The sequence below is a fragment of the Rhea pennata genome, chromosome 2 (assembly GCF_028389875.1).
Source record: "Rhea pennata isolate bPtePen1 chromosome 2, bPtePen1.pri, whole genome shotgun sequence".
Taxonomy (NCBI): Eukaryota; Metazoa; Chordata; class Aves; order Rheiformes; family Rheidae; genus Rhea; species Rhea pennata.
This window is the reverse complement of record NC_084664.1, coordinates 52,187,095-52,331,273: the sequence shown is the minus strand read 5'-3', so window position 1 is coordinate 52,331,273 and position 144,179 is coordinate 52,187,095. Positions and strand designations below refer to the sequence as shown.

Here is a 144,179-nt window from a genome sequence, read left to right as displayed (position 1 = left end):
GTACTCCTTTTGCAATTCTTCTAACTGTGCCTGCAACTCATGAACTTTTGCTGTCATTTCCTCTTCACGAGCCTTCAAAATACAAATTTAAAAAAAAATTACTTACAAAACCAATCATCCAACCACTTAACATCTAACTACAGCAGACGGAAAGCAGAAGTGATGTCACACACATAGAGAAGGACGTTTGAAACTTAGTATAAAGGCTAGTTACACCACAGAACTACGAAAAAACTGTGAGAAACAACCACAGGGGCTTAACAAGATTTTGCAAACCTTAAACAATTCAGATTAGTTAGGATTACAGTTAGCTTTTCAAAAATTTTAACAAAGAAATACTTTTCATTAGCACTAAAACAGCCTTCAAGTGTAATCAAATCAGTACAGTTTATCAGTACAGATGAAATTTTTACAACTTATCAACTCTTAACAATAACAGCACAACTGACCCAAATTTTGTTCCATGCAAAATGTCACGAGAACAGATTATACTGATATAGAATATTCACTGAAAAAGGAAAAAGAGAGTAAGACTGGTCCAGGCTAAAACAGTGTATGTCGTGAGAAAATTATTATTATTTCCCTGCAAGGCCACTTTTTAATATGTTCCTTGTACTCTGCCTGAGAACAAGTTCACATCCCTCCAAACAAACAAAGCCAAAATTAGGGAATGGGAAGTTACTTATCAAGTTTTATGGTCTAGAAGTTGAGAATATCCATCTTTAATAAAAACCTCTGCCACGACACCACCCCCCAAAGTTATTTTTCCTTCATTCACGTGATTTTTCCTATGTTCTCAGAAACACATCAACCGTCAAATTTGTCTAAAATTTCTGTTACAGGTGGTTATACTCCTCTAATTAAAATACATCAAAACCTGACATATTCAGTTGCTTCTATTTTCCTCTTTTAAATTTTTTTTGCATTGAGAATCTGAATTTTCAACATAAATTTACATTTTCCAGACTACTGTCCACTGATACAACGCAAAATTGCACACACATCATTCTTAGTCAAAGAATGTAGCTGAAAAGTAGAAAAGAGAAATTCAACTCAAAATGATGAAAGACACTTCTGTAAACGGGACCTGTGAGACAATCTTTATGTAAATTCCCTGAACATAGATTATAATTTAAAATTTGAAAAGATTAGAGATCATATAAGATTCAACATGCTACAGAAACTGTATTTCCAATAACTACTTACTGTTCTGTAAAGCACCTGCCAAATTTTGAAAATGTATAAAATATTTTCTATTCTGATTTCCATTACAATTATAGATTAAGACTTCAATAAAGTTGTAATTTCCCAATTCTTAACCGTAAAGCCTATCCTGTATTCACATGGGAGGCATGTGAACACTTCAATAAATGAAAGATTGCACAGTTGAAACCAGGTATTTTATTTTTAGCTCACACATAGGCTTAAGTTAAGCTAACTGGAGTACAACATTCAATTTCTCTTTAATGATATTTAATGGTTTAACTGTAGAAAAATCTCAGGCTTCAAATTACAGGCTATGACAATTTAGAAGTCCTTTAATTAGGGAGACTTTAATGAAATCCTATGTGATCAAAGTGTTTATGAAAGATAAGCAAACACCTGACAAAGCAAGAGAAGCACCAGTAGAGTACTTCACGAAAAAACTGTATCAAGTTTAACGGACTGAGCTATTCCTGCTAGTCTTTAAGGATGTATACTCACATCAACTTCAGCCAATATTTAGCAACATAAACCATGTGTAAAACGGAACAAAGACTTATAAATGAGCAAAATTCATTGTTGCAACCATCACTATCTTTGCTTAGTCATCCCACCATTTACAGCAGAGCGAAACCTTACAATCTCTGCATAAGTATGTTGATGTGAAATTTCTCAAACCTATCCTGAGTTAAGCCAGGTAATAGGTGGGTAATGACTGGTAAGTTTAGGTTGAAAAATCCCACACACCTGCTGATGCATATGTTCCTATCTTTAGTAGAAATCTCAATGAATATGACACATGCTTAATTTAACACAAATATTTCTTAACTATTAGATTCTTTCAGTACTTCTTGAGGGAACAAGTAAAGAGATTTTGGCAAAAACAGTTTACAAAATAACAGAAACACATGCCCACCATTACCTGAATAAAGTATAAATACTCCAGAAATTTGGAATTTAGTTCTATAGCACAAGCAATTAACTTTATTGTTTTATACTATGTAACTTATCTAAATTAGGAAACAAAAAAAAGGGGGATTCTAAATTTAAAAATCTGGCATCTCCATCTAAGCTGCTTCAAGTACAAAAATCAGAGCACAACATATCAATCTGCCTTCAGCTTTGGGCTTTTTTAATAGCATAGAGCACTCAGACATGCTCAGTGCATAGCTCTTTGGACTGGCAACTGAGCATAAACTTAATTTCCATTTGTTCCTACTGATTCTATTCAAGGAACACAAAATTTTAAAATAAAATTACTTATGCAAATAGAACTAAATATTAGCAAAATTAAAGCCTGCATTCCAGCTTACTGTATGGTCTACCACTGAAAATTATTTAATCTTTTGTAGCTAAACAGGTCCTTGCCCCATCTAAATTCCTACTCAGCTAAGATGGCAGGTATTCTTGGAAAGTAATGTATCCTTAGACTGAAGTTGGCTGCAACTTCTGGTTGCCATGTTACTCTAGCAAGAGTATGTCTTTTTGCAAGTATCATGTAGACAGACTGCTCACTTGCAGATAAAAATGCAAGCTTTGCTAGCATAAAAACCATGCAGACAGATTGCCTCCTCCATAAAACAGAGCCTTACTTTAAGGGCAGAATATTAGAGAAGAAGGTGAGGCCAACTCACAACCAAAACATTTATATCCTTAAAAGAAAGAAACAAATAAAAATCCCAACAATAAACTAAATCTAGTAAAGCTTTAATTTGTTTGAGCTTTACTTCCTTCATTTCAATCTAGAAACTGCTTACGTTCAGGCCTCCAGACAAACTGATGGAGGGCTGCATGGACACAAGGACCTAAGCATATAGTTCTTATTGAAGGATCAGAGCTGAGGCTTAATTTTTAGTGTTCTTACATTTCACAAAATAGAGACAAATATTTTAACTCCAAACACCTCAAAGAGATGGCTAGGTCACCAGACGTATAAAGCATAATGCAAATAGTAGGTTTCAAAAAGATTTCTACCAGCAAGAATTGCAGTCTTCTGTCTAAATTTACAATGAACCAAAGGAAAGAAATATATCAAAATGTACATAGCCTTATCACTTTTCAGAAAGATACCTCGAGAATTTCTTCATATTTTTTCACAGTTCTTTTTAGATCATCATCTTTTTCTGCAATTTTTTTATGCAACTGTGTTGTCTCTATGTGGTGGTTTTCTATCAATTCAGTTTCTACTTCCTGGGCTTTACCTATTAAAAAAAAAATGTTAGGTGATGTAAAAAAAAGGCGTATTTATTTTGATAAATTATATGTCACAACAGTATTAAAAAAGCTTAAAAGACAACTGTGGAAGGCATCTACAAAAAGTAGTCTTACGCAATTCATTTTTCACAGACAGCATCAGAGACTTTCTTGTCACTACTCCAACGCAAATAAAGTTTGCTGTTTGCAGTTTGCTGCAAAAGTTATATTCAATTGCTAAACATTGGTTGTCAATTGCTAAACACTGGTTGTGACCTTATCTCTTATTCTATCTACAAAAGGGATCTGAAACAACTGCAAATTTTCAGAAATTCCTCACTCATAGAGGCACCTCCATTAACTGTGGAGCCAAAGGACACTTCCTGCTCACTCCGACCTCCAGCTTAGTTCTGTGGCAGAAGGTGGACAAAGAAAAGAAGCTGAAGCATGCTATACTTTAGTTATAACCATATGGGATATTAATCAGACACCATATCCAGCTGGTACCTATTAGTGGTGCCAGCGAACGAAGTCTGCAAGATACAGCTAAGAAAATGCAATTCTGATTCCTGGATGGATATAACTTTCTCTTACAAGTGTCCTTCAGTGCCATACATTTGATGTTGGATCAAAGTGTTAAAGGTTTGAGTTGCTCAATCCCAAGTAGCATTAAAATGGAAACTTATCAACGTGCTTAGGCTTTCACCCCTAAAAACATGCTCTCCTCCTGTTTGTGTTACAGATGACAAAATAAGAGTAACCATGGCTATTACGGCTATCATCAGTAACTCCTACCATGACAGAGGCAGACATACACAGTGCCAGATCAAAGATCAAATCTATGGGGAAAGGAAGAATAAATACAGATATGCTTTCTGTGTTACAATTAAAATTTAGTTGTTATTTACTAAGCAATAGAAGATCTTTTCTCAAGTTCTCCAAGTAACATTAAATTATAAAATTAAATGTAATTTTTAACTAGACTCCCAGATGAAACTCCTTTCCTAAAATGTTTGAAGAAACTGGCTTTATTTTTTAACACAAGTTGACTATAATTACATTAGTATTTCACTTACTGATTGTCTCTTTTACAGCGGTTTCCAACTCCCTCTCTTTTTGAGCCAGCTGAGTATTGAACTCTCTCATTAACTGCTTTAAGGTGGAGTTGTGCTTTAATTCAATGTCTTCTTGTTCACATCTGCACAAAATATCAAAAAATACACTGAGAAAAAAATGTTTAAAGACACCATGAGAACAGTTTAGCAAGGTGGGAGATCTAGAAATTTCTCCAAAACTATTTTAGAATGGGCTGGCTTTGAAGAAGGTAGTATTATGTGAATCCTGTGGGATTTCTGTTCACACACCCAACCTCCTGCCATCCTCCTCCTTCCCATCAAATTCACCTGGAAGACAGCGGTGTTTCATTGAAAGAAAAAAATATATCCGTTTTTTTTTTTAAATAATGAAGATGAAGAATTGAAAGTAATGTGGAGTTTTAGAGAACTCCTTTCTCAAGAAACTATTAGAGCTCTGAACAGCATACCACATTTTTTGCACTACATATGAGAAATTCTTGATAGCATTTTTTTTCTTTTTCTCCTTTCTTTCAATTCAGAATCCGAATTTTCAATAGATACTGAGATACCTTAGAGAGTAGATGACATGACACTAATTTAACAAACTCAATACTACTAACAAATTTCCTTTCTTGTTTGAGGAAAAGAAAATTGTATTTAACATTCTAGCAGTACAGAAAATCATTATCAGTAATACAACACAATTCAAGAGCAATAGATAATATTTTGGCAAAAGAAAAAAAAATTAAATTTATGACTCAAATACTGGTTTATATATTCATGAATGAAGTCCTAGTGTCAAATTGTTCTTTTCTTGCTGTTTCTTTTTAAGTAAGACTATTTACCAAATCACAAAAAAACCTAGTTGTTATTTCTTTGTTACAAATTGAGTTTTTAAAAAGAGGATTCATCTTCAGATTAAGTGGCTAAAAATAAGGCAAAACAATGTTAACAAAATATGGAAGAAAAATTTACCTGATTTTCTCCTCCATTTCTTCTAAGGACTCCTTCTTAACTATGTCAAGTTCCTGCTGATGCTCTTTTCGCAGAGTACGTAAGTCTTTTTGAAGATTATTCACATCTTTGCGCAGTTTCTGTTTCTCCCTTTCAGTCTCTTCCAGTTTAGCTTGCAAGTCCTTCTGCTGGGTCTGCATATCACCCAGTAACCTCTGCAGCTCCACGTGGGATTTAGTCTTTTCTTCAACACCTTCTTCAAAAGCTTTCAGGCAGTCATTTTTTTCATCCAACTGTTGTTGTAAACTTTTTAGTTTTTCTTCATAGCTCAAACTTGTATCTTCCATCTCAGTCTTGTGCACTTCCTTTTCCTTCACTAGGTTATTTTCCAACTCTCTTATCTTCTCTTCTAAAGATTGGTTGACTGTCTCCTTTTCCTGTAATCTTTTCTGGATATCTCCAAGAATATTCTCCATATCTAGATGTTTTTGTTCTTTAGCTTTTAATTCTTCCTTATTGCTTGCTAACTCACCATCACAACGACCATGCTCGTCCCTTAACACCAAATATTTTTTAGTTTGCTCCTCAAGTTCTTTTCTGAGGCTTTCAGTCACACATTGTTCCTCTTGAAGTCTCTTCTCAACACATTCCAATTTTTTGAAGAGCTCTTCCTGTTTGTTTTGCAGTTCTAGATGACAGTCATTACTCTCTCTTTGTTCCTTTTCATACTTCTGCAACAATTCATTTTTTTCCAGTAAGTCCTTCTCTAACACACGTATTTTCTCTTCATATGTCTGTTGGACACTCTCAAGCATTTTATTCTTTTCTTGCTCTAGAGCAGCTTTTACACTCTCTACTTTTTGCTGGATTTCCTCCTCTAATTCTGCAGAATCTCTTGTTGACTTGATTTTTTCTTCCAAGGACTCAATTTTGGCTTCTCTTTCCTGCACTTTTTGTTCCAAGTCTCTTAACTGATTTTCTCTATCTTGCTTAAGTTGCTGTTCCTTTTCTTCCATTTGAGACATCAATTGCTTTTTAATAGAACCAATTTTTTGCTCTGCCTTCTTTTTCAGATCTGCTAACTTTGTGCTGTTCTCTGCATTCAGTCTCTCTTCTAGACTTTTCAGTTCTTCCTCTCTGCTTTTAAGTATTGCTGATTTAGTTTGTTCAAATTCCCTTTCCTTTGCTTCAAATTCAGCCTCCAATGAACCTATTTTCTTCTCAAGATTAAGCACTTTTTCCTCAGCCTCCTTAAACCTATTGTCCTTTTCAAAAGCCACCTTCTCTGCCTCCTGAAGTTGCCAGGCTATCTCCTTCTGTTCTGTGACTTTTTGTTCATTATGCTTTTTAAGTTCCTCCATCAAGGAACTGTTTTCTGAAGTTTTCTGAGTAATGTGTTCTTCCAGTTCAGCAATTCTTGCTGCTTGGATTTTTAACTCTGCAGTCAACTCACTCTCTTGCTTTTCCCTCTGGTTCTGCTTTTGTTCCAATATACTTTTCAAACTATCTAGATTCTTGCTTTGTTTAGCCAGCTCCTCTTTCAGCTTATTCAGCTCATCATCTTTTTTACTGGCTTGGCTACTGTTTAGTTCAAGTTTGCTCTGCAAATCTTTAATGGTATCATGATTTTGTGTAAACCTTGTTTGTGCCTTCTTCTTCCACTCTGATAGCTTGGTCATCCAGTGGTCTGCCTGCTCGAGAGCCAATGCTTTTTCTTGACTCAGTGTCTCAACTCTGGACGATAACTCCTGTACCTGATTTAACAACTGTAATTGATCCTCTTGATGTTGTTCACGTAACAGAGACATAGCTGCTTCTTTCTCAGTTAAACTTACCATGTTTTCAAGTCTAACATTAAGATCATTAACCATTTTGTTGAGAGAAGAAATTTCAGATTCTTTTTCCTGGAGTTCCTCTTTCATTGAGGTGACAGCATTGATATTTTCTGATAACTCTTTCTTCAGTTGTGTTATGCAAGTTTCTTTTTCTGATGCTGCTTGCTGCTGATGCCCTCCTTCTTTTTGCAATTGTTCCTTCTCTGTTACAAGTTCTTCAATGTCAACTCTCATGGACATAATTAAATTGTCTTTCTCTTGCAGCTGTTGCATTGACTTTTGTAAAGAACTACTTATAGCAGACTGATGCTCTGTTACTTCTCTAAGCTGAGCTTCTAGTTCGGGAATCTTACTCTTTTTAATTAATACTGCTTCTTTAATTTTTGTGGTTCGGTGCTCACAATCTGCAATTTTGCATGTTACTCTGCCAATTTTTTCATTACATTTTTCAATTAATTCATTGCTTTTTGTTTGTAATAGAGCTTCAGCATTCTTCCAATAAGCATCTAATTGTGCTACAAGTTCTCCTGAAAACCTCTTAAACTCGGTTTCTTTCAACTGAATCCCCTCTATTTTTTTCTCATAATTTTCATGATCTTTACACTGAGAAGACTGCATAGTTTCGATCTTCTCCTCAAGTGTTTTCAGCTTATCTGTAAGCTCAGTAATTTTAGCTTTGTCTTTTTCCTCTACTGCTTTCTGACTGTTAAGCTGCTCCTGAAGTACTGAGTGGTCTTTCTCGGACTGATTAAGATCACCTTCCAGTTTTTTGAGCTGTGTTTTCAGGTCACTTTCACTATTTGACAAAACATCCACCTTAGCCAATGACTGCCTTAATTGTTCTTGCACTTCATTCAGGAACTCATCCTTCTTCGTCTGTTCTTCCTTCAGTCGGGTTATTTCAGTTCTGGAGCCCTCATTCTCAGCACTGAGGGTGACAAGTTTCTGCTTCAGGTCTTCAACTTCCTGCTCTTTCTCCTGTAGTTCCATTTCATGTTTTTCCTGGAGCTCTTCAACCTGCTGATTGAGTTTCTTTTGCCAAATCTGGGTGATTTCTTCTAACTCACTCCTATGAGCCTTAGCAAGACTTTCTAATTGCTCTTTCTGATTAGATTCCAGTTTTGACACAGCATCACTGATTCCAGCTGAGCTGGCATGTGCCATTTCCAACATTTTAGCATTGAACTCGCTCTCTTTCTGACTGAACTCCAACTGCTTGTTTTCAAGTTCTTTTTTCAGTTTAGCTTCCTGCTCAGTAAGTTTCTTCTTGAAAGTTTCCTGCATCTCTTTTGCTCTCTGCTTAACTTTCTCCATCTTGTTTTCTTGATGTTTCAATTTATTTTCATATTCTCCCTGTAAAGCACTAATTCTCTCCTCTTTGGCTGACAAGTTCTGATTAAGCTCTTCCACTTGTTCATTCTGTAACTTTTTCATGTGTTCAATTTCATCTTCCTTCTCAGACAGACTTTTCTTTATCTGATCAGCCTCTTTTCCTAGATCCCTCAACTGAGATTCATACTGTTGTGTTAGAGAGTTTACTTTTTGCGTATTTTCATTGCTTTGCTCTTGCAGATGCTGCTTCAAGTCACGTACCTGAGAGATATATGATTCTAATTCATTCTTAACTTCATTCAGCTGAAATTCAGTTCTTACTATCTGCTCATTAAGTTGCAATTTTTCACCTTCCAAACTTGTCAGTTTTTGCTGCAGCTTTGCTAATTCCTCTTCATAAGCCTTTGCCTGCTCACTAGAGGTACTCTGATGGGACTGAGAGAGCTCCTCTAGCTTTGCAGACATTTGGACAAGTTCACTTTCAGATCTTTCCACAGATTCATTTAGTTTCTGTTCATGTGCTTTTACTTCCTCCAAATGTCTGTCTTTCTCCTCCAATGATTGCTTGAGTTGGTTCAGTTCTTCTTTGAGTACCTTCTCAACTCCTTGAATAGAAATTGCATGCTCTTTTAACATTATTTCAATTTCTTCCTTGTGCTGGTTCCTCTGTTCTTCCAACTTTGTCTCCAATTCTTGCTTTGCTTCACCTACTTTACTTTTCAGTTCCAAGAGCTCTTGCTCTAAATCGCTGCGTATTTTTAGTGCTTCTGATAGTTCAGAAGACAGTGCTTCTAGCTCTGTTTGTTTCACATCAAGTTTTTCTAATGTTTTTTCATTCATCTCTTCTATATGTGTACGGAAAACTGTTTCCTTCTCTTTCAGTATTGCATCTATTTCTTGTTCTTGTTTATCTCTCAATTTTTCTATCTCAGTTTCTTGTTGTTGTTTTAGGATTTGAAGTTTTTCTGTCCAAAGCTTTTCCTGCTGCTCTTTCATAGCTTCTAATTCTTCCTTGTGTTTTTCAACCATATCATTGATTTCCTTAGTGTGCTGGGTTTTTTCAGACTCCATCCAGGTGCTTAATTCTTCTGATCGCTTTTTGTCATCTTGTGAATACTTTGCAAGAGTGCTTTCCAATTCAAGAATCCTCTGTTAGAAAATAAAGTTTTGAATATGAAGTACAAATATTCCAAATGTATCTAATTTTAAAAAACACCAAGCTCACATTAAAAATTGCAAATCTATTACTTAAAATGAGTATCAACTTTAAGCTTTTCATTTAACTAGTCAGTTCTTAATTTTGCTTCCTTGAGTTAATTAATTAATAAAAGTTTTATATTTCACTGCACTGAAAACAGATACGATAAAAATCTGGAAAGAATTAAACTCATTAAAACAAAATAATTCACATGAAATTTTGTAAGAAAATTATGCAGTTTTTTATATATATCTACAAATTTACCTCAATTTCACCTCACAGAATCACTCCTGTAATGTTAAAACTCTTCTATAGGCAAAATTTCCAACTTAATATTTGGAAGTGGTTGAGCAACGTACATGCTTCCATTAGCAGGTAATAAAATCTTACCTGTGACAAAGCAAAATATCCTTCAAAAATTAACCAATTTTTTTAGTTATTCAAGTATTCTTACAAGCATGTGTACGGTAGGAATATCCAGAAGTTAAAAAATTAAAGCCTTACTTCATAAAGCTAAGCATATGGACACAAAGTTATATACCACACTACGTACAAATCAGAAACATTTCTATACCTTGCCGTCTAATCACGTAAAAATCTAGGGGCTGCAGCATACTATGGCAGTACAATAATTACTGTCACTGCAAAAAAGCACTGCAAGACTTCTTTCAAAACAAATCTAATCACAGGAAGTCCACAGTATTTGTAAACCTGTCACAGTTAAATATATACTGAAAGGAATTCTTAAAACTTTTACCCTTTCAGAAGTTTTACTCACAGTTCTGTAAGTCTCTACTTCTTGATGCATCTCCTGAAGTTTCTTTTCACACTCTGACTGTATTGCTGTTTTCTGTAGCTCTAATTCTTCTAAGGCTAGGGCTTCCTGTTGCTCTTGTTCTTGCAGGGTTTTTAAGCACTCACTTTGACTTTTTTCCTGTATCAAAAATCATGAATAAAACATCAAACTACAGTTATCACCCCTTCTAAAGCAGTATAAGGGAATATTTACAAAGCAGTTAACAGGTGGTACAAACTAATAATCTATATTTTCTCCACATATACACACATGCAGAGTTTGTATTACATTTGTGAAAATAAAATCATTACAAATTATTGTCTTTTTTTTTTTCATGGCAACCACATGTCTTCTACTTTTCTCTATGTGACCAATATAATGCTACTCCCAATATTTCATTTTGGCTTGGATTATCATTATTAATTGAAAGAAACACCTCAGAGGAATAAAGATCTGTCCTCACTTGATTCTGCTGACAACGTATTTTTAAGCTTCTATTCCTTATAATTAAAAACAACCTTAAAATTAGGCAAAAGAATACGATGAGGAAGGTGACTAGAATGGCATGGACCGGACAGTCCCAACCACCACAGAGGCCTTGAGCCCAAAAGACTACCTAATATTTCTTAGGTAAAACTGCCTGATGAGCTAAAGCAGACTACAGGTTACAGAAGAGGACAAAGAACCCTAACGTTCCTTGCTCCAGTCTGGACTAGAAGAAAATTCTTCCCCAAGGTCAAAAAATATGAACAGGTAACCTTGACCACTTAAGTTAACACACCACAATTAGTCAATGGGATGAACACTTTTAGTGTAAAAACACCATTTATCTTCTTTTTTTTTCTAGTGGCTGCAGCCAATCTCCAGTGATCCAGAGAAAGAAACTCAAAAATCAAAATTTAACACAAAGGGAGCTAAAAAAAATTTCCCACAACACAGCTGTCAGTGGACAATTACATTGATTAGTTATCACAATTCAGCCTAAACTGCTGCAGCCGCTTTCCTTTCAGGCTGCTAAAGCCTCTAAGCATCTTGACTTACAGAGGACACCCATATTTTGAGTGCAGAAGGACTTCCACTGTGGAATAGGATGAGAAAGAGACTTGAAATTACCAGACCATAGAGAAATTTCCAGTCCCACCTCACACTTACAGAAGTGTGTTTCTACACACATTTTAGGGATGCTTACAAGAGCTGCCTTCATCTGCTCCTGGAACTCCTTTTCTTGGGCCTGTAATCTCTCATTTAGCTCCTGATCTTTGGTAGCCATTTCTTTTTTATGGAATTTTTCTAGTTCAGCAACACGATCTTCTGAAGACTTCTGTGAATCAAAGTCAGAAAAAACCTGACCCTCAAAATACTAAATAATATGAAAACACTTTGTGTTATTTCTTTATAAGAAAAGCAATGCAACAGTGAGGGACACCAGGACTGTCCTTTAGCTTCCTTTGAACGAGTAACAATTACTCATAGGCTTAATAGCCCTATCAGATGTTATTTACAAACCTGAAGTTACTTATCTTGTTTGTCAAGTCTTCCACAGGAAGAAATATAACATTTTGTAAAAACTCTTCCACAAAGTTGAATTCAGTGTTTTCAGTTTCATATCAGAATTTAAATGTAACAATAAATTGGAACAGGAACTTCCCTCTGTAGCTTTCCCTTCTATTCTTCTCTCTTCTATTCACGAGCCACAAGTTCAAATGTTTATAGTCCTGCATACTGACTGCCTTTAAAGTCTCTCTTTACTTTTAGAAAATAATTTTATTAACCACCGTGAAACTAAGAATAACATTGCTCATTTTACAATGTCTTTTACATACTGATTTTGAATATTTAGAGAAAAAAATCCATCTAGAGAATTTTTAATGACATCTTTAGCTTTAAGTAAATTAAATTTTCTAGACTCTTTTAAGTAGCAAGATTTCTTTTTAAGTTCTGATATACTACTGCACTGTATTTTACAACTATAGTTTTAGTTGTAACTGAATTATTAGATTAAAACCAGTAAAATAGAGTGAGTTTCAGCTTTTACCTTCATAATCTCAACCACCTCTTGTTTCACTCTGGTTAACTCCTGTTGAAGGTTTACCCTCTCTTCCTCACTTGCCTTTTCTACTGCTTTGATTTTTTCATCCATTTCCGCCTGCAATTTTTTCCGGGCTTCCTCTGTCTTTTGGGCAATACTCAGAGCCTTCTCAAGCTCTTCAAAAGCTGCAAAGAAAAAAAAAGAAAAAAAAAGAGAGAGAGAGAGAGAGAGAGAGAGAGAGATGATAGTCAAGAAATAGCTATGCCCCTTCATAAAAGGACTTTCCTAGTAATTGGGAAATAGTTAGATATCTAACAGCAGAACGAACCTACGAATCCATCAAGAATTCACTTGGGCTTATTATCTAGAAAGGCAAGAGATCTCACAAGCAGCTGCAAATCCTTTGGTTACTTTCAGATTCCAATTCATTCTGTAGTTCCTATTTCTTTCCCTACATTAACAATAAAATATACAAACCATATTAATAAAACTATGGCTCGCCTTCTGGCTTTATGCAGAAAAAAGCTGCATGATGAAAAGGCAATTCACAAATTCTTCTTCCACTGAAAGCCAGAATAAGCATAAACCAAGACTGACTGCAATGCAAGTCAGCTTTTTATGAATTGTGAAAGCACTCCTCCCAAGCATATACTGGCATATGATACCAGGACATTTTATTTACCTAGGAGTCGCTCCATTCAAAGAGTACAACCTTGAGAAACTTTTCTTTAGAACTGTGTGTCTGGTGGACTCCATATTGATAGCTTTTGCTAATTTCATCATTTCACTATTTACTTTTAATACAAGCTACTATCAAAGCAATTCAAAGAGACATTGTAGAAATGTTTTTGTGTTATGAAGACTGTTCTGCTGCTTCTAAATTTTGCAAGTAAAATGGAAAAAATGGAAAAAAACATTAATGTTTTCTCTCAGAAAGCCTGAGCATCTATAGCATGTTTCAAAGGAACACTCAGGATGGCGTAAGGAAATAGCTATTTACATTCGCACAAGATGCACAAGTCTGCTGAAATACATTTTAACTTACAAAGCGGGAGCAATAATGCCACAACTGCTTCTTATCATAGGCCAAAGTATTCTGACATATTTTCTTCTTTTAATAGATGATCATTTAGATGAAGAAAGCAAGAAAATCCATTTGTGTTGGTATTGGGATATTATTATTACTCAATAACAGCATCCAAGTTTCTCACTGAAACTGAGGGCAGAATCTACATAGACTTACCCAGGCCTAAAATTTGATCACTAATCAGGAAGTCCCTTTTCCTAAATACATCACGAACATGCAAAGCCTCCGCTGCCTATCAAAAGAAAATCCAGTCTCAAAACAGCCGTATTGTTAATTTTTCACAGGAAAAAAAAATTGGGAAACACTTCTGTAAAATTCAAAATCAGAGTGCAAGCAGCAGGAGTCTCTGATTTATCAGAACATGGAAAAATAAACCTACTTCAACTATACTTAGAGGTAGCTGGGTACTATTCCAGGAGCAGTGAGAATACAGGGTTTTTTAAAATGTAGACATTATCTCTTCTTCCACTTAATCCTATCGCAGAAAGAAAACCAAAATAGCACAGCCATCTCTAGCTTCCCTGATCCACCATCACTTTGCACACTTTGCAGGCCTTCCCAGTAATTCTTGTAATTCTTGGGTTTTTATTTCTTTTTTTTTTGTTTGTTTGTTTGTTTTTGAAATAAATATAAACAGCCATTTTTAACAACATTCAGGCCTGAATTTGAAAAAAAACCTCCTGAGAACATTTGAAACTGAAGCTTTTAATTCCAATCTACACTTCTGAGCCAAGGCTACAAATACTACTTTTTCAAGTAACTTAATTCCCTATGATTGCACTCATTCAGACTGTGACCCTTCTGAGCTGTTTTCTAAGGAAGCCTTTTCCCCAACTCCTGCTAGTAAGAGTTTCAGGAGGAAACCAGGTGGTTTTTGACCCGGACAGTATCGAAGCATGTTACTGTGCAAGTTTTGCACTCCTTAAATAATAACATTCCCTGTAAAAAAGTCACTGTAAAGGAAACCTGGAGACTACTGCAGGCAGAAAACCAGCCCAAAACGCAATGCGAGCACGCACGGAGGCTTGCAGCCCCCTGCAAGGGGCAGCTGCAGCGATGCCAAGCACCGCTCTCGAGGGGGCCCCACGAGGCACTGGGGGGGCCCCCGGCCCTCCCCTCGCCCTCCCGGGGGGGCACAGACCCACCGGGGACGCAGACCCGTGCAAGCGTGCCTGCAGCCGGGCTCCGCAGCCGGCCGGACCGGCCAAAGGGTCCGCCGGTGCATCACGGGGGGCTTTAAAACACCTTCCCCCCTCCCAAAAAATAACCCCCCAAGTCCCCAATGCTTTCACTAAATACAGATTCACAACTAAAACCTGCAAGTAGAAGGCGGCCGCAGCGCCGGCACAGCAAGCCCCGAGGCCAACCCAAAAGCGAGGCAGGAGCTGGCGGACCAAACGGCAACCGGGAGGGCGTAGCAGGGAGGCAGGACAGCGCAAAGCGGCAACACTTCACAGAAACAAGCTTAGTTCTCTAAAAGTTAAATTATGTGCATCCCAGGCACTTAAGCAAGACACCACGTTTTTACTTCAGAATGGTTAATTCGAGCGTGGCATGACACAAGCAAGTTTCAAACCAGCAGAGGGTTAAACTATCATCCTTCCAAGCAGACAGGACGTAGACTGAATTCTGCCTCCGTGGAAGCTTTTAATTCTACTGTGGATGAAAGCCCGGAATAAAAGTCCGTGTTTTATTTAAATACGTCTGTTCTGAATGCAAAGAGTCAAGACGCTGTGCATGCCCGTCCCCCATCTGCATCCCTGCTGTTGAGAAAAAAAAGCTCTTAAATTTTAAGTACCGATTAAGTGAAATCTCCGAAGCTCACGAGCAAAACGGAGGCGGTAACACCTGACAAAACCTCGGCAAAGCCTTGCACACGCCCCGGTCGCCTGACGAGACCGGACGCACGGGAAACCTTCCCGCAGACACATTAAACGTAAGGAGCCTCAGCGCCGGGGTTTAAGAAGCCAAACCCCATTTTATAAAACCCGTGCTAGAAAGCCGCCCGCTTTGCCCGCCCGGCGCGAAAGCGGCGGCAGCTCCCCAGGAGCCGTGCCGCGAAGGCTTCGTGGTCATCCTCGCCAGGGTCGCGGGCGCCAGCAACTCTGGTGCCATCTACCGCTGAAAGCCGTGAGGAGAGCACCAGCCAGGGGCAGCAAAGGAGGGCTCCGGGGAGCTTCTTGCTGAAGGCAGCGAGCAGGTGTCTCGTCAAAAAAGCAGTCTGAGAAATAAAGGTTGGCATTTGTCCCCCATGGCTGGTTGGTGCGTCCAGGCAGGGTTTTTTTTTTTTGTTTTTTTTTTTTTAATGCACCATCAAGACTTGGAGACTTTGTCCTCTGCAGAGAGTTAATTAAGCCTGCAAAAGAAATGCCTCCCAGAGCATTAGGAATTTGCTTTCTAAAGGCTCTTTCTGTTTTCCTCTACAGAACATAAATACCTCAGCAACCTATATCCTGGTAAGTCAGGCAGGGCTTATGCCAAGCTTTCGGGGTTACAAACTTCATTTTAACAGCAAATTTACAATTATTATACCCAGTTCTGTTGAAGTCAAATGTAAACAGTGTACATACACTGCAAAGCGTTAAAAAAAATCAGTTGCAGTTACTTCAAGTAAAAGAACTGCCATTGCCTGAGAAGCACAGAATTTACTTTTTAGAGCTCGGCCCAAGCACCCAATGTGTGATGTAAGAAAGACGAGCCCTTACCCCAGTCCTGTTCATACAAGGCTTGGGAAAGGCACCATGATTCACTTATTGGCATGTGTGGATGCACAAAAACAAGATGCTTTGTGAGATTTCAATATAATATACCTTTAACTGCAAAAAACTGAACTGCGACATCATCAGCTTGGGAGACTAAGTTACAGCTTATGCAACATGTACAAAGTAAGCATATGTATCTTTTCACTATTTTACTAAACAAAAATGTATTAACATTAAATTGTCACAATTCTTACTTGTATGAAATCAAGCATGGGCACATTTCACCCCCAAAATAGCCAGAAATTTAATTCTAGGCAAGGAAGCAGCAATGAAATACACTGCTTTTAACCTATGATACAGCACTATGACAAAGTAAATACTAAATATATTATCCTTATCTTTATCTTTGCTATAATTTAAATTAAATCAACTTTTCTACAAATAAAATATTCCACGAAGTCAACTCTTCACTGAATTATAATATAGTAAAAATAAGCCTATAATTAAAGATATTCACCAATTTAACCATAATGTGGTGAAAACCCTCTCATATTAACTAGCCAAGAAACAACATTTTAAATACAGATCTCAAATACATAAAATTGTCTGATTCTTAAAACTGTAACAAGCAGAGGCTGTGATCCAGAAGTAATTTCAGGCTATCCCAGCCTTTCTCAAACACCAGCACAACTTAGTTAAACTATTTCAAACTATATTTCAGTTGAACATCACAATTTTCCATTATGCATAAGGCCAAGGAAATAACAGGAAAAAGTAATAAAGGTCATCTTATAAATTTGTCTTAGAGGTAGTATTAACTAATTTTCCAGCAGTTTACAAATTTTTTATTTGCATGCTTAACAGAGCACAAGAATAAATGCACTCAAAGGTAAAGTAGATGCTGATGCACCACAAAATTACCAAAAGTCCTTAAGAATAAAAAGAGAGAACATGCTCAGCACCTAAATCTCCCCTTCACAAAGTGCCGTATACTCAACACATTACTCACAAGTAAGATTACCTGTGACTACAAAAGTTAATTTCTTCAGAGCACCACTGCTAACCCATTTTCAGATTCTGGCTATGCAAATCTGAGGAAATTATACTAAAGTGTGCTAATACTAAACCATAATTAGAGGTTTCTACTCCTTCAACAAATGCTGTGTTTTGGACAGTTATGATAACTCATACCTACAGAAGTCTTAAAAATATTCTTGAGAATTTTTTCAAAGGAAAATATTATAAAGAAAAGCTTTCTAGTCTCAGGGCGGGGGGGTGGTGGGGGGAACAAAATCTAACTTTAGCAAAAGATTGATTCCAAAATCTGTATTTCCAAAGCTAAAAATATACATGCAGTGTGAAAGGGTAGGGGAAAAGGGCAACTAAGCAAAATGTTTGTTGTTTTCCTAGGTTTTTCAAATGTCTGCTAGCAGACCACTTACTGCTTTGTGTATTTTTTTGTTTCCTTTAATGATTTTGGATGTTCAATCTGCTTTACTCTATTACAGTACGATGTTCTACCTAGATAAATTAATCTTTATAAATTAAAGTTCTGCCCTACATTTATATATATTTAAAATGAGCTGCTATGAAATGTATGGCTTGAACTTCTCATCACTTTTTAGAGACATAATACACATAAAGCATGTTTTACATAAACTAAACGCATCTTAGCTTCTGCCAAAAAGTAAATACTTAAGAAAGCAAACAAAATTCTTCTCTGAGAACTTTGATAGTGAAAACTGTTTTGCCCTATATTAAAGAGTTCAGCCTTTTAACTTAGTTTCAAGCCAAAAGAGAACTGCAAGCACACATAATTAGGTTCTCTAATTTCTAACAAGAGCATTCTACAATGTGTAATTACATAACCACTCAGTTCCAAGCTTGAAACATTGAAATCATCACTGCTGTTTAGCTACAAAGAAATCAGAAATACTTCCATTACAATTACTGAAAGAAAATGCTGATTATTGTAGTAACATATCCTCCTGTTTCTACTTCTTCACAAGCTCTTTTATACCCATGGCTACATCCTCTATACAAAATAGATGGTACTGTGATGACAGTTTATAAAGATTCATCTCTTGAGTTTTCTTCCTGAAATGATACAAGCTTAGAACTATAGCAATCTTTAATCCTATAAACAGGAAGGTACATCTGCCCTTTAGCAGTTTCCTTCTTCTACTCCTGTTGTGTAATACTCTTCAGATATCAATTCAAGACAGTCAAAAATCTCCCCAACATCTGCTGACCAGAGATGAAGTTAGTAATGATGTTAGCAAGAGTGATAAGCAGAGCATTAGGAAAGATTGATGAAACTCAACTGATGAAAATGTGCAAAAAGACCATGCTGAAGCTTTATCATGTTCAAATGTGAAGGCTAATAATCTCCAGAATTTCTTACCAGCTTTTTCAGATTTTTCTTTCTGTTCTTTTAATTCCTCGCCTTTTGTAGTTATTTGCTTGATCCGAGCACGCAGCTGGGCAATCTCCTCCTCCTTCATTTCCAATGTTTCATGCATTTGTCGCTTTGTCTCTGCAATTACCATGCCCTATGGAAAAGGTCCTTATGGTGAAAAGCTAACAAATAAACAAAACACACATCGAAAACAGTTTCAAGCCAGGATACCATTCTTTACAGGAATAAACTTCAGTCTATTACTACAATAGCAGAGATCATGGTACTTTTCTATGTTAGAAAACAGAAAAAGTTAATAAGCAGAAGAAAATAGGGATTTTTTGAAAAGTAGTCAAAATTTATCTAGTGGTAAGAACTCTTCCAAGAACTAAGAACAATCAAAAATTTTCTCTTTCTGGTACGGGTACTTCTGTTTAAAATACATGTTTTGTAAACAAATCAAAACTAAAAGCATTCTAGTGTGCATACTTCTCCTTAGAGGACACGAACATATGATAGGTATTAGTCATCTTGCTTATTATACCATCAGAAAGTACTCTGCCAAAATGTAATAGAAAAGCCTGTAAAGAACAAAAACTATGAGACATTCTTCATATTCCCAAGAAACTACATCCATTTCTACTACGTTGGTCACTTTTTAATTATTTTATATTATATCTTATCTTCATCAGATTTTTTTATTATCCTGTATCAAGGCAACCACCTGTACCTGATGCCTATATCAAGGTATCCAGCAATTATGCTAGTCTGGTAATCACTATGCTTTCTAAAATAATGTTGTAAATAACATATTCTTGCAGTATTAATTATGAACTAACAGACAAATACACTAAAGCATCCACACAATAAAATGCTCAGGTAGCTTAAATGATTTTGTTGTTAAATTTGAAATGTAACCAAGCCAAGCTACATGACTAAGATGGTTTCCAGTATCAGGAAGTCACATATTTTGAGCTTTTACTAGTCTTCTTCCAAAACTACACAATGTTAAAAGAAAAGGTACTCCCTGTTTACCTTATCTTGTTCTAGCTGCTCAATTAAATTCTTCGCATCACGCAGCTGAGTAATCAATTTAGTCTTCTCAGCCATGTGAAGCTCCTAAAAAAAGAAAAAAAAAAAGATCCCAACCACAAGAGTTTAAAGTGCTGCCATCTGTAAGGAAATATCTCCGCTGATAAGCACTTTGAGTTTGAATCTTATAAAGAATCATTCCTAGGCTGGTACAGACCAATATAACTGTCATTACATTACAAACATGAAACAGGTTAAGAACGAGATTCTGCATTTGCATCCAATTTAGTGCACAGATTAAAGCCCAGGGCAATCAAAGTGCGTGGCTTTAAATTACCTTTAAATCTCCTAATGCTAGGCTGTCTTACAGCTTCCATCATAATTTAGGCATCTGAAGGCACGACAACAGCCTCCACAGGTTCTCTCACGGATCTCAGTGCTGCTACAGTAAAATAGGCAATCATCCTGCCTAAGGCACCTGCTCTACTACCTACATCTTGGCTTACACAGGGATCTCAGCAATGCAACACTTCAACTGCTCATTAGTGTGCTTGTGCTGGAAAAAATTCTTAAAATGCTTTTGTCTTCTTGAGTTCTTCTGAACTAGGCTAGCACTCAGAGATCAACATAAAGAGAATCTTATCCCTAGAACTACTGATGAGTACAGCTACATTTTTCATACGTTTTCGTATTTCCAACACTGTCAGCTACCTTACTTTTATTCCACGCTCAGCATAAATAGCCTTGAAAGGAAAATTGAGATAAATATTAATTTAGCTTTGGCACTGCACCTACATTATCTTTAATCTTTACCCTGTCTTCACCACACTCTGTTCTCCACTTCCGTGTCCTTCTGTGTCTTCTCTTTATTTACATAGCTGATGCCTATCTGTCTTTCACTATCTGTCTTAAAGGTTGAGCTCTGCTCTGTTTTTCAGATTGCTTATTTTCTCTCCTTACTTCCTGTCTTTTGTGCCAGGACAGCCTTTTCCTACCTGCCCCCCTCACTTCCAGGAACGCTTTATTTCTGATATCCATTTTGAAGGTTATTCGTAACGTAAGGTTTCCTACCCTTCTTTAAAACTTTTTGCTCAGTTTATTCCAGACTGCTTTTGCACCTCTAACCAAGCACAGCATTGTTTCTTGTGATAGTTCGTATGTTGTGTAATGATCCTATTAATAAATTCTGCAAATATCAGAATTCTTACACTGTATTAGTAGCTACCCATTAAAAAGTTAGGGTATTTTCCATACCTTCATTTTCTCTAGCTCCTGAAGTCTCTCTTCTAACTGTTCTTGAAGTGCCTCTTTCTCGTTGGTTAGCTGGGCAGAGCGCTCTTTGTGTGACCGGATCATCTCTTTACACCGCTGCAGCAGGTTCTCTTGGCGCTTCACCCTCTGATTAAGAGTTTCCAGTGTTTTAACAGAATCTTCATTACCCTCTACGGACAACATACCAACATTACCACATGCACAGCTTTTTCAAAATGCAGCTCCTCTGTCATACCCTCCATGTCAATGTGGATGACTCACAGCCCTGTAAAGGACTTTCGTGAAGTTCACAAAACTTCCACTGGCTACTAGAACCACATTCCAGATCCAACCAGAAACAAGCACATACATGCACAGAATGGCAAATACAATCTTTCACTCCAAATAAACTTCCATTTTCTTCTATCCATTCTTTATCACCAAAAAATGTAGTTTAATTCATTAGCTGTAGCAAGTGCCAAGCTAAACATGCTAACATGAGTCATCCATGAAACAATTCATCAAAAAAAAACAAAAAAACAAAAAAACAATCTTTTTTCCAGGCAGCTTTTCAAAAATCCTTGAGACCTCTCTGAGTACAAATATTTATAAAATTATTTCATATTTTAAAATGCCCATTTAAAAAACAATATCCATAGAACTAACTTGAAAGGCCTGATAAACCAGAAGATGGCAGAAAACAAACCCTAAGGCTCAAAACTACATGGACTTTGACTACAAAGGCACTGTTGAAAGGTCAAAGAATTTATTAATTCCCAGTTATTATACAAGCTGCAAAAGCAAACTATTATTCAACAAAGTTTTCTATGCAATTGAAAAGTTGTCGTGATTTAGGAACCTGTCTGCTGCCACTAACAGAATATTCAGAAGCAGGAAAAAATGCAAAGCAAAGCAAATCACATCTCTCAAATGCCAACCAAACAGATTCCTGTTTTCTCAGGGCTGGGCATGACGTAATTCAAAAGCATCCTACTTGACATATTCCAGAGTAAAGGCCACGTTTATTGCGTCTCTGAGCTACACTCTGCTCAGTGTGACTAGTATATGGGTAATATTTTATTGTGTTTTACCCTGATGCTCTGGAGTCCATAAGAGTACCTGTCATGAAAACAGGATTAGACAAATTCACAGAGCATGACTGTAGATCTTGCATGCTATACTCCAGATGCAGATGCTATCCTCTAGCATAGTAAACATCTAGAACTCTGATTTCTGGGAACTTGATACTATTTCTTATTTTTTTCCTAAGCACTGTTAAAGACATAACACTATGACAAATCTTTGACCTAAATCTTTATCTTATCCAAACATATGAGAATTTGTATCATGACAGATACTAAACAAAGATCATTTCAAGATGCATATTCACCTCACTCCGAACCCATCTTTCATAAATGATACCAACAAATGACACTTTCATAATATGCCAGCCCTTGCTGGTATAGTTGCTTAGTAATCAGATCTAAACAATACTGAGAGTCCCACAATTCAACCTCCTGATTAGACGAGCACTTAAGGGATCATTCAGTAGCTTGAATCTCTAAATTGATAATGGGTTTTTATTTTTCCCTGAGAAAACTAAGAAGGAAACACACTGACAACTGGTCACCTCTCTAAAAGTCAAGGTGCAGTTCCTGGCTTACTTGGTGACAGAACCTCCTAATAATACTAAACAGAGATAGCAAAACCCCCTATTGTCAACAACAATATTTACAATAATATTATGCTTATTGACAGGTCCTAAGAAGGCAAGATGTGTTACATTTGAATTTTTATGGATATGTAGCATCTTAAAGTGCTGTCCTGTACTTTTAGCTACTACACTCATTTCAGAAAAAAATGCCTCCTTCTAGAAAAATACATAATTGCTGTAACAGCCTGAATCTCAGTTACTTGTACTTAGTTAAAATTTCAAGATCTCTTGAAGAAGCCTCAAATACCTACCATTGCTTCCTGGTTCTGTAACATTTTCTTCACTGATTTCTTTTGTTGGACTTTGAACTTGTGATTCAGATTGGATATTTGGATCCGGTAATTCAATACCTATTTGGCCATTCTGTAACCTCTGTTTCAGCAACGATACCTAAACAAAATGTTCTTTTTGTTAAAAACACAAGGATTGTAAGTAGATCATGTTTTCATCTTCAAAACTAGAGATAATTAACAAAATTTACATCAGAAAGAAGAGAAACTCACTCTGAGTATTCTAGCATTTTTTAAAATCAGAATTATATTTTCAGTTAACATAAAAATAGTATCGTGAGTGGAGAAACAACAAGCGCCAATTAAGCAAAACCCATACATTTTGTCAAAGTAATTCTAGCTCAAACAGATGTTATGTACGTGATAACAAGACATTATAAAGCTATTTAGCTGCAAATAAAAAAGTGTATTTAACAACAGTGACATCTTAATAAAGTGAGATCTTAAACTTGCTCATTACCACCAAGACACATTTAATTTCCCAATAATCAGAACTTATCAATAAATTTATAATTATTAGGAAGAGCAGTTTTAAAAGAACATCTCTTGGGTAAGATATTTTACCTGAGTTTGCAGGACACTAATAAGTTGATCCTTTTCTTCTAAGGAAGCATCAAATTCCTCCTGGAGATGTTTCTTAGCTTGCTGATCCATCTGGAGCTCCTGAGAATCATAAATAAATGTTTCTCAAAAGAGAACTAAAAAGTAAATTTAGAAAATTTAATTATTATGAAATAATATTTAAAAAAATCACTGCAGTTTAATGTGACCTCAGAATACTTTCATAGAATGGACATCGCTTTTACTGTACAACATTCCACACAACATCACAAGGACATCAGTTATAACCAGAAATAAAACAGTCAAAGTCTAGATTTCATATAGAAATATCAAGGACTCTTTCTCCCCCAAAATAAGGTTGTGCAGGGAGTCACTCCAGGCCTGCTCATGAAAACAGTCACAGACACACAGAGGTCTCTTGAGAGGTGAAGACTGCACTTCGGGAAACTACACTGCTCATTTAGCCACCACATTAAATCGCCATAAGCAGCAGGGATTCAAGTTTCTCTTACATTCATTCAACATGCTAGCACTCGAACACGCCGAATGCAGTTTTTGACAACAGACAGTAACTTGTCTTTCCCTCTTGGAGGTATGAGAAGGCCATAGGATGCCAAACAACTTTAACTAGGTGGTTTTACTCTTTGCCTACTTAGGACTCGGATAAGGCATTAATTTGGCTGAATACCCACGAAAAATGCAGGTGTAGCCTAAATTCATGAGGAATAGCTATGTGATCTTAAAAAATACTGCCTTAGGGAGGTTTCTTTTGTTTATTTCCTAAGCTTTTAAAGTTCTCTTTTCAATAATTAGTTCTACTAGAACAATATATATTTCATGAAATTCACATTCAACTTACTGAAGTCAAAAGTCTTGGATGCATTTTGTATGCATCCACTGTAAATAATTCCCCAAATTTGTATCTTAAATTTTTTATTTACTTCATCTCTATACAGCTTTCCAGCTAATACTTCCACGAGCGCTATTCTGCAAAGTCGCCTGTATAAAGGTGGGCACCGCCTGTAAACACGGGTTCAGTTAGCTGGCAAAGATGACAGAAAGCAAAAGAAACAATGAAAAAAGCAAAGAGGAGACAAAACACGAGAGACACTGGCTGCATCCAGCTTTGTGCTCGTTCAACTCCGGATCTGGCTTTCATGCCGTCCTGCTGCCGATCCCTCACCTTGGCGGGCGAAGGCTCTGAGCACGCCGGCCGCCTGCCAAGGACAGCGGCTGCGTGAGCTTGCGCGCCAGGCCGCGTGGGGACCAGACACCGCTGCAAGGCAACTTCGGAGAAAACTGTTCCTCTTGCCAACCCAAGTAACTACGTTTGCTTTTTAACCCCGCATTGCCCCTGGCTCTCCATAGCTACTGACCACACTTCCACCTCCTGCTGCTGGGTGTTAGAAGCAACACCTTCAAGACAAAGCAGAAAAGCTCAGTGCCAGCGAGCTTTACTGAAACAAACCCTGAAGCATTCCTCCTTGGATCTGAAAGTCCGTTGTGACCCTTGCCTGAGAAGTAGAATACCCCAGACAGGTTCACTTCCAGAGACTACTTCACCCTGTCAACTCATCCCTAGGGAAAACTAGTCAGGCTTAAACGGCCCTCTTGCAAAGCACTTGTCTTACTCAAAACATTTATAGGAACAATAGTGTATGACAATTGAAAGGTTTTCTAAATTAACTTGTGATGATAAATAATCAGTTAGTCATCACTTTTTTATCATTTTAGCTTCCACAGTGAAAACCTCTCAGTTTCATTTATAAATTGTTTTTATTTCAAGTCTGTTTTACTTAATAATACAGTATTTGGGCTTCGAAAAAACACAGATTTTTTTTTTGAGGTTTTTAATTAGCAGAAAAGAATCTGGGTCTTAGATTCATAAGACTTATAAATCTACAGGATTTATTACAAAACACCTTTTTTCTATACTAAAATATATTCAGCTGTCCCTCTTTATGACATAAACTGATTGCAACAGAAATTCAAATCATCTCCTATGTTTGGCTTTACTTAATGGTAAAAGGAATTTTCAAACAGGAGTTATGAGTATTTTCAACAGTGTTAAGAGTTTGAGTTACAGCAGTAATTACATATAGATGTATCAACAAATGATCGAAAAAGCAAATGGGAGGGGAAGGGTACATAGGTAACCCTTTTTCCTAACCATAATGTTTTAATTCTGGGATATAGAAGTCTTCTATATTTTACCAACTGAGTGGAAAAAAACATCTACAAGAGCATAAAGCTATAGACTTAAACGCTTCCCACACCTGACCCTCTTACAGAACTGGAATAACATACTGACAAGCTGCTTCTGATGCTTAAACTGTGGGTTTTCCCCCTTCCGTGGTCTGTGGGCAGGTGGTTCAGCTGAAGATAAGGTTACAATAAGCCCAAGTAAAGCGCCTGGCGCAGAGCAGCGCTCCAGACTGCTCCTGGCCACCGCAGCCAGGATCCGAACCAACATGCTCCCCTGCGGCATAAAATGAGGAGCCGGCATACCTGAATCAGACCCCACATGGGTGAAGACCCCTCTGCAATCTGATGGCAACCTGCGACAAGGTGGCGGTCACGGAGAAAATGGAGCGACTCCTTTCATTTTCAGAATGTTGAACACAGAAAATCCTCACTCTGTTTGTGGTATAAAGTAAATATTCAACAAATAAATTGAGTTACCTCTCTCAATTCTCCAATTCTACGGAGTGCTTTATCCTGGCTTTGACTCAGAATGCCCTGAAAAAGAAAGAATAAACATGTTCATATAAGTGTGTATTAAATGCAACTTTATATATAAAGTATAAGTAAATTCACAAAGAATTTTTATAGCACAAGAATTCATGATTTGCATCTCTCTTTCAAGTCAAACCGGATGCATAAATGCTATCACAAATTGTCAACTGTGGACACTGCACTAACACTTGAATTCAGTGGATGCAATAAAAAAGTAGTAGTTACTGGGATAGATCAATATTAGACCCAGCTAAGAGTCTTCTGGGTTTTCTGTTGTTACAACACACACACAAATGCTGTATTTATCTTACATATACACACATTATATAAATACATACACAAAATATACATTGAAAATCACATCTGTATATTCACTTTTTAGGATTCAGAAAAACATTCAAATAATAGAGAATAAATAGTAATGCTTACCTGTAGCTTTTTTTTTTCTCGCTGGATAATTTGATAAGCAGACACTAGCTAAAATACAGAAATCGATTACAATGATGATAATGCATCCATAGTTGTCAAAATAATTTGCTTAGTAATATCACAGTCTGCATTTTCAAACTCTTCACTTGAGCAAGCTCATGTGATAGAAACATAAACATGCAATTCTCTTGTGCAATATTTGCTTTTCCACTTATAAAAATACTTCCAGTGTGTTAAAAAAAAATAACTAAAGCCTACACAACAAAACAATTAGGTTACTCAGCATTCATACTCACAGTTTTCCTTTTACTGAAAATACCTCTAAAAAAATCATGCTTCAATACAGGTCAAAAAATGGTGACATTTAGGTTATATTCCAGACAACTACCCAATATGTGTGTAAATTTACAAGGGTACATGCCCCAGAGAGCTTAAAATTAATTTTAAAATGAGAATGCATTAAAAAATACACTTACAACTCTAGCAAGAATGGTTTGTGTAATACTGAATGTTCTCATTTCATGTGCTTTGCATACACCCAGCAGTCAAAGAAAGACTGGAAGTGGACAATATTTCTCATTGTAACCTGACAAAAGGACTTCATGAGTAACTGCACAATTTAGTCTAATTAAAAATACAATTGCCTAAGCTGTCCAAAGCTGAACAGGCATAATTGCAACTTGGAACAAGAAAACACCCTTTTCAAACTGCTGAAAAATTAAAAGAAAACAAACCCAAACTCCAAAACCACTGATCAAAGGACACTTCAAAATATAATTCAGAAATAAATTTTTCAGAATTCAAAGATGCCTTTAATGTCACACTCATACTGATTTTGCACTTAAAAGGAACTAAAAACATGGATTTTTCCCTTGTTCACTGTATTATTGAGGTGTCAACTTTGTATTCTACCTTCAAAGAGAATTTTTTTTTAATCTTAAATTCTTATTGTATCTTTCTCCTAAGTGCTAACAAGCCATTTTTTTGAACCAAATTGAAAGAATTAAAGAAACTTGCTATTGATTTTTGTGAGAAAAAAAAAGACTTGCTTAACAGACTGCATTAAAAAATACAAACACCAAAGAACTTTTGCTTAAGCAACACTCTATTTACAAAGACTTTTAAAAAGTGTATCTACTACCCGAATGACAGTAGCTAGAATATGATTAAAGATGAGCAACAGCACTGCCAAATTAAATGGAAGACGAGACAAATGGTCGACTTCAAGAACAGCTTTCAGAAGTGAAGCAGAAGTTACTGTCACGGGGCTATAAGTCAAGCTCAATCCTGTACCGCACTCTACCACCTGGGACAGGATTTCAGCAGTAAGCTTCACAGGCCGAGCAACCTGCTCTCACAAAGTAACTGCTAATTAATTAATTAATTATCCTGCTGACAACATGGGGCTATTTTCAAAGAGAAGACAAGTATTTCTGTACTTTATCATCAAACAAATTATTGGCCAAAACTACCTAGACTTACAATAATAAAACTTCCCTGTTAGCTCTCCGTTGATCCATTTGTTCCTAACAGATAGGAAAACAAAAAGACTACCCACTACCGCCGTATCTGTTAGCCTCCGACGGCTTTTCTCCATTCAGTTAAGTCAGTGACAGCACTGCCTACCTCCGCGTATTTTCCTCTGTAGTTGCCCAAACTGCGTTCCATTCTACGCAGCCGCTGCAACAGCTGCTCTTTGCTGAGGCTGTCCGTGTTTCCCAGAGACTCTTCTGTTTCGCTTTCAATGTCAGAAGGTGGATCAAAAGTTGGACCAGATGCATCCAAGTCCAGTCGATTCAACGAATCTCTTGAAGAAGTTCGTACCAGGGACTCTTTAGAAGAAGAGCGGAACAGGGACTCTTTTACTGGGCTTCGAAACAGAGACTCCATCGAAGGAACCCGGAGCTGAAGCCTCTGGGCGAAAGACTGAGTGTCGCTCGACTGCAAAACATCCCCAAAGGGATTAATTACTTTTCCACTATATTTTAAGAAATCAGGGAGACAGACAAACTGAAGCCAAGGAAACAGAGACATGATGTGGGCAAAAGAACTATGGTCACGTAACATGGCAGCATATACAAGATACCACACAGCATGCATGATACCACTCCCTTAGAGGAATCATCTTTCTGTTCAGAAAAACCATGCGTGCAACTACCAGATGTTGGGAAATTTCAGACAGTAATTGAATGTAATAAACTACAGCTCTGACTCATGTCGACCTATTAAAAAACAAAGAATACATAGCTAAAAAAGAAAACTAATAGTTGCATGTAAAGAGGCCCCCAAAGTAAAAAAAAAAAAAAAAGTGACTCACTTCCTGATGTATTAAACAGAAGATTGTGTTTATCTCAAAGATACAAAAATATTTTTCCTATGACTGTGAAAACAAATTTATCAAATTTATTGTAAAAGTACTTGCACAGTGCCTATAGGGTTCTAGCATCCCATCTCAAATGGTCCTTTCCTCTTTGTATTTTAAATGGCATCACTATTTTCACAAAGAATGCAGTTATTGATTTATGCAATTAAAGTACTGTTCTAAAAAAGAAGTTTCTTTACTATGGTACTGTATACTACAGGTGTCACAGAAGTGACTTTAAAGCACTATGTTGCCAATATAACCAAATGGTGCAATGCTATGCACATGGCAGGAATAATTGCTAGCATCAGTCCTGCAACTTAAACTGGTTCTGAAATATGTATTAACGACCTTTACGTTTATTTATCACTGATGACAACTATTTTTCAAACCTATCAATTCTTCTCCTTCAGCTAGAAGTTAACTTTCTAGCCAGGTAATATGCCCTCTACTTGTGAAAGCAAGGTTAGCATCCTTTATCTTGTGGACATAGCTAGCGTGAGATATCAGTGACACTTCAGCCCAGGGCTAGCAATTTCTGCCATGCCAGCAGATCCTGCTAATCGGCCCCTACAAGAAAAGCTCTACATATCACTAACAGCACTTAATACCAGCTAACAGTATTATGCATGCATACACAGGGAGAGAATGCTTTATTGAATCTTAACAGGAAACCATTTTAATTCTACACCGATGTACTTGTCAACCCTACTCCACTGTAAAGATGTACACTGCACCCAAATTAATACAAAGAAAACAAGGCCGTGAAATACAGACACATCCATCCATACCTGTGGGGAGGCTGCTTCACTTCCATTGTTTTCTGTAGATTGGGTAACTGGATGTTTAGGTAAATTCTACGGGAGAAAAACCAAATATTAGAAAGAATAGACTGTAATGACAGCTTCGCTGATTTCTGCAAAGAGCATCTGTGCTTTTTGTTTGTTTGTGTTTTTAGTACTTCCTTTTACTCTTTTTTATTAAGATTTATTTCATGCAAACAAGCTAGTTTGTTAAATTCAAAAACAGACTGCAATATACGGAACTACAAAGCAGCTCTATGTGCACGGATTAGTACAGTATGAGACATCTGCAAGTGCTGACACCTTCAGTCAAATTATTCATAGTGATTATTTATTCACAAATCAAAGAACCATCAAAAAAAGAAAAAACACAAAATGATAGCAGGAAAAGTCTAACTGATGACCAGTGTTGCTATAGCTGCGCATAAGAAACAGTGCAATCACATTATCTTCTTTTGTTTAAGTGCACTTGGAAGGGGAAAAAAAAACTGTCTGGAAAAAGCACTAGTAACAGGCTCTTTAGGACTCAAGCACAGTAACAAATTAGACTTTCCAAAAACACATGCTATGCAAAAACTGACACATGTTGCTCTGCACTCCCAAACAAAAACCTCAGAAAACAATGAAATATTACTTTTATTAGTATTATATAGTCCAAACATTTCTGTCCCTAGTCTGTCTATCCCACTCTTTCTTGTGTCATGTATACAGATGCTCCCTAACTGGTATGAACCCAGCCAGTTTTCTTGTGTTTAAACCAGGTCAAACTGCAGTAGTAAAACATGCTAGAACCTATACACTGGATTATATTTCCTATTGGCATAACCATAAAAAGGGGATAAACTGGTAATCTTTTATATGAAAAATGGAACATCACATGTTAGCTAGTTCCTCTAGTTTTATTTCCCTGTGTTCCTAGGGTCAGATTCTAGTGCCCATAAAGTGAAATGGGAGCATGAATGGAAGTTGCTATGTTTAAGTCTAAATTTGTAAGGCTTTGAGGAGCTTTAAAGCCCTAGCCTTCCATAAGCCCAAAGAGATGTTTGATTTCAATGAAACTAGAATCACAGAGCATCAGCTGGCATTTTTAGACTCTTAAAATCAATACAGTTATGTCATGCTTTCTGGAGACCAACCTAAGTCTTTCTTCTGCTAATCCATAAAATGTACACGATAACTCTATCTGCATCTGAGCAGAGCTATATCTACAATCTTTAATAAATAAAATTTTTTTTTTTTGTTATTAAGATGCATAAACTAGAGCTCAGTTTTATCTGGAATATATTAGGCTTTTTAGTGACACTTGTGCTTCCTTACTTCCCTATTCCTGAAATGTAAACTAATACATCTTATCATAGATTTCTCAAAGGTTTCTCAATTTTAGGCACATACATTCATGTGCCTAAAATGTGGAAGTTTAAATGTCTCCCTTTAAATATATTTTACTGCTTGTTCTTCCTCCTTCCCTCTCAGGTATTTCAAGACTCTGAGTAAATTGTGGAAGAACAGTTTAACATGCATTTTCTTCCTTCATTTTCTTTTAACATTTGTTACAAAGAAAACCTCTCCACCTAAGAACATTTGAACTGTGTTTCCTCACTTAACAAAACCCAAACAGCTTTATTAGTAAAAACTCTTCACTAACTTCACCTATAACCAAAAACCACGCAATTCCAGCCACTTCTCTGTGGTGCCTACTCCCTTGGATTGTACATCCCTCGCACACACACAGCTAAAATACTGTTCTTTTAGTAAAATTTACTCATATGTGTTTGTGTGTGCCGATGAAACATTCAGCCCCCTTTATTTTTGGTTTACCTACGTTTCCTAAGTAACATAATCATCCCTCCTCCTCCTCCACTTTTATGATCACTGTTTTCTCTCTCTTCTCTCCCCCACTCCACCCCACTGGCAGCCCCAACTGCACAAGAGCGCACTTCAGAGAAAAAGAAAAGTTTCACAGGTTCCGTCTTATTATTACACATTGGTAACAAATTAACTGTAACTCCTATAATTCCTATACAACTCTAGGATGTTATGATTTATTATGTATGCAATCCTATATATAAGTATGCAAGTCAGTGTTTCCAGTCACTGAAGTGTGAACTAAGGGAACATAAAGCCAAGCATTCACAGAAGTACACTTTTCAAAAATATAACTGTACTAGAAATCTTCTGTAGTATAGTGAAAAACAGCATGAAATTGCTCACAGCTGTAAGTGTAGGAAAAACTTAATTACATCTGAAGTGAAACTAAGTAGTAAGCACTGGACCTGGAATACCATTTAACTAGTGAGAAAGTGATAGAAGTCTTTACTTCATAACTAGACATTTCAGCACAATCTGAAGGCCACTTTCTTCCTCATCAGGAAGACCAATCTTGAAAGCATCATGACTGAGCTAGTACTGAACCTGTGCTCAAAGCTAAATGCAGACTAGATAAACTTAATCCTTTAGCGTATTTGAAGACTTCCTCTGATCACCTTTCTAAGCACTGTTCCAGTCCAGTCTTGCTCAGCTCAAGAGAGAGAACCCCAGCACACCATGGTGTGCTGTGCTATGTCCATCCTTATCTATCTTTTATCCTCTTAACAGCTTTCAGTGACTCATCATTTTCAGCCTCTGTAGGACAGCAAAAAAAGCACAGCCCAATTTGGAAAAGCAAAGTAATAATGGTGTGAGGATGACCCGTGACTCTAAATAAACCAGTGTTTCCAATCACAATGCACTCAGGAATGCTATGCCTTTGCAGTAGGGGAAAGATGCCATCCCAGTCCTGCGAGAACTGCTGAAAGGAAAAGGCTTTGCATGTGCATCTGCATGGGGGGTTGACTCAAATTAGCAGCCAGCCCTTCTCGTCAGGTCTGCTGCTTCTCTGCTCCCCTTGGTCTCTTCTCACCAAGCTTCTCCAGTTGTTTTTTGTGCAAACAACATTCCCAGGCAAAGAAATCGGTATTTAATGCAAAATCAAATAATTCTGAATGAGGATTATTTACCCTCATAATAATAGCCACCTAGAAGTAGGTGGATTTCAACATCTACATAAAATAAATATTTCCTGCTACCATTACTGGTGAACACCATTACTGTACACAGTAAAAAAGCATGTAATTTTTAGATAAAGTCTCAGTGTTTATCATATCCATTTATCTTGAAATACATACAGACATATATAAAAATGAAGACTTTCAACAGTACTAATAAATTCTAAGCAACAAGCTTACAAACTTGTGCAACAATTACTTAGAAGCTGGGCAGAGTATCATTGCCTGCATAACAGAAAGTGTGTTAATTTTTTGTGTGTTACAATAAATTCACATCATACAACACACCAGCCAGGAGCTATCAGGTACTACCTTCAGGACATTTAGTGCAGGGTTAGCAACAGGGTAGTTAAGATGCCTCTGTAAGAATAAGCCACAAGCAATACTAGATTTGCCTTCTAGTACAGTATTCTCCTCCCCCTGCTAAAAGCATCACTAAGAGGGGTTGGAGGACTCACCACACTGCCACTCTGTGGCTTAGGTTGTTTGGTGGGATCCAAAGCAAAGATAGTATACTCAGAGAGAAAAGCGGGTTCTGCTATCATCCCGGCTAGCAGCTGTCATTCAATGCAAAAAGTAGGAAAACGAAAATCAAACAAGTAGTAAAGTAAAGGAAGCACGGTTTTACTCAATTCCTCCACACAATTAAAAAGTTTGTAAAAAGATATAGTAATTTAACAAACCACAAACACTGATAAAGCCAAGACATAACCAGAAAATATGCACTAGATCATTCATTTCAGAACAGCCAAAATGTAGTTTTTGATCATTTGAAGGAAAAGAAACATGCAATTTTAAAAGAACGTATGCTAGATTAGCCCAGGATAAACAAGTGTTTCAGGCACTGACGTGGATTTTTTTGAATATCTGTGGATGACTTATTTTCACATACCACAGAGCCTTCATTACTCCCAAAAGTTATGCATGGAAAAACTTGTTATTCTAAAAATTCTATCAGTATTTCAAATACACAATAAACAATATAAAGTGTATGCTTTGGGATTTTTATCTTCCTCTTCTGATGCTCTTAAACACTGTAATTCCAACCTCATATTAAATATGAAATTTATTCCTTATAAATTATTTTTCAAATCACTAGCAGATTTTTATAACATCGCTCTAAGTTGAACCAATCATTTTATCAAATCACTTTAGGAAAAGAGGCTTTACTTCCTAGAAATTAAAAACATGAAAAGAAAAACAAATTAGAATCTCAATTCAAATTACATGTGATGTAACATAATTTAATGTTGTTAGGATGCTCTAACAGGTTTCAAAATACTATTCTTTTATGATTTCACTTACATACGAAAGTGCCAAGTTCAGCTTTCTAAAAGACTGAGATTTCAGAACTGTGCTCTTTGCTGAATGAACCAAAACATGATATGGCTTTTCTTTTTTTTCCAAGTTACTAAATATTTAAGGAATTTACTTAGGAATCAACTCTAATGCAAAACAAATTAAGATGAGTTTTCTTAAGTGTTACATTCACTCCAATGCTCCAGTAGTTGAACTATGCAATTGAAAAGAGAAATGTATTTTGATCTGTAAAAAGATCTAGAATGCTACATAATTCATAATTTTTGTCTACTAAGCACTTTCAGAAAATACATTAAGTGCGTAACATTCAGTGACAGCTGTACACCATCTCCAAACATCAGCACTGACTCCCTTTCATACATGGAAAAGACTTTCTCTAATGTAATTATACACTGAAGCAGATAAAGATATACCTGGGCAGCTAAAACTTAAATTTCTGATTCTGCAGAAAGCAAAGGAAAATACAAATCTAAACATTGTGCTTTTACTGTCTCCTATATGATTCACTATAGCATGTATGAACCCCTAAAACACAAGTCCATTGCAGTAGAATCTTGCTAGATTTATCAGAAGATTGCCTAGAGCTATAATGGGAAAGAACTTTTGGTTCACTGCCAACCCATCTTCTCCTCCCCTCCCATCCCAAATTGTGAACTGTCTTCATGGACAAGGCATCTGCACAGTATTATTATAAATTTTATGCTGAAGTTTTTCTTCTCAAGCTGCTGGTAACTAATTATGACTTCCATTATAAATTTCTGCTGTCTTGCTCTTGGCATTCCCCGCGCTGGCAGAATAAATGCTCCAATAGCTTGCTTGATGATTTGTCAAGAACTAGCTAGGTCAGAAAAGCTCTGGTGAAACTTCCTCTCACATTTAACCTCCTACAAACACAGGCTGCTACTGAAAGCAATAGTCCCATTCCTCCTGCTTACAGTCTCCTTCCCATAGGCCTGGCCTCACTTGTACATTGCCTACACTGTGATTACAACCACATGCTGAGCTTGGTGAGATGGTTCACCAGTCCCCTCTTCCAACCCATCAGATTATCAACTCCTCCAGCAGATCAATAAATTGACACACAATCATAAGGTCAGATATTAGAGAGGCAGAGTTCCTGCTGGTTGAAAGTAGGACTGCCCAACGAAGAGTAACATGAAACTCAACACACACTCTGAAGTAGGTAGGAATTACACCCACGCTTTTCACAAGAGTTGCATAAAAGTTCCCTCTGCAGATTTATTCAGCTATGTAAAACCCAAGTAATTTCTTTCTTCACGTGAGCTCTTGGACAAGAGAAAAAAATAATAAAGAAGCTGACAAGAGTAGTATTAATGAAATTTTTCCTCCAGGAAGTCTTTGTAAGTGGTGGTAGCTGTAGAAGCTTATAACTTAGCCATTTTTTGCATTTTGCATATATATTTCTAAAGGTATGTGCTAGAAAAAAACAGAAAACACTATACATATACAAGCATGCAAATACACAACAGCAGTACTGCAATCAAGCCTGATGGCCTCATGAATTAGAAGTATGTAAATTCTCAACCACAAATAAAATGTTGATGAAATCTTTAAGGCAAAAATCAGTCTGTATGTTTAGACAAGATCAGTTAAGATGATGAAACAATATTTGCAAGGCACTTGTAAATGGATACAGCAAATACTATTTACCAAAGGGTTATGAGGCTTTTCAAGATATATATTATCTTCAGCTTGGTTGAGTCAGTTTATTTTAAAAACTTGACTGTCAAGAATCTCAGGAATCACAGATGGTTCAAATTATCACTTCATAGTAACAGTATGCTAATGCTTGCCTCTCAAAATATTAAGTAGTGAAATTTCAACATAGCATTATTTCACTTCATCTAAATGCCATTAAATAGTACATCAAGCAACTCGTATTAAAAAGAATTCATATTTCATCTCTACTAAGTTATTTTTCATCTAAAATAAAAACTTTGGACTGTCAGTATGTATGTTTAGCATCTGTGAAGTGTTATGTTTTCAATCATCCTCTCCAGTTCATGACTGTCAGTAAAAACAAGTTCTAACAGGAGGGTTATAAAGTAGAAGTCTCAGATTATTAATAGAAAAACACCTTATGGGTAAGAAGACAAAGAGGCTTAAACAAAGGAAGGAGCTAATTTTTAAAATCTATTTGTATACTCAGTAGGCAGTTTGTAAGGGACTATATAGAAACCTTATTTAGCAAGATCAGGAGATCCAAGGCACCAGTTTCCACATAGCTTAAAATATTCTAGTCTACATTACTAGTTGTTACAGTTTTAAGAAAAGGAAAGAAAAAAGCTTATGAATATAAATCGATGCAGTACTGTTTAAGTTCATGATGTAACTCCAGGGTCTGTATCACACCTAACAGTTTACACAAACAGTAGAATACAATTAAAAATACTGTTGAGTTTCACAGATGCTATTCGAAACCCTGAGGCAAGAATGCCACCAAATCATCTCAGCTTCACTCTGCAGTTGCTTGAGTCCACAGAAAAAAAAAATGAAAAAAAAAAAAGTAAGTACAAAGGGGAAGGAGCCAAACTCATAAACAAAGAAGGGCAGAAGACAACAGTACTATTTGAGGTGAAGTGGTAATCGATAAGAAATTTCAAGATATTTCCTCCCTAGTAGCCATGAGAAGAGCTTCATGTGTCATACAACTATCAAAGGTGGAACATGCTCAATCGTAGTCCAGGAATGGTATTTTCTTAGCACATTTAGAAATGGCTGCATCTTCTTATTAATAAGTTCATCCTCCATTTTCAGATGCTGAGTGCCCACAAACATATTTAGGTACTTGCTCACAGCATTTTGGTCCTTCAGCAGCTCATTATCTGCTACATTTTAACAGCTATATTATAGGCAGATCTGTCTAAAGAGACCTATAATTACTCTACCTAAGTTTCCAGTATAAACACCTGTTTTTAACTGTTTTTTTTAAATTAACTGTTCAGTATGGCTTTGATAATAGCTTGCAAATTAACTTTCTTTTTTCTTTTTTTGGTAGACATATCCAAAACAAAAATGATTCACTTATAACTGGAAAATAGGCAAGGAAAAATAGCTACTTTGCCAAAATCAAACAGGTACAAGCACTTCTCCAAATGATTCTAAGGCTTCAGGATTTGGCCTTAAGACTGCTCTGAATCACCTTAGTAATTTGAGACAAACTAAACATATCTGGTGCTATACTGTCTCACGTATCACCAAAAACACATTAGTGCTATACCTGATAACAGGATCAACACAGGTAGAAAAGCAGGGAATCCAACTAGGCTGAAGCATACTTGAAACAAAGAATGCGCAAAAATTTAATTCCATCTTGATTGCAGCATGCATCATGTACACATGCGTCAGTAGTAATTTAACACCTAAAAGCTTCTAGAATTGACATGCTGTGTACATAGCAAGACAGAGAGAAAGGCTGTAAGCTTGTCTAAGAGAAAAGCCAGTATTCATTCATTCATTGCTCACAGTTTGAGGAACAGGGGATGTCAGGTACCAAGCCAAATGGTGTGTATGTCCATAAGGTTTGTGCAATATGTAACATTATTACTATTAAGTACAAATCCCTACTATGTTCACGGAATAAGAAAAAATGAAGGAAGAACTAAAGATTCAAGATTTCTTTCTGCAATTAAAAAAACATACAGAATCTGTGAGTGCTGCATTGTAATTTTCAGAAAAAGGAAATACCTAGATCAAACTTAAGCCTTTTCTGAATTGTTTTTCATTCTGATGAGCAATCTAAAACATGCTTGTGTATTCATCAAGATTTACAAGATCCAGGTTTTAGATAAAAGCTAGGATACAGTTTCTCAAACTTAGTTTCAAATTGGCATGTTAAAAAGGAAAAAATTATATATATTGGAAACACAACCACCCTTGCATACCCTTATCTATTTAGAAGTATTTCAAAGTGCATGAATAAATGAAAAATGCAGCATTAGCAAAGGTACTGAAAGAAAAATCTCTCAGATTATTTGTCTCCCATTTTATTTGTCCTGATTAATTAGCACACTCCAGAAAAATGTTTCATAAAAAAAAAAAAAGGAAAGAAAAAAACACAAAAAACCCAGAAATTATGTAGCACTAAAGACCAAAGAGTACATCACTAGCTTATCTTTAGCTCTAAGAAGAGCTATATATATATTGTGCTCTGTTGTCATGTCTGTAATATTTGTGAGGATGAGAGTGACGCTCACACTTGCATGACTGACAGGTCATCTATAGCAAGCCATCAGCTCTTTACTTTGTCAGTGGCTCAGAAATAGGTCTGTCATCCACTGTAGACAAGAAAGTCTTGTAAATAAATACATTATAGAACTGAAAGAAAACCTTGAATTTCTAGAAACTATATTGAATATGACTGATTTATTTCATTTAAAACTGTGTTCAGAAGTCAATGCAGTAACAGATTAAAAGTTTGAAATCCAAACACTGTCCTTTCCTAGAAAAAAACGGAAGTAGTAGGAAGTAAACAAGTTTTAATCATCCAGGGCTGTTTCAAACAATGACACCAAGACTGACTCAGGAAGCATCTGAGCTGCGAACTCTTGGTTTGGGGAAAGGTTTGGGAAAGCATCAATATATGCTTTTACCTCTCACTCCAGTCATGTGTTATCGACAACTGTCAAAAACAGAATACAGAACTAGTCAGGCCCTTTGCCCTCCTCCCCCCCAAATAAACTATGAACATCTGTATAACCTTGCTTCTTTGGAGGCCCACAGCTCCACCAAAATAGAAGCTGAAGAAGAGAGTGGGCAGAGGAGAAAAAAGTTTATGCAAGTGTTTCATGAATGAAGCTACAAGTTTTTCAAAATTTTAAATTTTCTCATTTTTAAAATGAAACCTTATCATTACAAAATACATAAAAAAGCTTGCCTGCATATGTTTAATATAAAAATACATTAATCTGATACAAAAATTAAGATTTTCCTTCACTGAAACTTTTATTCCAAAAAATATTCAGTTTAAAACAAAGCTTTCTCATGCAGAGCTTGCAACTTAGATCTTAAAGAACTAAGAAAGCACCAAGATGTTCAAATTTAGTTTGCTATAATGCCATTTCCACTGCAAACCATACATTAAAGTATCTGTCTGAACAGACAGGAACACTGTTTGAAAGACATGTCCCCCCAAAAAGATATAATCCTTCCATACAAGCAGGGCATACATTTTCAGAGAGAGTGCCTTTGGAAAATAAATAAATAAATGAATAGCCTGTTTTTAAGCATAGTAATTACTTCCCTGAACCGAGTTTTACGAAAAATCCAATCCAAACAAATAAATTTCAAGGATGATTTGCTTTTAGCCATTCTGTTAAGATTTACAAAGAATATTTGGAGAATCTTTCATGCCATGATCATTTTAATTTATCTTTATTTTAGTAAAACTTTCCATTTGATATAACAATAGCCCTTATTGAAAAGTGGACATTTTCATTCCTTAGGAAACTGCTTTCTGAATTTTTAATTATAGTATGTATTTCACAAGTAAAATTCTTTTAGCAGCTCTCTAAGCCCAGGGATAACTGTAAATCTGAGATTACTTTAGTAGTGTTTCCATTCTTAATCTTATTTCTCCTTCTCTCCCCCTCTGATCATTCCAAGTGTGGCCACTGTATTTAGAGCATGATAATGTTCTTCCAACATAACTTGGCTCATCCTGTGAGCAATCCTTTGCTTCTCCTGTTTGTCTGGAAAAACATACTAGAAAAAACAGATTGGGGCAATGTAAGTCAAGTGAAGCACTGTAAAACAAAATCCACAGGCATGAAGAAGAACGTAACTAGCATTTAAACATACAGGTAACATATCAGTAGAATTCAACAGGATTTGCACTTGTATTTATTTTTTTAAATACTACATTATCAGAATAGTCTTTCCGTACCTGTGATGGATCACTGACAAAACTGAGGAAAGGACTGCAAAGAGAGATACTACTTTTTATTAAACCAGATGATCTAACTGTAAAAAATTACAAGCTTTCAGAAACAGCCCTCATCAGATCTGAAATAAAAGCAGCCACCCTCAAAACTAAGTGCCAGTTAAGAAAAAGCCTTCTCAATGTGTGAGACACACCATCTGAGCAGAAAAGCGATTGCTATTTCTGGAGTAAAAGGGATGACGAGTGTCATCTTTCCCCTTACTATTTCCCATTGCAAAGAGAGGAAGACAACTTTCTTTTGTGTAGGTAGTGTCAAGTCAATAACAGACAAAACTGAAGCAGTCTCACAGAAACATCACTCATTGTCTCATGGCTTCACTATTTCATATACTACTAAGCCTATGTTGCTTTAAAAGTCTGAAAAACTTGGCCAAAACTCTCCTTTAACCTTTGATACAATCCACTACTGACATATATTAAAAAGAAATCTCTAGTTTTGCACTGATCATTGATGCCATGGATTCTCATCACCACCTCCCTCCTTCTAGACTACAACTTGAGGCAGTTCTCAGGAGGCAATATGCCACTTCTGTGCTCTGCATTAAGAACAGAAACGTAGTATGCTTTTCCTGGAAAAAACAACAAACTCTCTTTGCTGATATACTTAATAATTTATCAAGGGTGACACTGCTTGCTAAAATTATGAGCATCATCTAATAGAAAACCTCCCCCCAGAGGCTGAGGGAAGTCATTCTATATGTACAACAGTGAGGAAAAAAAACATTTATTAGAAGACTCAACACTGCAAAGCATATTTCCAAAGCATAAAACCAAACCACGAGATAGTCTTCCTTTTGTTTCTAAAATCAGTGCAAGAACAGTCACACTGTAATAAACTAGCAGTGTCCATTACAGCATAAGAAAAATTTCGGAAATAACTGATTATCTCCTGAAGAAAACGAGACGTTAAAAATAAAAGCAGATGGACCTGCTGCAAGAAGGACAACCTTTTACTCAATAAAATCCAGAGAATATATATTTTTTTTAATCTAGGAACAAGAATTCCTCTTACACAGCTCCATGCTTTACTCCATCGGCCATTTTTATGCATGTCACTAAGTTCATTCGGATTAAAAAAAAAAATATTTTGGCAAAGCCTTAGTATTCAAGCTGAACAAAGATGACTGGGCAATATTGACCCTGTTTGCTGTAACATGCATGTCATGATCATCCATCATTCTGTTATAAAGTGAACTTAATAATACTGTATACTTGATAATTTAGGCCCAGTTTGTTTCTGATTTATTTATTATTACTTATTGATAATTACTACTGGTCTAGTTAGAAACATTCTCAAGGGCTTAGGCCATTAGGCCAGTCTCCACCAAGCTACCTCGAGCGTTAGTAGGATCTCCAACTTTTCAATGACAAAAGGCAGGAACAACAAATGTTACCCTCTGAATACAACTTCTCTCTCTCTACTTGACTGCATTTAGTTGAGGGAGTATGATTTTTAAACCATGAAGAAGGACATAAAAGAACTCCCTAATCTAAGAGTTAGTCACTACAGCTTAAACGTCTGTTTTGATAATATTAATTATGCTGTGATTGAACCTAAAAATTACACTATTCAAACGTATAAATGGACAGGAAATAGCGAGACTGAAGATTAAAAAGGCAAATCAAGCACACACAGTTAGATTTGTGAAATGTTAAAGTTAACAAATACAGGAAAAAGTTCTCAACTGACCTCTTTGTCTGGCGTTAAGGTGCCTTCATCATTCGGATCTGTAAATGAAGATGTCCTGCTTCTGTTGCCAGTTGGTGGAGAAGACTTGGAAGGACTCTACACAAAGATCATATGTATCAGCAAGTTAAGTCCAGAACTAATACTTCCATATCATAATTTATTTTAATAATAACTACAATATTTCACTAAAGTGCTGTGTAGATTTTCCTTTTAAAGAGAATGCTTCAGGTCTCGCTAGGTGTCAGTGACAGGTTTTACCTCAACAAAAAATCTCCAGAGCAGAAAATGTCATGAATTAGACATGACTGCATGCAAAAAAAATTAAACTATTTTAATAATTTATGATCATGGTCCTCTCGGAACAATGTGAAACTCAACCTTTCTACTATTTTAGCATCATAGTATTATTTTTAATAAATAATCCTTTACAAGCTTTCTTCCTTTTGACAGTATTTCCTATGTTAATTTCTTAAAGGAATCAGACGCTACTCTTTATCAAAATGACTCAATGAAAATAGATTTATACCTGTCAGTTTGCAAAGCTTCTACAACTTATTTATTAAAAGTAAATAATCTAAACAAAGAAAATCTGAATCAGAGAAGGACAGTAGAAGAAACTGACGTTTTATGAAGTCAATATGAACTTGTTGGTCCAGTTAGCACTGAACATCTATTCAAAGCTATTTCACAACTGAGTGAGGTTGCAACAAGCCAAGCCAACCCAAGTTTAGTTTACCAATCTCATATTTCATATTCAAACATGAAGTATCAGTATAAATTTAATTACCATTAAAATACCAGCTGGTTTCACATACAGAGAAACTAGTTAGCAAGACTTCTCATTAAGTATACTCTACAATACAGTCAGAATGACCAAATACAGTTGCCAAATAAAACCCTAGTGCAAACCTCTAACATTTCAGTGTAATGACATCCTTTATATTGCCATATATAAATTCTGCATTTGCATTCTGCATTGCAAAAATCCCTTTCTCATAAGCCCAAGATACAGAGTTAGAAAATCATCAAAGAAAAGGAAAAGGTTAAAAATACAAACAAAAAAACCCACCAAACACACATTCAAACCATCCAAACCCCCCAGATCAGGTGTCTGCAGAATTACACTTTGTTATGTAACCTAAACCTATGGGTACATTTCTCAGCATTTGGCCAGAAATTAAGTCCAGTATCATATAAAATACAATAGATTATTCCTAAATCAGTCATGCCTACTGGCCCAACCTAATGGCCAAATTTTTCTCATCTCAGAACAAAACTTCTGGAAAGTCAAACACCTTATTTGGTACCAAATGACCACTCAATACGGCAGCTGTATACACTGCTGAAAAAAATTGCTGCAAAGGTACTTGTAAGGTTTGAGCAATAACCCAAATCTGTTCATGCAAACATCCTGCTCTTAGTTCTCTTCCTACTCCCCAAACTAATTCCAGTCATTTAAAGAAAATAGCTTCTAGAGCTCACTATTTAGAAAGGAAAAGATTTTCAAACATTTATCATCACTCTCCTACTCTTCAGACAGAGTATCTAGGCATCTCTTGATTTTGCCCCAACAGTTCTACACAGTTTTCACTGCTGCATTCAGACTTCTTGCCAATTTACAGCCATTTCAGAGATGCAACACTGCAGAGGTAGCCAGTACCCTAGGAAATGAACAGGAAAATTCTGAAATTGAGAATAGGTAGAACTGAGGAGATGAAACAGCCTCCTGGTGCAGCCACAGGAGTTTCTTCTCCGTCAGCAGTTAAAGACCGACACATTCTTCAGCACATGGGAAAGAACGTATGTTTTCAGAATCACAGAGCTGGCATTAACTAGCTAGCAATTCTAGCTGGGAAAAGGGAGGCCCACAAAGGGACTCAGAAAAAATGTTCACCTTAGTATTACACTTGCAGAAACGTTATTTCTGATTTAATCAGTTGCAGGTTGGTAGATTTAGTCTCAGACAACCATAAGCCAGAGTACTAATAACAAGTTCTATGCCCCAGGGAAGAGGACATGAATAAAGCAGAGAAGGTAATGGTAAGTGAAGCAATGGGAAAAAAAATCACAATAGATTTAAAAAAAATCTGTAGAAGGAAGAATAAACAGTACAAATAGTTCAGGGAAAGGCTCTTTACAACAGCATAGAGGAAAGAAAAGAGTAAAAGTAAATATAAACAAAAGTATCATAAAGTGTTGTATTTTCATTTTGGTTTAAAAATGTCTTGATAAAAAGTGCTTGATAGTCTATATAATGAACACAGAGTACCCAATAGACTGAATGCAGCTTATATAAGCATTTAAATTACTAAAATGCAAGAGATCAAAACTTTATTCCATACTGTCTGCAGAAATCCAGTACATTTTATGGGCCTCAGTATCTTATGTGTCCTTCCTCATTCATACTATCTGTTTTTATGTGACATATGAAGAATGAGCAGATTAATCCCTTACTTTTAAGATCAAGCTTAACTCAAATTTTCAAGTACTGATATCTGAAATCAATTTAAGAATAAGTAATTATTTTAAATAAAAATGTTACCATTTTCTGTTTCTACTTTTCAGTTCATGACAATGTTGAGTTGATCTGATCTACTCTGTCCAGTAGAACTCTGTATAGTAGAACTGATGAAAATATCATTTATCATAAGCTCTTGTGCAAGTTTCTTAAGATCTGCCAATGATGCTTTTACCAGCCAAATAAAGCCTGTAGTATATTTACTCTGGAGTATGCGTGTGGCAATAACACTTAACAAGGCCCGAGTTCATCCCCAAGCTCATTTTTAGTAAGTACTGATCCTTTGACAAATGCACTGAACATCCTGGACTAAGTGAGTTACAATACTGTGTGCAAGATACTATGATTTATCAATAATATTATACTTTGCACATAAATCTCTTTACACTGCACTATAGCAAGTTTATTCTGCTTCAACACACTGAGACAACTGATCACAATGTTTTTCTGGCCACTGTCATTCTCAGAGACGTGTTCTGCAATCTCAGCAAATCTAGAGGTCCAATACTGTCATTTAAGAACAGCAGTTTTCTAGAAGCCAACACTAATTGTACTTTTGTGTAAATACATATCAGAGAAAATTATCACTATAAAAAAAAGCCTTGATCTCAGTTTTATACTATGGCCTCTGCTTTTCTATACTTAAAGGAAGCATCAAGTCAAAATAAACAAAACAGTCCTCTAAATTATGGTAACAGAAGGGACTTGCAGGAGCTGAAAGTACAAATATTAAGAAGACAGGAAAATAAATCTCTGTAGTTGCAAGTTTGGCTTCATGAGTAAAAAGCAATCAAACAGAAGGAACCCACTCCACTACTCGGTTATTTCTGGCATCATGCAACTTAGTTCCTCTAGAGGTAGCTAGTAGTGGAAGATGCTATATTGGGTGGCAGGTCAAAGGAAACGGGTGACCTCCACGCTGGATTGTTACCCAACTTGTATTAAAATACAATTCCTTTAACTGCTAAAAAAAAAAAATAAATGAACAAATAAAAAGCAATTCCTCTTCTATTTTGACGTTTAAGATGCTGGGATTTTTCCCCCTTTTTTATTTCCCCCAAAGCGGAGCGAGGGGAAAAGTTCTCGGCTCTCCCGAGACACAAGGCAGCGCGGTGACAACCAAGCTCGCGTTCGCGCAGAGGGCCGCGGCCGCGCCGCGCCCTCCCCGCGGCAGCCCGGGCTCGGGGGTGGGAGGGCGCCCCGCTCGCCGGCAGGCCCGCAGGGGGGAGCCGCCGCCGCTCGGCCCCCCCACCGCACCCCTCGCCGCCCCCCGCCCCCAACGGCAGCGCCGCGCGCGAGGGGGGCGGGGCCCGCGCGAGGCTGCGCGGCGCGCGGTACCTGCGGCGGGTGGGGGGCCGCGCGCCCCCCCGCGGGCCGCGGCGGCGCCTGCTCCTCGCTGATCTTCTGCTTCAGCTTCTTGAACATGGCGGCGCCGGCGGGGGGGGGGGAGACCGGGGACGGCGGCGGGGAGCGGGGTGCTACCGCCCTGCGCCCACGCTCCGCTGTCTCTCCCCCAACACACACACACCTCCCCTCCCCGCTGTGCTCCCGGTGGGCGAGGGGCGCCGCGGCGGCTTCGCGCTTCCCCTCCCGCCGCCCCCGGCCCCGAGCAGCCGCCGCCACCGATTCTCCTTCCTGGGTCCCCCCCCCGCCCCCGCCGCAACGCGGAGCAGGTGAACGCCGCGGCTACTGCGCCTGCGTGGCCAACGTGGAGCCCAGCGCAGGGCACGGTACGGCGCGCAGCGAGGCACAAACTTCCCGCAGGAATCGCCCGTCGTTTCCCCCCCCCTCCCCGACCCTCCGCGGGGCAGGCGCCGGCGGTGTCCCGCCCCGTGGGGCGGGGGCCGCGCCCGGCCGGGGCCCGCTGCGGGGTGGCGCCGCTTCCCTCCGCCTCCTTCGGGGCAGCTGCGGGCTGCGGCGCCCGGGCGGAGAGCAGGCGAGAGCGGCGGCGGCTCACGCGCCCCCGCCCCGATCCGCGCGCGGCGGCGGCCGTTGGCGGCGGCCTCGGGCTGCGCCACACGCGGTGACGTGCGGGCGGCGCCCGGGGCCCAGCGTCTCTTCTCCTGCCTGTCCGGTAGCGCGGCGGGCACCGGATCGCAGCGGATCGCGGTATCTGCTCGTTGTCATTCGTCGGCCACCAAACGTTCATTCCCCCCTTCTGGTGGGAGACTCAACGGCGTCTGTCCATCAGGAAGGTGAAAAAAAACAGGTTGTTGGTAATAAGAAAAGCCTGTGTGGGTGCCGGGTTGCTTTCTGGTAATGTTCACATTTCTAGGGGCCACAAAAACAATGTGATGTGTTATCTTTAAACCACATCATAGAATCATAGAATCAGTAAGGTTGGAAGGGACCTCTGGAGATCATGTAGTCCAGCCTCCCTGCTCAGCAGGGTCACCTAGAGCATGTTAGGCAGGGTTGCATCCAGGCGGGCCTTGAAGATCTCCGGAGAATGAGACTGCACAACCTCTCTGGGCAACCTGGTCCAGTGCTCTGTCACTCTCACAGTGAAGAAATTCCCCCTCACATTCAGGTGGAACTTCCTGTGGTTCAACTTCTGCCCATTGCCTCTTGTCCTGTCACACGGGACAACTGAAAAGAGTTTGTCCCTGTCCCCTTGACACCCTCCCTTCAGGTACTTATACACATTGATAAGATCCCCCCTCAGCCTTCTCTTCCCCAGGCTAAGAGAGAGCCTCTCGCAGCCGTTCCTCACAGGGCAGGTGCTCCAGCCCTGTGATCATCTTTGTAGCCCTACACTGGACTCTCTCCAGTAGCTCCATGTCTCTCTTGTACTGGGGAGCCCAGAACTGGACACAGTACTCGAGATGAGGCCTCCCCAGGGCTGAGTAGAGGGGCAGGATCACCTCCCTCCACCTGCTGGCAACACTCTTCCTAATGCACCCCAGGATCCCATTGGCCTTCTTGGCCACAAGGGCACATTGCTGGCTCATGGTCAACTTGTCATCCACCAGCACTCCCAGGTCTTTTTCTGCAGAGCTGCTCTCCAGAAGGTCAGCCCCCAGCTTGTCCTGGTGCCTAGGGTTATTTTTCCCTAGGTGCAGGACTCTGCACTTGCCCATGTTGAACCTCATGAGGTTCCTCTCCGCGCAGCTCTCCAGCCTGTCCAGGTCTCTCTGAATGGCAGCACAGCCCTCTGGTGTGTCAGCCAGTCTGTCATCAGTGTGGTACTTTAACCACTGTAGCATCCAATAGCTTCTCAGTGTTTGCAGTATCACCAGAACTAAAGCAATAGCTTCACAATGTCCTCAGAAGAAAGATCCAATAGCAAAAATAAGCGGTAATTTTATTTTGTTGATGGTCGAGGTCTGAAAGTAACTCTATGGTGGAGAGAGATACAGGAATAACCTACCCTGCGCCACGGATCTGCTCTGCTGTCTATGACCATAGGCAGCATGCCCATCATCGTTGCTTTGCAGCTTACCAAAACTCCTGTGCATTAGAAAGTCGGAAAGAGAAAAAGTCTATGCAAACCTTTGTGTTGTACTGCATTTTTAGAGTTAATTTGCTCATTTCTGTAGCCAAAAACATACTAGGAAAAGATGCAGCTAATTTCATGTACTACATTAAGGGAGTGGTAGATGATTCAGCTCTTTGCTATTTTTTTCCTTCTATAATGGCTGTTCTCTGGATGGGTGGCTAAATCATTACAAAGCAATCCTTTTCATCTGGAGCGGGTATGGTAAAATAATGCAACGAGCTGACTAGCCAGAATGTTAGTAATTAGAGTGTATAAATCCTTGCATGACACTGTCAATCTGTGTTGATTAGTTATATTTTCATGCACTTTTACAGTGTGCCAATTCTGGCTAGTGAAATTTTGTGACTAAAGCATGCTCAAAAGTTGCTTTTGTATTTTACTGAAAACCAGTCTACTTATAATAATGTCATGTCATTTTCATTCTATCCTGAAAACCTATGAGTACTATTCTATTTATAAACCAGAGGCATGTTATTTATCCAAGTGAAGGTGGAAAAACTCTATTAGAAATGGGTAGTTTGCAGTACATTGAAAAAAAAAGTAAGAAACCTTGCAGCAAAAAAACTAGAGTAAGTTTTTCTTAATTTTTGCTACATGTTTAAAAAAGGTGATTTTCAATGGTTTGTTTAGCTGCAAATAAACTAGGAGGCTGGTAGTGGTCTTTCTCTTGGTAGTAGTTAGGATTACTATGAAAACATTGGATGGCAGCAGTATTTTGTACAGCCTACTAATTTCTTGTGAGGAATGACTATCAGTTGATTTGAACCACCTTTCCAGAAGCTTGTCTAAACCTACAAGCCATAGTAGTTGGGTATGCATTTTGAAGACTTTCATATTTTCTATAGGTGGGCTTGGAAGCACAAGCATACGAAAGAGTCTCCAGGACTAAGAGAGCAAAAACACCTGAATAGCAGTCCACAATGAAATGAGAAAAGGTAGACAATTAAGTTTACTGCAGCTCGTACAAAAGATCCATTCTCTACTTCAGTCAATTCTCTCTATGTATCGCATATACAACTCTAAGGCTAGCAAGTGAGAGAGGCATTGCCTGAGGAACTCCTTGGGAAATCCTCTAACAACTGCATCTTGAGTCTACTAATAAATCTGTGATTCTCTCATATCCGTGTGTTCTATCGCAAGCACACTCATTCTCTTCTCATCTTGAGTACTCTATTTTAAAATCTAAGTCACTAAAAGCAAATCCGAGTTTGATGGTTAGGTGTATATTGAAAGTAGCTCCTACAGCTATCAGATGAAAAAAACTGAGTTTGCAGCTGCCTCTTATCTTGCAGAGCATTATCCTCATGGATTATCTGTCAAGATATCAATGTGGTAAACAAAGTCTGTCTTCTTTTCTGTGTTTCTCACTGTGTTTTCTACTGCTGCTGCTGCTGCCTTTCCTTACTTCTGTCAGTTTTTTTTTTTTCTCTTAATGTTTTTTCCTCAAATTCATAGGTTTGTTCATTCCTTCATAACATGTATCCATCACAAAAGAGAGAGTGCCCTACTATTTCTTTGGAAAATCTAAAGCTTGAGGTAGTTTGTGTGCCCTCTTGCATGTTTCTCATGGGACTGGTCAGGAAAGCTATAGTGCAGAAAATGAGACTAGAAACAATAATGAAAGATAAATTATTTTCTATACTAAAAATCCTAGTTACTATAGAAAATATAAGATGGTTAATTAATTGGAACTCTGTTCACTACTAACTCAATATGGTAATTATTAGCAGTTAGACATTTTACTGAGGATTTTTCACAACAGTGAGGTGTTTTGTTGTTTAAATTCCAGTGGGCATAATCACCTCCTATTCTCCAAAGCTGCTTAAACTGAGTTTGAGGAAGAGGCGAAGTAGTATTTATACGTATCATTTAATCATATATAAGTTGGTGGCATTTCTATAAAAATCAAGGACAATTAAATTTTTGTACTTTCGAGTTGGTACAAAATTGTTTTGTGATGCACTGCTATATGTCTACGGTTACTTAGATAATATAAAGTAATATCCTACATTAAGCAAAAATGCAAATTCTGAAGATAGTTATGCTATTTGTGCAAGGCACAATCTTAAGTCTTCTAAAAAAGCTTTAAGCTGTAGTGCTTGGGCAAGTTAGGTTGTAATATAGAAACTATTACTGCAAACTCCATTGTCCTGGTGGAATTGTCTGGAACAACATTCAGTTTTTCTTCATTCTCTTTTGGATGTCAAAATCTCTTACTTAACTGAATAGTACTTTATTTCCAGAGAGTTCATTTGATTTTGATAGACTTGTGTGTGAAGTGAGAAAGTAGTAATTGAAAGTGAAAATTTGTACCTCATTTTGTATCTTTCTTAGCTACACCATGCCAAACAAGACAACTATCTGACATTATTGCATTTTCTGTGAAGGATAAATACATTACTGCTAGCAGGTACCTCCATAGGAATGGGAATACAGCATTAATGTAAGACTGTGTTTTTATAGCAGTCTAAACAGCTCTAATTGTTAGTGACAGTGGTCCACACATCCCTACAGTCCCATTCCTTGCATTGTGCCAACTACAGTGCTTGTCAGACCTTTCTCTCAGTCATTTCAGCTTGTTGAGGCTGCATGAAACTAACCTGACAAAAGAGCAAATAATTTTCTGCTTACTGTGCTGAGTCCCATGTGTACAGGAGCTGTTGCAAGAGAAACAGAGGCAGCCAGAAGCGAGATAGGTCGTAAGATGCCAGAGTTCTTATTTCAGATTGCTCAGGAATGTATAGTCTTTGAGCAATTTGCTTAGCTTTAGACTGAAATAATCCCACTCCAGTATCAGGGCTGCTTGTTAGCTGAACTGGAAAGAATTGCTGCTATCTTAGTCACTAATAATGGTTTAAGTATTAATACATATGGCCTCCAGCCAGTCTAGTCTGCCTAGAAATGTTATCTTTAAGTTACAGTAGCTTTCTGGAAGTCATAGGAAAGCCTTGGGCATAAATTATAAATGTGGCTTTCAGTACTCTTTTCTAAACCTATAACTCCAATTTCTTTGTGAAAAATGTATGAATTTGCTAACAGCTTGTTCTTTCCATCCAGTCATCCATCACAAATATGAAGTCATAAAAGAAAACCATATAACATATGTAGCATTTATGATAACTTTTTAATGTTGGTTCATATTTTGTTTTGAAAGGTTTGTCATCAGCAATGCCTGAATTTTTCTTTACATCATAATCAGAATGTTGTCAAAATAGTGTCTAATATAAAATACTTCTATTATTCCTACTGGATAATACTTATAATACTTAGTAGACCAACTTAACCACAAGGAAACATTAATCAAATAATGGGAGTTACAGTCCAGAGCTGTTCTTTGCAGACATCTTACGTGTTTTTATTTTGTAATAATTGCATTATTTTACTCCTACTTGTAAAATCAAAAATAAATCAAAAATACTAATGTTACTCTTAAAGTAATCATACAGTATACCATACATGCATATATCTGTAATAGTTGCAATCAGTTAGGAAGTATTTTGATCTTTACTCCATTTATAAATGACAGCATGTTATCTGATAATGCAATCAGTGACAACTGATTGTGTATGCAGCCTACAGAACAAGAAATGGAAAAGTAGTCGTGCAAGATAAATCCTTTAATTATATAACTGTGATTAGAACCCTGCAAGTTTTAATATGAAAGCTGGACTTAATCAGAGCATTTGGCTAGCCTGATTTTAGTGCCATTTTTACTTTTGTATCTAAATGTTGTAACTTTCAACTACCACCAGATGACAGTGTTCTAGAAGATTATTACAGTGCCTCTCTAGAGTTACTGTCAGTATTATAAATGCAAAACTATACCTATGATGGGATGAGAGTTTAAAAATGTTCAGGTCATGGCATTGCGAAAAATTAAAGCTTCTATATCAATTGTAATTCAGAGCCTATTTTTGTATGAAGTACGTGCTGCTGCAGGTAACTTGCTGACTATTGAACATTACGTTTCTTTACTGTGTGGTTGATTTGATGGTTGATGTGGATAGAGTGTATTTTCTATTTTCCTGTGTATTTGTATGTTTACCTGTAGTGAACAGTTATTAGTATGCACACAGTGAAGGGAAAAAAAATGAGCCAAAAAGCTTCATTAATAGCTATTTGAATAATGATAGTGAGTGACTTAAGGAAGAACTGGATTTGTGGAAGTGTTTAAAGTGTACAAAGCTATGAACAGATCAAGAGCAGTGTCTGAGAAAGCCACAAGGCCACCTAAAGACTGCAGTTGTTGTTCAAACTGAGAAGAGGACTTAACTCACTTCACAGCAAGAAAAAGCTGACAGGCATTGCTACTCTAAACTTTGGGAGGGAGTGGAAGCTCTCTGCTTTACTGAGAAGGTTGTTCTGAGATTACATTTCATACAACACACCTCTCTTTCCAAAAGTACAAAGTGCAAGCTCAGGCATTTAAGACTACTAAGAACTACTGCAGTAAACCGACTCTGTAGTTGGAACAGAAGGGGAGAAAAATTACTTGTGGTCATTCAAGTGAATGATCATAAGCCATCAAAAAGGCCAGTGCAGTTCTACGCTGTATGGAGTGAGGTGTCAATGCCTGCAAAGGCCTTGTGAGAACTTTGCAATAATGATTATAATTCTGTTGCAAAGAAAAGATATTCTGACGACCGGAAAATGCACAGCCTGTTTCAGGAGAGGTAGAAGGAATGGCCATTGGCTTAGGAAACTGAAAGCAAGAAGAGAGAATTGTTCCCTATAAAGACATCAAGGGATAAGTGCATTGAGGAAGAAGAGCTATTTAAGCTCAAAGGTAATGTTGGCATAAGAGCAAATGAATATAAACTGTCCAGGAATAAAATTAAGCTTGAAATTAAGTAGAAGTTAACAGTTAAGGGAACAAGATTTTGCAACTTGCATTGGAACAGTCTAAAATGAGTAATGATAGCAAAAACATACATCCTTATAGGGACTGGATCTTTTTATGAGTAGGAGTGTAAGACATGGAGGTGTTAAAATGCAAAGGACTGGATTTGATCTTGCAAGAATCTTAGTTTTCTAAAACAAAAAGTTAAGAAGAGCTTATCACTTTCTTTCCTATCTTGTTCAGTGGTATTCTCTTTCTGCTTTGGCTGGTGTGGAGAAACCTTTCCCTTAACTGCCTCTTCTATTTCACTTTAATTGTTTCACTTCCTCTAAAAGCTCTGGATGCCACAAAGAGGGAGCCAGTGATGCTATAAAACGGAAGGTCCTTTATATCAACAGTGATGCTACTCATGAGTTTGGTTTTAAATTAGCTAGTAATAGACACTCACTTGAGTGCCTTCATACTTGCTTTTTTAATTACAATACATGATATGTGTAGGAAACACGTATCTAAAAAGAAAAAAGAATTTGCTCATGAAGAGAGTTTCTCTATGATCAGAGTAGTGGGCTGGTTTCCAGGAGAAGTGGGTTGTATTCCTGGTTCTCCCATTGACCTGTTCACTGACCCTGGGCAAGCTATTTTGCCTCTGGATTCTGTTGATGTTTTAAGCTAAAACATTGACACTATCCAGTTCCTGGCAAACGTGGTTGGTTTTCCCCTTTGTTTGCCCAGCTACTGATACAAGGGTCAAAGGAATGACTACTTAAATACATTTTAAGAATACAGAGCTATACATTCATAAAACCTGATTATCTTCCGGCTGAATTTTTCTATTACCGTATTTTCCCCTTAAGCACTGTCATTAAGAAGAAATGATTTGACTTAAATCATTTCTAATCAGCAGGGCTAAATATACATGTGAGGATCTAGAGACAGTAAGGTTATACAATTGGGAGAAACTAAAAAAAAAAAACTGATTTAATTTCTCTGATCTCTGTAGGTAGAGTGCAGAACATCTGAAAACACATCAATAGAGATGCTATGTCAAGCAGAATTCACTGCTGTAGAAAGTCACTGAGTCATAGTATGACAGAAGAAGACATGAATTGAGCAGTACTTGCAATTCACAAGGTAAGCAAGTGTTTCAAGGAGAATCAGGAAGTATTTTTCCCAATTACAATATTGCATAATTTGATACTCACTTTCATTCTGCAGTATCAAGTATATGAAACTGATTGATGCAGAATACAAAAAACAGTGATTTAGGGATAACTGTGCTACTTCCCTGCATCACAGTTTGTAGAATCTACTTTTGCAAAAGAGAACAAATACACGTCTGTGAAGAAAAATAACCTTGTTCTGTGATTATGCAAAGCCAATACATGTAAAAGCACAAAGACAATAGTTTTATGTAGCTAGATCTATCAATTAGTGCTTGAATTCAGGACTTAGGAAGGTTATGAGTGTAACAGAGCTAAGCTCTTTCAATCAATTTCAAATTAGGAATTTGTCAACATTCAAGCTGATATTCAGATCCTGTGATATTTTTGCTTGAGTATTATCATAGTGTAAATTCCCTCCTACTGTTAATTCTAAATTTTTTGGAGGGAAGGGCTTCCTATCCTTCTTAATTCTTTCTGGCTCCAAGGATTTACTATAAGCTCTGCCACCCACTGAGAAGGGTGGAATATCTGTTCGGAGAGACCCAAGGCCTTTAGGCCTGAAATTCCTTTTATGTCTGACCTACTTCTCAATGACAGGCGTGTAGGCACTTCTAAATAAAAAAGAGTTACTTACCTTTCAGTTGAAAATGATGAATATTTCATCACCTCTACTGAACTACCATAGGAGCAGAATTATTATTCTGTGTTGATTTAAATACATAATACCTAGTTTTTTTGAACTGCTTTAGAAAAATAGCTGGGTAAGTGCCCGTAAAATAAATTCAGGTGACTTTACAGGGGAGTAAAATGAGTTCCAGACACTTCAAGTGGTTTGTATGGTAACCCTTCCCTAACTATATTTTCATACTATTTCATAGTCTTGAGGAGTTCATCTGCATGTAAGGATGACAGCCACTGGTATGCCATCTCTTTATTATCCCCAGCCCTGCTAGCAAGGAAATATTGCCAGTGCAAAATCTTGATCATGAAGCACTTCTTCAGAAAACTATTCTTTAAAAGGAAGTTATTGCCAGGCTGACCAGAATGCCGTAAGTAACTACACAATTTTGAATCTTTATCCATCAACATGTACTATTTCAAATTAAATTCTAATCATAGTCATTTTCCTTCTGTCTTGAACTTTGCTTACCTTATGTTTTCACTTTGATTCTACACTCCTATCTCATGAGCATGAAGTTTTTGCTTGCTTGTTCCAAAACAAGTCAGAGACATTGCGTTTGGCTTAATAAATATGAGGTACAGCTCACGGCATAGTTATGTTTCATTATTAATAAAAAGTATTCCTTATCAATGAGTGTATCTATTAAAATGGACTACTTTTATAAATGGCAAAATACCAGTTTTCCAACAATCCCAAACAAACTCTTATGCCTGTAATTGAAGGATTACAATGTTATGCATAGAGAAGAAAAATCTGCTTCACAAAAACTAGCAGCACAAGATAGTGAAAAGTTTTCACATGAGTATCTCATCTGGTAATTCTTTTCAAACCACCTGTACTTTTCTGTGCCTCTAACTTGTTTAAAATGTGTTTTAAATCCTTACTATGATGTGTACCTGCAAACTACCATTTTTTTTGTGTGTGTGTGTGGGGGGGGGAATTGGTGTTGTATTTTGTTTTGTTTTGAAGGGACAGTATAAGAGCTGCAATAATACAGTTAAATTTATAGCAAATGTATCTGGAGAAATAAAGCACTGTTTCCTTCAGATTCCCAGCCTCTTAATTCTGTGTAATTATTGTTCTCTTTGCACAGTATGTCATGCACTGTTTCACACTGGTTTCATGACTGCTTTGGCTGATCTGCTCTGTAAGGTGCCATCCTGCCTTGCTGTAGGCTGCATGTTGCCACTCCTCCTCCTGTCAAAGCTAGAGCCATGTAGTCACACCGTGGGTGAATTAGGAAATTGAACATCTGAAAAGTTATTTTGGTGGGTCTTTTTTGTGAGACTATGTTAGCTAAGATGGTTTGATAACAGGCTCAAATGGGATCTAGAAAAGAGCAAGTTGCATACAAGAGAGCAAAGCCTCTGCAAGCCCTATAACTTTTTGCAATGAAGAAAAAATAGGCAGTTGAGGAGCTTTTATTATTTTCTGATAATGTATTCAGGGCTGAGTAGAGATGACTGCAGAGTTTTGCAGCTGGTTTCCATTATTCCCAAATTGTGAAGATGCTTAGGTCTGAGGTTTTAGTTGAGCTTGCGATAGAAATAAGAGTATACTGTAAGTCCTGGCTTAGTCACATATAAGGGCATTGATGTTTACAGACTACACTTCGTGCTATATAAACATGAATCATTCAGTAACAAATGCTCAATTATTAGACAGTTCTATTGTCTATATTCAATAGCACAATGTCTGTTTTCTATTTTGGAACTTAAAGTGGTTTTGATTCCACATCTATATCATTGTACACCCTGATGTAAGAATCTGAAGTTATAATTAAATTTGTTTATCTAGCTTGTAGCTTACAGCTAAGAAGGTGAAGAAATATATTGCATCAGACTGCATTTTTTGGCTTAAATGCACAAATGATACACATAATACCATTTGTTGGCCCAAATAAAGTGACTATTTGCCTATATTTAAAATTAGAAGAGCAAAATAATTTGTATTTTAAATTATTTTAATGGTCCCATATATACAGACTCTAAAAAGATTATTCTGCCTTCAAATGCACAAAATGAGAGATTAGGAAAAAAAAAACAGATATGGCAAAATAGAATTTAGAATTCTCCTGAATTAGAACATTCATCTTTTACTATACTCTAATGCTAACAACTTCATAAATATAACCACAAACAGATTCTCTATTCTATTCTGCATAATCATTTTCAACCTACAAGTTAAGTGTAAAATGCTCCACTTCTGATTTGATGACATAATTTGACATGCTACATCTGTGTAGATGTAAATTTGCATAGATGTAAATGATTATACAAGTTATCATGCAATATGATCTTAAACTATTACATCAAGACAAACTTGGCTCGTTGTCAATTGACCTCAACTTGTCCTTCAGCACTTGAAACTTTGTTTGGAGTAACACTGTGGGGGATGCAATTTTTCGCTTATGAAAAAGATGAGTTGATGAGAACTGCATCAATACTAAACTGCATTCATTGTCTTTGGGTCAGTTAGAGGTCATGATCTGAAATTTCAGATGTAGTAAGCTATTAGCAATAATTTTACACGTTTCAACTTGGGACTACAACAGAAAGCAAACTAACTTGGTGTTAAAAAAAGCAAAACAACTGTATCATGTTCTGGCTCAGGGTGAATTAAAGCATTTTAAGCAATTTGATTTCTATTACCAACATGGCCAGGCCCTTCTTAGGAAACCAGGAGCCAGATCGTGATGTCCTTATTCTGATTAGCAGTAATTTGCAAAAATAGCGCAAGTGAAGTGAATTAGAATTATGATGCAAGTCACTGCTTACTAAAGGGTTTACAGTATGATTTTTAACTCCATCAATTTTTTATAGTAGCCACATGTAATAATACCTATTCATAGAAGTGCTACACCTAAATTTTACCTGAGATTAAGCCTCAGACCTTGCACTCAGGCAGGGGGGCTGCTGTGGATACTTGGGTTGGAATACACAGAGCTCACTGTAATGCTGAGATGTAATTTTGTCTCCCGTTGGTAATGACTGCAATAGAGATGTGTTATTTAGTCCTTTATTTCCGTATGTAATGTGTCATGTATGTGTATTTTCCCTTTAACTACCTAATATAGCATGAAATGTTATTTCTGCATCATGAAGCTATGAACACATCTGTTCAGCTCATTTTTCAATATAAATGGGCATGATCCAAAGTGCCAGGATAATTTTGCAGTTAGAATTTTGCTCTAAGGATATAATTTCATTATTCATTAGGACATTGAAAGAAGAAAAAGACCCACTATAGTCAGAAAAAAAGTGTTGCAACCAGTTCAAATTCCATAAGAATACTATAAATATGCTCACAAACACTTAGAAGGAAGGCATAACTTCCTTTTGGCTTCATTCAGATACTGTAATAAAGATAATCCTTCACTTGCTGTCATAATGCATTAACTATTACCATGCTATTATATAATTTTTGTTCAAAGTATACTCCATGTATTGGTTTGCATTAAAAAGGTTTTCTGCAGTACTTTTTCTCTTCCTTAGTGAACTTAAAATTGCTTTTTTCCCAAAATTTAATCCAACTGAATGCAATGTAGAGGTTCATACATTCATTAATTTTATTATTCAAAAATACTTTTCTAGATGCTTAATTCTTTGTAGTCTAGTGGTCCAAACTTTTGCTAGTCTATTAGGGACAATACTAAGCATGTAACATATTGCAAGCGACATCAGATTTTGTTCTTGTCATCTTCAGTTAAAACCTTTTATGTTCTTACAGCTATGAATAACGCTAGAAAGTTTCGTTGGGTAATACATTGACCAAGAGCAACGGCTTGGGGTCTTCTGGTGTAGTCTACTTTGCAAGCGCTCAAGCATGATCCACACCAGAAGGTCAGGTACAGAAAGACAACTGTGGACTATGATGAAATAACAAATCACTGTGAAGGAGGCTGCTTTAGGCTCTGCAGTGTTGGTAATCTAGAGCACACAGTACACATATATATAGAAAATATTCTCTGTTGCTGTTACCTCACACTCTGCAAAACAATCATGAAACTATCGAGCAGTGTTGAAAGCGATTTCTCTTATATAAGAATCCTGAAAAACTTCAGAATCAAACTGGTTCTTCTCTGGAGATCACAGGAGAATTGCTGCAAAAGCAGAGATCATACAGGTAAACAAAGCAATTGCTCAACAGAAGGCTGAGAGCAAAAAAGAACAGAGGCAGGTGGTGGACTGCAAACAGAATCTGGAGCAGACACACATGTACATGACCAGTTTTCAAATCACTCTTGCTGCAAATGTGAATAAAACTTTTGAATTTTAACTTAAAAGGATTGCAGTTTTTACTTTTTTCTTTTTTTAGCACTGATTTACATGCAAATAAATCCAGTTCTATCATTTGTGCAGAGAGACCCTAACAAGACACAAGCAGAAAGGATCAGGACAAACTTTTGTTTTACGGTACAAAAGAAACAGTGAGGGGAGAGAGCATTGCCTTATGTTTTCTTGAGAAGATCACCACTGCCTACAAGGAAAGTAACACCTAAAAATAAATTCTATTATTAAAAATTAATTCTAGTTAGTGGAACTCATTTTTTCTTGCTAAAGTGGAAGAATTTTGTTGTTTTGTTAATTTAGCCTAATGCTAAGACTGCTCAAAGGCTGAGGCTGCTCAAAGATAGATGTAAAATTTTCAGAAATAGTGAAAGCATAGAAAACAGAGATTTCCATCTAATATTTCTAGAGAGAACAACTTTTAGCTGGGGACAAGAGAAGAATGCAAATACTGAATATACTTTAATGGCTTGCCTCATGAAATGAAACACTTTCTTTAAGAATGAGAAATGTATCAGGTACATTAGTCAACACAAAAACTACTGCTATTTTTTAAATAAAAAGTAAGAACTATTTGCTTTTTAACATCATGTTACAGACTAGGCTCTGTTGCTTTATAAGTTCTTAAATATATTTTTGTTGTTGGCATAAAAATAAGGAGAAGTATAAAACTGAAAATATGAACTGTCAACAGAATTCTAAACATAGGACTCAAAACCAAGTCTCATAGTGCAAATACAGAAGAGAGAGATGTTTCTAGAGAAAAAAACATTAGAAAATCACTATGGAAGTAACTGCCCAGTATTGAGAAATGAAAGTAGTGGTAACTGCCTAGCATTAGGGATACAAATATTTGGTATACAAGCCTAATAGCCTTACAGAAGTTGATTAATGTAGATGCAAAATTGGTTGTTCTAAAAATGAACCTAGCTGTCTTTGCTACCAGGAATTGAGAGCTGTGGTATTTCCCTCAGGAAACAGGCAAAGCTTGAAAAGTCAGCATACATCATACTTTTGCTGGTCTGGCCACTATTCAAATTTCTTCTCAGAATTTTTAGAATAAGTAAAGCTGCCATAGATAGTCGGTGTAACACTGTGACATCTGCAGTGAGGGAGTAAGCTAACAGCATGAAATAGTTATTTATGCAATTGCTCTTCATTGGACATTACAACCTGTTTTGTATTCTATTTAGCCTGGTTTTAATATTGAATTTATTAGTATTTGATATTCTATTTTATACACACATACCTATATGTGATTATAAATAAAAGTTAAGATCTCTGCTGCTGATTTGAAAGATACTTGAATTTGTGGATTAACTTTTTTTATTTTCATAAATAAAGCCTATTTTTTTTTAGCCTTAAGTAATTAAAGAATCTGGTCTTTATAATAGTAAAACTGAGTTGCATAGAAGCTGAAGATCTGATTCAAAGAATAGTTTTTCTCTGAAAAAAATACAATAAAAACAACCAGGAAAAATTCATATTTACTGTGCCACTGTTATGATACCACATGTGCTTTTTGTTATCACACAGAGTTTAGGGAAAGAGAGGGGGGACTTTTGAGGGTATTTGGTTGGGTTTTTTTCCAAACTGCCAGGCCTGCAAAACTCAATCTTGGCTCCTGTAATTTCTCTTTCATGCCTCACTTTCTGTAAAAAAGGTTCTCCCTGTCAAACAGTGCCCTCATTACAGTTGTGTAATCTCATTTTTTAAAAGTGATGCCCTTAGTGACACCTGTGGCAAGCCAAGCTGAGGTTGCATTAGTAACCAGCTGGCTCTCTAACTGTATGCTAATAAACAAGTCTGCACAAGAAAACAGACTCCAGCTTGTGCTTGCTCTCTTTTTTCAGCCGAGTTGCTCAGAGTAGTTAATAAAGAGTACAAATACTCAGATATGAATCATCTCTATAGTTGCTGGATCTCCTTTTGAATGCTACAGAAGTGTTGACCAAGACTATTATGTCATTCTTCAGAGTTAAATCATGCCTGGAAATAGAATTGCACTGTATATATTTGGAGTCACATCTGCTTGCTTTTATACAGTTTTTACATTTGGATATCAGCCTAGAAACAGTATTAGACAGATCCTTATCTTGTGCTATACTTTTCCTATACTTTTGTTCACTCGATTTCAATCAGTTTTACTTCTGCTAATACAACTCAAGAAGGCTCACAAGTTGCAAGGGCGTAATTTAGGACTGCTCTGAACAATGATGATTATTTGCATGATTTTGTTAATGATCTTTGGAAAAGCAAAACAAAGCCTTAGAAATTTCAAATATCTTTTCTTGTTTATGTAACAAATACAGAACTCTGCAACGCTAGAAGTTTTTTTTTAGAGTGAAATTATACTCTGCATACAGAAGCACGCTAACTTGCTTTTCAATCTAGCTCACAAAAGTTGAGCAGAGTTAAATACAGAATTAAATTTGCTACAAAATCCAAATAATCTATTATTAAAATCTCTATATGCAATACATAATTAAGGAAATATTATCAACTTTAATAAATAATTTTTTTCAAATCATATATCCACTTTTTAGTTCTTCAGCCAGTTTTCTAGTGTTATAACTTTTGTAGTGTTCTAGTAGTTTCCCTCTATAGCAGCATAAAAGATCTGTGTATTGTCATAAGAGACTGAAAAGGGATATGCTATTTTACAATACCATATAAAGTAAATGATTAAATGAAAGAGAAATGTCAACAGGTTAAACTATACAGACAAGCAGGACATGTTTTAAGCAAAATTGTATTTAATTTAAATGAAATATGAACATTTTATGAAAATTTCATGTTTTTCTTCTTACTGTTTTCTGGTTTTTGAATTCTACTATACAGCATTTCTCTGAAATCTTAAGAAGTAGGAACTTACATTTTTTCCCATTTGTATAGTATGGTGTTCCTAAAATTTCAAATATTTGAGCTATTTTAAGCTTTAATGATGATTTGGCAAAGCTGCTTTTGCTCTAGATTTTTGATGCGTGTACCTTATAGGAAAATATTACTTAACTTGCAGTCTTGCAGAAACTTTTTATACATGATGAATTTCAGTGGTGATAAATGGAATTATTAAACCAAATTTGATTAATTCTAATGAGCTGTTTCTTTCAGGAGTGCTTAGCATTCATAGCTTCCAGTGACTGAAGTGGTAGTGTCTGCTCAGAATCTGGGAAAAAATGGGGTAGAAGGAAGTGACAAGAATGATAAAAAGATACTATAGACTGGCTTTCATGAGCAATATAGAAATCTGACAAACCCTAAAGAAAAGTGCAGTTTAGAGCCTAACAAATTTAAAATTCAAGTATCATTGTGGTCTTGCTCCTTCAGTTTAACAGCAGTTGTTTGAAGGAAGCATCCACCTTGCCTTCAAGGAATTATGTAAATTAGTGTCAGACCTACGCCAGCAGAAAGTGCACAGAAGCAGCAAGCAGTAGCATGCAGTATACAGGCTCGATACTAATGGGAGAGACACACGTCTCTTTGGTCAGGTTTCGGTTACTCCATTTGGTTGTTTTTTAAATGCATTAGGCTCAGCTTTGCTGCTGGAAAAAATGAGGTGATATCCAAGCGAAGGCCACTTTTGCTATATGGAGAATCTGTGCACTTGGGATTTTTAAAAGAACTGTAAAGGAGTGGTTGCTTCAGGTAAGAAGCAGAAATAAATTAATATTTTAATTACTATATTAAGGAGACAAGAAACGTAGTCTATACGCCTTAGTTATGTTAATAATTATCCTAGTGAGAACACTGTAATATGTCAAGATAATTTGGGTTGTATGGATATCAGGCATAGGAGACTTCTAATAAATGCCCATTAGATTTTAATACATTATAAAACCTAAATGTATTGAAAAGTCATGTTTAAACTAGGCACACTAATGATACTTCTACATAAAAGTGACTAAGAAAAACATGAGTACATGCCAAAAGATCCATGTACTTAGTCACTTAGGCTTAATTTAGACCCTCTCTTTAGTTTTGCAGATTCAAGGCAACTATGTAAGAGTGAGGTGATTTCCTATGTGTAGCTTGTGCATCACCAGTAAAATTAGCTAGCATTAACACAATCTCTTTTTGTGGATTTATAACACAGAAAGAACAGATCATGATTTCAGATACCAGACTGAATTTTGAAGAGTAATATTTAGAGTAGGTAACTTTAATGAAGCTTCACTTCATTAAAAAACATAAATTTTCACAAACTCTCAGTCCACAAACACTGTTAGGATATTTGTAATTTATCATCTAAATGGGATCAATCAAAACAATGCCAGTGTCTTTCCTTTATTTCTTATTTAACAGGCTGATCTTTGGACACTGTCTGGAGAGATCTAATGTTTAAAATTTTACTGAGTAAAGGAGGATTTACCCACAGCAATTATATAAATCTTCCTATAATTATATGCATAAAATGCAATATTCCAGTTATCTGATTTTTTAAGACAGAAAAATTTTAATGACTAAAACAATGAAAGTAAACCTCTAGAAAGTGAAAAGTGTTTTGTTTTCAATTACTTGGTCAATTAACAAATCTGTGGAGAAAACAGGTATTTTCTACATCATCTTTTGTTTAGCTGGAATTCTGGATTTCTGAAAAACACTGGAACACAAAGTTTTCACTTAGCCCTACCCTTGGTTACTAAGCAAACAGTCTAACCACTTCCCTGTAGAGGATGGAAAGTGTCCGAGCCAGAACTTATGCAGTCCTATGGCTGGAGAGCACTAAGATTTGGGAGTGCAGATACCCATCAAAATGCATCCTGTATGCATAATTCCTACCTGCATAACCCATTTTTGTACTACTAAGGGTAAATAAGGTAAAAGGAAAGGCTGAATGAAAAGGAAAGGCACTGGTAAAGCAGTTACCTAGCTCTTCCAGAAACCATCTAGATTAAGAACAGCTGAGAAATTTGCTTATCCTCACAACAAACACGGAAGAATTTAGGATGCATGTTTTTCCTCTATTTAATAAATATTTTTTATATGTGCAAAAACCTTAGAGAGGAAGCCTGGTAATTCTCCCTCAGAATACTAATGAGTTCTACAAAAGATATAAGAAAGAATTTCATGATTATGTTCAGTATATACTCCACATGCATTCTGCCTTGCAACTATTTCAAATATTCTCTTAAAGAACAACATTGTTTCCCATCAATTCATTCAAGTTATCCAACCTTTTGCCTCTCACTTTGAGTGTAACTGAAAATCAGCACTACTTTGAATAATGCCAAGTGCTTCAACAGAGCTGGTACTGAATTTTTTAAAACTATTTTTGTATGTCTTAGAATTAGATTCTTTTGCTACACCTGTTAATATTTTCCAGTAGCTAAAAAAATATTTTACTAGTCTAGTAACTCAGTTATAAACTGGTTGGTAGCTGTTTATATAATTTTTAAATTTAACTCATGGTAAAAACCAGTAAACATTTATTTAATGTGTTAGTAGCTGTGCATCTGATGAAAGAAGCATGGGTTTAGGGAAAAAAGAGTTAAAAAGCCTAAAAAGGCCTGCCAGAAGCTTCCTGTAAGTACACCCAATAACTGATTTAAAAAGTTAAAAAAAATAAAAGTTATTGCTCTGTACCTTACAAAAGGTTTTTGCCCTTTGTTACAGTGCAGCCCACAAGGTTAATTTTCGAGTTGTCACAGTGGAGTATTTTAACACCTTTTTGTGGGAAACAGGGAACAAGCAGTTACTAACAGTATTAGCAGCGCTGGGAATCTCCTAAAGAAGATCTGCTACTGATGGAAAAAAAGTGTGTGTTCAGCTATGTTAAGTGATAGTATCTGTACTGAGAAGATGGAAACTACAGGAAAGAAACAAAACGGGGAAGAAGAGGAGTATAGAGGTGGGGAGAACTTAAAATGATACATTAAGCCAATCTGTCTCCATCAGTGAACCGATCTACCAGTTAGACAAGTATGTGGAAGCTACCCTCTGCCTAAGAAGAAAGAGAGACAGGATTAGGGAGGACACAGAAGAGAAAAGATGTGGAATTACATCAGGGATTAAATTAGACTGTAATCCTACATGTGCGGCATCACACAAAACAAAAACTTCATGGGAAGGTAAGAAACACCAGCAAGATGGACAAAAAGAAAATAATAAAAATTTCACAAATAGCAAACATAACTCAGGAAAATACATTTTTTTTTGTGAATTCTCTCTAATCAAAGTTGTTTCAGTGGGAAAATCTCTTTAAAACCGTATATAAAATATTGCAGCAAGCTGACACCTGTCACTGTTAGAATATTCCAAACAACTGAACTACAGATTCATCCTGGATACACTATCTTAAGTGATCATCACTCTAAGCAGAACTAAGATTTCACCCACTGTATGCATCAGCTGAAGCAAACAGTTTTAAAGGTGGCCTTCTAGAGAAAAGGGAGAGAGTAAGTCACCAGGTTAAACTATGAGGAGGAATTTATACTAACCTACTGTATAATATGAAAATAGTGCAGAGGAAATATATCGAAAGGCAATTCCGCTAGTACTTCATTTACTTTACAGTAGCTTCAATAAGAATTTAGTCAAGAAAGATTCATAAATCATTATATTGTAGCTCAGCCATTTCACAGCAAAAATTCAAGTGTAATTTTCATTTTCTGGTTTCTAATTAAAGATCTATAATGAAAATGTATATAACTTGACTGCTTAACTACTCTCATTAATGATGCTGAACTGGGAATTGACACTGTGACATCTTGTACCACTCCCTGTGGTAACTGCACTGTGTATACACTGTACCGTGCACTGCTTTTCAGAAAAGTAAACAATTGCTCTTTCAAGCCACAAAAATGCATGTCTGCTCTCAGAGACATGCTTTTTGCTTCATCATTAAAGAAAAATGTGCTGCGTGCAATATCAAAAGACCAAACGTATGCAAATCCCAACATTTCATCAGAGAAAAATGTACAAACAATTGAAAATGTTTTCCCCACTTTATACAACAATATATTGACAGAGAATCATCCCCCACAGACCTGGGAGATCCCACACTTCAGAGGATTCCACCCAAATTCTTCACACCAATTTCACAAGCTCTCAGGAGGAACGAAATATTTCTCATAACAGCTAAACCAAAATGGCTTGAAACTTTTTAAGAAGATCCTGCATAAACCCCAGAAAATCAACGAGTCTTTCTGTAAGAATAAGCCTCAAATAAAAATGTAGTTCTTAAGACAGTATTTGTTCTTGTCTTTACTACTGATATTCCAAGAGAACCTTTTCTCTCTGCAACTTCTTCCTGCAATGAGATCATCATCTATTACTGCAGAAATTAATGTGATGTTAAAATAAGCATGGTGTGGCTATGCTACATGATCAAGTGAGGAAACAGGCTGAGGCAGTATAGAGTTTCACAAAAAGCAAGTTTTAAAATATTAACAAAAGTCAAAGAAGGTGTTTTATATCTACTACAACAGATTTAATTCACTTGCATGTCCTCTTTCTTTGTTTTAGGTTCATCTACTTGAGCTAATTTTAGTAAAATGAGATTTGACCTCTGCCAAGGGCTCTTGGGAGTATTCTTGATTCCTACTGCTAGGTCTGTCATTTTAATCATGCTTTTCCACTTTCATATGGTTTCTAATATGGGAAATGCCATTTCTTCCAGATTGCTGATCATCTCCAGCTGAGCTCTTAGTCACCCTACACCTAGCAATATGCATGCTGAGAAGTAAATGACTGCACATCTGATCCAAACTCCCATGAATGTTACTTGGCTCTTTGTGCATAAGTTGGAGTATATTTAATAGCGTATATTTTTTTTCTTCTCTATACGTTATCTTAAATCCTCACAAACTTGTTTATACACAGAATTTAGTAGCAGAGCAGTCCGGTAGCATTTGGGACACTGCCCCGCTCTCGGGGCACCGCCGAGGCCGAGTCTCGCCGTCCGCGCCTCAGTGCTCCCGGCGCAGTAGAGGCTCCCCGGGGAACGCCTTTGGGTAAAGCAAACCGGAATTAATTCTGGAAATAAAAACAAATAATAATAATTTAAAAAAAAAACGCGCCACGGACCTACCTCTGCCTGCCCCAGCCGTGACGCAGCCCGCCTCGCCCCACCCAGGTCTGACAGGATTCCCCCCCGCTCCCGCCTGCGCATGCGCCCTCCGCGCGGCCCCGCCCCTTCCTCCCGGCTGGGCAACGCCGCGCGTGCGCAGCGCGCCTCGCCCGCCCGCCCGTGTCGGGGCGCTCGGGGCGTGGGGCGGGAGCGCGCGCGCGCGCGCCGGGCGGCGTCGGCGGCAGCGCGAGTCGCGCGCCCCGTCTCGTAACGGCCGCCGGGCGCCCTCCGCGCGTTGTCCCCTCCCCCTCCCCGCGGAACCCTGCGGGCGGTTTGAAATTAACCGCTGTTTCCTGCCGGGTTCGCGATGTGGCTGTAACCGCCCGGCAGCGAAGGGGAGGAGGCAAGAGAGCAGGGCGGGGAGTGGAGGGAGGGCGGCTTGTCTCTGCCTGAAGCCCAGGTTCCTGCGGCTGCCTCACGGCCGGAGGGTGAAGTAAGAAAGCGGCGGCTTGGCCGAGGCCCGCGGCCAGGCCGTGCCGTGCCCGGCAGCACCCGCGGCCGCCCTCGGGCAGCTCCTGTTTCTGTCCATTGGATCTCGGATGTGGGGAGTGAGGAAAGGAAGGAGCCCGAGGCGATTCCGGGGCCCACGAGCCCCGCAGCACCCGAGGAAGGGGGCAGAGGGGAGAGCGCTGCCGCCCTTCCCTGTTAGGCGTGCCGGTGCTGCAGCAGGCTGGCCCTCAGGTAAGGCTCCTCGGGGCCCGCGCACGAAGAGGGTGAGGGCCGGGGATGGGGGGCGGGGAGGGTGTCACAAACTCGGGCGGGGCGGGGAAGCAGGGTGGGAACCTGGTTCTGCGGGTTTGAGAAGCGGGGAGGACGCGGCGCCTTCAGCCGGGATTCCCTGGTCAAGTAGGTGAGGGGGGAGGGAAACAATAACGGCAGCCGCCTCAGGCTGTGGTGTGCGCCCCCTTGCTCTCTGGCCGGTGTCAGACCTGGCGTGGCTGTAGCAGGGAAAGGCACGTCCGACCGACCCCTTCTGGCGTGCAGTTCCCACACTCCGGGCTCGATCCGTTTCCTCTGATCTGCAGGCCTGCAGGAAGGTGTCGTTTTTACACAAACACACGCACCCTTCCCTCTGTGGAGACTCTTCTTGAGATTGAGTGGAAAAGGCGGAATGAGGGGGAGGAAGGTGTCCCAGAATCCCGATTGCTCGTATTTCAGTGCCTTTCTCTTTCACACTTCCTCAAAGCTTATGAATGCATCTTCCGTGTTTCCCAGAGCGGTAGGGCGTATTCCCTTAGTAGACAGTTACGGGAGGGTTCAGTCAGACTGTCTACTTCTTAGCTGAGCTTTTTTGATTTCAAATCACAGTTATGCTTTTTTGTTATTTCTTAATATACTTTGCTGTTATGATTGCGAAGAAAATGTGATGTTATCTGATCTTAAGAGACATCAGTGCCTTCCTGAGTTTGGAAGGAGCCTGAAAACATAAGCTATGGGCTGTGATCTGCCCCATATGTTTAAGGGTTGCCAAGTTGGGTCCTAACATGATACTTTCACCAATAACAAAAATGTATTACAATGAATCTATATAATCTATTCAGTGATTCCCTCATTCTGGAGGTATGTCTGTCTTAGGTTTGAAATGAGGAAGAAGGTATATGATCAGTTTTATTTTTTTCAGAGTGACAATTTTAGCTTCCAACATCTTTGGAGATTCTTTTTTTTTTTTTGTAGTTTTCCTGTAAGCTCGGATCAATGCTTGTCTGGCGAGTTCTTTAAATTTTCATTGTATCTTGGTTAGCAGTTATTTAAATATATGACCATTGGGGCTCAGAAATAGATATCTCTTTAATACGTTTGCTTTATTAGTTAATTTAATTCCTTAGTGATGATGTAAGAATAGGTGAAAGCTACTCTAGCAATATGGAATCCTGTTTGACATACATGGCATGCTGTACCTGATGTTTGGTTTTGTTACTTGGGCTTAGAAATGTTTACCTTACAGTGTGAAGTCAGTTTTACCTGAACTGAGCTGTCTCTACCTGAGCACTTGTGAATAGAAGAAAGCTTTGTCAAATGTGCGAGGTGTAATCTTGTTGCCCTTAAATGTCAGATGGGAAAGGAGTTCATTTTCATTATGACTCTTGTTATACAGGTGACTTAGTATTTTAACATATGCATTTTTTAGAAAGCACAGTTTAAAATGGATTCCAAGTCATAGAGCTTTGTGTAGGACATGTTATATTTTTATAGAGAAAACAAAACAGACTTTCATATAATTAGTGTGAAAATTGTAGTATACATACTTCAAATAGAGTTTGTTTTGTTTTTTTTCTGCAGCTGTATAACATGCACATACTTCTAGTATATAATGCCAGTGGAGCAGGAGAAAGAAATACAAGAGAGGTTTGATATTTACTGTGATATTGGCTGTATTTGTAAAATCCTGGTGTGAAGCAGTGTGGTGATACTTACAGGGCTGTACAGTTCAGTAGTACATGCTAGTGATTAGAGGTGCTTTCTGAAAAAATCAGATTTATTGTCTTGAATATCTGGAAACTAGATAATAATGCAAGTGTACACAATGGACGGAGTTTGTCTATGTAATTTTATGTATCCTGCAAAATATGTAAATAATGCTGTCTGCTTTTGAAGATGATAAAGTTTGTTGTTATTTTAATTGTATAATCACGTATAGTTAGAGCTGCTGCAAGAGGAGAGGTGAAGGGGCACCTCCCAAAGGGGCCTAGTGGGAACAAGTATTTCTAAGCCTGGTGGCTGCTATCTTAAGTAGAGAGTTAGTCAGCAAGAGTTATGTCAGCTGATGAAGAAACAGCAGGTGGAAAAAGCACTAAGAGATACCTAGAAGAAATTGCCATGCTTCTTGTTGTAGCTTTTCTTCATTGTACTGAACTGTAGCAATAGTTAAAAAAAAAAAAAAAAAAAAAAAAAAAAAAAACTGGGGGGGGGTGTAGGCGTGTTCTAAATAGGAAATTGTTAATGGAAAAATATCTTAAATAGTTGCAACTTGTTACTGAATGTGGGCTGTTACCATGGGGCTCTTTGTTTGTTTAATTCATTAAAAAAAACGGAGCCTCGATATATTAGGAGTATGTTTTTTTAATGAGTAATGAATCTTTCTTTTGCAAAATGACACAAGGATACTCATTTTGAAAAAGCTGACAGTATAAAAATGCTGTTTGTGCCATTTTAGAATAAACACACTTCTGGCTTTGTTTTTTATTATGCATTCCCATCGTTTTTCCTGGTGCTCATTATTAATGCTGTCATTTCCTCATATTTTTAAATTAAATTTGATTTCTTAGTCTGTTTCTGGAACTTCAGCATCTATGGTAGCACTGGTATAGGAAAGTCCAACTCTGAAACGCACATATGCTTCATGTTGTGCCCTGAGATATCCTTTGGTAATTGACCATTATGAGAGCTTTGTAGGTATTTCTCCTTACTGGTGATAATGTTCTGTACCTAACACTTTATCATCTTGTGAAGTGCAGCTCTTGGCAAGTGACTGACAAAGAACTCATAGTTCATGTTCATATCTCTTAGTAAAATAAGTGCTACTGCTTGAAGTAAACCAGTGTGATCTGCGTAATGATGTCTCAGAATTTTGGTAGATTGAGAGAACAGAAGGAGGTCACCAAAGACAGCTTGGTGGGTCTGGAGATGCTTGGTGACTTTGCAGAACTGTAGGATACATTGGTACAACTACTCCATTGCATTGGTTTTAGGATATCAATGCTAGCCAGGCATAGTTGCAGTTTGTAGCTCCATCAGGCAACACTTTTGCTCACTGTATAACAGCTTTTTTATTATCTTAACTGGTGAGCTTTTGTTCCTCTATAGTTCCATAATGTTAAAGAATTAAGGGATTTCGACTTATAAGGAATTGTCCTTCCTTTTTAAAACACTATGAACTCAAAAAGTTTTATTTCTCAGATTTTAAAAGGCAAATAAACTGTGAACGTGCTGCATTATGGGGTAGATTGTACAGTTTTCAGCTTGTAGCAGACTAAGTTTCAGCTATCCGAAGGGTAACTTTTTTCTTTTTTCTCTTGAAGAGAGCAGCAACTTTGTTCCAACAGACAGAATTTGAGACAAAACTTTTTTTTTTTTTTAATGAAAACATCATTAGTGAATTGGAATAGCTTTATTTCCGTTACAGTGGTAATAAGCTCTATAATTTTTCAACTGACAATAATTATATCACTTTCTCAGTCTTTTCTCTTTAATGTTAGACTTTTTTTTTTTACTCATATTAGCAGCTCTCTTTTGCACTGAGTCTATTGTGAGTTAAATTTTTCTTGAACAAGGGTATTGAGAATGAAAACACAAAATGAGTTCTCTGAATTATTGTATAAATAACTGCTAATTCCTACCACCAGCACTCCTTTTTATTGGATCTCTAGTTAGGTAGTATGTGCAGTTCCATTTCTTTCTCAAGTGTTTTGGGGTCTGTCTTTCAGGTGAAATACTCACTAATTCCAGAGAACATGCCCTTGTATGTTAGTTATTGGGGAAGACTATTATGTTAGTTTTTCATAATTTTTGCTGTTATGAAATCAAAGAATTATCCAGTAATTACAAAAGCTTAGTACTATGTCTTGTTTGTTAAGACTGATAAATTTATGTATCAAATCTAGATTTTTATATATCCTAATTGTGAATTCAGCTGATAAATACTACTGGGAAGTTGGTCATTATAGGTTATCTGTCTCATATTTCAGGGATAGTTACCATATTCCAGCAAAAGGAGCAGTTAGCAGGTTTCTATAGGACCTCTTCTATGGTCTGTCTGATTCACTTGTGGATGTTTAAAGATGTGTGGCAGCTCCAAAATTCAACTTTGCAAGTGGGCAACCAAAGTCATGTAAGAAGTTTTTGTGTCATTGTGGATAAAAGGTGCGGCTTCTTCTTAGGATTAAAAGAATTGACTTTTTTAAAGATGCAAGCTGTTGTGTCTGTGGCTTTGGACTCCAAATGCAGAGGCTGCTAGCTCCTCTTCCAGTATTAGGAAGCTATGAGCCTGATTCTAAAAACCAGTGATTATAGAGCAGAGCTGCTGCTTTTTATTGTTGGTTCAAATATACCGAGATAGTCTCTATGCAGGTGAATTTTAACTATTATGCAGTGTTGTTTAAAAAAGAAAAGCAGAATTTCAGTCTGTTTATTTATAGCCAGTTCACACTGTAGTATCTGAATGCCTTGCATGTATGTGATGCCAAGTATACTGGCAGAGACCCAGGCATCAGAACAGGTGGTGCCACTGAAGGTGGTGAGTGATAGAGCCTTAAAGTGTTGCATAGCTTCTGCTTTATATAAGACACATCACAATTTTAGGAATAGAAAGAGAAGCAAAGAGAACCTTTACACCGCAAGTCTAGAGTTAGAAAGTAGTAGGAGAAAGAGTAGACAGCAGTGTTTAACTTAAGGAAGTGATGAGATTTATACGTACCTGGAGTGAAGACAAATGAAAGAGGAGAACTTGGGGAACTTCTTCACAGGTTTTTGTTTGTTTGAGCACTTCAGGGATTTTAATTTTGGGAATTAAAAACAATAGAAATCAAGTCAAGCAAAGGTGACTTGTTTTACCCCCTCTTGTGCTATATCTGGCATCATCTAGAGGCACCTGATAACAAGAACGTGCTATTGATAGAATAGAAAAATCTACTGCATCCTGACCATGTATGCTCCTAATAAAACATTCTAATTTTGAAGATTACATGTATAAGCGCCTATTCAGCAGTGCTGCTAGTATCTAAATGGTTGTTTTGCTATTTTTTAGGATTTTCTTTTTTAAAAAAACAAGTAAAATAGAAAAGTTGTGCTGTTGTAGCTTAAATCATTCTCTCATAATATATAAATGTCTTTTCATAAAGAATTAAAGGGCTGCTGAAGTTGGTGCGGGAGAATCATAAGGTTTCATATACTTACAGAGGCTTTTCTAGTAGCTAAAACTGCTGGAAATTTTAGGATATAAGAGTAAATGGAACGGAAATGATAGTATTTTGAGGCCACCAAACATAAGGGCTCTTTGGGAAGAGAGGAAAAAAGCATGGTGCTTACTTGACACTTACAGTGGTCCTTTGACAGCATGTCACCTCCCTGGTCACCTTTCTTGAAACCTAAATACATTGGGTTTGAAAGTTCAATGCTGCTTCATCAGGTATCTGTAATACAGCATGTAACCCAGCTTACAATAAGAACTAAACATGTAATAGACATGACTCAGGAATTCTGAACTGTAAATGCAGCAGACAATAATGTAATTTCCTTTTATCTTCTGTAGTTTAGATAGACTGTTGTGACAAACTGTTCTTTGTGTGGTTTTGTTTGTTTGGAGGTTCTCAAGTTATTTTTCTGTAAATTCTGTGGTTATGGCCTGTATTAAGTTCTTGTCTCATGCAGCAAAGTTGTGTGTGTGTTTTTTTTTTTTTTTTTTTTTTTTTCCCCTTCTAATTTACAAGTTACAGATGTGAAGCACCTCAGGAATATTTCTACATGCATCTGAAATATTTGTCACCTTAAACTGTTCTGAGAAGTAACATCATCATAGTTTTAGCATTAGAATTGTAAGTTCATAATAGAACTGGAGCTCAGTGCTACAGAACTGTATAACAAGACATGAAATATTTTGAGGTAAATAGCTCCATAAAAGTTTTGTGGAACAGAACAAATGTGATAAGATCCTTGAAGGAATACTAAAACATCTTACTAAAGATTGCTTGTATTGAAGTTTAGTTTCAAAGCTGTCAATAGTAATTATAGAGTCACAGAATGGTTTATGTTGGAAAGGACTTCTGGAGGTCACTCTGTCCAACCACTTGCTTGAAGTATGGTCAGTTAGAGCAGGTTGTTGAGGGCCTTGCCCAGTCATGTTTTTATTATCTTCAATGCTGGAGGTTTCACAGCCTCTCTGCCCACCTTTTCCACTGTTTTAACTACTCTCTCTTCTGGCATGCAGGTTCCCTTTCTTAAACATGCTTCTTGTTGGAGATGTGGGGGTTCCAGATTTTTGTGTACCCATGCTGTTCCCTAGGATCTGCTAGTGCACATGCTGGTGAGAACGCACTTTGCAAGCTCACATGCACATGCAAAGTATGTGTTCTCCTTGCTTGTTGCACCCTGCATTATCTCTCCACTAGCTGAAGTGCAGGCAACTTCCAGCCTCCAGCAGGGAGGCTTCACTCTCTAGCCTAGGCAGAGATTGTGATACTGGCAGGGCAACTTCTGGCAGTATCAAGCCACACTTTGACTGCTGGTGTTTCTACTAAAGGAGCTTTCTCCACTGATGCAGATTTTTGTTCTTTTATACTTCTTTTCAAGCTTATTTCTTTGTTGCAGAAATCTCTTTGTAATTCTCTAGTTACTATTTAGTCTAGCTGATTGCCCCTTTCCTCCTTAACGTGATTAGTTTGGAGCAAACATAATCTCAGAAAACTTTGCATATTTCATTCACACGTACTCACATTCTTATCTTCACAGGTGTTGTTATACAGGCTATTTTAACAAGGGTGGGGGCTTGCAAGGGCTCCACATATTCCCTGCCTTATTGAGCAATGGCTCACAGTTTTATTGGTCTTCCTTTTGTTGCTGATGTCCTTATAGAAGTCTGTCTTGTATTTTGCAGCCTTTGTTTTTGACTCCAGCTGAGTTTTGGCTTTACTAATTCATCCTTGTATGCAAAAGCACTATCTCTGTATTTCTTCAGGTGGTCTGTTGCAGGTTCCTTTTCTTGTGTTTGAGCTGAGTCTGGAGTTTCATTTGCATCTGTGACAAGCAAGTGTGGCAGAAGGCTGGCGTGGATGCCATTCTTGCTTGCCTTACTGTGCAATTATTTCTGTATAGTTGTGCTACAGTAAGATGTAGAGGAAGACCTTTATGCTCATTAAAAGTATTTACATTTAGTTTTTTTTTTTTTTTTAATTTACTATGATTTGTATATAGATCAGGTAATTATTGTTAGTTTCAACATGACTATACTAAAAATAGCTATATAACCTGTTACAATCCATTCCCTAAATCAGTCTGGCAGCTAAGAGAGTCTTAACTGAATTGACAAGCCACAGTTTGTTGTCTGTTAGAGGTGACATGTTCTTTAAAAGATCTCCACGAATGTAGTTCAAGTCTGTGTTTTATGTGCAGTTACTTGGCAATTTTTACTTATGTGCTAAACACTCGGTTAAGAAATACAATTTTAAATGTGTAAATTAAAAGAAATTAATTTTGGACTCAGTCATTTGTAGTAGATTTTGAGTTCTAGTATGTGAACTGATTTATTGTAATATTATTTCTTGACTTTGATAATATATAAACCTTCTAAAACCCTTTTATAATGAAGGAGTATTATTTTATACATTGATACAACTTCTGCTTAGTGCTCTACTTGCCTTTTTATTTGAAGCCAGCCAATAACAATTGCTGAAAAGCATGCAGGTTTTTGGAGAGCTCTCCCCCAAATGTCAGCAGCAGCCTGTAGTTCTCAGCTTGAATTTCAGCCTCGAGACATCAGAACTACTTTCCAGATATAAACATGTAAGCTCATCTTAATACAAAGTATGAGATTGCTTGTTTTTCAGACCAAAAAGATAGACTCCTATTGAATAGACTAATAGTGGCAGTACTTGTCCCAGAAGACTTTAGTTCAGAGCCTCCTTTCACTAAGAGTTCAGCCTCTGCTCTCCTGCTTTCAAGAATCATCCCAACCTCTAGAATAAGAATCAGACTAGAATCTTGTATTTCTTGTTGAAATTGTGCTGCTATTTAGCCTTTCAATTAAAGCCACCCCCCCCCAAAAAAAAACTATTTTGTGAAGGAGGCACGAATAAATCAAAGCAAAAGCATGAGGCACAGGAAGATGTTGTAGATGCTCGCTGGCAAGCAAGTCCTGTATATTGGTCCAAAAGCCTTTATTTTTATCTAAAACTCTTCATGGCGAAATGAATAAGCCCATGGAGGAATGGATGGAGGGGCTTGTTCTCCGACCTCCCTATCAGAAGTCTGTTCATCATTGGGCTATAGGAAATTGGAGGGGCCTTCTCTGGCCCTTTCAAATGCTATATTTTTGTTCCTAAGTATTCTTCCCCAAACACTGCAAACCCTCATTTAGAGATTTTACATAATGGAGTGATTGTGCACCTGCAGCATTTGGTATGTTTTGTATTGATCTCAGAACAGCAACTGGAAATAGATGATTATACTATGTAGTAGTGGTATGCATCCTATGCAGATATGTTAAAAAAGAGGGTGGCTAGTTTTAAGTCTTTGTTTTCTTTTCTCACCTCAACAAATAGTATGATTCCCTCTTCTAAGCACATTCAGAACCATAAAACACATGCAGAAGCGGAAGCAAAGAAAAAGACCTCCTCCAAGGAAGAGAAGAATATGGGCATGAAGTCATGGGGGGGAGGGGAAAGAAGTGTAGAAGCTAAAACACAAAGAGATCTGTGGTGTTACTTGATGTCTTTGAGTTCCAGAAAGTATCCCATATGTTTTGACTTTGTGATTGGTAGATAAAAATAAATTAAGAAATGTGCTTGCACAAAAAATTCTTCATCAAATTCTTTTTGATCAAATTGAAACGAATTCTTGAGTGTCTGCTGGTTGGATCTGGTATGAAAAAAATTCTTGCAACTTTTTCTTTTTTTCTCTTTCAAAAGAGGATTGTCAATATAGGTCTGTGCTAGGCCATTTCTATCTGCATAGAAAGAAATCCTTGTTCTAAGAAAGGTATTTTCTCATGCTCTGTGTAGGACACTTACCTCTTTCATATCAAATAGCTGTATTGCCACCAATTTCTGATCTGACATTTGAAAGGACTTGGATGTCTGGAAGTAGGGTTTCTTTTAATGAGTAATGTTTTGCTACCTGTGGCTATATAGGTAAAATCATGTTGCATTTTGGTTTGGTGATGACTTTGATACACTTGCAATTGATGGCAAAGATGTTTGGAAGAAGACTACAGGGTATTTAATGTGTGACTGTGGATATATGATTTTGTGTGTTTCTCTATTTGTTTTCCAAATTAGAAATGTTGTTAGGCAAAAAGAATTGCTTGTTTGTCCAGAAATGTCTTTACTTTCATAGGTAGTACATGTACTTCTCATTGGATTTTAAAGCTGAATTAAAATGTATATAAGCTGCTTGCTTGCTTTGAAAAGACTGCCTACTGAATCTTTTTTGTTTTGGAGAGGGATGTGTAATTTTAATTCTTGAAGCATTGTTACCTATAGCTTCTCCAAAGTCTATAAAATTAAACAGATGCTTATTTTTAGGAGCTGAGAAAAGTGACAGGGTACTTGCATGTCTTAAATTAGCAGCAGTTCAGCTGTGCACAACCATACACTTTGAAGCTGTAAGTTCAAAACTGATGGATTTTGTCCAGCAGAATTCTTAAAACGGAAAAACTTAACTGTGCATGTGTGCCTTGTAGAGGGCAAGAGTATTTTATAAAGCTTCCGCAAGATTTTGTGTTAGAATTTTCCCAGAAATACAACTGCTGGAGAAATGTGGCATGTAGGTTTCTTGAGTGATATAGAGAAAAAGAATTGGGAAATTTATTACTTTATTTTTTATTTTTATTTCAGATCTGAGAAGTGAGCTTTTTCCTGTCCATTCTTGCAAATACAGAACCTAGAGAACAAAAATGGGGACTCCTGGATCGGGAAGAAAAAGAACTCCAGTGAAAGACAGATTTTCTGCGGAAGATGAAGCTTTAAGTAACATTGCCAGAGAGGTTTGTTAATTTAAAATTGTTTTCAACTTCAAAATGTGGATGAAAGCAAACTTAGTTAACTCAGTATCTAGAAAAAAAATAAATTTATTCAGCTGTGTATTAAAAATGTCAAGTGTAATTAATCGGGTATGACAATTGATACAAAATAGGAACATTTTCAACCACTACGGTATTTCAGTAAATGTTATTTCATAATGATGCGTGTCTTGTATGATCTAATTTAATTTTGTAGGATCACACTTAAAGCTCAGCAGATATTTCTATCAGTAGCTATATGCTTTAAATAATTGTTAGTTCAAGATGAATGAGAAATCCAATTGCCGTCTTAATCTAAAACTAAAAAAGAACACATCTGTCCCATTGCATTATGTAATGTGTGTAAGATGACCAGTGTTATCTGTTAGTGCTGAATGTATAATAGTCATTATTAAAATGATTAAGTGGTAACAAATATATTCTGTTTCAAATGTTAGAAGTCATAGATCTGTCAGAATAATAGATAAGCTGTACCAGGACTGACTTAGCAGGGTCACCAGCTCAAAAAGTAGAGAGCTGGAGATAACTCCACCTTTTTTATCAGCTTCTTGTTAGTAGCATTTTTGGTTGGTTTTGTCCCACCAGATATAGGCAAGAGACAGCTGGAATTTAGAGTCCTACAGACTTCTATTTGGACTTGAGTTTTTTGGGGGAAAATGTAATTGACTGTTAAACAAAACCTTAGTACTGCATGTGTAGAAGGGGAGAGAGAAATTTTGAGCTATGTTATTTACAAAGCTGCTCACCATGGTTGACATAAATACAAAAAGTAGATTTTTTTTTATACATACATACACACCTTTGTGTGCACACATAAAATTTATATCTGTATATATATGTTTATATTTATAAAAGAAATAATACATCATAAGACAAAATAGGTGATAGGTCTTTGAAAATACAGCTACTATTTTTAAAAGTAGTTTTTACTGAATGTAAATAAAGGAAATGCTCAGTCAGCAAAAAGTCATTTGCATGTATTTGGTGACTTTATGAAAGGCTATGTTGACACCAAATCTAATGGAAGTTCTCACAGCATCAGCTAGCTTTTTTGTGGGGCTTTGGGCCATGTGCTGTCTCTCTCCTCAAGCTGCATCTCTCAGTTTGGTGAAAGAACATTTAAAGGAGGAGAAGGAATCTGTCTTTAAATTTCTTTCAATTGTTCTCTGAGTGGTCCCAGTAAGGTAACATCAACTTGCAACCTAGTCACCTAGAAAAAAAGGTAGCTCTAATGAAGAGATGTAATAAGTATTATCTTAGAATTATTGCCCACTGTAGGATTTTTAGTTCTCTTATGCCCCCATCCCATCTCAATTGAAATTGAACATGAGTGCGAATTAAACTAAAAAGAAGGGATTTTTTTTCCCTTGATGCAAATTTAAGCTAATGTGAAGTTTCACAGCTGGAGATGTTATCTCACAGGGATGAACTGAGTAGTATATGTCTATTTCAGGGATAGATATGGTGTGAAGTCTTCCCTCCTTTTCTGTCAAAAACGAACTGGAAAATGACTCATTGAAAAACTTATGTAATGCCGAACAGTATGCTTGATTATAGTTATCTCCAGTAGATTTAGATTATGCTACTTCATTTAGAGATAGGCATTTCATAGTATTTTTAACATTCTTTCTTGTCTATTAATTTTTAAGACATGTTTGAATTATGTTGTCCTAAATGTTCCTTCTGATTTTTAATTTTTTTTTAATTATTAGAATGATTACTTTTTTCCTTTTTAGTGTTCTGTCATTTTTCTGTATTTTTATGATGAAGTTTCATGGATTTGTAGGGAGAAGGGAATTCAACATATTTTAAAATAAAATGATTTCTTACCTGTATATGTTCATTATCCAGGTTGTATATACCATCATATGGTCTTTTCTTCTGTGTTCCAATCTACAAGTTTCAGTTTAAGAGCCTTAGTTCTACTTGCTATTCAACTTATAAAAATTGTGTGAAAAGTTATGTCATCTTGAATGTTTTTTATGGCAATACTACTGTTAGATTGTTAACCCCTTAACCTGTGTAGGACAAGCTGGCCTTCTGATCCTGCACTGCATAGCAGCTATTGTCATTGCATTGGTTGCTTTAATTCATAGCCAACTTACTCTAAAGAAAATATTTTTCTTACTTCAAAAGAACAAAATGCTTTTCTTAGTGTATAACAGCAAAAACAGCTAATAAATCTAAGTTGTCTTTAATGACAGCTGCTTCACAGTGCCATACCTATGCCTTTTCAGTTGAGACTGAGGAAATGTTTCCGCTTTACTGTGCTGGCATACAGCATGCCAGTTCTCAGTGCATGAATATATAAAATAAGTAAGCCCCCTCAACTATTGTTAGCACTGAGGTTAAGCCCCTACTGTTTTGAGCCCATTAATTCAGCAACGTGACTTGTTTGTCTTTTTATTGTCAAAGGGTATTCTTCCGAAATTACCTTTTTAGCAAATGTTACTTGCAGCAGTTGAATTCAGTCTTGTAATCTGCAAGTCAGATGTCTTGGGAGGGAGATGTTCTGCAAAGTTGTTCTAGGCATCAGGAAGTGCTAACCAGAACATCCTGAAACAAAAGGTTAGCATCCAAGCATGATCTCAAGGGGGAAAAACGTCATAGAAGTGTTCTGAGATTTAGAGCAGTCATAGAATGGCACTGGGATTTGGAGTTTTTGTCTGCAACGTTGTTGAAGGCTTCTAGTGTAGTGTATGAAATGCAGGGATTTACTTTTCTCCAAAAATTCAGATTTCAGAACGCACTAATATTGTTCTTCCTCACCACTCTAATTTCTCAAAATTGAGATTCCTTAATTCTGCGGGATGTATCAAACAGGTGATACCATCTTTTCGATACCAACCCAGCCATCTGCACTCTAGGAAACTTCAGGTGAAGAATTCTTTGGTACTGATTCAGTAAAGCTGATTGTGTAGCTCTACACTGCTTGAACATAATCTGTCTTATTGTTTGAAAATAGTTACTGAAGGACCAGGTCATTGTCATGGAATCAGAAGGACTTGGAAAAACTCCTTCTTTCTGGTGGGAAAGCTTTAGTTTTTACTCTCTTTCCTCTGTATCAGAGAACTTTTCCTCTGGTAGTTTCTTTTCTCCTCTTTGTAGCCTTCAAGCACTGTTGTGTAGAGTCCTTTTGTATCTTTTGCTTGCTGTGGGAGTTGGCTGCAGACATCTGAAACAAAGAATTGTAAACCTTTAAGTCATGCAAACTGTAAGATTTTGTTGTTTATATTTTTTTCTAGAAATAAAATTGTTATAGGTGATCAGAGAAAGAGTAGATTCATCAGAAATTAGTACAGAAGAAAGATACAGCTGAGAAGTTTCAAGAAGCATGTTTGGCACATAAGTGATGGTACTGCCTCAGGTCCAGGAGGCAGTTATGAGTGAGGAGGGAAAAGAAGTACAGTAATGAGAATAGCAAATGAAGAAGAAAAGAGCAGCAAAGAGAAATAAAGGAGGACTATGTTTACTTTATAAGAGATGGTGAAATAAACATCATACTGCAGTGTGTAGTAGTGTATTAAGAAATAAGATGAACCTTTTGAAAACACTCATTCTTTGCCACGGCCAGGCTGGGGTTTTCAATGCAGTATCCTGATGACGGAAATGGAACATGGTAACTAGACAGAGGCAGCTGACTTGCTCACAACTGCCATCTTGTGGAAGAGATACCCTCCCTTGCTTGAGCCACATACATACTGGAAAATGCAGGCTTGTAAAAACTGCAAATCCCTCGACTGGTTAGGAGTTGTATATAGTGTTACCCAGGATGACAAAGTGATTTTTAAATGTGTTAAATTAAAAAGTATTCATTTTTTTTGTGGGTGAATGATGTATTTTTTTATTATAGCCTATTTTTTTTGTCCTTATGAAGCTTTTGTCCTGAATCTGAGCTAATTAAGGAACGTACTTCTCTATAGTATGAAAATTAAATACAAGCTACTATCATTTCCTACTGAAATTCTTTCTTGCAAATAATGAGAAGGAGGAAAAACATCTGTCAGCACTACGCAGTTCTGCTTATTCTTGTTCAGCACTGGCTGGGGGAAAAGCTCCTTCCACATTAATTCTATATACTATTAAAGTCTTTCTAATTTTTTTATGCACATCCTTTAAGACTTGGTGAAGGACTGTGAAGATGCTATGAAAAAAAAATGCCTCAAAAAGGGAAGATTCCAGCCTCTAATGATATAAAGGCATTCAACCCCGCATCTGATTTTTTTTTTTCCTTTCTTCTTTCTTTCTTGCTAAAAACATTGTGGATTTAACTGAAGAACTACATACTATCCCTGGAAACTGCAATAAAATGGTTTGAAAGATTTGCAAAAGATTTTGGCAGAGCACATGTAAAAAATGTAAAGGAAGAAAGAAGAAAAATGCAGTAAGCAGAGACAATTTTCTAAATCATTACAAATAGTAATTTTTTTTTAGGTGAAAATAAGGAAATTGGCAGACTGTGTCATCTGTAATGGAAAGAGAATGTTCTATTTTTACCCAGATTTTTAATAAGCATATGCAATAAAATAACTTTAGTAGAAATGATTACTGCTTTTAGCTAGCTTAACTGCTTGAAAACAGCCATAATAGATATATTCTTCTGGAGTAAAATGCTGCTTATGCAGGTGCATTGAAATGCTACTTTTATTTTTGCATATTATAATTTTTAATATCTCTTTTGAAATGAAGAATTACAGAACTTGGCAGCAAATGGGTGCTTTTGTTCTGTTACACAGAGCAGAGCTCAAATCGAAAGAAATGCAGATAGAATATTTGGTTTAAAATCACACTTGTCCTTAGGATAGAAGGTTAAAGATAAGGAATAACGAGTGCGCATTTTTGTACAAAAACCCCAAACTACAGAACAATCCTTGTTTTCTATCCTAATAAAGCTTTGAGTGCTTCTTTGTGCTTCTTTTCTTTTTATCTTCCGTTAAAAGGATCTCATCTTCAGTCCATGTTACTTTTTTTCTTGAATGAATTTCACATAAAATCATTTTGTCTCTACCTTATGGCTCCTCTTTGCTCTGCTAAATGTACAACCAAGGGATTTCTTTCCCTTACAACTGTTCGTGTAAGTATACTAGTGTGAACTTAAGTTTGGAGACCATGTTTCTTGCTTTCAGTATCTAAGAAGTCTCTGTTATCTCATTTCTCTGTAGCAGTTGGAAACTCCCCTTAAAAGCTTTTCAAATGATCTTTTCAAACCTTATATATTTTGGACAGTCCAGAGTGTAATTTTTACTTCAGAAAGTAAGAATTTGATATGTGATCTCACTTTTAAACAAGCTGTGCTACAATTAGATGATACTATAGTGGTGTTTTATTATAACTGCATGTCTATTTTAGAGATTGTACATAGGATAATGAGTGCTGAAACTCTGGCATCAAAACTCCAGTTGCCAGTCCATAGATTTCTAGAACTATGGAATTTCTTAAAAGCAACTCTAGAAAACAACCTTTGTTTTGAGTCTCAAGCTCTTGTGAGCAAGGAATAATGATGTATTTAGAATAATCTTTGATTCAATTGCTAATTCAATTAGGAAAGCATTAGAATGTGACTGACTGTCCTTCTGCTTTTTTATTTTTTTTCCTACGAAATTAGTCTAGATTTCTCTTTCTCTGCCACTTTCATAGTCTGAAATAGCTTTTTGTCTTCAAGGCAATTCTATATGCAAAGCTGCTGCAGCCCTGTATTTCCCTTAACAGATACCTACTGACTTGATTTCAGCATAGTTAAGGATTTTGTCCATGAGAAGTTTGTTAGTGAAGTGAAAGTTTGTTAGTTTATTTCATGACAGTTTCCATGGGCTTTCTTCAGTTACACAACAGGGTGAGTAGCAGAATCCAGGAGGAAAGAAGTATCATTTAAAATAAAAGTTATCCCTTTATTTGTTTTACCTTTGAGTTTCAATTACATGTTTATCAGGATTTTTGTGAATACTCTATGAACAATTTGAGGACTACTCTCTCTAATAATTCAAAAGAGAATAAGGAAATACTCATTGTGGTGGGTGGCCTTTCAAATTTCAGTGTGACTCATCTCATGCCCTAAATTGTAGTGAAGAAAAATCTGTGAACTATACTTTTGTCTAACTTGCCAACCTTTTTGCCTTTTTGAAATTTCCTACTTTTCAAATGAATCCAGTTGTTCAGATTAATAATTAACGTGATACTGAATCGTCAAAGATTTTGCTAAAGCTGTTCTCTAAAAGTGTTCTTTTTCTTCAGTTTCAGGTGTAGTCTTTACAATAAAACCTTTCGTACAATTTTTCTGAATTCTATCAAGGATTTAGTGAATTGTTAGAGGTGGAGTTTCCCCTTTACTGTAGGAACATGGTGAATGTGAAAGTTCAGTCTCTGGCTGTAGGAACAGGAATGAATGGTGAAATGGGAATTGATTTTAGCATTAATCAGTAAATGAATGAACTTTCTATCCTTAACTGTACAGTTAAGTCTTGCCAGAGTGTAAAGGTTGTCTGCATGTGTCTGGGGATCTGTAGACAGAGCTGAAAACAGATGCATCAGCTGATTGATTCCTTGCTCTTTCTATGCTGCCTGTCTGTGTGAAAGTTTATATGCCACAGAAGCTATGATTACAGACAATTACAGAGTAGCCAGTGAGAAAAGGCTTTCTGCTACATAGGAATTCCCTTGTTTTTCTTGTATGTTGTCAATGAGCAGGAAGGGCAGTAGCTTTATGCTAATCAGAAAAATGATTGAATAGTGGCAGTCGGTAATTCTTGTAGTGAGTTGGAATCATACTTCTGAGTATGCAAAATATATAAAACAGTCTCAGTGAGAGTCATTTAAGTTAAGACAAACTACTTTTAAGTAACAGAGTTGTTATGTCTTTGCATTCTTTCTTGTTATTTGATGGATATTTTTATACATGTAGTTTAATTTAAACTGAGTTAAATACTTACTCCTTTTCCCTGAATCATAGTAAAGATAGTGAGTTATTTCTGATTGTCATATGTGTTTTATGTTTCTAATATTTTATATAAATCTATGCAGTGATAATGGCAAAAACAGAGAAAAAAAAACCTTAATCCAAAACCCTATGGCTATTCTTATTTTAATAAGTGCTATACAATTAAATGCTTTGGCTATCAGGAGTTTTGAATTTTTGATTGCTGATGTTTCTCAGTTTTTAATTAACACTGGATAGACAAATGAACTTTTTTTGTGGCAAACCTTACTTCAGTGATTTAGTATTTCAAGAATTTAACAGAAATTTTTCATCATTTTGTTATCCAAAAGTGAAACAATTGAGCTTGTATTTTCCTCGGCTTCTAGCGTTGTCAAAAGCAAATCATCTCATGTAATTAACTGATTAAATTTGAAGTAATATTTGCAGTCTGAAAGACAATGTATCTCTTTAGGGTGATGCTGAATAGGAAGGGGAAAAAATATACAGTGTTATTTGTGGGAACTGTGGGTTTTACAAGCAGCTGTGATCTAATGGCTTACTGCCACTGAAAAGGGGGAGATCTCAATACTATGCATCCTACCCTTTGTGTTTGCTGGATCTGGTGTTTATAAGATCCTTCTGCAATCCAATTCAGTTCACTAATGCAGCAGAAAACTACTTATTTGGGGGTTTTGTTGTTGTTGTTTCTACTTACTCTAGTGAGTTAAATCAGCTCTCAGCAGATCCCAAATGCTGTTGTGTCTGAATAAGTAGTTGAGAGTGTAAGGCCCAGAGTGGAAAGGTGTGGAACTCCTCTTTTGATGGTGAGTGATCTAGTCACTCATTGTGGAACTGTAGCCCTATATTTGTCTTTCTCTATTCCATTTTGTCCAGTAATTGGTTTTATTTTATGATTGCTGTAATTCCACCCTCTAATTGATTGTGGCTTTTTAAAATCATTCCAAATGAGACCAGAGCCTTTTAATGTAACATGAGCAGCAGTGGTTTAAAATCTTTACATTTTGGGTTTTTTTGATTTTTCTTTTAACATCTTTCTTTGTCCCAAGATCCTGTAGTTGCTTACATGTCTATTTAATAGTATGCTAATGCACAAGACAACAGATTTCAAGTGCTGGAGTTGTGTTTTAAGTAAGGAGCTGGGAGCATAAGGCCCTGAAGGGAAGGGTGAGGAACTCGGATTAAATCAACAGGATTGGCATAAATATAAGATTTTTTTTTTAGTCATAGTAATGTTTATTAGCTCTTTTTTATTAACAACTTGTAATACTTTTGACTAGTAATGATATCTGTAAAGACTTAGGTATTATTTTCTTTCTGAAGTTTTGTCTGAGAACTCTAATCTCTTGAGTATTTATTATGATGTTAGAATTTTAATTTATTTTTATGAAGAGATTACTAAATCGAATACTCAAATCATTGCACAAAATAAACTTTCTGTATTTTCAAATTGCTTTTAGGCAGAAGCCAGACTTGCAGCCAAACGAGCAGCTCGAGCAGAAGCAAGAGATATACGTATGAGAGAACTGGAGCGACAGCAGAAAGAGGTAAATTATCATGAATTACTAAAATTCTTATATATTGTGTCTTATTTCTATACTTGCATTGGATTTTGTCTTTCAATGTAATTCAGCTATATGCTGGGCTTTTTCAGCATCAGGCAGCTGTTACCTTCTCTCGCTTCCTCCTGAAGCTCCTCATTCCCCATAGGTTATGCATCTAAAAGGATGACTTGCTTCCTGTTTACCTGTGGTAGTACTTCACAAAATATTAATGTGAACATTCCTTTTTGAATATCATTAATAAAGAATACCATACAATCAGAAGATCTGCTACATGAAATAGGCTGCTAGTACTCTTGCTTTAATATGAGAAATAAAACGTTTTTAATGTGATTTTAAAAATTCTAGCTTTACAGGCAAAATCAGGTGTTTGAATGTTCTAACAAATGCCATAAATTCAACACTAACAAGCAAAATTGGACAAGGATGAATCTAAATATCTACCTTTAAATGTTTAAAGGGCTGAGGTTTGTTCTTACTACTGCGTATTTGATTTTAAGTGAACAGAAAAGAACATAGTAGTAATGTCCACAAATGAGGCGTGTACAAATAATGTTACATAGAGAACTGTTTTCAACATCTAATACATGAACCAAAAACAGCTAATTGCTGTTTGGATTTGATTTGCTAGATTCATTTCTAAATTAGCTGATGATCTTTTTCCTACCCTCTCCCTCCCCATACACACACTTTTATATGAACAATGACTTATGCAAAAGTGGTTTCTTTGCCTGTTGTTGCTGTGCAAAAGATTCATATAAATATGGATAACTGACAACAATCATGAACATGACTGTATCTAAAATGTGCACTGCCTAATGTGGAGGTAAAAAAACTACAAAGATGTAGAGATAATCATTTTTCTTTATTTTTTTATTTATAACTTTTTTTTTGTAATTACTAATACTTAGTAGTTGAGTAATTTGGATATGTGACTTAGCATGTGCAGTTTTCAGTCAGTTTCTGTCATTATGGGTTATACTGGAAATGTTCAGAAAGAATAAATATCTATTGTTAGGATGTTCATTTAAAACAACTTAGTAGCATTGCAATAATATTTACACATGCCATTGCCTATTACACCACACATCTCCTAAGAAAGTTTGCATTTCCTTTTTGGAGCAAGAAAACTAAAAACTAGGTTTCTGGCAGTTTTTGGTTATATCATGGTCGTTACAATTAACTCACATTTTTGACTTGCCAAAAGAATTGGAAAATACTTATTTATTGTAATTGCATTGAAATTGATGTAAATGCTGATGGATACTTGCTGTTTTGGTGTGATAATAAGGAATACAATTGATTTTAAAAGGTATTATTTTCTGTGACTCTATTCCAAACCTTCAGTATTCTAAATGTTACAGGTATTCTTCTGTATAAGATTATATGAGAATTAACTCTAGATTATTTCAAATTTTTTACTTAGGAATACCATTTTGTATGGTGACTAATCTGTATTCAAAATGGTTTGTTTTTTGTTTTTTGTTTTTTACATTTTATAGTTTTCTCAGCGTTCATATGATAGAAAATGGGCTCATATCCAGAAATGGATGGTAGGCTGAAACCACGTTGTGCATGTTTTTGCCACTTGGAGAACTAACACAGGATTTGGAGAAAGTAAATTATTAATGATTTGTATTGTGCCATTTCAGACTGTTTCTTATCACTGAAAGTAAATAATTCTGTATGGATGTGGATATGCAGGATGTTTTACAGAAGCAAAAGACAAATATTAAAATGAGATGCTTTCCTTGTAATGAAACACTTTCTACCATGTATTGGGTTAGTCATAAATTATATTTAGAATAAAACTACTTTAGTTTCATTCTAAGTAGACATTTCTTTTTAATGATAAATATTTTTATATTAATTAATTTCTAATTTTTTTACGTTAGCATTGGCAGATTTTCATTTATGTTTGTTTTTCTTTGAGCAAGGTGACAAATACTAATTTTTCACTGGTGATTAAATCACTTCTATGAATTACAAAAATTGTTTTTAATCATTTAAAAACAAAAGACATCTGATCTTCTCCTGCCCCTTTAAAGAAAATCTAAATGACATGCACAGGCTTACTCTTGCATTCTTTTACTCCTTGCCCCTAGCTTCTAATTAATGATGATAGAATGGCTGTTTATTTAGATTAAATCTTCTAAGTAGGAAGGCGTAGAGGTAGCTACCTTGCAATCTAAGGAAGCTACTGTTCAGTGTGTTCATTTGGTCAGACATATGTTTTGAGAGTTTAAAAGGGAAATGTTCGTGGTTCTTCAGAGGGGTTTTTTGTTTGTTTTTAAGAAACTTTTCATTATACAAGTGTTTGAATTGAGATTTAAGACATGCCAAAGCTTAACATAATTTCAAATGGTTCAAACTACGTTACAGTTAATCAGCACTTCTCTTGAGAAATCTTAGAACGGTCATTAGTAATTTTATTTGCAGAAAATTTTGCAGACTTCATACTGTCTTTTTGCCCAGCTGACATTTGTATGCATGGTAGATTTCGTGTCCCTCTTGCAAAATTACTCATAGGCTTTCTGGTAGTGTTTGGTACAGTGCACTTTTGAATGTTTTCTTTGCTGAAGAGCAAGGGTTTCCAAACTGCACAGTACGTATGTTCATGAGCAATCTCACTTCAAAATTAATGCTACCCTACTTGAATGTCAGCCCCTTCTTCTGCTCATAAGAGCCTCTTCTGCTACAGGAAGTTTCTGGGCAAATGTGGATTAAAAAAAAAAATCAGGAAACCTAACCTCTGTTGTAGATAATACACATATTTCAAATCTAACTTCCTAGAAGTTGGGTTTGATAGTGTTAGCAGTACCTATCTGTTTTCAATATACACTGTAATACTGTATTTATCATTTGAAAATAATAGGCACTTAATACAGGCTTACTGTTTTCTGATTGTATGTCAGGAAGACACTTGTTGGTTACCCTAGGTAAATCACCCTTTGTAGCAAATTGTGTCAGAATCTGAAGTCCTGCATGATAGGAATACATTATTAGAGTGCTGGGGGAAAGACCAGTGGTTATAGACATAATTAAGAGGAATCCTGAGTAAATAGCAAATACTATGAGTCTTTAGGCAACCATTCACAAATTGTCTGCATGCAAGATGTGAAAAATTAGTAACAAATTAGATACTTGCCCATTTCAACTTCAGGCACAAAGCATGTTTAGAATCAGCAGTATACAAGGTGTTAGAATGCTATGTAGCATAAATCATTTTAAACCTCCAAATAGAGGGGAGAGATTAAAATATTACAAAATTGATCTCTCTGTGGTAAGAGGTGGTACAAAGATAGGAAATATTTTTATTGCAGAGTGTTAACCAGATCACTTGAATAGTCGCATATAGTATTAAACAACTTAATGTATCTAGTGATAATATAGAAAGCAACTATGTGACCGTAAGCGGTAAGAAAGCCAGCTATTGGCTTCAGGTTTCACGACCCGAGGCTGAGCTTTTAACTCTGAAAATACACTGCTTACAATCTTTAGAATGTTTGGCATAATGTAAACTATAGTGAGTAAGTCATTTTAGGAAGGATTGCTAGTTACAGAGTCTGTTCTGGCTTTAAAATGGGATAATTGAGAATTAAACTATTCCTTAACATGCTTACATCCTTAACATATTGTAACTAAAAATGAGAGAAGCTTTGACACTTAAAGCATTTTTCCCCTTAGTTTAAAATCAGTTACTTGTATTTTTGTCTTAATTTTTCTCACAAATTCCCTTGTTTGAAGCAAAATGAACTTTCCTCAGTCCTTCAACTAAACAAAGGCTATTAAGGAGTCTCAACTACCCATCTATCCCCAAGGTTCTGAGGTACTATTTTCTGAGCTACGTATAGAACACATAATAGATCAATTTGCTTAAGAAGCTTTGTTTTTAAAATAAGGAACAAATAGGTGAAATATGTATTGGGAAATTGAGGATGAAAGTGTGTACTGGAAGCATCTATATTTGGGCTAAAATACTTTTTAAAAATATTCACAGTCTAATTTTAATAATTCTATAGTAAATTTTATACTAATCTATTTGTAATTTTCTAAGGCTTTTCATTTTGTTTCATGAAGTTTGACTTTAACTTCTAACTTTAAAAATATAGGGGTTTTTTGCACTTAATGCAGTAATCAGAAAAAAAAGATTATCTAACAATCAATTGTATCAAATCAACTTTGTTTCATTTTTTTTTCCTCATGAAGTGTGGTTTAAAAAAAAGGATAAAAACACAATTCTTCTGATGTGGATGAGTTCACTTCTTAGAGTGTGTTATTCCAAATAGTACATGGCATTGGAAAAACTAACAGCATGTTGCTCACTTTCACTTGCTTTATTTAGTCATTTTATTTTTTTCATGAAATAACTCTACATTTCTTCTCTCTCAGGAAGATTCAGAGAGGGCCAGGTATTCTCACCGGTCCAGTCGACATTCATATTTGGTTTGTGTTCAAAGTGTATATTTTTCCCATTCCATCATGTCCTTTAAAAAATACATTTCGTCTGGATTTCGGGTTAATTTTCCTAGGGAACAGATGATGCTTTAACTTCAAGTATTACGAGTCTTAGGGTCAGATTTTAAATTACATGAAATATTAAAGTTCATCCTGAGATTTTATTTCCCTCTATATTAACAAGGTAATTTATGTATTCAATCTTTGGGTTTGAAAGCAATCTCTGTCATCATGCTTTAATTCTTTGAGTTTGTATTATACAATACATGAATTATACATATATACATATTGGGCTTTTTTCTTTTATACGTGTAAGTATTTTTAGTATGTGCTTGTGGCTGAAAAGAAATGAATACATGTTTGGGAACAGCTTGGAAAAATATGTCATTCAGGCATGGATTATTTGGAATGACTTGTATTTAATAAGTGTCATCTTTTAGAGTTATTCCAGTTTAATATCTTGTGATTTTTTTTTTTTTAACTTTAAATAAAAATTGTACTTGCTTAGGCTTCAGATATCTTCAGGTAGTGAGAATTAACCACCTTGTCTTGAAATGGTAGTGTATTAAATCTACCATAAGATACCTATAGAAATTGTCAGTTGTGTTATGGTTACAGCTACACATTGAGTCTCATAGTCAGATGTGAAGCTGCTAGTCTAGTTTAGGTAATAATGCTCTAATATGAAAAAACCTCCCTTTCCCAATTTCCGTATCTGTCTTAAAATTTGCTGTTTTGCATAATTTCTATTATGTAAAGTAAATACTACTATTTGTAACTCAATCATCCTATGATCAATGACTCTTACTGAAAATGAGTAATACTATTTTGTAACTTGGGTTTTCATTTCAAATTGATGCTAGTGATGATAATCTGCACTGTGCGTCTTTTCTTATACTTTAGGTACTATCATGTTTTTGTAATGTTTGTAAAAGAAACAGAAAGAAGCAACTTAAGACAAAAAGAATATGATATAATGCAGAGTTTTATTTCTTTGAGAAGACTGTGGGAACATATTCATTAATTGTAAAGCCTTATCTGAATGATGCAAGGTATCCCAAACCCTGCTAACAGAAATGCTGTAGTGGCTTTTCTGTATTCTTTTTATGTCATATATGGTTTTATTGCAGAGTAAGAATCATTTTCCTGTTTTCCATAGATTTGTGTGGAAGCAGGCTTTCATTGATACATATACCAAGAAAGAGAGAAATTCTAAAATCAAAGGGATTTTCTGTTTACTTTGGAGAATAGAATAAGCTGTTTCTCTGCATGGCTTTAAGGAAAGCCTTGATTGTATTACTAAGAGGGTTGAGCTGTTAAATGTAGTCTTTGGTTAGGTAAATTTTGTGTAACATCTTGTAAACTCTATTGTTAAGTAAATGCTCTTGCAATTTTTCATACAGGTATTCTCACCAAGTAAATCTTTTCAATTATCAAATGTTGACTACTTTGCAGACAGTAATTGGTTTACAGAAAAATAATGTAGTGTGTGTATTTATAGACTTGTGAATTGGTATTTATTTGGTGAGATGTGCTCTTACCTTGGTTCCCTTAACACATAAATTAAGCCAAGTGAGAGAGTAAGAATTCATCCTTGACTAAAGAATGTGACTTGAACACATAGTTGATAAAACTGGGCTCAATTTTCTGTACTTACTCAAAATTTCTTTACAAGCGGATCAGTTATTTTGTGCCTTTTCAAGTGAAAATTAGCAGTTACCTGTATCTGCCTTTAGAGCACTATTTTACAACATTTTCTGTATTGATGTCATCTTTACAATTTCATTCTTAAGAGTTCCTTGGATGTCGGTGGGTCACACAGGAGCAGAACAAGTGTGTCCAGAAGGAGAGATCTTACGGTGTGTGGCGTAGAACAAGCATGCTTTGATATGCTCACATTATAATGTTCTCTATGTCTACTCACCAAAAGCAGTACTTTGGTGTTTCCTTATTAAAAAAAAAAAAAAAAATCTATTGGACTGTTGCAATGCTTGGTATAATAATGTAGCACTTTCTTCATCACAGCAAATTTGAGGGCTCTCATAAAACTTGTAGCTCGGAGGTAACCTCAAGTTGAAGTTTGAAGGGAATAAGTAGTCCCTCCCATCTGTATCTTCTAGTGTCTCCAAAAAGGAAGTAGAATGAGATGGCAAAGGTTGTTTATCATTGTGTTTGGTACAAAGGTGTTGCTGAAAGTTCTGTCAGGAAACCTTTCTTCCCCAAAGTAGCATATTACTATGCTAGTTGTGTTATGCTATCCCACAGTAAAGGTAAAATTAAAAGAAATTTCACTTTGTTTCAAAAATGTATTTTTTCCTATATATTCTGTAGTATTTCTAATTCCTAATTTAGACAATTTATCAATAAATATTTACGTTAAAAGTATTTGTTAGTAAATTTTTAACTTATATTTTTACCTAACTATAAATCATTAAATGGGGTGATGATAACAGTTATGAGTTTGATCTGGCTTCATTCTCTGAAAGAATGGTTGCTCTGGTTGGTCATCTGTAGTTAATAATTACAGATTTAAAACTTATTTAAAAAAAAAACTTGGCTAAGTTGGTTAAAAAAGGGGCAGAGCCCTGTGGATCCTGGGTGGAAACACTTTTAGCAACAGAAGAAGGCTTCATAGGTTATAAATTAAATGAATTAATAAATAATATCAGTGTTATTTCATATATGATAATATATTTGCTGTATTGACATAATAAAAATAACATGAACTGTCATGAAAATAGTATGTTATATTAATTAAATCTGGTCTGTATTGGTTTATAAACCAATATAAAATGTACAAACAAGGAATTTCAGATGTTATTCTGATTTTTAGGAGGACAATTCAGACATAAATAGATGAGAGGTAATTGGTTTTGTTGTAGTCCTCACAGTAGTTTTCATCTTGAAAAGGACATCAGGTGTAGCTTTAATGTGCTGTTAGTATAGAGTGTAATGTTGATATCATGTTCTCAAACTCTCATTAATCCTTCAATTTCCGTGTTTTGTTTCCTTTTTAAGAAAGCTTAGGACGATACTGAGTAACGCTTTGTAGTATGCATTAGTTGCAGCTAAAATAACTAAGATTTGTCTGTGAAATTTAGAATGAAATCAACAGAACAAGCTTGCTTTAAACTTAAGATTTATATGTTGAAAAAATACAAAAGTATAAATTCTGCAAATTTTGTCATTGTTGAATGAGAACAAACACGGAGGTAGTAGCAAAGCTATTATTGCAAAGCTGTTTTCCCGAATACGATCGGGAGTTGTGGAATCTGGTAGGTCGAAAGGAGTGAGGCTGCCACAGCTCCGTGTTCCTAGACTCAGCCAGTAGTAAACGTGAGCGTTCGTTCCCAACAGGCACGCACATAAACACACGTGCAATATTTATAAGCAAATACACACAACTGGCCACCGATCAGTGTGGACAAACACTCAGCACTCATGCACAGAGCACGAACAGCCTTATCCTGTTCTCTGCTGGCTAGACAGGGTGAAGGCCTGCTAGTGGGAAATACATACATATATGCAAGGTGTACCCCTCCAGCAACTGGCCTTAGCTACTCAGTCTATTCAGTAACTGGCCCTGGACCTCCACGCACACAGATTAGAGAGCCTTCTCATCCAGGAGAATAGTTAGAAGTAGAGCTTAACAAAAAGACTCAACAGATTGTGTTGGCCAGGTGCAGGGCATGGCCAAAAAAAGGTCCAGCCTAGAAATGCCTTTAGTATGGGATAAATGGCATACTTTCATGTATGATTTTTTTCATACTTAGTAGAATATGTTTTATTTTAATTATTTAAGTTTTTAAATTGATTCTTTAATAATACCATGGCATTTTTATCTCCTTTTTTGAATGTTAGTATTTTAATTTCTTTTTCTTTTACCTCAGTATGACAGTGCTAAGGATAGAGCTACAAGATACTCGGTTCCTGTATGTTAATACTGCGCATGTCTTTATATGAGTGAAGGCTGCATTTGTGCATTTGTGTGCATTAAGTTGTAATGATACTGACTTGCTACTTTCCAGAATTGAATTAAAAAAAAATTGTACTATCAGACTTTCACATCTAGAATAATAATGCCGTCCTAACACTTTACCTAGAATGCATGTATAAACTTTCTCTGTGGAAAAAAATCTAATGAATTCACACATTACAGATAACAGATAAATAATAAAAAATGCTTACGCACAATAGCTATTTCAAAACTTTAAATGTAATCAAAGAGTTATTTCATTCTAGAGAAAATGCAGGTTGTTTTTATAACTTTACTTAAAAGAAGATTCCTTCTCATCATTATGAATGATTAAAAAAAAAAAAAAAAAAAAGTAAAGAATGATAATAGTGAAATATGTCACATTCTCATTGGAATTATACCAAGTAGGATTGGTATGCACATCTCCTCAAGCAAAGACAAGCACTAGCTACCACTAAAAACAATATAAAACCATTTAAAATGCTGAATTCATGTAAACACCACTGTTACCTGAAATAGCTGTGGATAGGAAAACATAATACGATACTAATCTGTGACGTTAAGCATTTTTAGTTTATATAGGATTTATTTTTTTGAAAAATTTGAATACTGCCTTAATCCAAGATAAGGATTATTGTAACTTCACTTAATGGTTCTTTTCTGTCCAGTGATAGAATATTAGTCTAGTCATGTAATTATAATTTTCTATGGCTTTTCCATTGTAGTTGATACATTTTTCAAGTCCTTATGCTTTCTCTGTGTTTTAAGATTGAGTATACTGTTATATAGTAGTATTAATTTCTAAAATTTTTATTCTTAGAGTTATGCTTACAGTGAATCTCATAGTACAAAGAAGAAAACTGCTTATTCTCATAAAGATTTCCTGGTTAGTTATCAAAAGAGTATCTATTACAAATACACTAATTGTGTGGAGTTGTCTACTAATGTATAAGTTTATTAGCTTGTTTACGCATGCATATATAAATTTAAAGAAAAAAGAAACCTCTCGTATTGACCAAATTCTGATCTGAATTTGAGTGTTTGAAACGGAATTCATGTCAGTGGAATTAGAATGAAACTCAAGTAAATTCAAATCAGATGCTAGTGGAGTCCTTTATGAAGGCTTTTAGGATTACTTAAAAATGGCAGTTCTGTGGATTAAGATTTGTTCAGTCAGGATAGAGGTGCATGTTTTATTATTTCGTCCCCTGTCAGTTAGAGATATTTTAAATGCAGATGTGGAATAGAGTAAAGCACATTGAATTTACCATAAGCTTTGAATTTATCCCAATAAAGTGTTGAAAAGTCATTTGGACTACTGTTATCTTCAGAAAACTCTTCTAGAAAGTTTAGTGTATAACATAAATTAATTTCCTGGTATGACATTCGTTTTGGGGGAGATACAGTTTTTTAAAAGGATTTGACACTGCATTAGCAGTTGCTTCAGGGGTAGAAGGAGTTAGAGCAGGAATGAATGCTTCTGTTGAGACAAGGCTGGAATTTTTATATTTACTTTTAATTATTTATATTACAGTATTTCTCTGTGTTTTGGGGGGATACTATTGCAACCAAATATTCCTTGCTGTTCCCTCCCTCTCTTCTTAAATAAACATGTAACGTGAATCTTTGTGCCCCATGGCTGATTGAGATATGAAACTCTAATTTTGGTGCATACTCATCTATGGGTGTTTTGTTTATGTGTACATAAATTTCTTCTCACATATACATGTGTATGCTAATATATGAGGTGTGTCTAAAAACAGTAGAAATAAGCCAGAAATATAATTGCTAGACTTTCAGCATTTGTGCATGGGGCAGAGAGCAGTAGTAAGGCACAGACTAATACTGATCACACAAATGTCCATCCCCTATTAAATTCTTACAAATTTCTGTCCTCTGCCCCCCCCCCCCAAGTTCTGAGTCAATATGCTATCTATTGGAAGAAAGATCAAAGAAATAATTGTACTAATCATTAGCGAGTTTTGTCAAATGTTTTTCATATGCTTCATGCCTCACTTTCCATGATTTATATATACTTTTCAGCATTTTCTTATTTATTATGAAGGGAAAAATACAAAACCATTTAGTTTGATTGGATAAGACATGAAAATTACAGAAATTGGTGATTCTTGGCACACTTAAATTTTTTTTTGTGCTTTATTTGCTTCAGAAAGCTAAGTGGACTTTAAATCTACCATAAGGAGAATTCTTACAACTTTCTGTGCAATTTACAAGCTTGGGAATGTTTGGGAAATATAATAGAACTTTTCCTGAGATCTTTAGATACAACTTCTGTTTTTGTGTGTGTTTTCTGTTTTTCCAGAGTGGCATTTACCATGATCAAAGAAATTATAGCAGCCTTAGATATAGTAAACCAATATCTTCCTACCATACTCGGGTCTGTCTCCTTTTCCTATATTCGTATAAGATTATATAGTTGTTTTTTTTCCTGTTTCCTCATGCTTTATAAAGCAAATCTTTCTCCTCCCTTCTATAACATTGCAAATGATTACAACTAACAGTAATTGCAACTTTATTTTTTGCTTTTTAACTATTTCTTCTTGTAAAGCAAGTGTATAACATGTAAATTGTTGTTCTGCATACATGGAGATTTAGATTTAAAATGTCTTGCATTACTGTAAATATATATAATATGTATATTATAAAATATGTATATGTATATTAAAACCCCTAGCTGCTGTGACACTTACTTTTAAAAAGTCCTATTTTTGAACATCTAACTTAAAAATGAAACAAGACTGTTAAACATTTAGCATCAAAATACTACTTTCTTCTATAGTAAAATAAATAATAAACTGATGCTCTGTGATGAGTAGTACCTACAGTAATTTCAGCAACTGTTGTGGTCAGGTTAACTAAGTAGCTAAAGAAAACTGACATATCTTTTGATAGCTATTTAATTTCTTATCATACTCTTATTTAGTGTTTTAAAATTCAGAACTTTTTTGCTGAATGTAGAACAATAGATGCATTCACTATACGCAGAAGAAACATTTGACTTTCTCTGTTCTTCACACTGCAGTCGTCTTCTCTGTGCAGTGATCCAGGGGCAACTACTAGGAGTTACAGGGTTAGTACAATGTAAAGAATGTTTTACTCAACATTAGACATTTTAACTGCCCTCATAAATTTAAAAATACATTTCTCGTTATAGGTTTCTCCTTCTGTAAATACTGGTTTGATAAGAAGTACCAGTTTGGTTCGTAAGCACCATTTGCATGGTTGCCTTAAATTTGTGTTGTATGGCCGTGTGGATTGAGCATAATATATTTGCATTCTTTCCATATTTTTAAATAAAGCTAAAGCTTATCTCTCATTTTGGAGAGGCCTTCAGGTTAATGCTTTCTAATATTGCTAGTTTTCTTCCTTAAATATTTTGGTAATTGCTACTTTGCTAATTTTTGTGGACAAGCATAAAGTTTATAAATACAATTCTGATAAAGAACAGTGGGGTTAGAACAAGCTAAGCAAGGCATATTAAAGAAAAAATGTATGTATAGTATTAAAAAATCTAAGTTTCAGTATAAGCAAAAATTTGAATAGGCAAATCACTGCCTTGAGGTTACAGAAATTTGTGGTAAGTGCACTTTAAATTCTTTCAGATAACATTTAAGATTAGTAATCATACAAAAATATAAGGTTAAAAACCTAATCTAAATCTTTACAGATTATTTAATAGCCAGCAAAGCTTTAAGAATGAGTAAGATAGCTTTACAAAAAATGTAGTAGTTATAGTTTTTCAAAAAAAAAAAAAAAAAAAAGACATGGATGCCTAGAGCAGCTACAATAATTCCAGTCCAAGTTAGACTGCCATTTGAGAAGTGCTAATGCTTCATAAGTAAAAAGTCAAGTATTTTATGTCCCATTTTACACTCAGATTGGAAGCAGAGATAATTTACTTTTTTTTTTTTTTTTTTTTTTTTTTGCTTTTTTTGCATGTTCTGGAGAAAGCGTAAGATGAGTGATGAATGTGAGCATAGTAACTGCTATTACATGTAAATCTGCTTTGGTTAGAGATCTCTTTATACAGACGAAAATGCAAAATGAGACTGAAAAATTATTTTTTAAAATTGTTGTCCAGAGGTATTTTTATTACTCTCTGCATAGTTATATTTCAGCCTTGCACTCCTTCAGGAAAATCTGCATGGTTGAGAAAAAAGTAAAACTGATAAGGGTAAAATATAGCTTCAATTCTCGGAGTGATTAAAATGCTGGAATAGTGCAAAAATAAATCATGCTTTAAATATTTAAATTTTTGGGGAAAATAGTCAAACAGATACAAATTTTTAAATTGATATATTATTTTTCAAGGAAAATCGTAGATTTATATTTAAAGTAGAATTCTCTAATAGGTGGAGGAAATCCTGCTGGAAAATTTTTAAAAATTGTTCTTCATCCTTTCAAAAAACAGCGTTAAGGGAAAAATGCATTGATAGGATAAGATAATAAGAGAGATTTCATTGCTCAGTACCTTACAGTGCATAAGAATGTGACAATTATTTCCAAGGCTAAATATATAAAGTGTTCCATTCCCTCTATTTCTCAGGCATCTTTATGTGGTGATGGATTGCGTAGCTCATATAGTTCTTGTACTGTAAGTGTAATAAGCTTTTGGTCATTTCTTTCAAAATTTTTGTTTTATGGAGATTAAAATAGATGAAAATCCTGAAAATTTCCTTCATTGCTTTTCTTTAGCCATCTGAATACAGTTGTTACTCTTCAAGAGCAAGCTCAATTCGAAGTAGTCCTGTGGTGAGCGTTCCTCTTACATGTTTTACTGAGTGCTTTGGTACTAACACACGGCAATTACGAGTCTTTGTACTGTGGATCACTTTACTGATCATCGTATAGATGAGATTTTCAGTTCTACCTCAGAAAAATAATTTGTCAGAGATTTGTTAAAGCTTTGGCAGTAAGAATAGCACATCCCATATTGCTTCTATATTTTGCTAGATATTGCTTAAAAATTTTTGTAGTGGATAATCAGAAATTATATAAAACTGAGTATAATACATTGTTGGGGTCAGCACCTCACATCACGTTTGTGCTAGGCAAGCCAAAGAGTTACCACAATGTGTGGAGAAGTCCCTCTTTTCAGGAAGAGGACAAATGCAAACAATGCTGTACTGTGCAGTAAGAAGTAGCTGGCTCACTTCTCCGATAATCAGGGTTCTGAAGTGGGAGAAGTTTGTTTCCTGATCTGTATCGTTTGAAGCCATTATTCCAAAGATGTTTTCTTGTGCAAAGTGTTTTCCTGCAAAGTGAGTTAAAATAGTTTCACTATGTTTCTGCCTCTGATCATTTGTGATGCTACACACAAAAATAGGTCAGTGTTTTGGTAGGGGTTAAATTGAAATGTTTAGTCTTGTTTTTATATGTTCTTTGCATATTGTTAAGATTATTAGAGACAAAACAAAAACAAGTTTGTCAGAGACTGAATGTTTTTTCAGCCACAGTGCACCTCAGAGTGAATTTTTGAGGTTTTGAAAAGAAAGAGAATTTTGTTGTTGTTGCTTTATGACTTCCAAAACCTAAGAGATATTAACATACCTCTCAGGTCTCTTCAACTATGAAAGTATTACTATTTAGCTCCTTGGTTTCTCTTAAGACATTTCTTAGACTGTACATATATGTGTGGGTGTACACATCTCTTGTTTCAGTGCAGTATTTTTTTCAGATCTCAGTTTTTGTAATGCTATTAATGCCGAAGTACACTAATGAATGTTTAACAGAACTCAGAATATTTGTTTAATATATTGAATGAAATAAGTCTGAAAAGGCTATTAGCAAACTAAAAATCCTTTTTATCACTTTTTGCTGTCATTGTGGGTAGCTCATTGAAAGTGTCAGCTGAAAGTGTCTCCTGTCAGAATAGGAGAGAACTCGAGCAGACTGTTTAAATACTGTTTAAAAACAGTGTGAATTGGTGGTGCTTCTCAGTTTTAAAAAAATATCAACTCCAGTAAACCCATTGAGAAAGATACAGTAGAAGTAGAAAAGGCATAGAAGTAAATATTATACGGTAATAAGTAAGTATATACAGTAAGTATTATCAGAAGTATAGACTGGCTACCTTCCTAGTAGAGGATAAATAGGACTCTTGAACTTGGGGGAAAAAAATATATCCAAAAGGGGAGACTATACAGTAAAATTATCGGGTCACAGATTTAGATATGTGGTTCATTCAGCGTATAATGTAGTTCTAGAATTTATTCAGGGATCTCGAAGTATCTTTGGTAAAGCTGGAATTAGACAAACTCCTGGAGGACATATGCATCTGGTGCTTCCCCTAGTTTGTAAGGTCAAGCTGATAATTTCTAGAATCTAGAAGAGTTTAAAAGGGGATGATCAGTCCCTAGGTACTGCTGCTGCTTATGCTAGTTTTAGAGGTTGCACTGCTGGCTGCCCCCTGAGAGAGGGGATGCTGAAATAGAGAATGCAGCCTAATGCATTGTGGTAGTTCTTATGTTTTCTTATGGTGATTTTGAAAATGTTTTCACTTGTGTGGTCAATTGTAATGAAGCAAGTCTGTACTTTGGGAAAAGAAAAAACAAACTCTTCAAGTAATTTTTGTGTAAGCAGAGAAGCAACATTTTTTTTTCCATTAAAATTTGAACATTAATCTTGATTCACAAACTGAAGTAAGTTGTGATTATTCCTGTGCAATCCTCTGCTTGATATGCAGAGAATAAGTGAATTAGACCCTTAATAATGTTTACTGGTTTTGTAGCCATTCTTTTGTTTTTGAGGATTTTTAAATGTAAACCATGTTTAATGCTTCAGACTTTCAACATGTCTCTTCCATTTTTTAAGGAACTTCTTTTTCTGCTTCTGTTCAGGAAAATTGTATCTGAATGTCTGTTTTCAAGTATGCATTATTCATTTTGTTCCCTTTTTTAGTATGTTTTAACTATAAGCTTTTCCGTACTTCTTTCCATACAGGATGGATATCATTATTCACACTGTGCAAATTATTTATGCAGAATAGGCAAGCCTTGGATTTCAATCCAACAACTGTAATTATATAATACAAATTATTGATCTATAATATAAATTACTACTTTTTAAAAATAAAAAAATATTTTTAAAACTAATGTTGTATAGATTATCAAATAGAGAGTACTGCATCTGGTAATCATGCCATACAAGGTCTGAGGGATAGTATGGTGAGCTGAGTTGCATGCTTGTATTTGAAGTTTTTCTCATTCTTTAATTTTGTATTAATTGTTGTATTTAGTGTATTGCATGCTATTCAACAGCAAAGATACGTCTTTGGCAAATGAAGAAGAGCGCATTGTTGTCATAGATTGCATTTGCAGCCCTTATCTTGCTTTCTTTGTTCTTCTGCTTGGTTTAAGTGCCTGTTTATGTAGGCAGAACTCTATAGCATGTTTAGAGTTTCTGAAATGCAAATGAAAAAATAAAGTTGAGCCAGATTTCTGATTCTGAAAAAAATAACAATTGTTTTAATGAAGATACTATTTAAAATGTAGGTGTAACTGTAGCAGGAAGATCTGGAGCATTGAAGTTCTGTTTTCAGTTTTGTCTGTCAGAAACATAGCAGTGGTGAAAGCAGACTCTGACCTAAGCATGTTTGACTTGAGACACAGGTGTTCATCAGGGAATTATTTTATATGTTAATAGTCACTTTTGTGTAAAAGAGATCTCACTGTCTTTTAGTCAGAATGAGATCAGATTACATCAGTCATGTATATAAAGTACAAGGAAGTTCAGAATTATTTCTTAAATTTGTTAAAAGAGGATGAAGACAAATTTTCAAACTGATATGCATTTGAAGACTTTTTCATATAAGCACTTTTAAAAATAAAGGTAGTGTTCACAATACACTTCTGCCTTTGGGGATAGAATTTTAACATTAGTTTTATTTGATAAATACGTGTGTCTAAGTACTATTTTTTAACCTGAATAACATTTATTTAGTCAAATATTTCACTAGATTTCCTGTGGCAGTTGTAATGCAGTTAGATTAGATATATTGTGCCTTGTTCACAAGAAGTGCTGTGTAGTATTGGTGTTTTTTTCCTCATTTTTTAGGTGCCTTTCTGACATACAGCTTTGGGGATAAAACTTTTCTATTGTAAAACTTCTTAAAATTTTGAATAACAGGAAGCCCTGACTGTGTTTGCAATTAGTAGTGTTGTGCTTGTAGTGATCAGAAGAAGAGATGAGATTTGCAGAGAAAAGTGATAACTTTTTATTTATCAGCTTGCTCTGATTATACCATCTGATATTACGATCTACAAACCTTATTTTTAAAATATGTATGTGTATTTTTTCTAATACCAAATCCCTTTATACCTATTATTGTACTCTTATTTTGTATTACACCAAGTGAGAAAAGGAAATCAATAAATGCTTATTGCTGTTATATAGTTTTTAGATACTTTAAACTTTAATATACATACGAAGGAAGTGTTTAAAAATTACGTATAGACATACTAGCCAATGTATTTGTATCGGTGTGGCTCATGTATTATTCATGTAGATGCATTTAAAATATCAAAAATCAAAAAAATATTATTTTGTAGATATTGTTAAAATCTTAGAAATACAACAATGAATTGCAATAGCTGAAATTTAAATTATGATTTAGTACACTTTTGTAAATGAACTTTTATTAATGCTATGATGTCACTTTCAATTTTTCACCCTTCTCCCTGTCTGTCTGTTGAAGTCCTCTGATTTTTCTGATCAAAGTGAAACTGCTGCTGACTATTTTAGTCGTTCCAACCGCAGGGGAAGCATTGTTTCTGATACAGATGATGTCCAAGGTTTGAATAGTGTGAGTGTAATGCTTGATACTGTGTTATGGTGAATGCGGCAAACTAACACATCACGATTTTTCTTTTCATATTTAAGAGAACAAATACTGTAAAAGAAGTCAGAGTTATTTAATGGGAGATGCCTTTAAGTTGAGAGATTGGGGTTTAATTCAAGCTGAATACTGTTTTTATATAATGTCAGGAGTCCTTGAATTTCAACTGTTTTATATATAAATGGTCACATTTATGTAAAAGATAACTCTCTGTCATTTAGTGAGAATGACATCAGCCTACAACATTCATGTTTATCAAGTACGAGGAAGTTCAGAATTAGAAGCCCCTGAATTTCAGGGACTCCTTTTAATTTTGTCTTTGCATGCTGCTTTTATTTTAAAGGAATTTTGCCTGTTGCTAGAAGCATGTGATAAGCACTTCACATTTTATGTTGTGTGATGAACTTAAGCATCTCTGAAATGTAAAAATATTTTTTGTGGAAAACTAATATATAGTTTGTGTATTTTTTGAATACTATTTTATTTTAGTGACAAAACTATATTCTTGGACGTGTGCTCTCTGTAATACATTTTAGTGTTCTTCTAGCCGAGATGTGATTTTTGTCATGATCGTGTTATTGGAGCATTCATTTTTTGGCTATGCTCTTGCACTGAATCCCAAGTTAGTCAAATGTTACAGGAAAATTATACTTACAGTTCTCCTGTGCATTCCTTTAGTCTGTTTGCAACAAACCTACCTGCCTTCTCTTTATTGCTGCAAATAGTGCTAGAAGTATTTGTTACCTGTAGTCAAAATTTGGGGGTTTTCTAGTGGAAGAGACAGGAAAATTTCTGTTTTTATGCTTGCCTTTGAAATAAGGAGAAGTGAGAAATAGTCTTAGACCCTTAAATCTGCAGAATTAGAAAGCTGTGTAGTCTGTCATCAAGCATTCTTTGGATGATCACCAAGAGACCTATTTTTAAGAGATATGTTTCTTGAATGTGAGATCTTTGAGAGTAAAAAGTCTAAGATCTTTCTCAGGCAAAAGATAGAAAAGGAAGAAATTACATGCTGGAGAGAATGTATGTATTGCTGAATTATTTCTTGTGGTCTTCTACATGCATTCAAAGACTCTGGTACTGACGATTAGTGTTGAATCCATAATCTTTTTTTAAAGGATCTCAACACCAAGTGGTAGTCAGGCAGTCTTCCTCTGCTCTGTTCTTTCAGTAACCTGTGGAAAGTGGAACTATCTGCAGTATTTCAGTAACACTCAATACAAGCTACAGTGACTGCTTTTCTGTACTAATTTTGCACAGGTAGAAAACCTCCCCATCTCTTCTTCCCTCTCATGAGGGAATAAGGTGCTCAGGAAAGCTTGCTGATTTATTTATTTATTCAAGAAAGTCAGCTAGATGAAGCTACAGCTAACCTGAACTCATGCTGGCAATGGTCCTGTTTTGGATGGGAGACCAAACTAAATGACTTCCCAAGTGCCCTTACAGGCACTGTTTCTGTGATTCTGCGTTTAGATGGTTTAGTACTCTTAGTGCTTCATAACATATATTATAATGATACAGGTTATTTATTATTTCTGCTTGCTCAAGTGTAAGGAGACCAGTCATTTCTCTAGTTTAAATTTTAGCTCCCCCGCCCTTTCTCCAGTAAAGCTACTTTCCTGCAACTGATGCTCTACTAAGAGATTAAGTGTGGAGACCGAGATCAGCCATGATGCTATTTTTCTCAGTTGCTTTTCTTGTTGTTGTTGTAGTTATTATTTAGGTTCTAAATTTATATATTGATTTGTTTTAACTTATTCCTTGTGGATATTTCATATTAATTGGATTTTTCACATCATTTAGCCATCACAGTGGAATAGAAGGAAAAAGAAAGATCACATGAAGTGAGCTTTATTTTCACAGTGGTTGTAGCACGCTTCCAAATCACTTCTCCCTGGGCTGGGAGAAAAACAAGTGTTTTTGGAGAAGTGAGATATTAGAGGTATCATGCTGAATGTGTATATGAATGAGACATAGAAAATATGTCAACATGTTATGGCTTTTGTTTTGTATAACCTGTTTTGATTCACAGGAGTATTGAAAATAAGAAAAACTATGATGAAAGTTTGGAATATGAGAGCTTCCTACCTAAGAATATAGGGGATATATTTAAATTTGTTCTTTTTCTCAGGTTTCAATGCTTAAAATATGAACTGAAATTATTTAATAGGTTGCTGTTAATTAATACATTTCAGTCATGTGCTCACCTGAGTTGTTTTTGTCCTGATGTAATTGCTAGTTTTACCAAAGAGTTTGATAATGAACATGTTTTCTAATAACTGTCATTCACACTGGTGTCACTAATAAAATAAACTGCACTTGCATGAAGTTTTCCATTTATTATAACACAAAGTGTTGTAGTCATTACAGTGTTGAAATTTAAAATGCTGAAACCTGTTTTGTTGTGCAGTACTTTAATTTTAGCATTGGCTTTTACCGAAACTTTCTTTAAAGTTTGAGGTTTTTATTATTTGCATTTACTTTGCATTTAAAGTATAAAACTACTGTTCTTCTAGATGGATTTCCCTCACCCCACCCCCAACTCCAATCCCTACCCTTGGTATTTTGATCTTGATTTTTTTTCATTTGTTTATTTTTTTTAAATATTTCTCAGTGTCTTTAAACAGAAGATGGTGCTTCAGTAGTCCTTCATCACAGAAAGTATCTTGTGATTACTTCTCCTTTTCTCTTTCAGCTGGAAGAAAAGAGTGAAAAAACACATTTGGAAATGTATTCAAGGGTAAGAACTTTTAATTAAAATATTATTCAAAGTCAGTGTTCACCATTAATTCACAAGCTTTGAAATAGTTCTAGAAGTTGAAATGCTACATGTTTTTAGTAGAATGTAATTTAGTAGTTTGATAGATCTTGTAAGGTGATAATCTTAGAACTACATTTTTACCTACCAAAAATTAATGGATTTTGGACCTTTTATTTACCAAGAAAAGAATTTTATTTTTGTTTACTTTTAACAAGAACTTTTCTTATATAAGTCACTATATGTAAGGAAATATTCATCAGAAAAGGTACAATTTTAAGAGAATAAGACTGTAAAAATTCAGGTAATGGATACTATCGGAGACATTCTTCTGAATGCTATTTGCAGAAATTAGAACTTTTAGAAATGTTTTGAACTTCTATATTTTTCCAACACTACAAGCCCCCTTATGACAGTCTTCAGAACAGAGCACTCAAAAGTGAAATGTTATGATGAGTCATCTAGGCCTTCTCTTAGCTGTTACATAATCTCAAGGTTCTGTAAGCTTCTCATAAATAAAGCAGATGACAGCAAACAGAAACCAAGAAACCAATTTCACCAAGAAAAAACATAGTAAGTACTGGAAAGTAATCAATGGAAAATACTATCTATAACCTAATATTAAGAAATGGTAAAAACAAGAAGGAAAAAGGTGTTCTGTGACTGTAAAAGAATTTATAAAGAATAAGGTCAAATTATTTGAAATAAGAGGTTATCACTTGAGAAGTCACAGTATGGTTCCTGATACAGTGTCTTCTGCTTTTTAAGCCATCATCTCGCAATTCAGTAAGTGCATCTCCTCTGAGTGGCAACTCATCTAGAAGAGGAAGTGGAGACACAAGCAGTTTGGTGGATCCTGATGCCTCCCTAAGTGAACTACGGGTAAGCTGCATTATTGGAAAATCTTGAGCTAGTTTAAAATTGTATTTATGATTAGGAGTAATTATCTTTGATATCAAACTTAACTTTTTTTTAGTAGAAGGAAAAGGTATGAAATATAATTTTCAATCTGAGGAAATTGTTTTGTTTTTGTCATGATAATTCTATAGGTTATGTTCATAAATATGATGTTGACAGCTTATATAAAATTATTTATCAAATTTGAAATAGTTTGCTGTCTCTGAAGAATTTTGATTCTCTTGGCTTGGATTCAGTGATACAAACAAAACATTGTGAATTAAATAAAATTTCTGTGAGTTATTGCAGGCTTTGGCATTTGACAGAAATGCATGGAAATCTTTTTAATGCTCGTTCAGCTATAAATTATTTCCCCGTACTACTTATACAATGGTTCATTCCTATGTCCTGCAGGATATCTATGATCTTAAGGACCAGATACACGATGTAGAAGGGAGATACATGCAGGGACTTAAAGAACTAAAGGTATCAGGGCTTCTCCCAAGCATGCATTCTGTATGGTTTGTGGGTAATGGAGATGTCATTGGTTTCACTAACTATGTAAAGCTTTACTAACTAGTTTTTTAAATTTCTTTAAAGCATGTACCTAACAATTAATGCATAGAGCACATCATTAAATTTATCATGTGGGTAAATTTTTAAGATATACTGCCTCACTGTACATTTAAAATCAAATGTTAATTATTTGGCTTATGTGAAAATAATACTAAACTTTCTTTTAACCAGGTGTTTTCTGGCAAGATAATGAAAGGTTCAATCTGTATTTTTAGTGTATTTTTCAGTACTCGCAATTTAATGGAGATTCAAAGTAATTAGAAGAAAAATGGGATATGGTCATGACAAAGACCTTAACTAAGAAATTAAGATTCTAGAGCTTCCAGCTCCAGAAAATACTGAATTTTATAAAAATAAAACCAAAGTGATACTTCTGAAAGATGCACACACATGAATCTGAGCAGGCATATTAGTTGCAGGAGAATATAATGTTTTTGTGTATCATTTGTAGACTGCCATAAAGGGAGAATTTTTTTTTTATGTTCATGGTTTGCGTTCTGATTATCTTTTAGTTTTTCTAAGTGAAAGATTAGTATTTTCATTAATAGGTTAATGAGATTTTTGTCTATATTTTAGCTTACTTAAATTGATAGGCTTTTCTTCTCTAAGTTTCTACTCAATTAGCAATTTATAGTTAATCTAAATTGCTATTATTTTCTCCCCTTGTTGAAGGGAAACTGGATAGAGCAAATGATGTGGCTTACAATATCTTTGTAAGAATAATTGTTCTGCTGTCTTTCCTGTTATCAGACTATGAATAGTTCTGTGTAAAAGTAAAGACTTCTAATAATATTTTTTGTATATCCAGATAGAGAATGAATTTAATAAATACTACTTGCCACTAAATGGTGTAACAGTGATTTATTTAATGGCTTCCTTGAATTTCTGTGATTAAATAACATATTAAATGGCGTAGTAAAGAGAGAATATATAACTTGAGCCATACACTGTAGCAAAAATTGTTTCCTTTCTAGACGATAAGTAACCTTCTTTGAGTCTGATACTCAGATGAAGTACATCTTTTTTCATCATGTTACTATATATTAAATGCATTTCAAAGAGCAGAATTGTTCCAAGCTTTTCTTTGCTAATACTGCTGAGTTTTAGTGCTTTTAAAGTTTTTCTTAACAGGTTTGAGGAAGGATTGCAAGATTTATGGAAATAGCTATGATTGTACTAACTTTGAATTAAAAGAGGAGATTGCATCATAATTTCAAAATAGCTCTAACTCTGATGTTTATGCATGTTCGCCAGCATCTCATGACTGATGCTCTGAATCATTACTAATGCATTGCTATTGATCGTGATCAATTACGGTTTCCAAAGAGTGCAGGTATGCAGTAGTCACTAAGATCTTGATGTACACTTGGCTGGCTGAATTGGTTTATACTATTGTTTTAAATTTTCATTAATAATACTAAATAATGCGATTGTAAGTTAATTTGCCTTCCGTGGAGACTCTTTGGGGAGCCCTTCTTTCTAATTAGTAAGATACTGCCCTCTTCTCAATGACAGCTTTAGCAGTTTTGTGTTGCATATGTTAAGAGTTACTAGGATACCTGCTGCATTATACTTTTTGTAAGTGTTTTCTCTGTGATTGAATAACAGTGATCTGTAGTCATGCTACTTGCCTATCTCTGTGATTGCTCATCCTCATAGTGTGAAGAGTGTTTCTTACCTGGCTTCAAACCTGCTTTATGTCAGCAAAGTGTAGTATGGATAATTCTGACTTCCAGTTGTTCAAAACTTCTGATATCTTTATATGCTTCAGTTTTACTGACTCCATCCATCTTCCTTTGCATCAACTAGAAAGAAACCCTTTTTCTTTCCTCAAAATTTTTCTTCAGTTTATGGAACACCTTCTCAATCATTATTTCTTGCCTAACTGAATCTACATGAAATTCTTGCAGCATTGGGAACACATGCAACTCCTCCTCAGAAAGAAGGAACTATTCCAAAGAAGGCTTAGCAATGTCCCAGTTTTCTTAACTGGTCTGAGACACTTAGATAAAGCTTGATTTCTTTTTCAGAAGCAATTTTCTCTTCTTTTTCAGAACTAATTTATTCCACTTTTGTAATTTCAGATTTTTCCCTTAACTTGTTGGTGAATTAATTTTTAATCCACTCTTTCTAGCTTTGGTTGAGTCTCTCTGTTTTGGGTCTGTTAGGTCTCTGTTTCTCTGATTGTCACTTTTTCTTACGATGCTTGTTGATGACTAGCATCTTGGACCATACAGTGCATGTGGCATACAGAGTGAGGTGGAAAAAATGGCTTTGTTTAGTCTTGAGTAAAGAAAACAAAGACAAGGAGGTCTTATTGCTGTTTTAAGTTACCTGATGGGAGAGTATAGAGAAGAACTGGGCTCAGGCTTTTTCAGGTGCACAGCGACAGGGCAAGAGGCAACAGACACAAGTTGCAGAAAAAAAAAAATTCCAGTTAGATCTCGAGATAAAAACTTCTTAAAGGAGGGTAGGCAAACACTGGCACAGATTGCCCAGGGAGGTTGTGCAGTCTGTATCCTTGGAGATGAGCACAGTTAGCTGGACAGACCTGTGAGAGCCTGATGTCAGTGGGCCCTATTTTGAGTAGGAAGTTGGACCAAACTGCATCCAGAGATCTTTTCCAACTTAAATTGCTCTGTGGCTCTATGCACCATACATACAAAACAATCAATAACTACACTGGCATTTTTTTTCTAGTTGTATTTTTGTTAAATCTTGTATATTCTCATAAAAGGAATATAGAATTCATTTTTTCCACCTCCATTCAACTGTCCTTTTAAAGTCTTATGAAGGTTCACTATCTCTGATGTTTCACGTTTTACCAGTCATCACAAGATTTGTTGTGCTTACCAGCTTACCAGCTGAAGCAGTGTTTTCTGTGGTTTTAATTTATAACCTAAGAATTACTTGAATAAACTTACATATGATCTCTATTTTCTTGTCTCTTTCTTTTTTGTTATTTGTTATTCACTGTTCTCTAGATCTAATAGCACCTTCCTTATCTTTTTAATTTTTACGTTTTATGTCTCTTCTGGTCTATATGCTTTCTGGACATGTCTTTAAGAAACGGTTTGGGTTTTCTGGAGGTTCTAGAATAGTGCTTCTCCACAAAATTACAGAATTCAAGTAAGGGAATAGGGAGGTATAAATATTTTGAATTTGAATTTGAAAAATTATGAAAGAGAACTTGTAATTTAAGGACAGTATATTCAGTGTAAATACGTATTATAATGTGGAATAGGGTTTTGGGCTGGAGAAGGTTTTTTTTTTTTTTTTGTTTTGTTTTCCTTCTCTTCTCCCTTAGGAAACTTAGTTTGTCACCACCCCATCCCCAAAATCTGAGTTCTATTGTTCTGTTTTCTGAAAGAAAACAAGTCTAGTGCCCTTCATGTGCCTAGTGCTTCTAGTATCTTGATGATACATACAATTAAACGTGGAAGGTATGCTACCTGTATCTTCAAAAAATAAATTATATAAAATACTAGAAGATTTGTAATAGGCTGCAGACCTACTTTGGAAAGGAGGTGGTTTAATCTTTTCCAACTCTAGATTTAGGACTCTGTAAAACTTAATTTTTGTATTTTGAAAATAGTGCATATTGCAATCGCTGCATATTTAAAAGTACATGGAATAATAGTTGCTTCAAATAGTTGACATTTGCTGCAACACTGGAACAAGTAGGATAAAATCATTTCAGCAGATGCAAGAGATGATAGAATTGGGTAAGTTAGCAAGGCATATTGTACCTGCAGGTAGAGAAATCAATTAGGTGAATCTTGATATGTATTATTATTTCTCATAATGCTTTTTTCTTTAAAGAAGTTTTGCCATTTGAAAACTTTTATTTGGGGTAGGGATGGGGAGGAATATATAGAAAGCATCTTACTGTGAAATAGAAAGACAAAGAATCTACTTAAACAGAGCTCATTTATTAGTATTACTGGAAAAAAAAGAATGCGACTTCATTAAAACTTCAAACTAGAACTAAATTAATGAGAGTTGTGTTAAAACGACTCTTAGGGTTATTTCTGTCATGTCTTTTGTCATTTTTTTACTTGTCTGATTTCCCAATATGTCAGATTTGTTGCTGCATTCTGGAATGTTTTCTCATGCATGCATTGAAAAGACAATAAAGCTGTGATATTATTTCTTTGTTCCTGTGAGTTAGTAAAGTTATGAAGATGGCAGAGTAGAAAATGCAAGTAGAATATTATTTTGTAATTTTCATATATTTGCTGTCATACCTTTTCATTGCTGGTTATAGCAATGGAAATATGGAAATAATGAATAATGAAAATTGACCATGACTTTATTTCTCTAAAGGAAAGGCATGAATAATAGATCATAGACAAGGATGTTTGCATCATTCTGCTGTATAACAGATAGGACACTTCAATGTTGTTATGGTATGATAACTTTATAGCGATTTATCAGAAAGTTAGACTAATGTGAGCCTTTCTGCTATCTGTAGGATTCTCTAGCTGAAGTTGAAGAGAAGTACAAGAAAGCTATGGTTTCCAATGCTCAACTAGACAATGAGAAAAACAACTTGGTTTACCAAGTGGATATTTTAAAGGATGTCATTGAGGAAAAAGAAGAACAGATAGCAGAGTTCTACAGGGAGAATGAAGAAAAGTCAAAGGTACGTTTTTTTTTTTTTTTGAGGATTTTTTTTCTTCCTAATTATAGAGATAAACTATAGAAGCCTGTATTACTTAAAAAGAAATAGTCTGAAACCCTTGTATGGTTAGAAAAGTGTGTCTATCTTAGGGGCTAAAGCTCTTGTGAGTACTGGATTTTTTTTTTTTAAACAGACTGAGAAGCTATTTAAATGATACAAAACACTGAAGATGGAACTTTCTGTTTAAACAGGATTTATTCCATCATTTATACTTTCTTAGAAATAAAAAATCAATTTGGATTTGGCAGCTTTTTCCATTATTTAGATAATTTAACATATAAAAGTATAGCTTAAATTGAGTATTTGAATCTGAAAGGGAGAGAGAGGCTGAGTGTTTCTCTTATTATGTACTTAAACCTTTTTGACATCTTTTCTCTTTTCCACTCTAAATATCACTATATAAAATGTTCCATGTAGTAAGTATCTGGAGAGCTAACTCATTCACAGAATGTGTGAATTTTAGCCATTAGATAGTTTGAATTTCTTAAATTGTTGCAGTAATGTTATGTTAAGTGATACCTTACTTTTTGTTTATTGAATATGTGTATCAAACCCAAAATAAATCATGACTTCTGACATTTATTTAATTTAGGAATTGGAAAGACAGAAACACACGTGCAGTGTTCTACAGCATAAGCTGGATGAACTTAAGGAGGGTCTTCGGCAGAGAGATGAATTGATAGAGGTATGTTCATATGAGATAGTGTATGATAAAATTTGTGCAAACATGGTACAAGATTTGCATCAGTACAGTCTTTCTATACACAAAATGAACTTCAATATCAGCTTGGACTACTTAAAAAAAAAATATTTTTTTATTTTAGTGAGACGAGTTTAAGCTATTAACTCAATTTATGAAGTTAAAAATATCACTACAGGATTTTCAAAAGTATACTGCATATTGTACAACTTTAATTCATGCAAGAAACCTGATTCTATCATCAGTGTTCCCTTTATTTTTTCCTCTTTGTGAGGGCAGAACTAATGCCTATATGCCCAAAATCTCTTTAGACCTAGCTGGAAGTTCTGATGCATTGATTGTACCAAGTACTCTTCTTTGTCTTTCCCCAAATTTTTGCATTTGAGTTATTCCAGACTTTTGTGAGCATCAGCCATTGAAATTTGCAGTAGTTAATGTGGATTTGCTTTGCAGTCAAGCACAAATGTAGCAATACTGGTTAGCATGTTACTAGTCATAACCATGTTACTGGATTTTTTTGGAGGGGTGTTTTTTTTTTTTTTTTTTTCTACTTCTCTTCTAGAAATAAATCAATGTGACTGAGAATCCCAGAGCATTTTAATTTTAAAATGGTCCACAAAGGTTTATACTCTCAACAGTATTTTGGTGTCCACTTCCAGCTGATTTTACCAGTACTATAAGTCAGAGCTCAAACAGTACTTTTGTTTTCCCGCTACTGTTCATTTCAGTAGAAATTGAGCGTGTCGATATCTTTGATATAGACCAAAGATTCTACTACGTGACTCTTTAAAAGCTATATAATATTGCATATTATTGGCTGACTTCTTTTCCCCATCAGGTTTTTATACTATCCAGACAGTAGCTCAGTGAACTGAAATAAACAAATAAAATAAAAGTTTTTTTTAATGTCCCATAGCAGTTATTGTTACTGAGAAAATGTTCAGGTGCATGAGCTGGAGTTGGTGTGATTCTCCAGCAGAAGACAAGGAGTAAACATTGTGCAGCAGATTGACTATTCAACACACATGCTGTGTGCTACCAAAGCAAACACTCCAGACAAATCTGTTGTGTATTCCCGACTCATTCATCTTAATAAATGCATACACAACTGGAGTTGAAAGCTTAAAGTCTTTTTCTTGACAATGAAGTCAAAGAGAATCCAGAGCAAGTGACAGAGCTTCAACTAGAACATGCAGAAGTTTTTTGCTTGTCAGCATATCAAAGTCATGCAACCTCTTCAAGTGTACCCAAATAAATCTGGGTAACTTTTCCAGATTTAGCAATAACACATAACCTAGCTGAAACCGGTTATGAAATTAGTTATTGACGAGACATTCTTTTCCACTCCCAACTGTAAAATTAAGTTCATTTTTGGAGAGGAAAAAAAATTAGGCCTAAAAATCCTTATGTTATCTTCATGCATAGTTGTGTGAACATAACAAAGAATATTCATGGGGAAAGGGCAAAATGCAATTTTAGTCAGACAAAAAATAGGACCGTGTTTGATGTATATTAATACAATATCTGAAAGGAGTCATTAGGCATATTTCAGTTTCTGGATGCTTGATGCAAACTTCCTTTTTTAAGAACTTCCTTAAGGACAAATTTCCTTCTTTATACTTGCAGGAAGATTTTCTGTTTTGTAGAATGCATTAATAAAACTGCTTGTCAACACAAGTGTAAAAAAGTGCTAATAAAAGTGCTTTTGCAGGGTTTTTTTAATATCCTCAACTTCTAAAATACTTGGTATTTCCCTGGACATAAATTTGCAGTATAAGTAAGGTCTTATATTAATACTATTTTTGTTTATAAAAACTTCAGTATCAACTGATAATGAAAATTCTGCATTAATTCATATTTTATTACTAACATGTGTAGTCTCTTTTGCTGTTCTTAGGAATTTCTGTGCTAAATAATGCTGAATATTGCAACTTGACTTTTCTAAATTGTGTATGAACTGCTGATAACTTGTGCTCCTATTGCTTGGAGTGGCAATGCTTTGAAAGCATACTAGATAAAGAATATGTCATCCAAGCAATATCCTCCTTAGCAGTACTCAGTCTGTGGCGTGTGCATTGGTGGCTTTTTGTTTTGAGGTGTTTGTGCATATCAAACAGCCAGCTGATCTGGTTGCGCTATTCATAGCATCTCAACAAAATGTAGTCAAAACCAACGTCTTTTCTGCTCCTAAGTTAGTTTTGTTAACAGTTATTATCTTGTAAATATTTATACTTTTATATCTAAATATATATGGCTGAAAGATAGCTTTGGTTTTATTTGATCACTAGAAGATGTTTGATTATATTTTTGACATTACTAGTAGACAAATTTAAGGAAGGCAACTACTGGCTAGAAATCAGTTATTTAAGTTTCTTGCATATATACACTATATTATAAAGATAGATTCTGTGGCAATTAATTTTCTAATGTATTTCAATAACTTAGGCAGATGAATATGAAAGCCATTTATATGTATATATACTTGTGGCTCTACTTCAGCATTTATTCCATGAACAAGATTGTTTGCTTTCTAAATAGCAGGATCTTGGGGAAGTCAGGGGTGGGAGAATCACTTCCATACAGTACTTGATGTTATATGGAAATTACCAGAAGATAGTTATTTTTCTAAAGAAAAGATGTTATTCTCAGTTTGTGATGGAAGCTGTTACTAATGAAAAATAGTTCTAGTTGTAGGTAAATTCTCCTATTAACATTAAGTGAGTAAATAAAATTAATTACAGTTCTGCATGAATTTTAAAGGAAAATTCCATGTTACACTGGGTCACATCCCTTTTCTTTAATGTCATGCTCATAAACTCTTTGGTTGACTTTTACTATTTACTTTCCTTTGTCTATTCAGACATTTTTTCCGCATTTCTTTACTTGTCTTTCTTTTTCTTCTTTTGTTCTTTCTTCATCCTATTTGCTACAGGAGAATCAACGAATGCAGCAGAATATAGACTGCATAACCAAAGAGGTGTTTGATCTCCAGGAGACAATTAATTGGAAAGATAAAAAAATAGGGGTATGAAAAAAATACGGGGGGAAGGTGTTTTTCCAGTTTAGAAGTAGACTGGTACTTTTTTTGCCTCTCCAAGGAATACTACGTACACCAAAGAAATGAAGGCCACTTCTATTTTAAACATTTAAAACATTTTTCAATCTTTCTCACCTTTAGAGAAAGAAAAATAAAGCAGTGAGCTGATTTTAAACATGCTTACAGAGCTTAGGTGTCCTGATCTGTATATATTTTTTCCAATAACTGCTCTTGCAGATCTTGCAGTTGCTCTTGCAAGTACAGTTACTGCAAAGTCCACGTTATATGTAACAACCTCCAAGACTACAAAATCTGTCAGTGTTGCAAAAGTTTTTCAACATTGAATAATTACTTATTAATCTTTGGGTAGATAGATGTGTGGTTATATTAGCTTCATTTCTTTCCTCTATCAAAATTTTCTTTTTCAAAATTTCCAACGTTTGTGTGCAGGGAGAGGATAAAAAGTATGTTTTGAAAAGGTCAGCAACATCACAGGTAATTCTGGCTCCCTGGGTTCAGTCTCTCAAGTGGATGATGTTGTATTTTGTTTCCTGCTATCCTTTAAAAATAAATCATGTCTTTATTAGAACACAAAATGATATAATAACTAAGGTTTTTAACACTGCTTATAACATAGTTTGAGAGCTAATGTGTGTTAGGAAATAAAAGGACATCTTATACATTCTTCATGAGGTGACAGCTAATGGTTTTTCATGTGTTGAACTGTAATTATTTTGAAATGTGCAACTGCATATTTTTAAAAATTTCTATTGAAATTAACAGAATAATGCATTAAAATATTGCTTTGATATATGCATTTTAGACAACTATTAAAATTCAGCATATTGCAATTGTTATGTGGAGCAATTACAATACAAAGTTATTCACCTTCGTTTCTTTCTTGGTATCAGTCTATTCCTAAACATTTATGCATGATGCAATGTTTATTTAATTTTCTTGGCAAAATATGTGATAAATTTTTGCAACTTCTGTATAGTCAGGATTATTTTTAATGCATGCAATATGAAATTTGACTGAAATACTGGGATGCTGCCTAATCAGGTAAAAATGTCTGATTAACTCCCAGGCAGCACAACTGCAGTATAGGTGTGCAAACCCATCTGTGTTCGTATTGTGCTTTTAGCTGAGATCCTTTCTTGCACTAAGATAGTGCTGCTGGTGTTTGGTGCTTTTTTTTTTTCCTTCTAAAAATGATTTTTTTTAGTACAGAGTGGCTATAACACTTAAGCAAGTAGTAAGCAAGCTAGTTGTTATAAGTGGATGACAGGCTTATAAATTCAGGTTCTTTTATGAGGTATGATTCCTACTTTGTGTCCTTCAAAAATTAGAAATAGTTCAATAGATGTGATGTTTTAGGATCTTTGCCAGTTGAGATGCAGCAAAATTTAATGTAGCCACTCTGTAGCCAGAAAGAATAATAATTATTTACTCTTTTAGTGTTCAGTTTAGTTAATCAATCTGCCAAAAAACAATCTACTAAATGGACATCTACTGTAGAATCTACTAAGACCCAGTAAAGATGTCACGAGAACTATGTAGCAGTGAGGCTAGATAGGTGACTCCATGTAAAACATAGTTATTAGTTATATGTTTATATGTATTAATAGTTTAAATACCGCTTCTGATTTCTTTGCTTTTATTCAGCTCTTTGCATTTATTTGTAGAAGATCTCTCTGCTATCTGTTATATGCTTTTTCTCTGTGCCATTCTTTTCCTTGTCATCTGCCTGAACCCAGGCCCTAGAAAGACAGAAAGATTACTTTGACTGCATTAAGAATGAGCGAGATGAGCTCAGAGAGGAGTTGGCTGACCTGAAGGAAACAGTGAAGAAAGGAGAGGTATGTCAGTAGCAGCTACTTGTAGTAACAGAAATCCAGGCATGGGGGATGAAATCAAAGTCAATGTAAAAGAGGAAGAATTGTTACCACTCTTGCACAGCCTCAAAACCTGATCTTAGGGTAGGTTAAATGGAGCACTTTGGTGTCACTGTTTCTATTAACTTGAAAAGCCTTTTAAAAACTCTGCTGTCCAGTTGTATTTTAGTGCTGCTCTTGTATGAATGCAGTATTTCTTTTGTGTTTTTAGAAGCATGGATTGGTTATAATTCCAGATGGCACACCAAATGGTGATGTAAACCATGAATCAGTGGTTGGTGCAATAACAGTTGTATCACAGGAAGCTGCACAAGTCTTGGAATCTGCTGGAGAAGGACCCCTAGGTAAAAATATCCTAAAATAACTTAACTTTAAAGAGTTTATGAAACTTTTGTTTGCCTTCTGTTCACACTAAGTTGTGGTTTACAGCCACAAAAAGACACCTGTGATGCTTCTGAAATACTTGCTACACTATGAAGATTTTGGGTTTTGTTGTGTGTGTGGGGTTTTTTTGTTTGTTTTTTTTTTTAACATTGAGTAAACAGATATATATTTCTTTTGACTAAATATAATGGAATATGCCAGGATGTTTGTAGCTGATTAAATCTCTTTATTAATGTTGGAAAAATGTGTAAGAGTAGCCTAAAAGTATAGGATGTAATGGGTTTTTTGATTAATGTTTTGCATTGTGTTTCATAAGAAAACATTTCTTTAAAAATATGTATAATTAGTGAAAGAAGTTCCACAGAAAATATTCTTTGCCCTTCCTTGAACTTTTCATTGCATTAAAAAAAAAAAAAAAAAGCTACAGTACTTTAAAAATTAAGTGATATAGGTCACAAATTTACTTAAACCTATTTTTTATCCTTAAGTGAAACAAGTTATCATGCATATAGTCAATCCCTTACAAAGCTGTATTAGTTAACATGCAAGGAAACATCCCTATAAACTTGTATATATTTACATATAACATAGTTTAATATTTTTATTTTAAATAGAGATTAGACTTGATGGATGTTCCTGATGTGATTCCATAACAGTGAAGTAGTGAAGTGCAAATGTTGTCTTTATGCTTTGTTAACCTCAAAGTAATACTTTTTAAGTGAGCTGCTCTAATCTCATCACTGAGTTGTCTGAGAGAATATTTTGTAGCTGTTATTGGTCTTCTGGATCATTTAAAAAATTAAACATTGCTTTGGGCCCTTTCCCAAGTGCTCTTCTGTGGTTTGAGAATACAAATAATAATAAAAGTTTCTGCAAACATATGGGAAAATTTAGTGTCTTCCCTGAAGAGATAGCAATCCTTAAGAATAAAGCATAAGGAGAAGCGTATACAACCATTAAAAAAAAAAAAAAGAAAAAAAGCACTGTAAATGGCTGGCTTAGCTATTTGATCAAAACTGTGTTTTATTATCCAAAAATAATCCTCATTTGACCCTCAGTTGTTAGTGAAGGCTTACTAAACTCAAAGATCCTGTTTTTAAAAGTATTATACTAATAAATAGTGAATTAAATATTTTTCCTTTTTCTGCTATTAACTAAAGGCTGATATATTAGTTAAGATATCAAGGTATTTTATTCTCCTCATGTTATTAACTTGGTTTGAAGAGCATTTTACTTTAAAAATTAACAAAGTTATGAGAAGTACCTTTTTACTTACAAATTTCTATGATTTTTTTAATTGGGTTTAGATGTCCGGCTACGAAAACTGGCTGAAGAAAAGGAGGAGTTATTGTCCCAGGTAAAAAAAAAAAATAATAATAATAAAATAAAAAAATAAAATAAATTCTGTAAAAGGATATGCAAATGTATCCTCAGTGTGTCTCCCATCTAATATGCTAATATGCTAACAATAATACTAATATGCTAACAATATACATTAAGTACCAAAGTACTTAAATATTTAAGCACTAATATAAAATATTCTATTGCCAGCCTGGCAGATTACCAGAAATTACCAGCTCTATAAGTGTCCTTATCAATGTGACATTGATCTGGGTTGGTAAAGAATCCCCATTTCAGAGCCTGGTTAGCTGAAATCTCACTTGCTCCTGCCTCTGCTTTTTATGCTGCCACAAGGAAAAAAAAAATGCTGTCACAGCTAAAAGAGCTTAGTATACATACATAAAGTGTTATTCTTTTCTTTTGTCCTATGCCAAAATACTACATCAAGTGAAATGATATTCTTGCAAGCTTAAGAGTCTTTTCCTTCCAAATTGCTAATTGATAACACTTCTTTCATCATTTCAATTACTCAGATGGAAAATTAATATTATTAAAGTATTTGTATTTTAATGCAATTTAGTATAAAAAAGAGAGGGCTCAAGAAAACAGAAGTTCAGGCTTTTGTTAAGAATAGCATCATATCTGTGCATCTAGTTAAATACATCACAAAATTAAAATGGTATTGTCAACATTTGTTTTTGCTGTTTTAATTTTAGTGTATTGCTGAATATCAATAGTATTGAATTGGAACTATTAAATATTTTATAAGTGTATTTGTAGGTGTATGTGTATTTTAATGGACCTTAACTTCTGTTACGAGATTTGATTTGTATCATAAGTGGGAGTTTTGTAAATACATACTCCCATACTATTGATCTGTAGGGCAGTATTTTGATGAGAGAGAGTCAACAAACAATTCCCACTCCTTTCATGAACTCCAGATAGAGGACATAGCTGAGGAATCAATGCTTCATGACTACTGGAAAAATCCTGAGACAGCTGCTGTAGCATAAAGCAAACAGCTTAGGACTAGCATACAGCACAGATTTGTCCAAAACCATTACTTCCAGGCAGAACAAAAGAGGACCCTCAAAAAGCTGTGGGTTATTTTTTCTGTAAACTCACTAGGATATTGTTGATAATCTTCATAAGTGTTTAGACTGTAAAAAGTATCTTTTGGAAGAACTTCTAACCTAAAGCTTAAGTCCTTTGTTTGAGCCTCCTGCTGGGAAGGCAGCTACGTTTGGGTTATGGGGTTCTCCTGCATTGCGCTGAGGCCTCTGCAGTGCTGACTGAAGCGGTGGGTTTGGTCAACGTGTTGCCAGGCCAAAAGGCCTGGTGCAATGGGGTGACAATAAGACTGCAGCCACCAGCCTCTCATCTAGAGGCATCTCGCGACTGCTCTACCATTTTGGCCTGTTGAAAGTTTAGATATGTGAGAACGGAACTTCTGGAAATTGATTTTTCACAAGAGAACACTTCTGTTTCAGGTTAGAAAACTGAAGATGCAGTTGGAAGAGGAACGACAGAAATATTCTAAAAGTGATGGCACAAATCCTGATGTAACAGGCTTAGAAAATGGTTCTGACTTGCAGCTATTTGAAATGCAGAGTAGGTACACGGTTACTGTTCACATGTATTTTTCTTGTGGGAAGAGGAAACACAGACTCTTTGTACTATCTTTCCTATATGGTTGTGCAGTAGTAGTTTTATGAGTGAATTGATCATTGAGCAGTTAGATTGGTTGTTAAGTCTCTTCTCAGGAAATTTATCACTGTAGAGTAACTTCTAAAAAGCCTTGTTCCTTTCAACTGTTGCTTTGAATAATGTTCTGGGAAGTTATTTTTTAGTTGACAACTGCATAGCATGGGTGCCAATACTTGAAAATTGAAAATACTTTAAATTTTGTTCTTTTTTTCAGATGATAGGATTTCAGCTGAATATTTTGAATGTTTTCTTCCTGAAACATTTTGTTGAACCTTTATACAAATTTAATCTGAGAGTTTGCTATTCTCTGAAGTAAATCCTCAAAATTTATTAAACTTTAAGACAACATTCAGTGTTGCTTCATACAAGCACTAAACTGCTTTCCACTCTGAGCAAGCTATTTCTACAGCTGAAAGTGTTACTCATCTGACAGATTGTCAGTTAATAAGCTTTTTGCCATTAGCTTGAACAGCACTGGCAATATGAGCACTGAACAGTAACATTAAAATAATGGCAAAGCTTCCTTAGAAGCTCATTGTCAAACAGGTTCAAGCCATGCACTCCTTATCATTCATATGCTTTTCCAGATAGACATCCAGATAGACAGTAAATATCGCTGGTATTCTTTCTGTTGATATCTTGACCCAGTTTGCAATGCGTTGGTTACTATGTTCTCTGTTGATTTTGTTTTTATGAAGAGTTTACGGATCTACATGTCTTGTCTTAATAGTCCTGAATATAGGTTCTGATTAAAATAACATTTTTAATGGATTCGAATTTAACTGAGAACTGCCTGTTCAGAGGGTTGCATTGAGTAATGTACTCCTGCCAATTTTTGTCTAGGAGATGCCAACAGACAAATTAGTGAATACAAATTTAAGCTTTCAAAAGCTGAACAAGACATAACTACCTTGGAACAAAATGTAAGTATGTGTTTCTTCAGATTTACCTATATTATAACAAATAACACTTGATCTGCAGATTTTTACAAGACTTTTCTCAAACAAAACATGAAAATGTATTTCATAATACTGTTACTGTTTGTTTTGTAGTTTACAGAGAACAGCACTACATTGGTCCTTGTTTCCTTTTTCCTGCAAATCAGCCCTTGGTACAAATGGGATTATAGTTCAGCAATTCTGTAGATCACTTAAAGATTATAGTTTGAATCAAAAATCCACTGTTGGTTTTGTTTCTGTACTGTGCTGTTCTCCAGCAGTGGAGTACTAACGTGACCTATGGATTTGTGGGGCAGGGAGACAAGACACAAAACAAACTAGCAAGTGGGCTTAACACCAGCAAATCCCAGCCATACTTTGTCTCAAGTCCCCTCTGCACAGCACAACTGTGCCTGAGCTGTCTCCTTTCTGCTTTGTACCTTTTCTCATAGTCTCTGCTTTTCAGCTCTCCAGCTTTTGTTTCTAACCCCGTGTTTTCCCCAGTTCCAGGTTTTCTGTTCAGCTCCTCCCTGCTTAAATTTCTCTGTCTTCTGTGCTCTTTCCTGTACTCCGTTCCATTCTCCACTGTTTCCTGCCACCCTTACTATGCAGTGAAGGGTACTGCAAGTTTCTGCCCTCAATTTATTCTGCTGTTTGAATATTTGCTGCTACTTTAAAACCCTCTCTTTGCAATCATGAGTGCCGCCAACACATTTTAATCTCTTCTTTCTTGAGGAAGGTTCTATGGATAATTCTGAGGATGCCTCCATATAGTGTCTTCTGGAAAGGGAGGAACAGCTCATGGCAGGTGAGCTTAGGGTAGAGCACCCTGTTACAGAATAGTAATTGCTCTTTTTGTCTTATTTGGGTTTGCAGATTGGACGACTAGAGGGACAGGTTGCAAGATATAAAAATGCAGCAGAAAATGCTGAAAAAGTGGAAGATGAACTCAAAGCTGAAAAGAGGAAGCTTCAGCGAGAGGTAAGTTCTCAGAGCTGCATACTGCTTTCAGTCTTGAGCAGCTGTCTTTTGTCTTGAAGCTCTCCCTTATTGTAATATTCTCTTACACCTTTAAAGTGTTTTGGAACAGCCTCTGAGTGCATCAGTGTTGCCTTCAAAGGACAACAATAGCACATGAAGTACTGATTACAGTTCAACACAGTATTTCCTTGAAAGGCAGGATCTGAAGTTGTATTTTCTTCTGAATGTATTATTTTGACCTATTCTTTTCATAAAAATTACTGGGAAGCCCATCTTCCCTATGTCAAGTATCAGCTTGAGGAGTTCCCAGCAAATGCACTTCATAGGGAGCTGGAAAGAAGCTGTACTTTGCTGCCAGTGAGGCTTGCTTAGGAACTGCTGCATGACGGCATGATGCTTGCCACCTGCTAGAATATATATCCATTGATGAGTAACAATGGTAGAGAGGTCTTTGCCTTTAATAGCACGTAATAGGAAGCTGCAGGCACCTAGCTGTTCTGGAGTGAGTAAACATCATTCGTGTTTAAATTGCTTCCCAGTTTTTTAACAAGTTCGTTTGACTGCATTAAACATATGGCTCAGGTGTCTTATCTCAAATTATGTGGCACTTCTATAAAGAATATAATACTTGTATTATATTCCTGATTTGATTCCCTCTATCAAGGCTTAAGAACAGCAGGAAGTCCAATTAAGCATAAAGTGATTATAACTTTTGCTTTCATTTTATAGCTGAGAACAGCACTGGATAAGATTGAAGAGATGGAGATGACCAATAGCCACTTAATGAAAAGGCTGGAGAAGATGAAGGCAAATAGGACTGCGCTTTTATCTCAGCAATGAAGTGAAAATAAAAAAATACTGTGCACTGCTCCTTGAAGATCTAGCCCCTAGCTTGTTTTTAAATACAGACTTTTCATTGGCACAAACTATTTGAACACTGAGCTGTTCAGTCATATTTTAGTTTCATAATTAAATGGCATACTTTTTTTTTGTAACTTATGAAAGAATGAAATTTAGTTTGAATTCCCAGGTGAATGACAGCATTTTTTTCTGTAGCTTTTGATTCTAGAGTCAGAGCTGGAGCACAATGCTGTATGATTGACTTAGCGATAGAAAATGTTTTCACAACTGCGGAATCAAGTTTACTCACGATCTCTTTTGGCTGCTTTAATGATGCTTGATGCTTGGAGACAACTGCATGAATTCAAAAAGACACTGTAATACTGTATGATAAACTAACAGCTATATTTGCTCAAGACATCACACAGCACAAGTGCCTTTTGTATGGTGCAATTTAGATTTCAATGATGCTAGACTGTTGAAATAACCTTTGAAATCAGATAACATTTTATTTTAAGATACATAAGGGGTATTCACTAAACTTTATACATTTTGAAAATGCATTTTTTGTAAAATATTTAAATTTATAAGAAAATAAATAGGGACTGTACATAAATCTGCTTTTTTGCATGGGCACATCTGAGTTCTAGGTAATTTTGTCAAATACTAGCCCCTGATACTCTTAGTATAAGAGTACAGATTTAAAAACTTGTGTTGTACACTATCAAATTGTATGTCATCTGCTGCTTAAGTGTGAATTAAAACTTTAGGGTGGGAGGAAGTGGGTGGGAAATGTGGCTAGGGAGTTTATTAAATGGACACTTTACTGACCAGAAAAGGTGTGTGTTTTCTTTTAAAATACTGAGTTACCAACAAGAAAGAACAAAGTCTTCACAGAACACTGAATTCTGATTTTCACGTTCTTAAGAAGTATTTTTTTGATCTGTACTATAGTCATTTTTGGCTGTAGCCCACTTTCTGTGGACACTAAATGTTATTAAGAACTTCCTTCCATTTCAAGCTGGTGCATCACAAATGGGAAGACCTGCTGAATTACAATTCTGAACCACTTGAAGTAGGGCTACCCAGCGTTAGACTTTGCTTTAGGCTAGTTAGAGCCCAACACTTGATCCAGGAGGAGTCATTCCTTTGGACTGGTATCAGATGTTTTCCTGTTGCAAATCTCCCTTCAGGAGTTTTCAAACCAAGGCAAATTTCAGGCTCTTTCTTTGCTCTTGGTGCTTCTGCTTGCATTGGAGTTGCTTTCTAAAGGAAAAGCCATCTTTACAGTGCAAAATTAAAGCTCTCTTTCATGTTCTGTTTGTATGCTGGATGTCTCTTAGACTTTGGGAAAAAAAAAAAAAAAAGTTTTCCTTGTTGAGGAGAATCTGCAGGGTCTAGGCCTAGGCCTATGTATTCAATTGAAGAGAATGATATGTTGGTTATGACATAGATCTCTTTCTATTCTGTTAAACTCTGCCTGTTCACTTTGCATACTTGTTTAGAAGAAACCATGAGGGTCTTGATTCATTGTTTTTAAGCTGTGTATTCTGAGGATAAGGGATACTTTGGAGTTTTGGAGAAAATTCATGTGGGGGAGGACAAAACCTCTGCTAATGCCTCTTCTTATATGGCATATAGTTCACTTCTAATTCACTTCCTGTTAAGTGCACAACTGAGACTGGAACATGCTCCTGAATGATGTTTTCTCTGAGAGCCTTGTTGTGACAATATCTGTGATATTCCAGGACTCTTATACAGCCTCAGGAAGGGTCAGGAGTCAAGTTAAAGTTTGAGTGTGGGGTGTTTTTTTTCTAGCAAGAAAAAAAAAATCTCTGACCCAGGAGCCAGCAATCAGTTGTCATTTGCAACTGTTCTTTGAAATGCATTATCTTGTTTATATATAGTCACTTGTTATCAGTCATAGGACTCTTGTTTTTATTTTTGGAATCCTTGGTTGAAAGGGATGATTTCAAAATGCAGGGCAGAGTTCTGAAATAACCACAGTCACTAGCCCTGTAATATAAAATGATTAAGTAAGTGCCTTACATCTGTTTACATACTATCATACAGGTACTGCAGATACTATCCTAAAGCAGTCATTCTGAAACAAGTAGAGGTAAGTAACTCATTGCTTTCTAATAGCAATAAAACTTCAATTAACCTAAAGCCCTAGCTCTTTTCAAGATCACTTAACCCAATTCATTTCCTGCAATGGCACATTCATACTCAGATTGAAAACAGATTTTATTCTTCAGTTTATGAACTTCAGCTGTGTTTAGACATAGCTAAAATTTATTATTCTTTAACCAATGGAAGGAAAATAAACCCTTTGTCTGCTATCAAGTCAGTATAAATACTTCTTTTTTTCCAGTTGAGATTCCAGTTCTATCCTTTACCCAATAAATAAATATAAAATGAATGCTTTTTATGTAGACACAAGTCTGTCTAGCTACCTGCTCAACATCTCTCAAAAACTTTATACAGGTCAGGCAGGTTAGCAAGCTGCAGAATGTTGCCATCTTCAGTGAGGTACTTAGGAGGCAAAAGATGAGTCCTAAAAGCTTTGTAAACTATGTGTTCCACAGTCCATTTCCATGTTGTTGAACCAGAGTCAGAGTCTTCATTCTGAAATGCAGAAAGCAGAGGAAGACAAACAACTCATTCTCTTTCACTAAAGGAGAGCAGTTCTTCAACATTATTATGAGAGTCTAAAGATCATTATACAAGTTCTTCTAGTATTAGAGAAAGAGTTTGTTTTATACAGTCAAGTTAAAGCTCTGGGAAACTGTTTTAGTGGTATCGCTTGCAGAATTAGCTAACTTGACTGAACAGTTAAACAGATACTCAGATATTTTCCATAACCAGACTACATCTGTAAGTATATTTGCCTCTTTAATGTGCTGAGCTAGGATGCATTTCTATAGGATAAAAATGTATTCCAAACTAAGAGGCCAAGGGCTATTGTAATACTGCATACACTACAATACAAAATACTACAAGGTTCTCTCTATATATAGATGGCTTAGATTACCTGAAAAATTGTATTCTTTCAGAATCCTGCTGCCCTACTACTTGATTCACTTTGCTGAAAGTACAGTTGGAACTAGAAGTCTATAGTTTAAAAAAATTGTTGATTAATTGTTTGTTCATATGACTACTTATGGATTCTTGTACCTGAGAGTTTGTAAGGTTGGATTCATCTATTATATATTGCTTTCTAATGGAGTAGAAGATGGCTAATTCTTTACTCAGGCTTTCAAAACATTCCTTTTCTTCATCCCAGTTTACCTGTTACAATAAAGAAAAGCTACTTAAAATCTGGGCAGCAGTTAAGGGACTTGATAAAAAAAATATTAATATGAAAAATTAATAATCATCTTTTGGCTGGTTTTGTGCTGGTAACGTAAAGGAACAGAAACAAGATAGAAATGAATGCTTTCAAGTGACTAGCTCTTCTCATCTGGTTAACAGTTGACTGCAGAAGCAAAAGTATAACTGATAAGTAACTACAGTAATGGGTTAAGTACGTAACTGTACATTTAAACTAATTCCAGCCTTCCCTACATAACTTACTAGAAGTTAATTTGAATCACTTCATTATTTCCTAAATAAAATAAACAAACTCCTTTTTTTATTAAGAAAGCATACCTCTGTGGCCAAGCGAAGGATAAACAGTGGTAGCCCTTCCAATGGGGGAACATAGTTGTCTATCAGAAGTGGTAATCCTGTAAGGTTTCCTTCCTGTAATGCAACACTGCTGCTTTAGTAAAAAGGAAAAAAGTATTCCTTCTTACAGCAGATACATCAAAACTTATTATAAAACAGCTTTTTGTACTTTTATCCAAACTTAGTGATCCTTAATGGTAACTGAAATTACAAATTTGTATAGTCTGGTTCTGGGCAAATATCACAGAGGGTAGTGGTGGGGGGTGTTGGTGGTGTTGTGGTCTGTTGTTCTTAAAACTCAGAGGCCTGGATTTAGACCATCCAGGTCAGGGAGACCTGAAGTCAAGGCTCTTCTCTACCTCAAGAGACTAAACACACAACTTCCACTTCCTAGAAGAACATCAGAGTTGAGTGAGATTTTGGGAAATAGAACACTTGAAGCTGTTCTGTTTTGTCTAAAACAAGGGCTGCAGTAAGATTTTTTTTTTTTTTTTTTTTTAATATAATTTAAATATAAACTTCTGTGGAACAATCTTCCAAAAGCAGCATGAGCCCTGAGCATTTTGAATGAAAGGAAACAGCTACTTCAGTCTCTCACTGGAGTTGGTTCTCAACTGATGGTACTTCACCAGCTCAGGATTATTTCTGAAGCAAGCAAACTATTGCAGTTACCTATTGCCAACATCTAACATAGTTTACTGTGAGAGGTAATAACAGTCACCTCATCAATTTCAAGAGAGAAATAATCTTTCAGCATTTCAGTCTTCTTTTTCAGAAATTCAACAATGTATTCAGCTAGCCCTTCCTTTGGGCCATCTTCTTCTGTCCAGCCACTTTCAGGGTCCTCTAAAGCGAGCATTGAAAGCTCAAATAAAGGAGCTGGCTCCTAAAAGTGGAGAAGGCAAAATTGTTGTTAATCATCACAAAGCTCCTTCCACCCCTTAAACTCCGTTTCTTCCTTTAAATATAATCTGTCTCTGGCCTACAAACAGGGTAGGTTCTGTGTATCCTAACCACTTCTAACCAAAACACAAACAAACTGATTTCTTACCGATAGGATTCTGTAGAGTCTGTGGTTTGGTAAAGTGCTTTTCTGATATATTTCTGATAAAGATAGGTTATGCATTAAAATTGATTATTTGTCCCAGTACAACAAGGAACAAAAGGTGGTGAATAGACAGAAATGAGGCTAGCAACATTGGGCCAGTATCACAGCTCACAACAGTAGCTACAAAACTGTTAACAGTATTTGCTACATTATACTAGCCTAAAAATATCAATCTCGCAGTTGACAAAAAAAAAAAAAAAAAAAAAAAAAAAAAAAAAAAACCACTATAAACGAGTCTGGAAAAAAAAATAGGCTTGATACTCACAGACAACCTTAAGACTCCAAAGTTTGCAAAGTCATAAATAAGTATCTGGTAGAAGAGTTCTTGGCTAAATCAAAGTAAAAGAGTTAGTTATATGGGTATTTCCACTTCAAGGTATGTATTTTAAAAAGGAAAAGGTCAGGTCACCTTGGGAACATCAGAGATGTCCATTCATATTAACAAACATCTTTCTTTAACTAAACAGTTTAAGATGCTCATGTACACCCTAAATCTGTTTCTTGGTTTCTGACCCGTATTGGTGTTACATACTTTAGCCTGCTGCCACTGTCAATTTATTCCCAGGTACACTGTGTTTAAACCTCTTTACTCCTTTGCTGCATTGCAAGAAATGCACTGGAGCTTGGAAATTGATACTCATCTATCTAAAACTTTGTAACTGGCACAGTTTTGAAGATTGTGCCTACAAAAATACCAACTGCATTGCCATTATGTCCTGCAGATTGCATAAATCCAAGTGGATATATCACGGATATTTCTGAAACCTCTGCTTGCTCACATTTGCACAATCTGCCACAGACAATCATGAAGCACGTAAAATTTCTCCATTACACCAGTTTTTGAATGCACAGGACAGTAGCTGGCATTTTGATGATGCTGATGCTCTGCAACTTTTCACAAGCTTGCCAGCTCTGTTTCCACTTTCTGAACTGATTGCTTAATTATTAGCCTCACAATTTTTTGCATAGGTGACAAGAGAATGTTTTTTGTTTTTCTGTCATTTCCTTCTCCCTTCTGACTACTTTGGTAGTGAGAGCTATTTCAACTGCTGGCAAATCAAGTAGCTTCTTTACCTGAGTTTTGTTGTATTGAGAAGATACAGTTTTGTTTGATATTGTGCCAGAGCCCACTGAGGACTGACACAGCCAACGAATGAGTGATTGTGTAGCATCTCTTGAAGACCTGAAACAATAAATAAAAAAGTCCATAAATCCCCAACTCCAGCATCAACCCTGGCCAGATTGATTTGTTTGACCGGTTTGTAACATGTCTTTCTAATATGAAAGTCTCAGACTACTGTTCAGGTACTGCACTACTATACACCTGCTTCTAAAATAGGCCTGTATTACCAACTATCAGTATATGTTTTGCAATCGTAATCATCTGTGTGAATATGCATATAGTTGTACATATTAAAGCACAAATGAGAAAGATTATCAAAATCTCTGTATTTGACTTGAATAGCATGACTTTCTGGAGCAGTTTCTGGCAAGAGATTAGTAAGGGCGTACAGACATACTTAACAGAAAACTGCAGATGTAGAACAACCTTTAAACAAAATATAATAGCCAGACTAGATTTTGGAATGTGGCAGATTAAGTCCATAATTTTTTTTGCTTTCCCCAAATAAATTTCTGGCCTTCTCATTAAAAAAAAAAAAAAAAAAAATCCATTTGAGAAGTGAGATTCCATATTAAAAGTCCATTTTAGCCAGTCCACAAAAGATGCAACCAGGACAACTACACACACAGAAGATCATTCCCAGCATTTGACCTAACTGGAAAATACTGGATTATGTGACTCAATAGGACTCTTATGGCAACTGAAAAATTAACAGCAAACAACCCTAGTAACCTTTCACCTTTCTCCAAAGTAACTCTTATCAAGACTAAGAATATTTCACCAGTCACTCGTGAACTTCTTTCATGAAAGTGCGACAGATTCAAACAAAAATGATGAGTAAAAGTAGTAAATGAAAACCTGATCAAGCCTAATCCTTTATTAAGTTTTCCTTCTAAACTATTTCAGAATCAAACAAGCAAAATTTTGGTAGTGAACATATAACTGACATTTCAGTTTGAAAGTTATAAAATAACTCAGCTTTTGAAACAACAATTTTAAGGGATTATTAGTTACAATGCAAGTTACTGTGCAAACTGTTTAGAGTATATAAAACATATTTACTAATACATTATACTGAAATTTAAAACCAGTCCAGTATAGCTCATACCACTTAGTAGCTGTCTGTTCAGAGTATTAACAAACTTTTTTGTTAAAAGCTTGCTTACAGCAGTGGGCTAGTGTGGCCATGTTTTTAACGTTTTTTCTTTTCCTCATCAATCCAAGCAAACATATTTAATTGTCAGGGCAAGAGTAACCTTGGGGAGCAAGATAACTGCTTACCTGCATGCGCCTGGTTACTAATTTCCTCCTGGAGGGTCAACACACTGGTCAAGTTGATAATTCTTCTTCTTGGGGTGCAGGCAGCAGTCATTTCCTTTCTATTATCCTCTTTCTCCATTTCTACATCAATGTCTTCGCGTGGTCTCTTTCTGCAATAAGGAAATAAAAAGGAATCATGTTCTATTCTTTTATCACACGCTCAGCGGATGGAATGGTCAATTCAGAGGCTCTACATTAACAAAGGAAATGCAGAAAGCTTCCCAAAGCTTCTCAGAAGGAAAGACACTTTCGTTGTACTTCCCAGGCACAATTTGTTAGAAAATGGTAGTTCACAAGGGAATTTAAGACTTTTCTTTAATACTGAATGCATCAGATATGCCTATTGCTTAAGCATCAAGCCAATCAGACTCAAAAGAACACATCACAAAATTCTGTTATTTCTAAGGGACTTTTTTTTCCTGCAATATTAGAAAAAAGAAATCAGACTCTCTCAAATGACTTTGGCCTCTCACAACATTTCTCTTCAAGAGCTAAAAAAGACCATAGGACTTTTACCTTTACTAGGATATTGTCTGAAAAATTCAATGATATATATTCTACTCCCCCACAAAAGGAGGCATACAAATAGACTAATATGACCTCCCTAAACTAAAGTTAATGTCATTATTTAGTTTCCTACCTTCCAATACACACAGAATCTCCCGTTCCATTTATGGAGTTATGTAATGAGTTATGTAATGTATGACTCAAATGAAATACAATTTCTTTGATGGTAATGCCACGAAATGAATAGGTAATATTTCATATTCAGCAAAGATGAGACTTACCGAGCAGGCACTGTTTCCAGAGGCAAGTCTCTACCCTCACTCAGGCCCCCAGCTGTCACTGTGTCCCTCTGAGCACCAGCGAGTTCAGCTGCATCACTGACATCTTCCATTTCAGCATCTTGTGGCCTGACTGTGCCCTCAGGGAGTCCCACGCTGTCCTCTGCTGTCACTTCTGTGGGGCCTGTGCTTAGTGGGTTGTTCACTGGCTGAAGAAAAGCATCCAGCTTTTGCTCTCTGGAATCGGTGCGGACCATCTGGTGTGCATAAACTTTATCACTCGTTCCTTTGGTAGTCGCAGCAGAGTTTGCTGCTGATTTTACTACCTCACTGGAAGAACATTCAGCCCCCGGCAGCAATGTCTTCATCCAGATATGGAAGAGAGAAGAGCAGAGATTCAGCACAAACCAAAGACCAGCCAACTCCTCACAGCATCTCACTGCGCACAGGCGGGTAACGTTCAAATTGCGCAGACACCATGTCAACCGCTCACACGCAGTACTGTGCTCCTATCTACATAGGATGAATGTTATCATCTTGGCACTTAAGGAAATCATCATTAATGAACGTCACCTTGACTCAAAGACAAAAATCTTTAATGTCAACAAGCACAATAAAACTTGTTTTTTAAAAGTTATAATGGTTATAATTCTCATACTATACATAGATGTTACGGAGGTTTTTTATTAAATATCTTCATTCACTTTTTTTTTCCAGTAAGTTTACTGCCTTGTCACCAACACTGGTATATTAAAGCAACTTGAGTACAGAGCAAAGATTTGAAACTACCAGTATAACACTGATAGTTATCAATTACTGCCTAGATTGTACTCTTGAACAGAGCAAAAATGATCGCTGTTAACACAATGCAGCGTTCTAGTCACTTGAAACGTGTTCTCACCTGGGTGAAGTACATCCGTGAAGAATTAGAGCCCAATAACTTGCTCTCTACATGTTGCTGCACACGCTCTAGAATACTATCCTCATGAAGGAAATGGACTTCATGTTTTGTAGGATGCACATTCACATCTACATTCTGAGGAGCTATTTCCAGACTGCAAAACATTTTAAAAGAAGCTAACCCAGAATTTCCCATGCATAGCAGAGAGGGCACTAATCATTTCAATGCAAGATTCATCATAACTAGGGCCGTGACTCCATTCAATGAAGCCAAAACAATCCTGAAATCTGCAGTCAGATATTGTTTAGTTGAAGAATTGATTCAAAAATCAGTCAACATAGCTAAGCTTAAATAAAGTTCTCCACTCTACTACTACAAAAACAGTAGTACAGTATTGTGTTCCTCCAGAACACAATATAAATCCTAGCAAGGGAAGACGTTGATTTGGAATAAGAGACCTGACCGGTCGAAAATGCTCTGCTTTATTCCTAGTGCAACTAACTTTCCTAATCTATGATGTCAAAGGATTTAAACTGAAATCGTAGGTGCTCACCACTTCTGAAAATCAGGCCTTCTTTTTTTTAAGATTTTTTTAATGTGATCTTCCTAATATTAAACACACATAGTGAATTATCTCCTATTTGGCAATAAACTACCTCAATGGGATCCTTAACACTACCATCAGGGATACCAACAGCTTTTTAAACCTACTCACTCCTGCTACACCATACAAGATAGCATTAGAAGGCCACATTTTTCTACTACTTTACCTTAAGTATAGGAACGGATGCGTACTTTTTGGTAAATAAGCAGCATAGACAGTTTCTATGGCTTTCCGCAAAGCGGTTGACTCTACCAGTCGATCTGAAACAAAGAACAGAATGCTACATTCAGACCACACCACTGAAATACACTGCTAACAACTCATTTAGACCAGAATCTTCATGCACTGCACCTTCAAAAGGCATCCATTGTACCTCTGTTTTTCTCTAGACATCTTAAAATAAAACCAGGAATAGGCAATGTTGTTTTAGTGGTGGGTTTTTTTTTTGTTTTTTTGATTGTTTGTTTTTTATATTTAGAATCATTTTTCAAAGGTGTGCTAAAATTGGAATAAAAAAAACACCTTTTCATTAATTGGTACAGTCTAGGTTGGTGCATCCCACGCCACTGTTGCTACAACCATAACCTTGACACTCCATAGGTTTGAATTTCTTTAGGCCCAGTCTCAGCTGGCCCAGCTCTTCAGCATTTTAGAGTATGAAATATGACCCACGTTGCAAATAGAAAAACATTTTAAGATCTATATATGAACTGTAATATAAACTTTCTTGAAAAACACTGAAGGGTAAATACTTGGAAAGTTTTTGTAGTTCTCTAGAGAGAAACGGATTTTGTTGTTCTGATTCTTATGCAAGCAACATACAACTCTATAACATGCCTTTTTAAAAAAAAAAAAAACTTACGGTTTATGAAGAGTAAAAATATACATTTCTTCACAGAGTAGTTTGCATTCGTTATGTAACCTTTCATTTTAAAGGCCAAGCTTGCATCTTCACAGCCCACTTCTATCAGTTCTCTATTGACAGTTTTACAGAAAAAAAAAAAAGATTATTTTGTTTATATAAATTTCAGTCATGTTACTTACAAGTAGGAATACATTGTTATGTATTTCGTTTATGTTTCTGTTAAAGAAAGCACTAAAATTGTTTTAGAGTTTATACAGTCTATGCCGATCCATAAAATTATTTAAAATACAAAAATAATAAAACGCCAATTGCATTTTTTCTTGCTTATCTCTCCCTACGTAAATATAAAACAGTAATACAGTATGATTAGAGTCTACAAAACCATACAGAATATCTTTTTAATACCTGAATATATCACATTAGAACTGTCAGTTTCAGTCACTGAGAGTGGCAGACACAGACACTTCAAACTTGCCAGCAGCCCAGAGAAGGTCATCTTTTTCTTGACCTGTTGTGTCCACTTTTACCAGTTTAATAATTATAAACGGGTTATTAAGAAGTCACATTGAAAAAAAAAAAGAAATCTTTTTTCTTCTCACATGTACAGATCCTACCAAGAAAAATCTTCATAGTTCACATGATTTTTGTGAAGTATTATTTAGGAAAATCTGATCAGATTTTGGTAATTTGTGAGTACAACTATCTAGCAAGGTATTATGCTAAATTTCAAAATTAAAGGCTTATAGACTACTTATTTCAAATTAAATCTCTGTATATTCAGACTTTAATTTTTAGTTGTGTTCATTTTTTAAGTGTAAATAATAATCTAGGTTTAACAACATTTGAAATTGGGCAGAATAAAGGTTACACTTGATTTTAAAAAAATTTAATTGAGATGGACAATTTATGCAGGACTGTGTGAATGAAAAGCTGCATCAAGCAAGTATTATTTGCAAACAAAATCAAATGTGTAACAAAAACATGAACAATATTGACAACATTGCAGACCTTATTGCTAAACAGCCTTTTTATTTTGCTGCATTTTCTAAAGGTGTTTTCGTCTACTGAAAGTTGAATTCTTTACATGTGAACTGTGATTTTAGTAACTGAATCAAACTGGCACCTAAGTATTCATGGGAGACCTCAGAGAAATTCATTCAATAAGCCTGTTCTATGAACTCTTCCCAGATTAATATATTATAAAAAGAGAGAATTCTTTCTAACGCTACGGATAAAGTTTAGGAAATAGGATGGGTTATGTGTGTTTGTTTTCAGCTTTTCTTATTGGTTTATTCAGCTTCAGCTCACATTGCTTTTGTCAAAGTATTAAAAACTAAAATTTCAGAGAAGTAAGTTCTAGAACACTTTGAAATTTATCAAACAGCAGACTGCAGTAAGAAGAGGTAACATTTTCACAGCGTAGGGGGAGATTAGGAACTTGTAGAGCAAGCTGGACCTGTGTTATCTTTCTAAATTAGCACATGGAAAACTACAAGCAGATGGTTCCCTTTCAGTGCATTAAAGGAAAGATCAGATACTCACATTACTACTCCCCCTCGTACTTTGATTAAAGAAAAAAAAAATTGCCACACATTCTACAAGGCAAGAGAGGGCAATCTATTACGGCAACATTTCTTCTTCTCTATAGTTCATTTCACAGCAAATACATGTAAAGTTAGCACAGTCTGTGTCCTTTAAGAAGAGAAGGGATAGGAAGGTTAGGTTAGCATCGTGTCAAAATGAAAACGGTCAACGTACCTGCTAACAGCATTTCCAAAGATGGACCTGATATTATCCACTGTTGAGGCATTTGATAAGGTTCTAACATCTGACACAGTATCACCTTGCTACAGAGAGCAGAAATGAGCATCACAGTTCTGGCTGAAATTTTCAGAGATACATTAAACACAACAATATGCATTTCTAACAAAAATGCACAACTTTTTTGAAATTTTGTCTTATTATTTACTTATTTGTGTTCAGAGAAAAAAAACAATAGGTGGTAAACAGTATAGAAATACAATAATTGATAGACCACACCAGGTGCATGGTCCATTGGGCTAATAACCCACCTTTGAAAGTGAGGAATACAAGCACTTCAGTAAATAAATATCAAGAATGCCACAGACCAAGATCAAAGGTACTCTGCCCCACCTTCTTTCATACAGCTGTTTGTAACCAGAACTTCAAGAAGAGTTTGAAACAGCTCATAGAACTAAAACAAAACAAAACACTGGCAACATAGAAAACTCCAAACTCCTGACAATCACTTTTTATCGTGTTTACTTTTAATTGACGTGTTTTGTATCCAAACTGCAAAACACACTTCAATATTTCAGTACAAGGGATGGCTCTATAGACTAATCCCATTGCAGAAGATGCATTACAACACAGAACTTTTCTGACACTTTCATATAAATATGAAGTTAGAGACACTTTACATACCTTTTTAACTGAAAAGCTGATGCCTGAGTTATGGATGGCATACCTGAGACAGAGACAAAAAGAGTGCCATATGTGAAAGAATAGGTTACTTCCCCTGAACACTCAAAAGTGACCAGTAACATGGGCAATTCATTTATAACTAGCTGAAATAATACAAAGTTCAAGGATCACCTTAGGTAATTTCTCAGAAAAAACCCCAAACCTAATCCAAACCGTATAGGTCTAATTATTTCAATTTCATTTCACAGGCTTAACAAAAACAGCAAAACCTCTTCAGTAAAACAGATTCAACTCTCAGCTTCTATGGAGAAGGATCCGAAAAAAGGCTGGCCTGCCTCCTCCGAGTTCCCCTCCCCCTCGAGGTCAGCTGTGTGCGATCCAAGGCCTAGTTTTGATACAGCACAGCCGCTCATCCTTGGCACAGACTTCCAGAGAAATGGCTAGGTTGTGAGAAAGAACACAAAGTAGCAGGCAAGACAAGGAAGGTGAAAATGCAGACAGAGGTTAGATTGTTGCAATGGGGACACTGAGTAGCTCAGAATTCAAGAGAAGAAAATGAACATTAAAGAAAAAAAAAAGGAAAATCCTAATGGGGGCGGGGGGAAGCAAGCAGCCAGTTGGTAGACAGACACTCAGCAAGGCTGCAAATCAGCCATCCATGGAGCAGTGGAAGCCAACTCTTCACCACCTTCACCAGGCAGTGCCTGCCTGGCTAGTAAAGACTCTCCAGCATCTTACCAGGGGAGTATGATAATACATACCATAGTGTCTTGTTACTCTTTGCTATCTTTTTTGTTTACTGTAAGTGTAAAGTTTTTTCTGGTTGTGTAGATCCTGTTTGCAAGTCTCTTCACATGCCAAAGATGCCTGAATCAGTGACCCAGCAAGAGAACATTACATCTCACAGATGAATTGATTTTTTTTTTGGGAGGGGGGGAGAAGTGAAATTGTTGTTCAGCTTATTCATATTCAGCTAAATCTCAAATGTTTTTGGATGGTTTTGGATCCTTTTCAGCCCAAGTTCATTTAGAGTTCACTCACTCAAGGCTCGATTTGCTGGAATTCTTGCTAATAGCAACAAACTGACTACACAGTTTCTCTTCTGGATTTTGTTTATCTAATTGGACTGTTAGATAATATCATACACTAACAAATACTTTAAAAACTAACAAACAAAAACCCACACATATGCCAGTTCCTCCCCAAATGCCAATGCTCTACTTGGCTTTAGAAAAATATTGAGCATCTCTTTCAGACTACCTGCTAACAACCTCCAGTATTTTTGCATACTCTTCACTTGGATTTTTTAAAGCTTTCCTTCTTGTATTTACATTATAAAAAAGGTCTTCAACCTGTAGAGAAAAAGATTACAATTAAAAAATCAATTTTAAGCCTTCTATCACTGTGTAATTCATTTAAATCCATCTTCCTAATAAGTACTTACAAAACTGTTCTGATAGTATTTTTATTTATGAAGCATCCATGTTTGATTTACTCCTAATCTGCTTAGGTTCACTTCACAAAATTCAACTCTAGAGACACGTTTTTCAGCTATTTTGGTACCTTAGTATTGTATTATTCCATACAAAAACAAAACAACAAAATCTACAAGTACCCACTTTTCAAAAATTAAAAATTATATTCCTTCCATTGCAGATGACAATGCATTTCCTGATTAAACTGTTTTAACAAAATATAAATAATAAATACAGATAAAATATAGATAATCCTGCTGCACTCAAGACTGTTCACTTCATTAAAAACTTAAGATTTTTAATTTTCATTATTTATTTAAATAGTTATATAACATGCAAATTATTTTCTGTGATAAAAACAGAAATGCAGAAGTATAAAGTTCAGCTTCTTTTTTAAGCTCCTACCCTAGACCTTGATCTAAGGTTGACTCACACTAAGCTCGGTGCATGTATGCATACGCTCCAAGGCCAGGCTTCCACTTTCCACTCTGGACTATGCAACATGCACACTCCTTCCCATTCTGAGTTCCTTGCTTTTCATTATCCTCACCCTTAATCTAATCCTGATCACGTGCCAGGGTTTGCAGGCATATAATCTCACTGCAAGTCCAGAAGAAGATATACCTATGCTAGACTCCATCTTTCCACGTTCTGGACCACGCAACTTGCCCTACTGCTCCCGTTTGTGAAGAATAAGGAGCTCAATCCTAATGATAATCCTCATTCCCACCCACGTGCAAAGTTTAGTAGAAATATGATACCACTGAAAGCTAAAGAGCAGTTTCAGATGCTGGCTCTCATTTTCCCACTGTTGCTTGTATAATACACACCAGTCCTCCATACTCCAAGCTCCTTAGTTCTTATAACCCTAATTTTCCATAAGGCTTCAACAGCCCACATGTATTATGAAATATTTCTGATAGTATATCACTGCACTATCCCCAGGAGAAACAGAATCTTCTGAAATTCACCTTGTTCTCTTTGCGTGAAAGAAAAAAACATGCAAGAAGGTCATTTGGAAAATATTCTATAAGGTGAGACTGTCACACACCTTCCAACATAAGCTTACAACAAACGCTGTAAGCACAATAACCAGAGAGCAGGAGAGGGTAAGACAGTAGGAACACAAACATACCATAATCTGAGTCCCTTGGTTTCCAGCACAAGGTTTTGGAGGGCCTTTAATTTTTCCATCGCTGTACGTAGCTCTAATCAGAAAATAAAAATAAGAGACTATCAGACATCTAGATTGGTCGGGGGGGGGTGGGGAGAAAAGGAAGATGAATGAAGAAACTCCATCATCGCACTCCTCCCTCCCTGCAAAGGACATGGGACACTGACAGTTAGCTGCAACAACTGGCATCTTTGACAGGAGTACCAGAGGGGCAGTAAGGAGGTGAGAGGAAAAGCAGAGGAAAAGGGATAGATAACAAGAAATGTGTTTTTAAATATATTATGATTATTGATACTTTTCCTGTAATAGTAATATTCTTGTATTTTGTTTTTCATTACAGTTAGACCTGTCCGGATGTGAAAAATAATTTTTTTCATTAGATTTAACATTTCAGTCACACCAGTGAGAAATTCTTCTCCGTACATATAAAATCTGCTTCCTTTTGGCCAATTACATGGGTCAAAAATTGTCTATGCTCAAAATGTTATTCTTTTAGTAAGTTATACAGATGCATAATTTTAAAGAGTATACTTTTTTGCCCTCTACACACTTAATGCAAGAAAGATCACAGTCACACAACCTTTTGCGACTCAAAATTCAGAACTCTCCTTTTTTTCCAACCTTTTCTTAAAAACAGTTGAGAAGTTAAGGCACAGATTTTTGCTTATGTTGAGAGGTTTAGTTTTCAGGAGAATACTCAAAATCCTTTTTGAACAGGATTAGGCACCTTGCATACAATACCAAATTAAGATGTAAGATCCTGTGTTCAGGACCCATGAAATTTGCAAGACACACTGCCTGTGTACACAAATCATTTTTTTCTAGAAATCCAGCAAAACATAGAAGTTTACCCTACACTGGTTACTGAAGTAGAATTCATTTTAGACTCCCCCCCCCTTAAAATATATTGCTTTAGGTAGAGCTTACTTTTACAGTCTGGAATAAAAATAAATAAATAATAATGTTAATAAAAATAGTCAAACTATGTTTTCTCACTTTTGGAGCCTTTTTTGCAACTGCCTGGATGCCCAGAATTCCCTGTTTCCCTCCTCGCTCTGAATAAACTGCCCTCTTCTGTCTCATGTCAAGCCATGTTACTAAGAACACTAAAAAGAGAAATATATCTGTTTACATAATGTTATATAATAAGTAGCATACCTGTATGCACATTTTCCATCAGCAGTCTTAGTAGTTACTGTAACATGTGCAACATGACTTATGCTAGCCAATGCCTAGAGAAAGAAAAAGAATCTTTGTGAGCCTTGCTCAAGAAACCAATAATTTCTGAATGAGTGTCCACACTTTAAACATCATCACTAAATTTTCATATATCTTTGCAATGAATTAATAAGAACCCTTATAAGAAAACTGCAGGTTGGTAAAGCTTAAATGAATTTCAGTACCTTCAATATTGACTGTTATTCAGGACCTTCTTTTGGCTTTTCCAACATTTCATTCTGTATTACAATGCAAGTATCTAGCAGTGTAATATAACTTAAAAGAGGGCTTGCAAATATATTACAGTGGTGCTTTTTTCTTTCTGTTGTGTTATTAAAAGACAGCTGGCTTTACTGGTTTCCTTATGGTTTTGCTGTTTACTTCTCAAGCTCTACCGAAGTTCTTCTTTTGACTATATGTAATATTACGAAGTTAGGTCTTATTATATTTGTTTTCTTGTAAAAGTCAATGTACAGGTCTATACAGTCTAGTGAGCACAGCCTCAGGACCAGACTCACTGGCTGCAGAGACAAAGAGCCGACAGCGTGAGCAAGGAACTCCAGGAGAGTCTGATCTCTAGAGCATGCAAGGATTTATACACCCAAGTACACTCAGCTTCATTATATGTCCAGCTGCTCCCGTGGATGGAAAAGCAGAACTGACCATGGACTGTGGTCCATGTACTTTGAACCTGCTATAACTTATTATAGAAACAACACAAAATGTGCTTCTTGATTTTTTTAAAATATTAATTTCATTATTTTCTTGGAACATAGTATTTTCAAAGTACTGGGGTGATCAAAAAATTAGGAACAATAAAAAAAATCAGGGATAATAGCAAGGAAATAAGAAAGAGGTTAAGTTTTACAGACTGTCAACAAAGAGGAAGAACACATTTGGAATATATCTAAACTCATGCTGCCCAAATACAGTGGATCACGTTAAGCTAGATAAGGAAGTCTGACTTCCCAGGACATTCTCAGATCGAATCAAGTAACACAAAAGACAGACCACAAAGCTAGTCTTAACAAAAATTTTCTAGTGCCAGGACTATATCAAATCATTACACATTGTAATTAGACGCTTTTACATATAAATGCAGTAACAAAAGCAATAAACCAAAATTTAGTAATGTGATTTATCCATAGATACCACATAACTTCATGTATTTCCTTAGCTTTGCTTCAGGCTTCTAAGAGCTGTAAAACACATACTATAAATATCACAAACAGTTTTAAAACATGTTACTTCCTCTTTCTTTTCAGGTTGTACATTGCTACAGAACAACTCCAGTAGTAAAAGCATTAACAAAGGAATTTTCCAATAGTATGGTCTAGGAGATGGCTACTGGCTACAGCATTAGCGGCAGCTTTGTTAGCTACTTTTACCCATCACATTGCAGTAGATGCATTTTAGTAGTCCCAGATACAGCAATTGGCTCAGTTGTGTACTATGTTCTTCCCTACAGTCAGCAGACCACTTGTGTTCTCTAAAATAAAATGCAGATATAGAGCTATTGCTACTTTTTAAAAGCTCTCTCACTCTTTGTTCACATGCATTGGCAGAGAATTAACTGATATTATTATTCTTCAATTTATTAAAAAAAAAAATCTCCCAATTTCAGTCTAACAGGCTTTGTGGCTCATTCACCTTCTCAGTGCTTACCTTTTCTTTGAGGCCTAAAAAAATCCCTGTACCTAAGGCATTCTCTCAGCAAACAGGGAATGAGATATTATCTAAATCCCCCTACAATAGGATAACAACAAAAAATGAACATTTTCAAAACCTTGTCAAAGAGCTTACCTCACCCCTAAAACCATATGTGGATATACTGGCCAAGTCTTCAAATTTTTGCAGTTTACTCGTAGTAAATCTCTCACATACAATGTCCAGATCTTCTTTCTATGTGAAAGGGACAAGCAAATAACAAGTTACTTTTTGTTTCCAAGTCTTTTCAAGATAAAAAAGACTTATTTGTAAATTGAAATAAAGTTTAAGTGACAATATCAAACATCAGCACAGAGGTATCAATTTAGGTTACTTACCCTGATACCACAGCCATTATCTTGGACCTGGATGAGCTTCAGACCACCTTCTTTCACTATTACCTGGATGCTGGTAGATTTAGCATCCAAACTGCAGAGATAAAGAAACCATGCTACAGAATGAAGAGCTTTATGACTTAAATGGAATTTCAAATCATTGCTATACAAGCAATAATTTGTTTCAACTCTAATTTTCAATCATCTTGTGATTTGTTCTGCTTAAGTTTTTACCTCCTCCTTCCCTTTTCTTCTGACAACACTGATACATTATTCTAAATCACAACACAAAATAATTATGACAAATTTTAGAAATTTAGAAAAATAGGAAGAAAGATGTCTAGTCCAAGAAACACAATGTGGCCATTCTTTACCCCTTAAGAAATCACACAACACACTCAGCTGCATGTTTTCACACGGCTGATTCAGTTCAAGATATTTACTACTGCAAAGGCAGCAGGTTTAATCCTAGAGAGCCTTTATCCTCAAACCCACCTCAAATTATTAGCTTGAGGCTTAAACAGGTAAGCAAATGACTTCAGACAGTAACAGAGCTAAGCAAACAAGTTCTGGGCGCAGTGCTATTCACCGGGCGCGAGCGGAAGGCGCCTGAGCACTTCCAGCCACCCACAGCTATTTTTCCACCGCCCCGCGGCTCCCCGCACCGACCCTCGCCGCCACCCAGGGCCCCCGCACCGGCCCCGCGGGCCGCCACGCCCGGCGGCGTTACCAGTTCTCCACCATCTCCTTGATGGCGTTGGCCGGTCTCTGGATGACCTCGCCGGCCGCAATGCGGTTCACCACGGCCTCATCCAGCCGCCGGATCACGCCGGCCATCAGCGCCATGGCAGGGGGGCGGCGGGGACCCGCCGCGGGGCGGAGCAGGAGAAGCGGGCGGAGGTGACGCGCGCACCGCGCTCCGCAGGCTCGCGCCAAACGGCCGCTCCCCCGCCTCCCCGCCCCGCCCACCCCGAGCGGGCCGCTCTCCCATTGGCCCACGCGGATGCCCATCACCCGGCGGCCTTCCTCCGCGCGGCAAAAGTAAAGGCGGGGCGGGGCTAGAAGGGGGCGGGAGCCGCAGGCCGCGCAGGCCGCCTGCACGCGGGGGGGGGTCGTGGCCGGAGTTGCCCGCTATGATTG

General features: G+C 36.0%; 3 protein-coding genes and 1 long non-coding RNA gene across 20 annotated transcripts in view; 1 reads left to right on the top strand and 3 right to left on the bottom strand.

Annotated features, from left to right (window-relative positions):
- GOLGA4 (golgin A4) overlaps positions 1-46,159 on the bottom strand; it is a 58,878-nt gene extending 12,719 nt beyond the window's left edge. For 2 of the 4 annotated variants that reach the window (XM_062569513.1, XM_062569514.1), the window contains exons 1-19: positions 45,854-46,159; positions 41,998-42,093; positions 33,484-33,582; positions 29,970-30,035; positions 28,443-28,757; positions 26,817-26,864; positions 26,334-26,390; positions 23,655-23,753; positions 23,052-23,190; positions 21,090-21,277; positions 19,839-19,922; positions 18,810-18,957; positions 12,623-12,801; positions 11,777-11,908; positions 10,570-10,725; positions 5,448-9,742; positions 4,473-4,594; positions 3,274-3,404; positions 1-72 (exon numbers count right to left, since the gene is read on the bottom strand). The exon at positions 1-72 is cut by the window's left edge and continues 39 nt beyond it. In XM_062569513.1, coding sequence (XP_062425497.1) covers positions 1-72; positions 3,274-3,404; positions 4,473-4,594; positions 5,448-9,742; positions 10,570-10,725; positions 11,777-11,908; positions 12,623-12,801; positions 18,810-18,957; positions 19,839-19,922; positions 21,090-21,277; positions 23,052-23,190; positions 23,655-23,753; positions 26,334-26,390; positions 26,817-26,864; positions 28,443-28,757; positions 29,970-30,035; positions 33,484-33,582; positions 41,998-42,093; positions 45,854-45,940 — 6,513 coding nt within the window. In that variant the 5' untranslated portion in view covers positions 45,941-46,159. Of the gene's footprint in view, positions 73-3,273; positions 3,405-4,472; positions 4,595-5,447; positions 9,743-10,569; positions 10,726-11,776; positions 11,909-12,622; positions 12,802-18,809; positions 18,986-19,838; positions 19,923-21,089; positions 21,278-23,051; positions 23,191-23,654; positions 23,754-26,333; positions 26,391-26,816; positions 26,865-28,442; positions 28,758-29,969; positions 30,036-33,483; positions 33,583-41,997; positions 42,094-45,853 lie in introns of those variants that run through there. The other 2 variants (XM_062569515.1, XM_062569516.1) reach the window with 2 other exon arrangements.
- A 19,762-nt stretch (positions 46,160-65,921) lies between these two features.
- LOC134137050 (uncharacterized) lies at positions 65,922-67,067 on the bottom strand. The gene is made up of 2 exons (XR_009957617.1): positions 67,021-67,067; positions 65,922-66,937 (listed from the first exon to the last, which is right to left on the bottom strand). It is a non-coding gene; the product is annotated as an uncharacterized LOC134137050 (long non-coding RNA).
- Positions 67,068-67,234: 167 nt separating this feature from the next.
- Positions 67,235-124,926, top strand: LRRFIP2 (LRR binding FLII interacting protein 2). Of its 10 annotated transcripts, XM_062569502.1 has the most exons (27): positions 67,235-67,740; positions 77,604-77,752; positions 86,180-86,266; positions 87,784-87,834; positions 90,674-90,727; positions 92,533-92,598; positions 94,630-94,671; positions 95,536-95,601; positions 97,039-97,113; positions 97,759-97,806; positions 97,891-97,935; positions 99,283-99,330; positions 99,432-99,488; positions 103,432-103,539; positions 106,268-106,312; positions 107,099-107,212; positions 107,642-107,713; positions 112,278-112,448; positions 113,080-113,172; positions 116,120-116,212; positions 117,982-118,083; positions 118,331-118,463; positions 119,811-119,860; positions 121,335-121,455; positions 122,395-122,474; positions 123,366-123,470; positions 124,200-124,926. In XM_062569502.1, the coding sequence occupies exons 2-27, from the start codon at positions 77,663-77,665 to the stop codon at positions 124,308-124,310; spliced, it is 2,127 nt and encodes a 708-aa protein (XP_062425486.1). In that variant the 5' UTR covers positions 67,235-67,740; positions 77,604-77,662; the 3' UTR covers positions 124,311-124,926. The 10 variants fall into 10 exon arrangements, with proteins under 10 accessions (XP_062425486.1, XP_062425488.1, XP_062425487.1 ...); XM_062569504.1 differs by lacking the exon at positions 92,533-92,598; XM_062569503.1 differs by lacking the exon at positions 97,891-97,935.
- On the bottom strand, positions 124,702-143,953 carry MLH1 (mutL homolog 1). 5 transcript variants are annotated; one of them, XM_062569497.1, is made up of 20 exons: positions 143,770-143,953; positions 143,043-143,133; positions 142,801-142,899; positions 140,938-141,011; positions 139,741-139,813; positions 138,391-138,482; positions 137,131-137,173; positions 136,444-136,532; positions 134,683-134,795; positions 133,987-134,080; positions 133,217-133,370; positions 132,319-132,677; positions 131,492-131,640; positions 130,162-130,270; positions 129,353-129,416; positions 128,701-128,865; positions 127,962-128,054; positions 127,488-127,601; positions 126,767-126,938; positions 124,702-126,326 (listed from the first exon to the last, which is right to left on the bottom strand). In XM_062569497.1, exons 1-19 carry the CDS (start codon positions 143,883-143,885, stop codon positions 126,771-126,773), a joined length of 2,259 nt encoding a protein of 752 aa, XP_062425481.1. In that variant the 5' UTR covers positions 143,886-143,953; the 3' UTR covers positions 124,702-126,326; positions 126,767-126,770. The 5 variants fall into 5 exon arrangements, with proteins under 5 accessions (XP_062425481.1, XP_062425480.1, XP_062425482.1 ...); XM_062569496.1 differs by lacking the exon at positions 124,702-126,326 and having other exon boundaries at positions 126,540-126,938; XM_062569498.1 differs by lacking the exon at positions 124,702-126,326 and having other exon boundaries at positions 126,540-126,938; positions 143,736-143,797.
- Between the last annotated feature and the right edge of the window lie 226 nt (positions 143,954-144,179).

What these genes read in the sequence shown, in the direction of transcription:
- LRRFIP2 (XM_062569502.1), top strand. Translation starts at nt 77,663, where the DNA reads ATGGGGACTCCTGGATCGGGAAGAAAAAGAACTCCAGTGAAAGACAGA. An exon ending in TGATAAGAAGTACCAGTTTG is followed by an intron (nt 97,936 to 99,282) that starts GTTCGTAAGCAC and finishes TCTATTTCTCAG; the next exon opens with GCATCTTTATGTGGTGATGG. An exon ending in ATTTGGAAATGTATTCAAGG is followed by an intron (nt 106,313 to 107,098) that starts GTAAGAACTTTT and finishes CTGCTTTTTAAG; the next exon opens with CCATCATCTCGCAATTCAGT.
- MLH1 (XM_062569497.1), bottom strand. Translation starts at nt 143,885, where the DNA reads ATGGCGCTGATGGCCGGCGTGATCCGGCGGCTGGATGAGGCCGTGGTG. An exon ending in AAGGAGATGGTGGAGAACTG is followed by an intron (nt 143,134 to 143,769) that starts GTAACGCCGCCG and finishes TTATCTCTGCAG; the next exon opens with TTTGGATGCTAAATCTACCA. An exon ending in TAGTAACCAGGCGCATGCAG is followed by an intron (nt 130,271 to 131,491) that starts GTAAGCAGTTAT and finishes TTATTGTTTCAG; the next exon opens with GTCTTCAAGAGATGCTACAC.